At 39.7% G+C, this 144179-nt stretch overlaps 4 protein-coding genes across 6 annotated transcripts; 1 reads left to right on the plus strand and 3 right to left on the minus strand.

Annotated features, from left to right (window-relative positions):
- Positions 1-4307: 4307 nt before the first annotated feature.
- rac3b (Rac family small GTPase 3b) lies at positions 4308-23928 on the plus strand. The gene is made up of 6 exons (XM_042507489.1): positions 4308-4487; positions 11718-11789; positions 15851-15968; positions 17468-17530; positions 18113-18272; positions 22675-23928. The coding sequence occupies exons 1-6, from the start codon at positions 4453-4455 to the stop codon at positions 22803-22805; spliced, it is 579 nt and encodes a 192-aa protein (XP_042363423.1). The 5' UTR covers positions 4308-4452; the 3' UTR covers positions 22806-23928.
- A 4194-nt stretch (positions 23929-28122) lies between these two features.
- dcxr (dicarbonyl/L-xylulose reductase) lies at positions 28123-63685 on the minus strand. Of its 2 annotated transcripts, XR_006106890.1 has the most exons (10): positions 63462-63685; positions 63168-63244; positions 61222-61319; positions 58137-58291; positions 57588-57630; positions 50033-50132; positions 33192-33256; positions 30444-30561; positions 29535-29621; positions 28226-28304 (listed from the first exon to the last, which is right to left on the minus strand). XR_006106890.1 is itself a non-coding variant. In XM_042508489.1 (9 exons), the coding sequence occupies exons 2-9, from the start codon at positions 63217-63219 to the stop codon at positions 28201-28203; spliced, it is 735 nt and encodes a 244-aa protein (XP_042364423.1). In that variant the 5' UTR covers positions 63220-63244; positions 63462-63681; the 3' UTR covers positions 28123-28200. The 2 variants fall into 2 exon arrangements, 1 of the variants encoding a protein (XP_042364423.1); XM_042508489.1 differs by lacking the exon at positions 29535-29621 and having other exon boundaries at positions 28123-28304; positions 63462-63681.
- Positions 63686-64938: 1253 nt separating this feature from the next.
- Positions 64939-91265, minus strand: rfng (RFNG O-fucosylpeptide 3-beta-N-acetylglucosaminyltransferase). The gene is made up of 9 exons (XM_042507521.1): positions 91033-91265; positions 85754-86323; positions 77373-77421; positions 75677-75779; positions 75325-75478; positions 75060-75145; positions 71537-71702; positions 71324-71409; positions 64939-69379 (listed from the first exon to the last, which is right to left on the minus strand). Exons 2-9 carry the CDS (start codon positions 86255-86257, stop codon positions 69304-69306), a joined length of 1224 nt encoding a protein of 407 aa, XP_042363455.1. The 5' UTR covers positions 86258-86323; positions 91033-91265; the 3' UTR covers positions 64939-69303.
- A 6653-nt stretch (positions 91266-97918) lies between these two features.
- On the minus strand, positions 97919-137565 carry atp6v0a1b (ATPase H+ transporting V0 subunit a1b). Of its 2 annotated transcripts, none has more exons than XM_042508124.1 (22): positions 137521-137565; positions 135929-136091; positions 135696-135774; positions 135441-135538; positions 133279-133407; positions 133101-133183; positions 131754-131880; positions 131505-131587; positions 128619-128712; positions 126847-127059; positions 125880-126030; positions 124791-124930; positions 124466-124629; positions 123476-123566; positions 122923-123041; positions 122085-122298; positions 120804-120911; positions 118851-118958; positions 115787-115804; positions 110263-110380; positions 109451-109622; positions 97919-98476 (listed from the first exon to the last, which is right to left on the minus strand). In XM_042508124.1, the coding sequence occupies exons 2-22, from the start codon at positions 136043-136045 to the stop codon at positions 98383-98385; spliced, it is 2520 nt and encodes an 839-aa protein (XP_042364058.1). In that variant the 5' UTR covers positions 136046-136091; positions 137521-137565; the 3' UTR covers positions 97919-98382. The 2 variants fall into 2 exon arrangements, with proteins under 2 accessions (XP_042364058.1, XP_042364057.1); XM_042508123.1 differs by having other exon boundaries at positions 118851-119051.
- Positions 137566-144179: the final 6614 nt, after the last annotated feature.

Consider the following 144179-nt stretch of genomic DNA (forward strand, 5'->3'; position numbering starts at 1 on the left):
CTTCTGGAATTGCTCCCAGTGCTTTGGACTTTTACCTGTTTTTGTTTGTTTGTTTTTGACAAAATGTTTGCCAGCTGGATGAGATTATTTCCCATTTTAAAACATGTTTTTATGGGGTTAGGGTTAGTGTGTCAGTTCTTACTCATTAATAAATTGATGATCCAAATTCTGTATTTTTTCAAGATGTATATTGTTTTTCCTCTATTAAATGAAGGTGTGACATAGTACCCTGAATATCAAAACCAGGACTCCATCAGGAAACGTAGTTCTAAGCTCAGCACCTCAAAATGTAAGCATAAGAAGTTCTATTGTGTCTTCATTATAGTCTGTTTTATCTTAAAGAGTAACTTAAGTATTTTCAGCCTGGACCCTCTTTGCATGTTTTGTGTCTAATGGACTAATGGACATAGCAATTCTTTAAATTGGTCCAAAATTGAACGAGAGCAAAACAAGCTATGATGTGGCAATCATGTGCTGTCCATTTACAACCACCAAGGGTCTGTTTACACAGCAACGCTTCTTGCATGAAATGTTAAACTTTTGTTGTGGTTTGACCTTCCGTTCACACCCCTTCTGTTACCGTGTAAACTGGCAATGCGAGGATCTTGTGACGACAGTGTGGATTATATTTCAGACAAATAGCCATGCGCGAGCAGGACAACAAGAGCAGCAATGGCAAACTACAGGGCTGTGTTTGTGCTGCTGACTCTACTGAGGTTATTAACACTGGCGGTTCTCGTGTGTGCATTCGCAATGGTCTTCTTGTTTATTTATACTCATCACTCTGTAGAGGAACACTTTTATATGCAGGCAAATGTTGTTCTTCTGTGTTGTTTCATTACAAAGTTACACTGCCGCTTAGCCTGGGATGAATAAGACAGCGTTTACAGTTGTTTCTGCTGATCGGTGTACACAAGGATTGTTTTCACAATGTTATCACAACGAACAAAGGTTTTTTTGAAAAGCTTTCATTTTTAGTTGGGTTAGGCGTTTTTACCGTTCTCATCGTTCTCATTTAAATGTTGCCTGAAAGTGTTTGTTTTTACTAGTGAAAGATTCAGATTATCATTCTACCTGTCTGACAAACGATCCCTACAGAGAGAGGCCTTTTTAATAAAGAGTAAGATCCTTTAAGTTTAACCAGAAACAAATCCAGAATCCCTATCATCAAACCCGCCAGACTTCATTAAAATGATAGCAATTTTGTCATCATAATCAGAGTTAAAGGGAAACTTTACAAAAACCACCTTGGTTCATCTTTTTACTGTTCCAACAATCACCAACTCTGGTTTGGTTGAAATAATCCCTTTATTCATTCAGATAGATGTGAAAATATGTTGTCTCTATAATCATAAAATTATGTTAATTTGAAATAGAGTCTGGTGGCGATTTCAGAGCCTTTTCAAGTTAGACAAAAAGGATCTTACTCTTTAACAAAAAGGCACTAGAGATCCTTTCAATAATGTTGTCAGACACTTGGAATAACAATCTGAGCCTGTCAGTGACAAAAACCAGCACTGTTAGTGGCCATAAATTGGTGGTGTGAACATGCCAATAGTGGTTACATTGCAGCCTGTTTTGTGGCTGCCAGCTGACCCAAAAATTAGCAAGAAATTTGTAAAACATTCAAGAACATTTCCTGAAAATGTATTTAAACACCTCAGCCACACTCTGTTCACCCTGGGAAAAGAGACAGATTTCTCAATTGCCACACCACCAGACTACAGAGCAGCTTCTTCCACCAGGCTGTGATGTAGCAGGATTTAGGGATACATTTCTTTTTTTTTTATTAAAGAAAATGACAAATAAATCTACCTTGTACCTTAGGAAGAAGGGAAAAGAAAAAAGGATTAAAAAAAGAAAAAAATAATTAAAAATGCTTAAAAATTAAATAAGTTTGTAACGTAATTTAAAATATTTAATTATGATAAATCTAAAGATGTTTTTTTCCCCAAGCTTTTTTCTAGCTTATTTTGTAAATCTACTTACTAGTTGCAATTTGTGGAACATTTCTTTACAAGTTACTCATAATCTTTTTCCCCATTTCTTTTTAAAGAAACCGCACTAATTTGCTCAAGGTTCAAAGGTTTAAATAATTTTGAAAGGCATATGACAGCAGCATAAGAAAAGTGATGCCGCACCAGGTTTCAAGGGGTTAAATTAACTGTAAATCATCATCTATATCTGTTTTTGCAGTCCAGTTCATTCTAGCTTTGTTAGTGTTTATACACAAAATGAGGTTTGTTTCAAATATGCCTTAATTTGTATCTGTCAAACCAGACAGCAGGTGCTCTCCAGCTCAGATGCAGAGAATTAACAGATTCACAAAATGACCTCTGCTGTCTTTACACACGAAGGCCTAATTTAACCCTGGATATGGTCTTTTATAATATAATTGTTGTTTTATGTCTTAATATTGTGTCAGAAATGTGATGGATGATTGTCATTTTATTGTTTCCAATGCGTTTTTACCAGTGTGCTCTTGTTTTGATTGCATGTGCATTTTCTATCAGTTAAACGTAATCATTTCTGAAATAAATGTCTCTGGATTTTCTTAACGCCTGGATGATTTAAGGTGTTATTTAAGTTATTATATTACTGAAGAGATAACGTTACCGTATGCAGAGTGTAGTGTGTTGGTGGGGTGGGGATGTATGAGGTCACTGGGTCTTGGAAAGGCAGCCAAAGATCTTTCACAGTCAAGATGGTCACCTCCATTTGAAGCGTATGAAAATCATGAAGGAACCTTCAGCATAATTCTATCAGACATCGTGGGAGCATGTCATTATCAGTGATGTAATGTAACAAAATAACAATATTTCATTATGGTACTTAAGTATTTTTGGGGTGGTCTGGGGGGGTTATCTGTACTTAAGATGAGTTTTTATATTTCTGTCAGCTTTTACTGTTACCCCAGTAGTTACTCTATTACTTTCCCAAATAAAATGTATACTCAACGGTGAAATGGAACAAGTACATTACTTAAGTACTGTACTTGAAATATTCTACCTTTTATTTCCCTACATTTATCTGAACACTTTAGTTAAACAATAAAATGGACCATACTTGTACAGTGCTTTCTAGTATTTTTGACCACTCAAAGTGCTTTCACACTACATGTCACATTCACGCACACATTCACACACTGGTGGCCGAGGCTACTGTACATGGTGCCACCTGCTACTTAGTAACTATTCACATGATGATGACACAGCTCAAAGCAATTTGGGGTTCAGTATCTCGCCCAAAGATCCTTCAACATGTTGCCCAGAGGAGCCGGGGATCGTACCCCTATCCTTCTAATTAGAGGACGACTCACCAATGCTGTACCCACTCTGAGCCACAGTTGCCCTAAACCTAGATGTTTTTGCATAAATAACAAAAAAGAGTTTATAAAATATTATGTTTTGTTATAAATTAAATTACCAGTTTGTACAAGTATAGCTGCAATGATTAGTTGATTAATCAAATCAATTAATTGACAAAAAATATTTTATATTTATTTTTGATAAACATGTTTTAATTATTTTCAGTTATGTGTTTTTTTCTTTTGTTTTTGGTTTTATAATTTTGAGTAAAGGGATATTTCTGTTTTATTTTTTAATATTGTTTAGTTTGGGGGATGTTTTTTAATTTTCTGATAATTTTGAGTTTTTAGGATTTTGAAGAAAAATGTTTTGAATAATTTTGAATTGTTTTTTTTTTTGTTTTTTTTTTAACATCTTTTAGTTTTTGGAAAGAAATCAAACCAGTTGCTCAGGTGTAAAAGCTTGTGAAAGGTGTCTTAATGCAGCACAAGCAAACTGATGTCAATCCAGCTTTCAACGGGTTAATACAAGTATGTCTGAAACAGTTAAGGAAATTAGCAACTGTATTTGATAAACATTTAAGTTAAGTTAAACATTTTCTATTTTCTTTTGAATATATTTGAGGTTCTTATGAAATGAAATGAAATATATTTTATTTTCAATTTTCCTGGACTGGGTACTTTTATTTTAAAATTAGTAGTAGTATTAATAATTGTAATAGATGTATTATTTTTATTATTAGCCTATTAGTAACACTAGGCTAGTAAGAATAGTAGTAGTAGTGGTAGTAGTGGTAGTGGTAGTAATAGTAGTAGTAAAAAGCAGCATAGTAGTAGTAGTATTAGACGCCTAGTGGTAGTAGTGGCCTATTACTAGTAGTGTGTTTAGAAAAAGAAGCGAAGCCGGAAGTAGAAGAGGGGAATCCTCTCTTCTTCTGCTATGAATTCTCTGTTCCGCGCTCTGTCCCTTTAAAAGCACTCGGTCCTTTCCGGAGTTGCTCGGCACTGCTCGTCACCGACTCCTTTCACTGCGGCTCCATCGCCGAGCGGACTGGCCCGCTGCTCTCATCCGAGACCTCAGTGCACACCGTCGGATCTATCAGACCACCAGCGCCGGCTCCTGAAAGCCTCCAGCTCGAGTCCAAATGCAGGCGATCAAATGTGTGGTGGTGGGCGACGGGTAAGAGCACGCTCACACACTAACACTCTCACACACAGCAGCACATTCTCTCCTGTGTGAGACGGTGAAGCGTCCACGGATGGATGGATGATGGGAGGATGCTATATAGGAAAAGGGGCTGGGGCTCCGTCGGTTGGTCCCGGTTCTCCCTGATGCCCTGTAGATCTCCTCACTCAGTTGCTTTGTGGTTGCACTCGGTTCGGTGTCACCGTGGCCTTTGCTTCTTTGTGACGGTGGGAGCGGATGCGGGAACACCTACACGCCTCGTAGGCCACTGGAGGCAGGCTGAAGTGCTGATGCACGCTAAGGAATTTGTGGCCCTGTCAGTGGCAAACAGGCCCCGCTGCCCTAATTCTGCTCCCACCGGGGCATTCTTACTGCACCCACATCACATCCAGCACACCGTGGGCTCACATTTTCACAGTTTTCAGGATTTTTCTCACCTTTCTTTGGAAATCTTGATGCCATTGCTAGATATAGACGAAGGCCTGGACAAAAAAAAAGAGCTATACTCCCAGTTCTTAGAATAATCAAGACTACGCCTGGGACCAAAGTCATATATTCAGGATTTAAGTCAGAATACTGAAAGTAAACAATACTGTCTTTGAATTCAGTTTTAGAAAACTGCCTTTAAAAAAAAAAAAAAAAAAAAAAAAAGGTTTTGACCTTTTGTCAAGATTTTCGTTTAGAATTCCAGGATTTACCTCAGAACTCTTAAAAAAAAGTTTGTGACCTTAATCCTCCTCTGTGGCAGAGTAGATCACTTCACTATGTCACAGATGATATTGGCAGAACTGGCTCATTGGGAATTCTAAAAATATAAAAATCATTAACCCTTTGAAATCTGGATCGACATTATTTTTCTTCTGCTGCATTCAGACTGCATACTTTCACAAGTATTTCACCTTTGAACTCAAACCAGTGCAATTTCTTTCAAAAACATGGGAAAAGAACAATTGGTAAGATATTCAACAAAAATCAAAATTATTTATAATGATCATAATTATATATTTGAAGTTATGTTACAAAATTCTTATATATTTTAAGCCCTTTTTAGGTCATTTGTTTTGTTTTTAAATGTGTGTGTGTATGTGTGTGCGCGCACGCCTGTGCCTGCTCAGTGTTTGGACAGTGTGCAAAGCACAGGAGAGAATAAAAAAGACAAATGTCTTGTAGTCATTTAGCTGCTTCAGTTTCAGGGTCCTGCAGTTCATGCTGCCTCCTCCTTAATGATATCAGTAACAGTATCAGTATTAGTTTTCCTACCATGACAAGTGAAAATGTCTTGTGTTTTAAGGGCCTACCAACTGCACAGATGTCAGCTGCAGCTTTCTAGCAAAGTAGGCACTGACAGTGCAGAGACCATCTGTGTGTGTTCGTGCTACAGCTCAGACTCTGGCTAATCTCCGAAACTCCAGTTCTTTCTTTTCTGTTCCTCCAGTCTCTCTCCTCTTCCTCGCCTCTCCATACATTCATGTGCTGCTGGATTCATGGATCCAGTTCATAATCCTTTGGTGCTTTGCGTCCAGAGAAGTGCTGTACAAGTATTATTATTGTTGTTGTTGTTGTTGTTATTATTATTATTACGCTATAAAAATGAACTATTTGTTTTAACTTAAAAAAAGTTAGGGTCCAGGCTGCCTTTTAAGTGCCGTAAAAAAAGTTCAAGTAATCATTTAAACTTTATTTGTATAGCACTTTTCATACAAAAATAATGTAGCACACAGGGCTTTAAAAATACCTAAAAAAGAATACCCCACCTCACAACCCCACAATCCATGCTTAAGTTTAGAAAATGTGTCATAAAGAGGGACTCAGTAAAAAAACAAAATAATAAATTAATAAAACAATAAAAGATAACTAAGTAAAATCTGCTAAACTAAGATAATAAAACACTAAAAGATAAAACTAAAAAATTAACAGTAAGTTAAATTTTAATCCAGCCCAGACACTAACGTGTTAAAATTAAAGCTTATTTTAACAGCGAAGCCTCTGGAAATGTGTGAATGTCCCAATCAAGCCGAAACCCTCTGAGCTTATAACAAGCAGCCTAAAGCCTGTTTTCCACTGCACAAAAAAACCCGCTCAAACCTGCTAACGTCTGGCTTTTCAAAGTAATGGTTATAATCGGCATTCACACCTGGGTCAAATGACTGCGCAGCAGATAGATAGATACTTTATTTGTCCCAGAGGGGAAATTGGTTTGCAGGAGCAATCACTTGATATTTCTATATAAATTGACTTAACAAGTGACCACAATCAGTAGACAAACCACACACTTACATTTGCACCTTAAGTAGAATTTTAAGGGACAGGACAGAGGAGACATTTTGCTAGACCAGCTGGACATACCACTTATCATTTGTTTGGACAGTTTTAATCTGGTTTTTGTATAAAATAAAAACAGGGGGCCATAGAGTGGTCAAGTAATGAGTCCTAAAACGTGAAAGTCCATTAGCCTTTAGAATGGGTTTTACCCATTTGAATGGGTTTTCAGTAAAATGTCATAAAAAACAAATGATCATGGACAACAGTGTAAAAAGTGCACTGCTTAAACAGGGGGTTGTTTTGATGACCCTGAGCTGTCAAAATAATAGCAAATAATAAATAACGACAAAATCAAATATGAAACAATTCAAAAACTAAATGCTGACAGTTTTTACAACATGCCGTTATGTTTCCTTACTTCGACAAAAAACGTATGTTCAGTTTGACTTCAGTCTTGCCGAACTGCTGCGTTTCATGCGTGTGGTGTTCACACATGCAACGTTGTTGCAACGTTGCTGCTGCGTCCCGGCCCGCAGATATTAGTTCTGTATTTCCACATTTCTAAACACATATTCCTCTCATTTATGAAGTCGTGCAAGCTCCCGCACAGCCAACAACACGATCCTGTAAATGTTACAAAATAAAATGCCATGTATCAGCAACTGATGGGATTCTGTCCACAGAGATGCTGTCAGAGGGCTTTTGTTTTGAAAGAGAAGTAGGGAAGTCATCAAAAAACCATCTTCACTGTCTATTTGTGCTGTCAAATGCACGTGTCGTGCGTACAAAAATCGGCGAGCCACTGTCTCTAGATCTCTGTTCGCAGATGTGCTGCAGCTGATACGCAGCTAAGACGCGCCTGACAAGCACTGCTAGAGAATTCGTCAGTAATAATCGTGTGACACAACGAATCAATAATTTTATTCGTTGCCAACATATTTAATAATCAATTATAATAGATTATAATCGATTTAAGAGATTCGTTGTTGCAGCCCTATATATTAAACCCACTCACCCGCCTTTATGTCAGTCACACTCGAACTTTTAGATTTACCTGTTTATAATATTTTTTGATTGTGTTTTAATGTGTTTTTACAGTGTTTGTAGTTGTGACATTTAAGTCCTGCAACCACCATGTAGTTCGTATATAGCCTAACAAGAGCTTTTTGCTTTTGGAGAGTTCATTTACGCTTCAAAACACACAAAAGTGGTGTTCATCTGTGAAGATTATCATGCTGAACAAAATGTGTAAGTCTCATAAACTCGTGTTTGTCACAGAGCTTACTTTTGTCAATAATCGAAAATCCCATTCAAAAATCCCATAAGGTTTTTGACGAGGGAACCAGTGCGATGCTAACTTCCTGGTGGCCTACAAAAATGCGTCATCCCTTTACCACTCTATAGTGTCATCCAGATGGGAGCAGGTTCAGTGAGGAGGCCAGTGGCTGCCTGTCATCAGCCACGGTGATGTTTGGCTTGTTCATGACTCTGTCTCGATAAAGACTTTCGATATATTTGGCAATTTAATCCCCAACAGTTTACTGGCTAAAGTCAGTGTTCTCCAGTCTGTGCCTCAGTAGCTCAATAGCTAGAGATTTATCAGCTCTTACCGCATTGATGGAAACACAACATCTGGATGAAAGTGCTAATTTTAGCCCCTTGACCATCTAGATGCAATGACACGATAACAAAAAATACCGTCAGTCTCCATCTAAGCAGCACTAAAACATCATTCCATAACAGTCTGCAGCGAGTTTGAAAGAGAGACTGAAAAAGTAAGAGATATATTAAAAAAATGAACCACTGTAAAATTTTCACAGACCTCTGTCCGTGCAGCTGTTTCCTCGTCCTCCTGCCTTTGATAAACATGTCAAAGTTACAAGTCTGTGGAACTAAAAATGCAAGTGGAGAGGGCACTAGCCGTGACTCTCATGGTATGTTTCCGTAAGAAACATCACATTCCAGAGTTTAAAATTCTTTTTTTTTCCCAGCGAACAACAAGCAGATTGTGCTTTTCAGAGGATGATATTGTTAAGTCTGCATCCATGGATGGTTTGGATGAAATCTGCAACTGTATGTCAGTGTTCTGGTCCCACCTGCAAAGGCCTAGTGTTTTTCTTTGAGCTCTCATTTGTGCCTTCTCCATAGCAACAGCAACAGAGGCGCCGGGAATTGTAGGAAGTAAAGCCAACTACTGTGAGAAACTGATGGAACAAGATTTCTCACAAATAATGTTGAAATGATTCAGACTGATGGGCATAACATAAACCTATAATGCTGTTACAAGATCAGACTGCTGTATTTCTGTGCTGAAACTGAGAAGATCATTAAAAGAAAAAAAAAAAGAAAAAAAAGAAAATTTTGCACCTCATTTCCATGGTTTCTGCACAGTTTTGTATAGAGTCCATACTATCATTTAGTGCATGGATGATGCTCCTGGTCTTCAGTACAAGGACTTGTATCTCTACAGATGGATAGAAACATCACTGCAGAAGCTGCAGAAAAGTAACATTTTTATGTGTTTTGACATCCAGTCTTGTGGAATATATACATGGAGCAGCACAGAGACAAAAACAGACCAATAATGCACGGCAACAAATAAGTGATGAGTCTGGCATGCCAGGTGTGGTGGAATCTAACTGAATACATTTACTTTTACTAATTTGAGGTAGTTGTACTTTACTTGAGTATTTTTTTATGTCACTTAATATTTTTACATTTCACAGGGAAATATTCAATGTTTTACTTGACTCCACATATTTGAACACTTTAGCTACTTGACAGGTTAAGATTTTTACCTAAATAATATAAGAGTTTATGAAATATTATGTTTTGTTATAAATCAAACAGTTTGTGCAAGTACAGCTGCAATGATTAGTTGATTAGTCAATGTATGACAGAAAAATAATTGTTTTGATAAACATGTTTTATTTTATAAAGTTATGTGGGGTTTTTTTTCTTAAATAATTTTGTATTCTGGGATTTTTGTATTTTATTTTTTAATAAATTTCAGCTTTTAGGGTGTATTTCTTTACTTAAATCTGTTCTTTTCACGCCATTTTATTTTCAATATTGTTGAGTTTGTTTTTAAATTCAATTTAATTTTATTTTTAAGTTTGATTTTCTTGGATTGGGTACTTTTATTTTTAATTCTTTAAGTACATGTTCCTGATTATGTGTGGTTACTTTCACTTAGGTAAAATTTATAATCCAGGACTTTTACTTGTACCAGAGTATTTATACAGTGTAGATTTAGTACTTTAACCTAAGTAAAGGTATACTTGAGCCACTCTGAATACTTCACCCACCTCTCTGTGTACCCAGTCTTGTAAAATAATTTGTTAAAAATGTTCTCTAGAGCCGATGTTACACAGCTAGCACGCTACCAATCCTAGCTAGCTAAACATGACGTCAAACTTTTAACAGTTGTAGCCTAAACCTGTAGCATCTCCAAAAACCTGTAGCATCTCAAAAAATCTGCCACAAAAGACCAGTTATTTTCATATACTGGAGACTGAAATGACCAAATGGTAAGAGGAGTTTGCTAACACATCAAAGGTCAAACATTCCTTATAGGAATTAACTGACCCATGAGTTTGCATAAATACATGGAACTTTGCGCCATTTTTGAAGTGAACATTTAATTTAGTCTGAACACATTTTAACCCCTTGAAGCTTGGATCGACGTCACTTTTTCTTGTGCTGCATTAAGACAACTTTCACTCGTGTTAAAACCCTTTAATCCAAACACATTGGTTTGATTTCTTCTTCAGAAAAATAGGGAAAAAAGGCAATGAGCAACCTGGCAAGAAAGTCCCCACAAATTGCAAGATTTGTGTAAATTTAAAAAATGATTTTTTCCCCCAAAAAACAGCTACCGAAAAATGTCCAGAAAACTATCTTTAGCAGTATCATAATTACAAATTGTGCTTCAGAATTATTATTACTTTTAAGCACTTCTCTCAGGTCATTTCCTTCTTTTTTTTTTTTTTTATTTCCAGGTATTTTTATAACTATTCACAAATTTTGTGCTAATTTGTGGATCATTTCTTCTTGGGAGCTCATTGCATTTTACTCCTGTTTTTGAAAGAAATCAAGCCACTTTTCCCAAGTTTCAAAGGGTAAAAGAATACACAAAATCAAGTTGCATTGTGGGAAGTGTAGGATCCACTGTTTCTGAGGCTTGCCTCAACATTGGAACTGCAGGTCAGGACATCTCTGTCTCTGCAGTCCATCCTTTTTAAAAATCTGTCTTTCATCAGTCCCCCAACTTTATAAAAGTGACATACTAAGTCCCTACCCATTCATTAGACATAATGTCTTGTTGTCCTGCTGTCTCTTTATATCCCAGTCTGTCCTGCCCTACATCCCAACCAGAGAAACTTACTGACCTCAAACCAGTCTCATGGTACCGTCACACATATTGGCACTGTGTGTCACCACCATTTGCTGTGTCTGTGGAGACATGCACACAAAATTGCTCATGACTTCATGCATGAGCACACAGCCAATACCCATTCCACGCCGCCACCAATCTGTGGGGCATCCTACGCCGTGTGTCAGTGCACTCCAGCGTAGGAGGGGAGGGGCTGTTATGTGTACTGTATGTGAGCGGCAGAGTGAGGTTGTGCAAGTGAGTGAGTGTGTGTGTGTGTGTGTGTGTGTGTGTGTGTGTGTGTGTGTATATGTATGTGTGGGGGGTTATGATAGGGGGCTACTGTGTCCCTCAGGCAACATGAATGTAGGCCAGTGTCTGTGTGGCACAGCAAAAGGGAGAAGCAGGCAGCCTTTACACTCATGCATACACATTTAGTCCTGCACACACACACACACACACACACACACACACACACACACTCACACTCACACACAGTCTACACACGGTTAGTTTTTGTACATGTGAGTGAGCAGAGCTGTATCCTACATTTGTACTCATGTGTCCTCTGTTGTCCCTTTCCTCAGGGCTGTGGGTAAGACCTGTCTGCTGATCAGCTACACCACCAATGCCTTCCCTGGTGAATACATCCCCACTGTGTGAGTAACACACTGCACATGCACACACACTGCTCTGATGAAAGCAGTAGTTTCATGTTATTAAATAAAATTTAGGGTCAAGCAGTATGACGATAGATGAGACAGTATGCATTAATTGCATTTATACTGTGTTTAATTTAATATCTCTGGATAAATTAAATTATATTAGTAATATTGTATCACTGTTCAGGACTGATTTATGGTGATATGATTTGTGCATCAACATTTTGGTTTGTCAGGTATTCAATTTGATAGATTAGCCAAAAACAGCCTTTCCTGACTGGCTATTTTAGCACTGAGCTAAAAAGATCATTCTTGACTGTAGAAAAAGTAGTTTGACAGACAAAGAAGCCCCAGAATTGTCTTAAGGTTGACCTGCTGGCTTTTTCCATGAATTTCATCTGAATTTTATGGTTTTTATCAGCTAAATTGTTATAAACTAGTCCATACTTGGGGATACTGTATGTGCACCTCAGCTACACGCAGACTTCAGGGGATGTGCACACCAGAAACTTTGTGCAGACCACAGACCTAGTATATATTGATCCAGACTTTGCCAAAAAATTCATATAAACAGGCTAAAAAATCTGCTTTGTAACAACAAAGGTTATCCGCGGTGTGTTAGAATTGAAGAAGCCTCTTGGATCTGAGGTGAAATGTCTTCAAGAAACTTAAGCAAATCCAGTTGCCTTTGATATACTATGAGAATTACCATGAGCTACTTACTATGTCATTAAACATAAAATATATATGACCAGACCACCTTTCATCACTCGTCTAAAGTCCCATATATAAGTCACATGACAAGAACTGAGCCAACCCCATGAGAACTTATTTAACAAATATCTGCTGATGATGACCACAAGATAACCTTTATTAACCGTTTCATTTTTTGATCATTTTGGTGTTCATGCATATGGTATAAATTTTGGCAAGACTGTGTATTTTTGTTTAATCAGTGAATTTCCAGCTCAGCTCCTACAATAACTCTAAAATACATCATGGAAACTAAATTGTTACATTCAGACTGTTATGGTAAAAAAATGCTCCACTGAAACCCATTCAAACTGACATTTTACATCAACATGCATTGTATTTCTGGGTGTCATTCTGGGCTTTTGCCTTGGAATTTTTCTGATTTTCCACCTGATGACATAATTTTTTTACCATATTTGGCATATGGAGAAAATATGTTCTATTTCTACTAGGTGCACTTTCACAATCAATGTTGCTGCTAATGATTGACATATCCCAGACTGTGATCATCAAAATAATGTACTTTGCATGTTTTAAATTGAAAATAATTCATTTTCTGTGTTTTTTTTTCATCTAAAGACATAGTGGCATTATGACAAAAACATGGCATTTTTAACAGAGTTAAAATTCTGAAAATGAATGAATATTCAATATTTATGATTAGGACTGATGTTGGGTAAAAAATAAACTCAATGAAAGTAGAAAATGATATTAATATATAATACTTTTTCAAAGCTTGACTTTGAAAAGCCGATTTTGTGTGCATTGATACTGATAGTGTGTGTAATATTAAAGCAGGCCCTAAAGGGTAAAGATTTCTTTTGTCAAGCTGTTTAGACATATTTTCAATTGATTTACCAGAAAATGTACTTTACCAACAAATAGACCTTTTCAGATATGACAATGTGCAGATTCTAAATAAGTCCTGCTGTGTTTCCTGTTGGGATGTTTGTCAGTACAGTTGCTGACAAGATTTTGTAATGGCCCAAACAAATGCCACGTCTTTAACACCCTGGAAAACGCCTGGTCGGGTGTTGGGTGCTACTCCTGTGTCCACTGTGCCAACTTTCAAGAGCACGGAGGCAGGATGCATCTGAGGTTGCTAAGCAACCATAACCAACACCACATCATAGCCTACTTTCCAGAAATCCTGTGTGCAGAGCTGATTCTTCTTCAATGTGTATTGGCCCTAAAATATAGTCTGTAGGAGAGATGTAAAGCTCTGGGTAGTCCTGTGCTAAAATGATCAATATCTTCTCCATATTTACCACAGACTGATATTTATGGCAGAAGGGAAAGATTTCTGCCGGCTGTGATTGGTTTGTTCATTTAACATGACATGCATTGCACTCTGCTCTGTTCCAAACGTTAAACTTCGCTGCGTTCACGCTACAAGTGACACAGAAAGTGTGTGCCCAGCTGCATTATTGTTGAGTTGCTGTTGAAGTGTTGCTCGGGCACTCGTTAATGCAGTTTTGCTAACATGGGTGTGAGTGTGTCTGCTACCTGCTACAAAGCACCTTGAATAAATGTCATCCAAAATGTCAAATTTGGTAATATCTGTGCTCATGATCAGTGTCTGAGCTTCATTTTAACATCTCATTTTGCTGCCCTGTTGCATCCCTGTGTGTGCCGCAGTTCACATAAAGCTAGCACTGTGTCAGCTAAGTAAGCTGAATAACACAGTGCCACGGCACTGTATGATTGGTAGACGCTTCATTGGAGAGCTGAAAAACGTTGAATACAGCTCAACTTTAATTTGTAGTGTGTCATGCCTCGCAACAGCGACACATCAGTTTGTATCATCATGTCAACAGCTTCCACTGAACATGAATTGTTTCTCTAAGTGTGAATGCAGCATAAATCTCAGGGTGCTGTACCCTGAACAACAGGCGCTCCAGAGAGCGCTTGCGTGTCGCAGCAGCTGCAGTCTGGCTTTTGAGCATTCCCGCCACGCATCTACTTTTAAAACAATAAATTTAAGGGCACAAATAATGTGGCATGTATAAGAGCCTAAAAGGTTTACTGCTGACAGGAAGTAAACAGGGACAAAAGCTGTGTTCCAAGATGAAATAAAGGGTCAGTATGTAAGGGATAATGTACAACAAGTGTATCGAAAAAAAAGTAATGCTGGAACGTGATGCAAAGTGATTTCATTGATTTAAAACAGATTTTAATGTTTCCAATAAGCTTTTATGATTAGAACTGTGCCCAGAGCAACTGTCTGTTATCCATAGATATGAAATGTTATCTATAGCAACAATATGTTATCCATAGCAACAGTATGTTATCCATAGCATCTGTCTGTTATCCATACCAACTAGTCTGTTATCCATTGCAACGATATGTTATCCATAGAGATGTTAAGTTCTCCAGAAATAACAAACCATAGCATGCCATAATTAAACAGTTGCAATCAAAGCAGTGCAATAGTTGCTGATATAAAGGATTCCCATGGTTTCACATGAATTTCACAGTCACATTTTCCAGTAATGGAATTAGTAAAATTATTGAAAGTTTTGAAAAAGTCTTGAAAATGTGTGGTGTGTAATGAAATACAGTCATCTTAGTCAGTAATGGATAACCTTCCACATAATGTCACATGAGCTTATTTTCTAAAGCTGTCGATGTTACATTGCTCTAATAACCATTGATGTAAAACTTTTTTTTTTTTTTTTTACTATGACGTACATTTCTTCATTTTCCTCTTGAATTCCATTTCTCCCAGCTAGCTGAAATTATGTTTGCATAGAATTTGAATCTGACATGTTTACAAAATGCCAGGCAAGCTTGGCAAGGACAAAAACAGCTTAATGGGTCCATGAATAGTCATGGAAAAGTTTTGAAATGTTGTCCTTGAAAATGTGTGGAAACCCTGATGACAGCACACTAAGGTTTAATGATCTCACTGTGTCAGACGTTTTGACCACAGAGGGTCTTTTTAGGTTTAATACAACACAACAACCTTGCGGGACTACTTTGAAATTTCAGCAATAAAGCATCTAAGTGTATTTCCTAAAATACTGAACTATAACTGGTGGCAATGTATAGCCAGTTATATTATCAATAAGTCATAAGGTACACAAACAAATATTAGTATAATAATTAAATATAAAACACATGTTGAAAAATACAAGGATTTCATTTTAAACAAACCTTCATAAAAGAAATGTGCCATCCAGATATAAACAGTTAACTGCACAAAATGCTATGGAGCAAGGTTAGGTCTGTAGCTTAATCGGCGAGGTGTATGCGCTCTCTTTGTTAACTGTATTTGACTTGGTGTAATATCTGCCTCCCTGCAGCTTTGACAACTACTCTGCCAATGTTATGGTGGATGGAAAACCAGTGAATCTGGGCCTGTGGGACACAGCGGGACAGGAGGACTACGATAGGCTCAGACCACTGTCTTACCCACAGACGGTACTCTAACATCTTCCTCCCAACCACACACACACACACACACACACACACACACACACACACACGCACACACACGCACACACACACACACACTGAACTCTGTCTGAAGAATCTAAAGCAGCAGGTATGCAACACTGCAAGAGCGAAACACTGCTGCTGCTGCTGCTCTGCTCTCTGTTGGTTAAAACCTTTGATTATCCACCATCAGTCCAAACTTCGCCTAGTTACAATTTAAAGTCTCCCTTAAGACACATTTGAAATACTTACACTAATTCAAATATTTTGTTTAACATGCTTTTCTCACAGTTAACTACTACCTACTACTAGGTTTTTCTTTCCGCTTTCTTAAACGCTGCTGGCTCGCGGTAAACGGTTAAAAGAGCAATGTGCATCGTGATGACTGTCGATAGAGGACACATGAGAGATTGAGCCACAGTCAGAACCAGAGACAGATTACGAGTCTGTTGTGCACCAAAATAGATTATGTGCAGATGTATCTGAATGGTAAGTGCAGTTGGCATCTTTTATTTGTTTGTTATTTGTGGACATTTCTAGGAATTTAGAACATTTCTAGGAGGACATCAGAACATTTAGAACATTTTAGGATGTTCCTGGGATTTTAGGACGTTTTTTTAGGATTGTAGGACATTTCTACGATGGTTCTAGGATTGTTATGCATTCCTCTGATGGATATTTCTAGGACTTTAGGGCGCTTCAAGGATTTTAGGACATTTCTCAGATTTTAGGACATTTCTTGGATTTTGGGATGTTTCTTGGATTTAAGGATGATTCTTAGATTTGAGGATATTTCTAGGATTTTAGGACATAAGGGCTTAGCTTGGACTGCAATGGGCCATAAGTTGAGTATCATAGTAGTAGGCTAACTGGCAGCGGCTCACAGAGCATCAGTGGTTGTTAAACATACAATGATATCTGCTGCAACGGTGTTTCTGGTATGTAGTTACATCCAAAAACTGCACACTCCACCATGCCTGCTATCAAACTTTCAACAGGCTAACATGAACTGCTCTCTGTCCCCACAAGTCCGCTCTGCACTGGAGGTTTCAGGTTTCTTTCCAAGGATAGGTCTCCACCCTGGTGGAGAATAAAGATCTATTCTATTCAATTCGATTGAATTCGATTCCACTCGATCTAAATAATCTAAATTACAATTTAAAAAAAAGAATTTGATGTCACAAAAATTACAGTCAAATTACAAAGCAGTATTTCTTTGTTTGATCAGAAAAGGGTAGATAAGATATCTATATATATATATATGTATATATATATATATGTATATGTATATGTATATATATACATGTATATATACATTTGTGTTAATGGCAGCAACATGCTGAGGTACTAGTTGACTAGTGACTAACAATTACTCAGACAGCAACAGTCCACCAGTCCAATAAAGAAGTGTGTTTCTTGGCTACACACACACACACACACACAGATCTCCCTCTCAACTAGCTGTCTCTCTGGTTCTCTCCCAGGATGTGTTCTTGATATGCTTCTCCCTGGTCAGTCCGGCCTCCTTTGAGAACGTCCGAGCTAAGGTCAGTACGCTGACTGACCACCCGCCCCCTCCCTTTGTCCCCCTCCACGCCGAGTCTGACCACAAGGAGGCACATCTATGGCTCCACCTGGCTTCTCACACTGCTGCCCCACCTGTTCAGACCCGGCCTTAGAACAGTCTGGACTTGGACTCGTACCTCTGTGGGAGGTAGTACTGAGACATGTTGCAAGGCCAGGTCTGAACGAGTGAACACTCTGCAGGGGGAGCGTGACGACTGGCTGTGGTTTGGTCTGTTGAGCGTCATGAGATGCTCTCATATGAAATCACACTCCCCTGAAGGTCCAGCCTCCCTCTGCAGAGTGTGTATACTCCTGGTCTAAAGGCATTCTCTTATCATGTCATGTGATTGGAGGCTGCTTTTCCTCAAGATGTTTTTGTGTTCATACAACTATGCTTCCATTCAGACAGATCTATGAAAATAGCTGACAGAGTGTGTTGAATGTGACAGTGGGAAGGCGCTGGCCGCTCTGCCTCTGTATCTGCTAACTGCTCTCTTTTTCCTCTCTCACTGACTTTGTCCATATGCAACTGTACATGTGTGCTTATGTATGTGGTGCCTTAGTGGTACCCTGAGGTGAGACACCACTGCCCCAACACACCCATCATCCTGGTTGGCACCAAGCTGGATCTGCGAGATGACAAGGACACCATTGAGAGACTGCGAGACAAGAAGCTGTCCCCCATCACCTACCCACAGGGCCTGGCCATGGCAAGAGAGATCGGTGAGGCTGTGTGCACCACGTGCACAACTCAATTCCTTTCTTTTTCTTAGTTTGTTTTTAATGTTGAAAGTGTAACATAGTACAAAGAGATGATAAAGATGTAACAAAATATACAGACATTTATCCCTTGGGAATCTGGATGACATCACTTTTCTTGTGCTGCATTCAAACGCCTTTAACAAGTATTTAAAACTCTGAACTCGGAGCAAATTGGTGCAGTTTCTTTTAAAAACATGGGAAAAAGGCAATGATTAACTTGGGAAAAGAAAAAAACATCCTGGAAATTGAAAGAAATTAGATGATTTAGATAGGGAAAAGTCGGGGTTACTGGCGTAACTCCAGTTGGAGCAATCTTTAATTTAAGCGAAAGTTGGAAAATGCGCACAAAGAGTTTGGACCCTTGTGTGAGACATTTCACATGGTGTAGTTCCTCACATCATGTTGGTCTACATTTTACTAAACCATGTAAATTTAATGTCAATGAAAGGATAATTGTGTGAAGGCCATACTTCCTGTTGGGAGTAGGTTGCGCAGTGAGTATGTAGTATGTATGTAGTAGTGAGCAATGACAAGTTGATGTGTTCAAGACTGCAGTCTGATCACAACTGTGAAATTTGGAGCCAATCAGTTGATGCAAAGTGAAGTTAAAAAAAACTTCCTTTTTGGCAGCGACCACTGGGTCTCCATGGCAGCAGTGTTCATGGAAAACTTATACTTCTAAATAATTTGTAGACCAAACCATGTAAATTTCATGTAAATCAAAGAATAGTTGTGTTACCAGGCTTACTTCCTATTGCCAGCAGGTAGCACAGTGAGTATCATAGTTCAATGACGTTTGTGCAGGGCTGCAGCCTGGCCACAACTGTGAAATCTGGGGCCAATCAGTCTATGCAAAGTGAAGTTACAACAAATTCCTGTTTGGCAGCAACCACTGGGCCTCACAGTGACGGTGTTCATGGAAAACCTATACTTCAGAGGGAGGCATCATTAAGGTCTTAAAGTTTTTGTCACCAGATATAAAGTCTTAGTGTAAAACTTTTAAGCCTTTCTTGTGCTAATAGGTGGCGCTCTCATTATCACTTAACATTGTCATATAGATGTGTTCAGGGCAGGACTCCTATCAAACGTGAAGTTTGGATCATATTGGACCATTTACAGCAGAGTTACATACCACTTCCTGTTTACTTCCAAGTTCATAGCAGAACATGCAGATTTGATGCCTCATACAGATCACACGGTTTGATTAAAACTCACAACTTGAGTTTTGACATTTTCCTGTCAAAGGTCTTATAAAGGTAGCCATAACATTTAAAGTCTGATGAAAGCTCTAGGACACGTTCTAAAAATGATGCCCCCTGAAAATGGCCAAAAATACAGCAAAATTACAACTTCAAATCAAAATGGCCGACTTCCTGTTGGTTTTACGGTATGGCCCCAAGAGACTTTTCTGTATGTATTGGGGTGTTGCTCCAAAGTTTCACAGCTCTAGGTAAAACGTGCTGCGGGGGCTGCTTCGTTGAAAATCAGTATGGGGTGCCACTGATACATTTCCTCCCACCCACATGAGACCATTAAAATATTAAAATTTCCACCAGACCTGATAAGTCTGCAAAGTTTCATGACTTTTTGAATATGTTAAAGCCCTCAGAAAGGCAATTCATTTGAGAGAAAAATAATAATAATAATAAAGCTGCAAGCAGCGATGAACGGGCCCTCACACCCCTACGCAAGTCGAGGCTACTGGCGGGACTCTGAGTGACGCAATCTTCCATTTCAGTGAAAGTCTGAAAAGTATGCAGAGAGTGTGGAGCCTTGAGTGAGATATTTTACATTGTGAATTACTTCCTTTGGACACACAAAATCTACGCCATTTTGGTCTATATTATTTGTAGACCAAAACATGTAGATTACAGGATAATCAAAGAATAGTTGTGGTACGAGGCGTACTTCCTGTTGCCAGTAGGCGGCTCAGTGAGTATCATATCAGCCTGACCACAACTTCCTGGAATGGATATCCTTATAATTTATATAATTTGATATAATTTCATAATTTGCTGTATGGTGTCACAATGATCACATCTCCTACATTTGAAAAAAACGTGGTTTATAATGGAGCCAGGTGCTTTTTATGTCTCCGGGCAGATAGCTGTGGACCAGCTCATCTTCCATTGTAGGCGCTCTACTAAAACTCACAGCTGGTGTGGATGGAAACACCTCTCTCAGGAGTGGATCACTTTCTGTGATTACCCAATTATTTTTGATAATTAGCTTTATTTTATTTGCTCTGGTGTTGTCACAATAACGTAATGTTTGCTGTTCCTCTGGGTCCTTTTGATTTCGTTGTAGTAGATCTTGTCCTCTTAATTTAAGGACATTGTGATAAAGAGTGCTAACAAAGGAGATTCTGTTGTGGTGTCGCAAAAAACAAAATATTAAACTGAGGCACATCGTCAGCTTGATAATGACATGTACCACAAAAAACTGCAAGGTAACCCCGTGGAAGAGATGAAAAGTAAATTAAACTACATGCTAAGAGAAGCTAAAGAAAACTCCTGAATCAGCGAAGCAGAATATAACTTTATGTTCTCCCCAAGTCCACAACGCCATGTTTCTACATGCTACCAAAAGTGCATAAAGGTCTTGATAATCCTCCAGGCAGACCAAAAATATCTGGAAATTGATCCTTGACAGAAGTTATCTTAAAACAGACTTTTTCAGTAAACCTTTTGTATCTTATCTACCATACTACATTCAAGATACTACTCATGTTCTTAATAAATTTGCTGATAGAGATTAAGTCCCATCTTGCTTCTACTAACAGTGGAGGTCTTATACTGTATATACCAAGATCCTAGAAACATAAAAAATACACCAAAGTTGTTTTTACCCCCAGTGAATTAAAGGGCTTATATGCTTTGTAAACCACCCTGAGTTTCTTGACCTGGATCTCATATGCCACTGTTTTTTTGTGTTTTTTGTTTTTTTTAGATCCTCTTTTCTTAAACTGGTAATATGCTGATGTCTTCGTAGCTCATTGGCTAGCTAGCTAACATTACATTGCCATTACGAATTTGTTCAACCAAATTTAACTAAAGGCCAGTCCAGCAGTCATAGGTGCTAAACTTGTTAGCGCTCGACATGAAGCGCTCGACATGAAGACCATAAACTGTATATAAAGATGGAAGAAGCGCCCCCACTTACCCCCGCTATGCTTATGTTAGGCTAGAATATCCAGGATAAGGGCGTTTCTATCTTGCGCTGGTGAAGTCATTTGGGACTGAAGTCTGGTCAGTAGCCATATCAGTTGGTGGGGATTTCCTGCCGAAACACCCGTCCAACCAATCACAAGCAGACTAATTGAATATGAATGCATGGATTGGCTGTCACACCTGTCAATCATGGTGGAAAATCCCCTTTTTGTAGAATCAAATAACTCATTAAAACTTAACTCATCATAAAAACAAGCACTTGAACAAACATCAGGGTAATGAGAACTAGCTTTAGTGACAGAAACAATCTTTGGGAAAAATGTATTTTGCGTGTACTTTAGTTTGGCCTATGTCCCATTCACGTACGTGGAGGTGGGCTTTATGACCTATACTGCAATCAGACAGCAGGAGGCAATCCAGATTAAAATGTTACACTTTGGTGGAACTGTTATGTTGTCCATCTTTATATACAGTCGATGGGGCAGACCACAGCCAGTGGCCTGTTAATGAAGCAATGCTTTTTTTTATGTGATAACTTGTTTGATCAAATGATAGGTGGAAATTAATGTTTTGGATGAAACACAAGTTTCTATGCTTTTTGTTCTCCGTTAGATAATGACAATGTCATTTGTTATAATGTTGCACTACCTACACACAGAAAGGTGTGGGAGGCGGAGGTTTTAAACGCAACGGTGTTAAACGAAAATTCATTTAACCCTCTGAAACTCGAGCAAACTGGCCTGATTTCTTTCAAAAACAGGGAAAGAAGGCAATTCTAAACTTAACAAGAAATGACCCAAAAATTTGCAAGAAATTTGTTTAAAGTTGGAAAAAATAAAATAGCCGAAATTAGCAAAAAATAAAAGAAAAGTAACAGAGCAAAAACAGAATAAGACCTGAAATAAGTGCTAAAATCAAGTTGAAATAATAAAATTTCTGAAATAATTTTCTATTTTTTTTAAGCTGAGTTTTTTTTTTTAATTAGCAGGACTTTCCAACCAAGTAGCTTATTGCCTTTTCTCCATGTTTTTTTAAAGAAATCCCATTGAAAGGTTTAAATACTTGCAAAAGCGGTCTGAATGTTGTATAAGAAAACTGACTTCCATCCAGGCTTTAAAGAGTTAAAGAAAACTGAGGCTCTCAAGTTAATGTCCTATCTGTTTATAACCCATAATGCCTTCCTTCTCTCTCAGGGGCTGTAAAGTACCTGGAGTGCTCTGCGCTGACCCAGCGAGGCTTGAAGACAGTATTCGACGAGGCCATCCGAGCCGTGCTCTGCCCTCCGCCTGTGAAGAAGAGGGGAAAGAGGTGCACCATGTTCTGAGGAGGAAACCTTGCTAAAACACTACACTACATCACCATGAACAACAACCACTACTTCTCTGAGAGGATGAGAGAGAAAACTAGCGAGAGTGAGTGTGCACTGCTGAGATTGCTTTCTTTATATTGATGTTTTTTCAAAGCGACATTGGTAACAAGACCAATACTTAATCCAGTTTTTTTTACCATTACTGAATAGGCTCATAGGTTCTCTGTGAAAGACATTGACTGTCCACCTACTTTGTACTCATAGAACCACATCAAGTTGCCATGAGGGCTGACAAAGGTTTCTAGAACTTGTCTTCATACTGCGCCATCTCTTCTGTTTCAGCCACGCTTGCTTGAATTAATGCAGTGCTGACTAGATAGAAAGTGAACTATGACAAAGCCTTCAGGTCTGAAGTTACCCTCAGCTCCTGATCTAAGATCAGCATGTGCAGATAAAATACTGGCATGCACACACAAATATGTTCCCACTGACACTACAAACAAAATACTACTGCCTGCATTCACTTCACCAATACAGCATGGTGTCTTTAAGAGGAATCATGTGCTTTTTCCACAAGAAATGTGTTGATAAGTTAAGGGAAATCATGTTGTTTTTTTGTTGTTGTACTTTTAGCCCTCATCTAAATCAGTGATAATGTTGTGCTCACCAACTTTATTGCTGACATTTAAGAACACAAAGTCTATTGAGTCAAAAAACACAGAAAATGTGCTTTGAAGAAAAACCCTGCAGTTGTGTCATCATACAAACCAAAACTCATTATTTCAGTTTTGTGCTAATATGTTGCATATTACCAACTTAGTCAATTTAATCCAATCATCACACAGAAAATCTTAGGCCAGGTAGTATTAAAGGAAATTGTTAGATGACCATTTGTATATCACTGTTTTACCATGAATTGGTTAAGAGAACTTTGTTTTTACAGCATGTCTCCACAGTGAACAGACAATCCAAAAAAAAAAAACCAAGTGAACTTTCTTCATGACTAGAATTCATTGGGGACCACGTTTAACAACAGCAAACAGCAACTATTCAAAATCTCTTTACAATCTTTGAAAGTTGGAGTTGTCTAAGAGTTTGTAAACAGACATTTTTATTTAGTTTTGCTGTTGTTAAATGTGGACCCCATTTACTTAAACTTAAACTGTTTCATTCTTTGTTCACCATAGAGGCATGTAAGAAAAACAAAGCTTGCTTTCCAAATTCAAGGTAGCATGTCATGAGTAGGTGATATAATGGTCATTCTGCGGGTGATGTATTCCTTTAAGGAATGGGAAACGAGAGGAATGGGGGTTAAAAGGTGAAACTGGCCATAGCCAACAGTAACAGCTGCCTGACTTCTCATGTTTCTTGCCCTTTTGGACATCTCAGCAAACTGTTCCACTAAAAGGATAATATGTTAGAGACCTGGGGTGTTGGCGGCTTAGTGACTTCTTGCTGCAGCAGTCATGGGTTGGACTCCGGCCTCAGCCCATTGCTGCATGTTGTTCCCTCTCTCTCCCCCTTTCACTCGTACATTCTGTTCTATCAAATAAAGGCAAAAAAAGGATGGAAGAGACCTAGCATAGCATTGCATGGCAGTCTAAAGTAAGAGTGGTGACTTCTCCAGTGTATCTGAACTCTTCGCACATTTTTCTCATTTAGTCTTCACAAATCTTCAATCCTAATCTTACCTTAATCCCCCAACCCCTACACTCCACAGATGGCAAATACACTACTTACTTTTAGCTTTTCAGACTAATATATGCACAATAAAAACCCATAAAATGTTAAATACTCACCTATTTTCCTTATTTAATACAGAAATGCAACTGTCCACCTTTTAGAATTCAACTTTCCCTCAGTCACAGAAGACTGACAAGGTTGAATTGCCTTGTTAACTGTCATAAAACACACTTCTTACAAACTTTACAGAAACAAAATAAAACTCAACATAACTTGTCTAGTTAGCAATCCAGTTAATAAGTCCACTGGCCCAACATTCACCGGGTCTGGTTTGGTTGAAATAAATCCTTAATTTACCAAGTTAGATGTAAAAAAACATGCTGTAATTCCCCATGCTCTCTATCTGCCTGCTGGCTGCTGGCTGTTTACAGTCCTGTAACTTCTCCCTCCACCTTTCAGCTCAGCTGCTTGTTCCACCAGTAGAGACCGGAGACTGAACTCTGGTGGTGCGTGCTGTGCTCTATATACAATAAGTTTGATAGAAAGAGGAGCGCCTGCATTTATGACAATACTGAGAAACATACATCCAGGAATTCTAAATACCCTGGTATACTGAAATACAGTGATACTGGCCAAGCCTAGTTGAAGGCTCTGGATAAAGCTACGAAGTAAACCTTGAAGTAAATTAATTAAAACTGTTTTACTTACTGAAACATTTCACTGTCAGAAAGGTGTGTTGTCATGTTATGGTTAAAAAAATGACATGTTTCTTAAACAACTAAACTTGATTCGTACTTCAGACAAACATCTGATCTTAGCCTGGTGTCTTTGGGTAACTTCATCTAACTGTGAACATGTGACAGACACGCATGCCAAACATGGGGGCTGTACAACCTTGCTGCCTGAGTTCTGCCTCTGGGGACGGAGGAGCTTGCATGGGTCTTAAAATATTCTGTCTTAATTTATCCCATTGTTTAGATCTTGTCTTTGTTTCTGTGTGTGTGTGTGCGCGCGCGTGTGTGTGTGAGAGTGAGTGTGTCACAGGCATGTATATGAGCGCTGGTGTTTGTGTGTATGGATGAGTGTCGGTCTCAGTGAGACGGCTTTGTTTCACAGTTTGGGGTAGTGCATAAAAGACAGTATTGTTTTAAGCCAAGTTTTTTAGTGTCCAGTTTTTGGTACTATTTCATATTGTATTGTAGTAATACACAAGACTTTTCAACAATCTGTGGACATAAAGGAAGAAAAAATGGATATTAATGACATCTAGTGATGTACAGAATAATCCTTAGAAAAGGAATGCGTTATGAATATCTATCTACATGTACCTGAATATTTAGCTCTTAAAACTAAAACAATTCAAACTAAAGGGATTATAGTTGCTTGTGTTGAAGTTAGAAGTGTTGCTAACAGTGTACAATAAAGGGGCCAATCTTTGTGGAGTTTGTCGTTGTGGCAAACAGTGCAGATTGCACCTTTATGAAATGCATTTCTGTATGGTTCCAGGTCTGCAGTGTGTCTGTCTCCCTCACGTGGCAAGACGCAGCACTGCAGTCCACTCTGTCACGCTGTCTTTGGTTGGCATAGCAAACTGTGTGGTTGAATCATGTTGTGCGGTCCTGCCTAGCTAAGGTGTTGAAATGTAGATGAGAAACGCAGCAAAAAATTCTAATCTACTATTGCATGGAAGTTCTCTGGTTCTTTGACCCACTGTAATTCTTAGGAGAGGTTGTATGATGAAATGCATTGGCCATGTACGTATGTAATGTAAGATGACTTGTATACTTGTTCCAACTGTTTGTCTTATTTTTTATTACTTCACATGTCTGTGTGGTGAAATATTTCAATTTTTTGTATACTAAATACAAATGTATATGTAAGGTACTCTGCCTCGTGTCATGATTTGTTCTTCACGCAGCCTGTTCTCGCTCTTTACAACCACAGACACACACACACTTGTGTCATGTAATGAAATGATAATTCTTTGTTAGAGAAGATTATTTTTTTGGGAGTATCTGTACTAGGGTTTTTCACATTTCAGTAAACCTTTATTCCACTACTTTCCCCCTAAACACTATATAAGGGCAGGTTTTGTGCTGTGTAAAGACTCTGGCACAGGAACAAGAATGGAAACATGACACCAGAAAGACTGTAAGAAGAACTTCTGCAGTTGTGAAGCTGATGAAGGTCTCTACTGTTAAATAAACTAAGGTAAATGTGATTTCAGGGAAATGTATTGAACTATTAAAAGTAAAAGCACTTATGCAAAAAGGTTTGCATCTAATGAATCAAAATAATTAAAATAATTCAAAGGAAAAACAGCAGGTCCTCATACATACAATATATATGAGAATCTGGAACCACGAAATGTTTTTGCATACCATACCATACTATGACATTTTCATGCTATTTTTATGATATTTTGAATGACATGCTATAGAATGAAACTTTTATGATATTTTGGACAACATACTACAGAATGACATCTTTTTGCAATTTTTGAAAACATACTATACTATGATATTTTTCTAATATTTTCAGCGTCATTCTAAAGTATTAAATTTTTATGCTTTGACGAACTATTACGTATAACATTTATCTTTATTTTGGAATACATGCTATAGTATGACATTATTATGCAATTTTGGACAGCTAAGTATAGTATGACATTTTTTATGATATTTTGGACAACAACCTGTACTATGAAATTTTTTATGCTATTTTGGACAACACACTGTAGTATGACATTTTGGAAGAACCAAAATGGCATAAAAAATGACCATTAAAAGTTTGTGCAATTATATTTCTTATATAATAGCACAATATTTTAATGGTATTTTGAAAAACATGCTATTGTATTTTTATGCTTTTTTGACAAAATACTACAGTTTAACATTTTCATACTATTTTTATGATATTTTGGACGACATGCTACAGTATGACATTTTTATGGTATTTTGGAAGGCATACTATAGTATTAAATTTTTATGCTATTATGGACAACATACTATTGTACGACATTTTTATGGTATTTTGGACAGCATACAATAGTATGACATTTTTATGTGATTTTAGACGACATGCAATAGTATGACATTTTAGTGATATTTTGGACAACATGCTGTACTTTGACATTTTTTCTATACTACAGTATGACTTTTTTATGCTATTTTGGAAGACATACTTTTATAGTGTGACATTTTATGATATTTTGGACGACATACTATACTATGACATTTTTATGCCGTTTTAGATGACATACTATACTGACATTTTTATACCATTTTGGACGACATACAATGCAATTATTTTTTTTCTGTTGCTGTTCTGGGTGAGATACTACACTGACATTTTCATGCTTAGTTTATGACGTGCTATACTATAACTACACTATGATGTTTTGGACGACATGGGGTGGGGGTTTTGACCAAGTGAAAATAACACTACCATCCATAATACACATTGCTATATGTCTGTGTTCTTCCAACAAGCTGTGAAATAACCTCCTACTTCCTTATTACTCACACTTGTTTTTGAGTTTATCTGGAAACATGCTAAGCCCTCTGTAGTTATAATCAAAATCATTACCATAACTGGCAAATAAACATTCTCCAATATCACATTAAAAAGCACAAATAACAAAGAAAAGTCAGAGGTTGGTTGAGTTTATTTACGGACTAAAATTGACCTCCATTTGGACCGTTAACTCAGACGGGGCTCATGTTGGTCAGCAGGCCAGGAAACCTCCATCCACCGGCAGCGTGGCTCCGTTAGTCATGTTGCTCTTATCACTCAGCAGGAACAAAATACTGTTCACCACGTCTTCCACCTCTGCACACACACACACACACACACACACACACACACACACACAAAGGAGCACCGTTGACACATTTATGAAGTGTAGGTGTGTATATACACTAAATAATTTCACCCCTACAGGTATCTCATTTATATCCAAGCTGACAGTAACAATACATTTAGATTTAAAGGCAGTCTTTGGCTGCACCTCGAGATCCTGACTGTCCATGTAAACCATGAAGACAACTGGTGACCAGTCAGTCTTGGTGACTCCAACAATGACTGAGTCAGTCAAACTGAATAGCAGAGATTGTGAGCACAGCTGTGCTCCAGATATAAGAGGACATAACAAACCCTGTCTGAATCCACATAACAAATGGGGACGGAATGGGCAGGAGAGGGTGAATCCACATTCCTGAATCTGAATTAACTATCAGCCTCCTTTCAGCAGCCTGCCATGAACTCTGGGAGGAGGCTGAGCAGTGGCTGCATAACAACAAAGGACTAGTAACATTAAATACAAAAAATACAATTAAAAAAAGCTTAAATAGCAGAAAAAACAGAAAGGGAAAAGAAATCATGTCATAAACACAACAGATATAAAACAAGTAAAGAGGCAAAGAGCAATGTGAAAGCTAGATTATATATATAATATATTACAACATAAACATTCTACAAAGGAATAGTATCTGGCAACCATTGTTGAGTTTTTTGGCAGGAGGATTTGACTCGTACTTGATTCATTAATTGGAACATCAGCAAATTGGCTTGATTTCTTTTAAAAAAAATGGGAAGGCAATGATCAACTCAACATGGAGTTACCCCAAATTAGCAAAAGAAATTAATTCATTTATTTATTTAATGTTTTTTTTAAAGGGGGCACAGCATAGTAACTGCTAACTGCTAATTTACATTTGTAGTCTCTTGGCAGGTACTAGATAATATATATATGTATATACTATAAAGAAAAGAAAGAAAGAAAAGGGACAAAAACGGAAGACGGGAGAAAAATCAATACAACAATATATACAGAGGACAAAAGTGCAGTGACAATAGCAATGTTAACTGGGCATAAAGTGCATGGGATAAAGTGCCTTATCTACATGCAAAGTGCAAAATTCAAAACATGTTGGTTGCGCACATGTTAAAGAAATTAAGCCAATTTGCTCAGTTTTCAAAGGCTTGAGTCAGAAATATTGCGCACCTTGCTGTTCTGTCTAAAACGTATGATAATAGAAGGGAAAGACAGAGTTGTCTCACCTTTAAGATGGCAGTGGTGGCAGTAACCATGCTGAAACAGTAGCTTGGTTTCCATTACAGATTTTCACAAAACTTCAGCGATATTTTCTAGATTTCAATAAAAAACAATTGCAAGGTGACCACGTCTCAATTGAGTGTTATTATGCAACATCTCTTGCAATAACATTCCGATAACCATGGTGATGGATGTTCAAAACATCAGCAGGTTTACTTCTATTGCAGCCACTCAATAAAGCCAATCTGATATCAGTGTAATTTCTTTGTCGCGTATCAGAGTTAAGGAGATCTTGGTCTCTTCCTCTGTCCACACATACCGCACCATGTTTTGTAGGACGTCATGTGACTTTGTTGTACTTTTTTTTATTCTTTGGGTTTAATGGCGGTTGGCATCCACAAAGTCGCATTACAACCGCCCGGTGTTGCACATCATATTAACTATAAAAGCGAAAAAAGTGATTCCATCGCAGTTTTGCAATATATTTCGAATTGCCTAAAATAACACCTCGTGAGCGTAAAAACCTTTTGCGATAAAAACATTTTTTTCCAAATTGATGCGTTTCAATTATGCGTATGTTGTACTCGCAATTTCAATTTGTGCAATTTAAGGGCTAAGGTACACCTGCCTGCTGTGAATAGGCGCGTTGAATAGGACCATGCACAGAACATCTAGTCCAGTTAAAGTCTGACTGAGTTGTTTACGTGACGGAATAGGTCCGCTTCCAACCTCATTATCTGGGTGTGTTATTCCAACTTTGAGAAATTTGATTCAATCCAATTTCAGTCAGACTATGATGTTAATATGTTACATTGTTTAAAGTCCAGTTTTAGTTGGACTGACACAATAATTTTTCTAATATCATGTAAACGCACAAGTGTCTTGACGATGTATATGCAGCCTGTGGGTCTGACCTGCAAAGCGGCCCAGAGGGATGCGAGACATCATGCTTTTGGCTTTTTCAGGGTCGCTCCAGCCAAGGCGACCCATCTCAGTCATCACCACTGTGGGATTCACAGCGTTCACACGGATCTGATTAAAACACAACACTGGCACTCAGTTAAAAGCACTCCAACATTCAATCAATGAAAACACCCTTAAACATCTCATTATGAAACTACGTCCTTCAACAGCAAAGACATTATTAAAGCTGCAAGAAGTGATGAAAGGGCCCTCGCATCCCCACATATGTCGGGGTACTGGTGAACTCCAGCTAAAGCAGTCGTTCATTTCTGTGAAAGCTGGATTATGCATGCAGAGGTTGGAGTGGGATATTTCACATGATGTGGTACTTCCAGCAGCCACTAAGTGGCAGTGGAGGGGACACAAATTCCATGTCATCTTGGTGTACATAATTTGTAGACCAAACCATAAAAATAAAATTTAATTGATTAATTAATTAATTAATAAACAAAAAACCTATTTGGAATGTTGAGGTTGAACCTTATCCAGGGCAGGTAAGCTTTACAGGCCGCTTCCCAGAGAAGAGTCTGAAGGGCAACTTAAAACACAGTTGAAGTGTCTGAAGGTTTAGCTCAGTTGGTTAGTGGGCTTGCCTGCAGTCTTCAAAACCATTATTTCAAACTTCACCCAAGGCATGTGAATTTTACAAGCAGCTGTCCAAACCACAGGGGAAAAAGGACTGCCAAAAATAGTCTAAGTGTCAGCTGGAAAACATTACATATACAAGACAAGGAGACAAGGAGACAATTGTGTTATTGCATCACAGTTTCTTAATTACGTCAGATTTCACTTTGACATTTCTTCAGCGATATTCCTTGATTTCAACAGACGCATCTGCCGATACTGATTTTACCTGTTTTGGGACAACTTTGCCTGGTTAATCACTCAACTTTACATGCCTTAATTTATTCTGCAATATCACAATCGGTGTCTAAACTGTATGAATCTACAGCCAAACTTTATTTTATGGTATAAATAAAATAAAATATCGGCTGATATACATGTTTCTGTCTGCTCTGCTGATATAAGGATCATATGGTGTTGAAATGTAAAATTCAGTAATGGCAGTGATGTCTGTTGAAAACTTGACTGATATATGAGCCAGGCCAATAATCAACTAAGTTCTTGGCAGGGAAAATTCAGTATTCAGTATAAGAAAATTCAGGAGACAGGGAGACAATCCTGTGTTTTTTAACTGTTTTAAGTGTTTGTTGCAAAGTACGATGATGTACCTGATTTCCTTTGTTTTCAGACTGCTCCCTGTCGTTCAAGACCTAAGGGGTGTAACATCCCCTTTTTTCATGGTTCCAGATGCGCTAGGCTGCGTCATGCTATCTTCCTGACTTTCCTACCTCATTACTCTGCCACTGTCCTGACTTTCCTATTCCAGTGCCTTACTTTCTACCTTCTGACCCTTTTCTTAACCTGTTCTTATACCTATTTTCACGTCCTCTCGTCCATCCTCTACCTCCATCTTTTACCTTCACTCAACTTCCTGTCTCTCAACCCAACTTCATATATTCGGCGTTCCCTTCAGCTCTGTGCTTTGGACAGCAGTCTTCAAAATTCACCTGTCCCAGATAAGACTTGAACCACCAACCTTGGGCACACAAATCGCCTGATTTACCCACTGAGCCAAACCTTCTAACACTTAGCATGTTTTTGATGTTCCCTTGAACTTGAACTTACAATCTTATGGTTTATGAGTAAGTGTTTTAACAGATCAAGCCAATGCATCTGATACTTCAACCGTGTTTGAAGTTGAATATAGCTCTTTGCTTTGGACAAATAACTTTAAAATTCATCATGGATAAGGAGTTCCAGACCTCAACTAAAGCTGCAAGCGGCAATGAAAGGGCCCTCGCATCCCCACGGATGTCGGGGTACTGGTGAATTACAGCTAAAGCAGTTGTTCATTTCTGTTAAAGTCAAATAACGCACGCATAAAGTTTGGACCCTGGAGTGAGATATTTCACATGATGTAGTACTTCTAGCACCCACTAGATGGCACTGGAGGGCACATGAATTCAAGTTCAACAGAAATGTAACCAATTTGCGTGGATTTCCAGGGTTAAATGGTAAATGGACTGTACTTGCATAATGCTTTTCTACTGTTTTGACCACTCAAAGCACTTTTACACTACATGTAACATTCACCCATTTACACACACATTAACAAACTGGTGGCCAGGGCTGCTGCTGCTGCTGCTGCTGCTGCTGCTGCTGCTGCTACACAGGAACTATTCATACGCATGCACACTCCCATGACGCAGCATTGAGAGCAATTTGGGGTTCAGCATCTTGCCTAAGGATACTTCGACATGTTGCCTGGAGGAGCTGGGGATCAAACAGCTGACGCTCTGAGTAGAAGACAACCTGCTCTACCTCTGAGTCACAGCCGCCCCAATAGTAAATAGTTTGTGAAAGTGATCTGAACGCAGCACAGGTAAAATGATTTCAAAGGGTTAAGTATCAGAGGCAGTAGGACTTGTAGTGAGCGTGGACAGGAGAAGTTGCTGTACTAATGCATATGAAATGCATATCGTGGTTTGACTGCTTGCATTAGAACATAGAGGAGTTCCAACTTTTTTCACCACTCAGTGAACATAAACTAGACGTAGCCTGCTGTAAACTCTAATAAGCCACGCTGTGGTCCAGATGACTGAGAGAGACTGCTGTGCTGTGTAGTGTGAGTGTACCTTGTGGGGTCCAAGCTCCAGAGCCATCACTTTAGTCAGCATGTCCATGGCTGCTTTAGTGGCACCTGAACAATGAAAGAACACAGAGACAACAGCAACTTTACTGCAGCACATGGAAACCTGGGCAGCTGAATAGCAGTACACCATAAAATCTGACAAGTTGATTTTACTTTTAAAAAAACATCTAACAAACCTACTGCCTTAAAAATAAGTAAATATAACAATTAGTCTTAAATTATGTCCACGTTATATGTAATTGTTAAGTTTATTGAAAATGTTGTTATATTTACTGGGTTTTGTGAAGATGCTCACACTTAGAAAGAACAAGGTCTTTGCACTTGCGTTTTTTTTTAATTGCAACAACTTCACAAAATTAAGTAAATATACCTGAATTTTTAGTAACTTCACAATTAGATGCAAGTAATTATAAATTAAGATTAATTGTTATATTTACTTGCAATTTTCAAGGCAATCAGTTCCAAGATTATTTTAAGTAAGAGCAATTTGTCAGATTTTACAGTGTATGTATACTAGTTTGGAAGAATCTGTGTTGTGGATTCAGAGTCCACCTCAAATGTCCACAGCGCTGTCCGTCCAGACAGCTGACACACAGCAGGCTATTTTAATGCTGCCTGTCATGGCTACCATCAGACACCAAAGCCCCTTTCACATGTGCATTACAACCTTAAACTTATCTAGCCGTCACCTGAAGGAGCTGTACGTAAGAAGACAAAAGCAAGAATCAGCTAGATTGGACATTAAACAGACTTTATCCTGCCAGCTCGCTGCTACAACGTCTGTGTGATGTCCGACTGAACCCATGTGTGAACAGAGCAGGTCATTGTCCTGATCATTCACAGTCAGTGAGTGGGCATGTCCATGCCATCTCTGTCATGTGACTGGCGTGAAACCAGAAGAACACAAATATCCAGGGTGAGAAGGAAGGTCATTTACACAAAGATGCCAGCGAAAATGTTGAACTAGAGCGGTGATGAGTTTAGATTCATACAAGAAAATGGCTGAAGCATCGCCCACGCTCTCACACCCCAGCTGTGACTAGACAGGCAATTGCTGTTTTTCATCATGGATTAGACAATTTATCACCATCCAAACAACTAAAAGCTCCCCTGGTCCTCCTCATGTAATATATGTCATGTCACTAATGACAGTGCTTTGTATTTAATGTTGGCAGATCTGTGCTGCTCTCTGGTGGACAGCACTGAGACACAATACAAATCTTCACTTTGTTTATTAAATGTGACATGCAAAAATTATACAACAGTTAGTTCCGACCAAGCAATTTGCTTGGTTGAGTTCCATTCTATGAGTGCTGATATAGGAGTACAACATCAATAGGACTTTTAACTTTGCATGTATCACTCCGTTTCACGGCCATTCAAAATCTGTTAACTAGTGTAAGAGTAAATATGGTATGGTTTAAGCACAGGTTCAGACAGCTAGTTGGTGCTGATCATGTAGCTGTCAGTTGTTTAGGTTCAGGAAGAAGAGAAGAAGAAAAGTGTCAAATACCCAGATCTACTGGCATATAGAGCGTGCGTAGCAGTGATAAACGACAGCCGAACGCGGCCGAGTGCAGCCGAGTGTACCCGAGCATTGACTCCAACTCACTGGCTCACTCACAGAAGTTCCCCGAGTCGAGTGCTCGAAGCGAACAGCGCTCATTCACGAGCATTCCTCTCATAGTAGCTTAGCTTATTAGCAACAGCAGCTAATCGGTGATATAACGACAGCGATGCTGTCGGTTTGACGTGATGATCAGATAATGGTATATCTATCTCTCTCTACACACACACACACACACACACACACACACACACACACACACACAAATACACATACAACTTATCAGGGAATCATATCGTAATCACGACCGGAGAAATGAAATTAGCAGAATTAAAAAAGTGTTGTGCCCACAAAAAGATAATATAAGGTGGTGTCTTGTAACATTGCCCCGTCTATTATTACACAGCTCAACTTTAAGTAAATACTACCTTCAGTATTGTTTTATAACTGTCACTAGTGCTGCTTACTGATAACCGGTTGTTTGAATCTACAGACCATAGACCAGGGGTCTCCAAACTTCTTTGGAAGTTTGGAAGGGCCATATTTGATAATGTGAAGATGCCCGGGGCCAATGATCCTTTCTGACATTATTTTAAACAATAAAAGTTACATACAAATGCACTGTTCTATAACAATTTTATTTTCATTGTCACAATTAGCATTTTTTAAATGGCAATGTAATCAAATCTAAGCCACTCAGGCATGAACAAATCTTAGTAAAGACAATTCTGCCTTTATTTCAAAAATGGAGTCAGATAACAAAACACACTGTGTGGAATACCTGTTGAAGTTAATAAAAATCTTAACCTCATGTTCATTTTAAACTTTACTTATTATGAGTAATGCAAAGTCTGTTAACATTTAAGTTTAAAACATATGACTCCTACTCTTGTCTTTCACAAGATAATTCAGAAAGTAATATTTTGTGTCACAACAACAGGTAGCAAAAGAACACCAGCAGTTAAAGGCAAACCTTATTCAAAAGTTTAATACAATATGTGCCATAAGTCCAAGTGCATATATTTTGCTTTTCACAGTTAATAGTAACAGATGTTACCATTCAAAACACTCAGAATTTCAGGTTGACCTAGAAACAGGTAACTTAATGACACTAATGAGAAGGGTGATACTGAGATATGGATTTCAGTAGACAGGCCAGGTCTGGCTTGAAGGTAGTGGTTGAGATGTGTAGAATGTCACGTAGGTGGAAGTCACTTAGTCTTGACCTCAAGCAGTTTTTGTTAAAGTTCATGACAGAGAATCTCTGCTCACACAAATATGTGAAGCCGAATAAGCTCAGCATTGTCTTTGCAAATGTTTGCATTTCTGGAAACCTGCCTTTATCCAACTGATGGTAAAAGTCAACAAGAGAAAGCTGCTGGTGTCTGCTGCGCCACTGATTGTCACACTGCAGATCAATGAGCTCCATCTGCATCTGTGGCAGAGCATCGTCAGCGTCCATGGAGAAGGGAGAGGACAAAAGCAACACGTCCTTTTCAATAGCTGCAAAATCCCAAAAGTGTTCGTTTAAATCCAACCAAAGAGATGATGGCTGTTGTGTAGCAAACCCACTTTGTGTTTTGTGCTTGCTGTTTCTCGTTTTGTCCACCAGAGGGCAGCTTGCACTGTTTATAAGTTCATTTGGGAGAAACAAATAGTATTTTGATATGATTCCTTTATAAATATATTTCATGATTAGAGTTTTACTAAAAAATTTAATTTCATCTATATGTATGTGTATATTTTGCTCATTTAAGAGCTAAAAGGGTTCATCTTAAGAGTGCAAGATTTTATTTTGAAGGTCGCTATGTCGTAATTCCGGTTAATAGTGTGTTGCCGGGAAAATTCAGCCATGAACACGGAATCAACAAGTTGATGGTAAAATGATAAAGTTGGCTGTAAGGTAAACAAAGGAAAATGCATGTGAAGCAGCAAAACAGAAATGGTGACGGAAACAGAGTGTATTTTAGCAACCCCCCGAAGAGGCACAGGGTTGGTGTGTGGTTGTAACTATATTTTTGACAATGTGTGTGTGCAGGAAATTTATGCTAGCTTGTCGCTCATGTGTTTAGCGATCTCACGATATATTGCTGAGTATTCAGATAGGCTTGCACTGTGATTGTTTACCAGTTATTATATACGGAAATGGTAACAGAGATGTGATTTGTTGTTTTCTTTGTTTTTCTTACAAGTTCTCACGTTGGTTTATTGTGGAGCTCGTGGAAAGGAATAAACACTAAAAACCATCAGTCGAGTCTCTTACCATCTTTCGGAGGGTATGCTACAGTGAGAACTTCACCCAGAGAGGGACCCAGTGACAACTTGTATGCAACATCAGCTGCCTGTGAGCTCTACAATCAAATATCACGGCAAGGCACAGAGCAGCGCTGCAGCATCGTATGGTGAAGTGATGGTCATGGGACGGTAAGGAAGACAACTACAGTCAAAATGGATGCCTTAAAGGAACGGATAAATAAACTAAAGGCAGAAATTGAGGAAAATAGAGGATTATTAAATCAAGGAGATGAAGAAGGATTGTTGTCAAGGCAGGATTAAAGGAGCTAACTGAGACTAAAAGAAAACAATTAGTTGAGCTGGAACATGAAATGGAGGACATCCAGGAATTAAAGACATTACGTCATTCAACACGCAAAAGTGTACCCACAGAGAAATTTCTTGCCTATCAGAACGAAGAACAGAGTAAAAAGAGAAAGAGGCTGCTTAGTCTTTATGAACAATGGAAACTTCAAATCAGATCAACCAAAGAACATTTAAAGGAATCCATGTCAGATATGGAACTGGCTAAAATGGCAGACAACATTGAAAATGGAAAGGATGACATAATGAAAGTTTACCACGAAATAAGACAAGGTACAACACCATCTACGGATCTAAGACGCAAAATGGATGCTTGTGATGCCGTCACCAGAGACATTATAAAAATAATAAATGAACGCTTATCTGGAATAGATGATGACTTTGATGCAGAGCGTGAAAGGCAGAAACTCCGTGAGCTACAGGCTCATGACTATGCCCACTCCATATATGGCACTGCTTCTCAGTCAGCTAACAGTTATTCTTCTGAATCAGTCATGGCCGCAAAAAGAGCTGAAGCAGCCGCAGAGCTTGCTGCAAAGGAGACTCAATGTAAACTAATGGAGGAAGAAAGAAAGCAGAAAGAAAAAATAAGGATGATGGAGTTTGAGTTGGAACGTTTACAAGCAGAAAGAGACATACAGGTGGCACGTGTCAGACTAGAGAGCTACGACAGAGAAATAAGACAGGAAGCCGACAGTCAGCCCTTACAGCAACTAGACAGTCAATACATCAGACAAGACCCTGTTATTCCCTTTGTGCATCACCAAAGCCCTTCCATCGCCCCACCAAATCCCTCCACTGACATCTCCTCTCTAGCCCAAGCGATATAAGACAGCATAACCATTAACAGACTCCCCATGCCAATGCCCACTGTGTTTGGTGGAGACCCTATCCACTACATTGAATGGAGAGCTTCATTCATGTCATTGATAGACAGGAAAGGTATTTCGCCAGCCGACAAACTTTATTATTTAAAGAAATATGTCAGCGGCCCTGCCCACAAATGTATTGAAGGCACCTTTTACCGAGACGATGATGAAGCATACAAAGATGCATGGAATAAGCTCAACCAGCGCTTCGGGCAGCCATTCGTCATCCAAAGGGCCTTCAGGGACAAGCTGTCAAAATGGCCAAAGGTGCAAAACAAAGACGCTGAAGGATTAAGGGCTTTCTCTGATTTCCTAAATGCCTGTCTCCAAGCCATGCCTCACGTGAAAGGTTTGGAAATCTTGAATGATTGTGAAGAGAATCAAAAGCTGACACAGAAAGTCCCAGATTGGCTAGCAGCACGCTGGAACCGCCAGGTCTCAATAGCCCTCATGGAAGGTGAAGACTTTCCCACTTTCGAAGTTTTTGCTGCATTTGTGTCAGTTGAAGCGGAGATAGCATGTAATCCAATCACGTCCCTGCATGCTCTGCACTCATCTAACTCATCCTATGTCAAAAGAAGCACAAATGAAACAAAGGGAAACAAAGTAAGTGTCTTCAGCACTCAAACAAACGCAAACACTGAAAATTCGAGGTCAAATGCTGGAAAAGAAAGGCCTTCCTGCATGTGGTGCAAAGACGACAAGCATCAACTACCCAAGTGTACAAGTTTCAAGGAAAATTCCCTCAATGAACGACGACGAGAGTTCATAAAAGACAATAAGCTGTGTTATGGATGTGTCAAACCTGGTCACAGTGCCAAAGTATGTCGTCACCGTCACACTTGTGAGCTGTGTAAAGGAAGGCATCCCACCTGTCTACATGATGAAAACTACAAAAGACATGAGGAAAAGGACAGACCTGTAGTCATGGACAGAAAGAAATCTACAGCTAATGTGAATGCAGCTTCAAACTGTGCAAATGAAATTGTGACTGCTAGCCCACTCTGTGTCACTAAAGAAGATCAGTCATGCAACACGTCCATGATCGTACCTGTGTGGGTCTCCTCTGCTATGCAGCCATCCAAGGAGCAGCTCGTCTATGCACTGCTAGACACCCAGAGTGACAGCACCTTCATTGAGAGAGAAGTAAGTGATGAACTGCAACCAAACACTTTTCCTGTACAACTGAGGCTTACTACTATGTTGGGAAAGAGCATGATTATGAAAAGTGAGAGAGTAGAGGGACTCCGCGTCAGAGGCTATAGTTCAAGTGTTTACATCGACCTTCCTCCTTCTTACACAAAAGACTGCATCCCCCTGAATCGTGATCACATACCTACCCATAAAACAGCAAAACAATGGCCTCACCTAGCAGCAATCACAGATCAGATGCCACCTCTCCTGAGCTGTGATGTGGGACTCCTCATCGGGTACAACTGTCCCAGAGCAATAAAACCCAGACAAATGATTGATGGAATGGACAACGAGCCCTATGCCATCCTCACAGACTTGGGGTGGAGTATTGTGGGCTGCTCCACACCTGGCCTCAATGAAAGTCAATCCAGTCTGTGTCACAGAGTTGCAGTAAAAGAACTCCCTCCAGTAACGCCAATGGATGTGATAAGTGTACTGGAGTCAGACTTCAAGGACACTAAAGGAGATGACAAAATTGTCTCACAAGAGGACCTCATGTTCTTGAGCAAACTCAAAGATGGAATAAAGGAAAATGCCCTGGGTCACTACGAAATGCCTCTTCCTTTTAAAGAACGTCCATCTTTACCTGACAACAAAAGGCTCGCTGAAATCAGGCTCAACCATTTACAGCGAAAGTTCAGCAAAGATGAGAAATACAAAAGAGATTACACAACGTACATGAAGGAAATCATACAGAGAGGTGACGTGGAAGAGGTGCCGACAGATGGAGCTGAAGGTGAGCGGTGGTATATTCCACATCACGGCATATATCACCCTCAGAAGCCTGACAGACTGCGTGTTGTGTTCGATTGCTCTGCAAAATACTGTGGCACTAGCCTAAACGAACACCTGCTCCCAGGGCCAGACATGATTAATAACTTGACAGGCATCCTCATACAGTTCAGACAGCATCCCATTGCTCTTCTGTGTGATATAGAGAAAATGTTTCACCAGTTTCACGTCCAAGAGGAAGACCACAACTACCTCCGGTTCCTCTGGTGGAAGGATGGAAATACCACCACACAACCTCAAGAGTACCGTATGAAAGTACATCTTTTCGGGGCGGTGTCATCGCCTGGGTGTGCGAACTATGGACTTAAATATTTAGCAAAAGAGCACAGCCACTCACACCCAGCAGGTGCCCAATTCGTTGCAAAAGACTTTTATGTGGACGACGGGGTAACAAGTACCGACACTGTGGAAAAGGCCATTCAGTTGGCAAAGGAAGCAAGGGAGATATGCATGAAAGGTGGTCTCCGTCTCCACAAATTTGTGTCAAATAACCATGCTGTGTTGCAGAGCCTTCCCCCATCAGAGTGTGCAGCAGAGGCAAAGACAGGGATTTGACATTCAGTGACACACTGGAGCGAGCTTTAGGAATCCAATGGAGTGTAAACGAGGACTGCCTCAGATTCAACAGCACCTTAAAGGACCAACCAGCCACACGTAGAGGCATATTATCAACTGTTGCTTCCATATATGATCCTCTCGGCTTTTCTCGCACCATATGTCCTCAACGGGAAGAGAATCCTTCAAGAAATGTGCAACCAAGGCACCGGCTGGGATGAACCCCTGCCAGAAAGGCTCAAACCACGGTGGGAGAGTTGGAAACATGACTTCATCAACTTGCAAAAGGTAAAAATAGCTCGCTGTTACTTACCTGCCAACTTTGGGGAAGTTGTTGAAACTGAGTTACACCACTTCTCAGATGCGAGCACCAGTGGATACGGCCAATGTTCTTATCTGAGAGTCAAGAACAAGAAAGGAGAGATTCACTGCTCACTGGTGATGGGAAAGGCTCGTGTTTCCCCTATGAAGGTGACTACAATACCACGGCTCGAATTAACCGCAGCAGTGATTTCAGTCTCCATCAGCAACATGCTCAGAGAAGAATTGAGAATTGTTGATGTGAAAGAATACTTTTGGACGGATTCAAAGGTGGTGTTAGGCTACATAAATAATGATGCTCGGAGATTTCACACCTTTGTCGCCAACCGGGTCCAGAAAATCCGCCACTCCACAAATCCCCAGCAGTGGTGCTACGTCCCTACGGATGAGAATCCAGCAGATGGAGCATCGCGAGGTAAAACTGTGAATGACCTACTTGCATCCAACTGGTTCACCGGCCCCATGTTTCTCTGGCAAAGGGAGATACCCAGAGTAAATGATGCAGTACCAGACCTCTCCATCGGGGATCCGGAAGTCAAAAAGGCACAAACCCTGCAAACAAAAACCACAGAAATAAAGAGTCTTGTCGACCGTCTGTCCAAGTTCTCATCATGGTCCCGAGCTACCAGAGCTGTAGCCCGTCTGCTTCGGAGAGCAAAAGGGGTGACATCACACACCCTTTCTACAGTGAGCGAAAGAGAAAGTGCTGAGCATGTCATCATCAGAGATCTGCAAAGACAAACGTATGAAGAGGAAATCAAGTTGTTGAGCAAAGGTAATCAACTACAGCGTCACAACAAATTACACCACCTTGATGTTTTTCTCAACGCAGATGGTCTCCTTAAGGTGGGAGGACGACTCTGCCACTCATCACTCACTGACTCTTTCAAGCATCCAATTGTCATTCCTAAAGAGCACCACGTGACAAAGTTAATAATCGCTCACAACCATGAAAGGACAAAACATCAAGGAAAAGGATTCACAATCAATGAAATCAGAGGCAGCGGATATTGGATTCCAGGAATGAGCAGAGCAGTGGCATCATACATCCATCAGTGTGTAACTTGTCGTAAACTCAGAAGAGCTGCAGAGTGTCAAAGAATGAGTGACTTACCTGTTGAACGTGTCGAGCCCTCCCCTCCTTTCACATACTGTGGAATGGACTGCTTTGGCCCTTTCACGACTACACAGGGAAGGAAGCAGCATAAGTGATACGGCCTGCTCTTTACTTGCTTTTGCTCACAAGCCATTCACATCGAGATGTTAGAGGATATGTCCACTGACACCTTCATCAACGCCCTGCGACGCTTTATTGCCCTTCGAGGTGCAGTTCGTCAAATTCATTGTGACCAGGGCACTAATTTTGTAGGTGCTAAGAATGAATTCAAAACAGCATTGCAAGAGCTTGACACACAGAGACTGAACACATTCCTGTCACAGAAACAGTGCGACTTCATCATGAATGCACCCCACGCCAGTCACACTTGAGGTGTGTGGGAGCGCCAGATAAAGACTGTCAGAAGTGTCCTGAGCTCTACTCTGTCTCTTTCTCAAGGCAGGCTCAGTGATGCTTCATTAAGGACTGTATTGTACGAAGCTATGGCTATAGTCAACAGTCGACCCCTCACTGTTGATAACTTGAACTGCCCTGACAGCCTTGAACCACTCACCCCAAATCACCTGATCAACATGAAGTCCAGTACAGCACTCCCTCCACCAGGCACGTTCCCTAAAGAGGACTTATATGGAGCAAAAAGATGGCGTCGTGTGCAGTTTCTTGCAGACCAGTTCTGGAGCAGGTGGAAACGAGAATACCTGCACAATATCGCTACCAGACAGCGGTGGCACACGCCAAAGAGAAATTTAATGGTGGGTGATATAGTGATGGACAAAGATGAACTGTTACCCAGAGGTGAATGGAGACTCGCAAGAGTCATAGAGACTGTCATGGTAAGGATGGACTTGTGAGGAGGGTGAAAATCTCTGTAGGAGATAAGAGTCTGAGCAAGAAAGGTGAGCGTCTTGCCAAACCTTCTATATAAGAACGCCCAGTGCAGAAGTTAGTTCTGCTGTTTGAAGCTTCTTAAACTGTGGCTACATAAAGACAATGACACTCTTACTGAGAAAATTATTCTTCGTTCACATCATTTAATGTGAAACACTCATAATTTTGGTGGGAGTGTAGCAAACCCACTTTGTGTTTTGTGCTTGCTGTTTCTCGTTTTGTCCACCAGAGGGCAGCTTGCACTGTTTATAAGTTCATTTGGGAGAAACAAATAGTATTTTGATGATTCCTTTATAAATATATTTCATGATTAGAGTTTTGCTAAAAAATTTAATTTCATCTATATGTATGTGTATATTTTGCTCATTTAAGCGCTAAAAGGGTTCATCTTAAGAGTGCAAGATTTTATTTTGAAGGTCGCTATGTCGTAATTCCAGGTTAATAGTGTGTTGCCGGGAAAATTCAGCCATGAACACGGAATCAACAAGTTGATGGTAAAATGATAAAGTTGGCTGTAAGGTAAACAAAGGAAAATGCATGTGAAGCAGCAAAACAGAAATGGTGACGGAAACAGAGTGTATTTTAGCAACCCCCTGAAGAGGCACAAGGTTGGTGTGTGGTTGTAACTATATTTTTGACAATGTGTGTGTGCAGGAAATTTATGCTAGCTTGTCGCTCATGTGTTTAGCGATCTCACGATATATTGCTGAGTATTCAGATAGGCTTGCACTGTGATTGTTTACCAGTTATTATATACGGAAATAGTAACAGAGATGCGATTTGTTGTTTTCTTTGTTTTTCTTACAAGTTCTCACGTTGGTTTATTGTGGAGCTCGTGGAAAGGAATAAACACTAAAAACCATCAGTCGAGTCTCTTACCATCTTTCGGAGGGTATGCTACATGTTGCATACCTCTTCCTTTGCGCACCGATGTTGTTCTGTGGAAAACTGTCCATAACTTCTTGCAAACCTGGGAAATCTGTGGTGCAGGGTTCCATTTGAGACAAGTGTCTTAGGAAAAGTTGCAGCTTGGTTCCAAAGGCCTTAATACATGCATATAGCTAGCTCACCTCTACATCTTGTTCCTGGAGACTAACGTTCACGCATTCAGATGCTTCATAATGTCAACCAAAAAAGCTTAATCTGCCAGCCATACAGTATCTGACAGTTCTTGCATCGGTTGTCCCTTTTCAGCTCTGTTCTCTGTGCCAGTGTTACGAGCCAGGCAAACATTAGCAAATTCTTGCTTCTTCTCGAGGCAAACGTTCTCCACTATTTTCATGACACAGTCTTTGATAGACGTACCCTCTGTGAAAGGTTTGCCATGTTTGGCGATTAACATGGCCACTTTCGTAGTTACATGCGCATGCACCCGGTGGCGTTCCGATGTGGATTCATATAATGTCTGGAGAAATATCTCTACATTTGGAAAATGGCGCATTTTACATCTTTAGGACTTATTTGTTTGTAATGATGGCTATTAAAAAATGCGTTCTGAAAAGTCAACATGTCTCAAAAAAAAATTATCCAGTGATTTAAGGAGGTCTCTTTCCCAGTTCACTTTCGGTCACTGTAAATTTTGCATCAGCGCTTGGCGCACTTCCTGGGGACTTGGACTATACCAAGCCCCCAAGAAGTGTGCCATCCTCTGAAGCAAAATTTACATAGTGGCCGTAAGTGGAACTACAGCGTCACGTGATGCACACTGGCCCAGAAAGACTTTTCCCCATTTGTTAACATTGGGAAATAGACCTCACTGGATAATTTTTTTTGAGACATGTTGACTTTTCAGAACGCATTTTTTTATAGCCATTATTAAAAACATTAAGTCCTAAAGACGTAAAATGTGCTATTTTCCGAATCAAGATTTGGAATTTGGTGTTTCTCCAGACATAAAATGAATGCGCATCAGACCTGTGGGACTCTTCCGTGAGAACGTGCGTGTAACTCTAAGAGTTTCTGACACAGCACAGGCTTCGTACCGGTCGTAGTAATGGATATTTTGCTGTAAATCATCATTTTTTAATCACAATTCATCATTTTAACCATTTTACAACACATCCATACGCTGTTGGATGTAAAGCCTGTAATATGGACGTGTCTGTATCAGAAAACCGTATATACGGTCTACGGTCTGTATTCAAACTACCGGTAATCAATCAGTGAGCAGCGCGGAGCATTAGTGACAGTTACTAAAAGGTACTGAACGTAGAATTTTTAAAGTTAAGCTGTGTAATAAAACACAGGGCAATATTACAAGGCACCACCTTTTAATACCTTTTTATGGCCACGACACATTCCGATTCTGTTAATTTGATTTCTCCGGTCAAGATTACAATATGATTCCCTGATGAGTGTATGTATATGTGTGTGTATGTGTGTGTGTATAGAGAGAGAGATAAATATACCATTATCTGATAATCATGTAAATATTAAAACCAACAGCGTTGTCGTTATACTGCCAATTAGCTGCTGTTGCTAATAAGCTAAGCTACTACGAGAGCAATGCTTGTGCACTGGCGCTGTTCGCTTCGAGCACTCGGGTGATCTGTGTGAGTGAGCCAATGAGTCGGAGTCAATGCGTTCGGCTGTCGTTAATCACTTCTACGCATGCTCTATGGGCCAGTAGATCCGGGTATTTTGCACTTTTCTAAACCCGGAAAAAGAGTGTTCTCTGCTTCATGCGCCACTGAGCAGCTCTCATAGGAATGAATGAAGCCCTGCCCCCAAGGCTGTAAATACATCCATGGACTGTACATGCATTGTTACTAAAAGTTTTGAGGAAGCCCAGGAGGGGGGCAGCTGTGATGGACGGGTTTTGGTAAACCGCCAAATGCTGAACCAGGCATGGCTGGTTTCCGGTTTTTGAAAGCGGAAGCAAACAATAGCAAAACCGCTACCGCTTAGCATCCATTTACTATTTCAAATAGAGAAAACAAGTGATTACTGCTGAGTTTCTGTCTCTTTTAAACTTTCTGATTTTATGTTGTTCATGTGAAAGCCCAGGCTGGTTTACTGGTGACGACTCTTGTGACGACTCTCGTGAGTAAAGCTTGCTTTACCGAAAAGGATAGATTTTTTTAGCAGCGGCCCGGGTTTGATTCCGGCTTGCGGTCCTTTGCTGTGTGTCATTCCCGTTTTTGCTTCCCCTTTTCTCACTCTCTAACTACACTATAATGAAGGCATGAGAAGTCAAATAAATAATATTTAAAAATTAAGGATTAAATTCGCTCAGATTGCCTTTATAATTGTACTCCCATTAGCATACATTGGTATGTGTGATAAAAGCAATGTAAATTACCTTAAAAGATAAAAATATGTTTTTGACAAGGTCTAATTAATAAAGTGTAACACTAGGGCAAGCCAAGGACCTGGTGGGTTAGGTCTGATCAGCTGTGTAATGGCTGGGCTTGAGCCACTGGTGACACAACAGCAACAGTTCATGGATCTATTGCAACAGTTGCGCTCTTCGCGCAATGCATTGTGGGAAACAGTAGGCAAGGCAGACAGATAACGGATCCATGGGAAGACTGGTCCAATTTATAATAGATTCATAGTATGGATGCATACTGAGAATTTTTTCTGAATCAGTATGACATTCGAGTATTTCTGGCATACTGTGGATTTTGCTTTTGTTCGCATACTGCATATTGACCAAATCAATGCATACTGCTAGTGTAGTGGGCAGTTTCAGACACAGCCACTGTCTGATACGGGACGGTCTAGGTGACAGAGATCACAGCAGTGACTGGAAACACGCTGGAGCGACGAAGTGTCTGATCAAACTAACTCATCTGAATCACACAGGCCGAGATTGGGGAGTTAAAGGGGAGAAAAGGCTTATGTGATTTATTTTACAAGTAAGTGTGAGTTACATGTCAGCTTTGTTAAAGATAAAACGGTGCTTGATAGCAGAGTGCTATTTTGTGATATATTAGTATTGATAAGGATTAAGAGAGCATATTTGAGACCAATAAATAATGTAAAAACATTACTGTAAACAGAAATGTAATTTAAGGGTGAGTGTTTTTAGCTTTGTGGTTCTGTTGACTCCATTTGTCTTTATTATGTTTCAGCTCAGCTGATTTTCCATTGATGGCAAAGGAAGGAAAGCTGAAAGACCTGAATGAGATCACAAGGTAAATCATTTAGAAAAATGAAACATACTAGGCTTAATGGGGGATTATTCTGTTATTGTATATTGGTAACTTACAATAGGAGCACTGGGTGCTGGAGGAACTATTTCAAAGCGGGTTATAAAAACGCAGAAGGCTTTAGTTTAATGCAGTTCATTAACGTATGAATCCAGTAGAGGGCAATATTACACAGCCTAATGAAGGCTCTCCTCAGGAGCACAGATCTGACTAATTCATGCATTCACATGCAGTGGTTTACTCTTTGTATTAAAATCACTCTCTTATTTTAACAGTAGTGTGATGACATCGAACAATGAAGTAGCTAGACCTTTTTAAACAAAGGAAAAACCTTGGACAGAGGGATGGGCAAGCTGACAAAGGATCAAAGTCTGATAAATTATTAAAAAAGGATCAATATTTGTAGGCCTTTCATATGAAACACTATAGACAAATGCTGAGGTTACCACAGCAAAAGCTAATTTCCAAGCGAGTAATTCACTTTGAGAAGTATAAACTTAACACAACTAACAAAGTTTCATAACTGAAGTTGGGTACCAAACACACCTCATCTCCCAAAGTGGTTTCCCACCCAGGCCTATAAAGGTATGTCTGGCCCTCTTTCCTGTCCTTTTCTCCCTCCTTCTTTCAGCAAAAGAGCCACACAGGATTCAATGGAGCCTAGAGATTCCTGCACTAAGACAGCACCCTCATTCTGAAAATCAGCTCCCTGTCTTTTGCAAGCCTTTCCCTTGACTTTTTCCTCAGTTTTTTTGAAAAACATTAAACCAGTTTACTCAGGTAAAAAAGAGCTTATTTTCAGGTCAGTTCCTTGTCACCTTTTCCTATTTCTTGCAATTTGTGAGACATCTTAAGTTGCTCCTTGCCTCTTTAGCCATGAAATAAAAGTGATTTACTCATGTTTCAAAGATTTAAATGCTTGTGAAAGCATCTAAACACTGCACAAAAAAACAGTGTCAATCCAGGTTTCAAATGGTTAATGGTGATCAAAAGCATATAACAATGTGTATTGTATGTTTTATGCTATTGAAAGTATTATTTGAGGGCACTGTATACCTTGATTAAAAAAGCGGGTTAACAGTACATGAGGGAAAGACAACTTCACTGTTTATTAGTGTTTATAGGGGTAACAGCTCAGCACTGTGCAGCTCAGCCATCACATCATCCTGTTTCTTTGGCCTGTGAGGTCTTCTGATTAGCGTTAAAGGAAAACATCAGTCTCCAAATTATCTTTTGTATATCTGCAACCTACTCCATGTTATGTTGAATTTGTGAAAGAAATCTTTGTTTTTCTCACATGCCTCAGATGAACAAAGAAAATTGAGAAAACTCTTGATGAACTGACGTCATTGGGGACTGGGTTTAAAAACAACAGAACTACCTCAAAACATCTGTTCACAAACTCTAACACAACTTGTGCAGAATTATCCAAGTCTTATACTTACGCTCAGTACTTCCCAACATGCATTTTTGCTGAAAGTATTTACACCACTGCCTCCATCAGTGAGTTTGTTTGTGTTATTATGTGACTTTTTTAATTTGAATTAACCCTTTAAAACAGAAAAGCCACACAATAGCACAAACAGCTCTTATCCAGGCAAAGGTAGAGCAGCAGCTTCTGTGTTCAGAAAGGAAATATTCCCATTTTTGTCAATAAAGTCTGGCTCTGAAGATCACATAGACATGTTTCACATTAAGTTCAGTACCCTGTCTGAAAGAGTGGCCTGTTTGGGAAGTACTGAGCATATGACTGGAGAAATGAGACTTGGATTAAACTGCATGAGCTGTGAAAGTAAATGTTGTAAATGGATGTTGTGATATAGTGATATAGTTTTGCTGTTATTAACCCTGTAAAAACAAAGCAAATTGGCTTGATTTCTGTCAAAAACATGAGACAAAGGCAGTGAGCAACTTAACAAGAAATGATCCAAAATTAGCAAGAATGTTACCTGAAAGACAGAAATAAAGAAAGACAGAAAAGTAACAGGACAGAAACAGAAAACGACCTGATAACGCTAAAATTAATTCACACTTTTCCCTCTAATTATAAATATAGTTTTGTTGCTATTTTTCTCAGGTGAATGATTTTTTTAGCTTTGGTTTTTCTTGTCACCTTTTACACATTTTTTGCAACTAGCAGGACATTTCATGCCAAGTTGTGGACTGCATTGTTTTTCCATGTTTTTGAAGAAATCAAACCAATTTGCTTACATGTCACAGGTTTAAATACTAATGAAAGTTTTCAATTTGCTTACATGTCACAGGTATAAAAACTAATGAAAGTTTTCAATTTGCTTACATGTCACAGGTGTAAATACTAATGAAAGGCGTCTGAATGCTGTACAAGAACACTGAGGTCAGTCAAGGTTTCACAGGGCTAAAGGCGGACCCCTATGACTTCAGTTCATCAAGATTTTTTCTTTTTTTTGGGCACTTCTTTCACTGTTGAGGCATGCAAGAAAAATAAAGTTTTCTTCAAAACTTTAACGTGACAAGTGGTAAGTAATTGATTTACAAATGTTAATTTAGGGGTGTAGTGATATTTTAACCAGAGTATTGTTATGTAAACCTGCTGGAGATGACAGTGGTGCTCTTGGTCACCAGTCAGGAGCTGCACTGCTAAAAGCTGCTGTTTCAGTCAGTGACTGTGATTCAGTACAGTCAGTTCATCTTGAAGAGTTGGTTAAAGATTTGCTCATGTACTGAACAGCTCTAACAGCTGCTTTAAGCTCTCTCTGGAGGTTCATGTTGGTGCATGCTGTTACTCACAGTAGATGGTGTGATCTCTGAGGGCGCACTGGGACGCCTGGCTTGACACATTGACGATGGAGCCTCCTGATCCTCTGGCCTTCATACCACGAGCCACGATCTGACCACACAGACACAACTCGCTTTGAGTCAACAGAAGCATTCTGATGAAGCAGACATTTGAATTTAAACTAATGCTGTGATTAAAGCATTGATAGCACTTTCATCCATTACAGGAGATTTTTATTTAATGAGGCATACTGTAGACTACCTGACACCCAAAACATGAGTTTACCATTAATGACTGGATCAGGGAGACTCAACCTGCTTTGCTCAGGGGTCACTTGGGGGCAAAATGACAGGAGGCCAGGGGCCATTTGCAGCAGCCATCTTTCTTGGATTTTAGGACATTTCTTAGATTTTTAGGAAGTTTATAGAATCTTAGGACATTTGTTGGATTTAATAACATTTGTTGGATTTCAGGACATCTCTCAGATTTTAGGACATTTGTAGGAGTTTAAGATGTTTCTAGAATGACAGGACACCACAAGGACTTTAGAACACTTCTAGGATTTTAGGACATTTCACTGATTTTTAGGATGTTTCCAGAATCTTAGGACCATTCTTGGATTTAAGAACATTTGTTGGATTTCAGGGTGTTTTAAGGATTTTAGGAAGTTTCTAGAATTTAACTCATTGAGTGCCATTGACGTATATATACATCATTCAAAAGCCAAAGCTTGGGGCTGCTGGGATTCGTAGTTGTAGTACAAAAGACGGTACATCAAAACATGAAGTGGAGTAGCGGGGATCAGAGAGCAAAGCTACATCAATTCAATGTCAGCATAAAATGACCCCCAAAACATGAGGACCCCCCGGAGGAGCAGCGGCTGTACTCCGAGCTCCTCCTGGATGACCGAGCTTCTCACCCTATCTCTAAGGGAGAGCCCGGCCACCCTACGGAGGAAGCTCGTTTCAGCTGCTTGTACCCGCAATGTTGTTCTTTTGGTCACTTTGCACATTTATTTTACAATGATAACATTTGTTATACAATATTCAGATGTCTTTTATGTCTTTGAAGGCAAAATTATAAAATTCAAATCACTGTTTTGCTTGACTCCCTTTCACAAAAATGCATTTTTCTCAGCTTTTTAGAAAAAAAGCGGTATTTTTGATAAAACTAGCCTCTATTCAACTTCAGATAAATCAAGAATGGAACAAGGTGCAAACAAAAGTATTTTTCCATGACGAAAAAGAGGGTTTCTTCTTTCATTTGAGCTATTCAGTGTTTTCAGAGAAATATTCTGTGGGTCTTGAAAGATGACTCAAAATGGCCAGAAAAGCTGGCACAAGCCACTTTCCATTATATAATAGGGCTGGCACTCAATGAGTTAAGGATGTTTCTAGGACTTCAGAACATTTCTAGGATTTGGGATGTTTTCTAGTATCTTAGGACATCTCTAGGATTTTAGGATGTCTCTAGGATTGTGTGAAGCTGTCCAGCAGAGTTTTGGGAGCAGGACCACACCTCAACTGCTCCTCTTCTGGCTTACATACCCTCCTAATCCTCTCCTCCTCTTTTGTTCAGGTATTCTGCACGAGCATGTACCAACACGCCACAGAGCTTCTCCTCTCTCTTGTTGACTTTGATTCGCCTACTCACCTGTTCCACAGCATGGACTCCTCTTTTTCCCCGTCGGATGACGATCTGTTTGCCCAACACCAGGACGACCACCCTCAACCTTTCCGTCGAGCCACGCTGGCATACCCATGACGACGACCTCTGCCGTGCAACTGCACCCAGCGAGCAAGCGACTCCGTCAAGTTGCCACTGGGTTTCCTCCTGGGTATTTTGCCTGGTTCTTTTCTGCTCGCCATGCAAGGCTACAGTTCAGTTGGTGACTCCTCTGCTGGTCACCTGAGGGCAGCCCCGCCCGCTCTGCGGCTCGCACCGGCGAGGTCTCCCGAGTGCCGGCTGCCTTAAAAAACTATCCGACTGGACAGTGGCCACCCTTCAACAAGCACTGAGGGACAGGGGAATCCCATTCACAGAACTGACAATAAAACCAAACTTTTCAACTCTCTGACGTTGGCGTGCCATGGCCGCTCTGTAAACATTGGCACTCTTTCGGGTGACGTCATTTAGCTGACCCCCGTTGTGCGCTGTGACATCAGCACCTCTGTTAAAGGGCCAGTTCGCCCACACCCAATCTCCATGACCAGCAGCATGAGCTGTAAGGAAAGTGGGGATGAGCATCTTCAGGTAAACCATGAGGCTCCATAGCTACGGCAGCCACTTCTCCTTGGTCCTGTCGGCCACTGCGGTTAAGTTTTGCCCGGGCGCCAGCGATGTTGGCAGCACACTCCCACTCCCACCAGCTTGCCTCACCTGGGGACCTCGGCACCAGGATGCCTGCGCCCTCGACTGCTCTCCCACCTCCACTCATGTTGGCTCATCTGGCACAGGGATACTGGCACCACTTACTGCTCAACTGTGACATCTACAGCAGCTCACTCTTCTTGGGGCTTCTGGCACTGAGCTGCAGGTGCCCTCTACTGCTCAACCTCACTGCCTGCAGCAGTTAGATTTTGATGGGGCATCTGGCAGTGGAATGCCAATGCCCCCAGCCGTGCATGCTTGGCTACCGCACCACTTCACTCTCGCTGGGGCATCTGGCACCAGGATGCTGTTGCTCCCAGTTGTACACCCGCAGCAACCTCGACAGTTCCCTCTTGTTAGGGCTTCTGGCACTGGGAGGCCAGTGCCACTTCCTGCTGAACTGTGCCTTCTACGGCAGCTTACTCTCCTTGGGTCATCTGGCACCAAGCTTGCCGGTGCCCTCTACTGCTCAACCTCCACGCCTGCGGCAGTTCGCTTTTGCTAGGGCGCCTGGCACTGGGAGGCCGATGCTCCTGCCGTACATATTCAGCAATCACGCCCCTACACTCTCACTGGGGCATCTGGCGCCGGGTTGCCGTTGCCCCCAGTTGTACTCCCGCAGCAACCTCGACAGTTCGCTCTTGTTGGGGCATCTGTATGACCTCGGCTACTGCAGCGGTTCTCTCTCCTTGGGGCATCTGGCACCGAGCTTGCAGGTGCCCTCTACTACTCAATCTCCAAGCCTGTGGCAGTTTGCTTTTGCTGGGGCGCCTAGCACTGGGAGGCCAATGCCCTAGCCGTACACGTTCAGCAACTGCGCCCCTTTACTCTCACTGGGGCATCTGGCGCTGGGTTGCCGTTGCCCCTGGTTGTACACCCGCAGCAACCTCGACAGTTCGCTCCCATTGGGGCATCTGGCACTGTGATATTGGTGCCCCCCGCTGCACAACCTCGGCTACTGCATCGGTTCGCTCTCCTTGGGGCATCTGGCACCGAGCCTGCCAGTGACCTCTACTGCTCAACCTCCACGCCTGCGGCAGTTCGCTTTTGCTGGGGCGCCTGGCACTGGGAGGCCAATGCCCCGGCCGTACATGTTCAGCAACTGCGCCCATCTACATCTACAGAAGCTCACGCTTCTTGGGCATCTGGCACCGAGCTGCCGGTGCCCTCTACTGCTCAACCTCACTGCCTGCAGCAGTTAGATTTTGATGGGGCATCTGGCAGTGGGATGCCAATGCCCCCGGCTGTACATGCTTGGCAACTGCACCACTTTATTCTCGCTGGGGCATTTGGCGCCGAGATGCCGTTGCCCTCAGTTGTACTCCCGCAGCAACCTCGACAGTTTGCTCTTGTTGGGGCATCTGTACGACCTCGGCTACTGCAGCGGTTCTCTCTCCTTGGGGCATCTGGCACCGAGCTTGCCGGTGCCCTGTACTGCTCAACCTCCAAGCCTACAGCAGTTTGCTTTTGCTGGGGCACCTAGCACTGGGAGGCCAATGCCCTAGCCGTACACGTTCAGCAACCGCGCCCCTTTACTCTCACTGGGGCATCTGCCACTGGGATGTCTGTGCCCCCGGCAGTACGACCTCGGGTGCTGCACCGGTTCATTCTCCTTGGGGCATCTGGCACCGGGCTGCCAGTGTACTCTATTGCCCAACCTAGACACCTGCAGCAGTTCACTTTTGCTGGGGCGTGTACAGCCAGGGGCAACGGCATCCCAATGCCATTGCCGCCAGCTGTACATGCTCATCAACGGTGCCACTTCACTATCGCTGGGGCATCTAGTGCCGGGATGCCGTTGCCCCCAGTTGTACTTCAGCAGCAACCTCGACAGTTCGCTCTTGTTGGGGCATCTGGCACCGAGATGCCGGTGCCCCTGGCTGTACGACCTCAGCAACCACACCAGTTCAGTCTCACTGGGGCATCTGGCACCGGGATGCCAGCGCCACTTCCTGCTCAACCATGCCATCTACGACAGCTCACTCTCCTTGGGACATCTGGCACCTAGCTAGCCGGTGCCCTCTACTGCTCGATCTCCACGCCTGCGGCAGTTCGCTTTTGCTGGGGCGCCTGCCTCTGGCCATGTTCAGCAACTGCGCCCCTTAACTGTCACTGGGGCATCTGGCCCTGGGTTGCCTTCGCCCCTGGTTGTACACCCGCAGCAACCTTGACAGTTCACTCTCCTTGGGGCATCAGGCACCGGGCTGCCGCCCTCACCGCCCTCAAGGTTGGGCACCTGCTGCTTTGCTCGCCTGCAACAGTTTGCTTTGCTCGTCAACCGCAAAACTTCACTCCCAACCCGTCGTGGCCGGGGCTGTTGGCACTGGAATGCCACCGACTTTTCCCTCTCATTCTCAGGGTTCTGGTCTCTTTTCTGATAATTTTAAGTTGCGTTGGGCATCGCCTGCCTTCACCCTGGCTACCGCTAATCCTCCCATCCGCCATCCTAACGCTTTCATCTCCTGTCTCTCTGGTTCCCTTCAATCTTGTAATAGTATTATTGATGGTTATTACATAGATCTCGCTGTTCTTCTCTTGCCTTCTCTTCACCAGCCTCCTGGGGACAGATTTCTTGAAGGCCATGAGGAGCTCCCCCACCTGTGGGGAACCACCCGATCCAGGGGAGCCAACACCCACGGAATCTGCTTGTACTTTCTCCCTCTTTAGGGACAATCTGTGTTGTTCCGTTACCCTGCCTGTCGACAGGAAATGGATGACTACTTGGCGGTCATTCTCAATCTGGCCCTCCACTTTGGCGACAGTGGTTTTTACTAATATCGTGTCCACTTTGCTTTCGGAAGCAGTGGCCCGTCTTCGACAATTCAATGGAGACACTTACTGGGGCGGTCTGGACAATGAAATTGAAAATGAACAGCCTTCTCTTGCTCCATTTCTGTCCAGTCCAGCTCATGGTCACCTCCAGATCAGCTCCCTGCTCAGAGGCCTCTCACGCCAAGTGCCAGCCTAAAATCCTTGTCTACTTCTACTAACTATGGATTTGCTGTCACGCTACATTCACACCATCCACTCTGAATATAGCAGCATTCCTCACATAACCCAAACTCTAGAGGCCATGTTCGTTTTTGCCTTCTTCGGTTTTCTCAGATGCTCAGAATTCACTGCTTCGACCCTTTGCTACGATCCATGTCAGCACGCCTGCCTTTCAGGCCTTTCCTTTTTCTCAAACGACACCACAGTTTATTACTTGAAAACAGTGGCGGCTTGTCAATAGGGGGCGCTAGGGCGCCGCCCCCATCAAAATTACAGGAAAAAGTATAGACACACAGTACACATAAATCATGCAATAAAAAGTAATTATCACATCTGTGCACTCAGAAAATGTGTCTGACTTTTAATTTTTCAAGCCTTCCCATCCCATATTAGGTTTATTCAGAGTTGTTTTTTGTGCAGGCTGAAATACATATGTTTCAAAGGCGAGGGACACCAGCCAAATGAGTGTGTATGTATGTCGTTAAACTTTTCTTCCATGTGACTTCACGGTGGTCTCTAATTTGTTACCCAAAGATTCTCCTCCGGGCGCAGCTCTCTGCGCCCGTGGCGAATCAGCGCGTTGTCTGTCATTGTTCATCCAACCTGATTGATTGATGATACCTGTCAATCAAAGTCACACCCCTGGCAGCGTAGACGCGCAAGCGCATCTGTCACAAACACAGTCAACAGACGGACCCGCGCATACGGATGCAAACGGACAAGTCACGACAAGACAGGAGACAATGGCGGCAGCAAAACAAAATTCGGTTGTTTCTTTACAAAATAATAATTTCACGAGGCGTTCACTGGAGGAAAAGAAGCGGATTAAGGAGCTTGGACCGGACCAACCGGACTTAAAAATCCAGCAGCAGGCAAGTGACCGTGGGCGGAGTTACACCCGGGGCTTCTCCCGCCTGTGTTATGCTAAACACAGTTGGCTAACTGGATGTGAAGTTAGCAATGCTCTTTATTGCTTTCCCTGCTTGCTTTTTCAAAGTGTTGGCACTGAACCTCTGTGGACAACAACGGGGGTCAGAGACCTGAAACATCTCTCTGAAAAATGCAAACGGCATGAAAGTAGCCGTAGCCATCTTGACAACAGCATGAAGCTACAGTTTTCTGACAGAATTAGCATGCTCTCCATGGAAAAGAGACTTGTTTGTGAAATGACAGATTTCAATCAGAAAGTCATTGAAAAATTTGCTGGCCTGAAGGAGAGGAGAGCAAAATTTATGTTCAAGTAGAGTTTATAGTTGTGTTGTAATCCCCACTCCCCAGTGCGCCCCCCCAAAATTTTTTATCACCAGCCGCCACTGCTTGAAAAGAACCAAAACCAACCAATCTGGCCAATCCACTCCTGTCTTCTACTTCAAAATTCAATCTGTACTAAACCCCTTCCTAATTCTCTCCAGCTACTTACATTTCCGGATGTCCAAAAGCACATCTAGGATGATCCTCTGTTTGCCTCCAAATCAGGCCAGGTGGTTACCAGCTTTTCCATCATGTTGTTTCTTGGTCTGGCATCTCTCCCATACACTACTCTGGACACTCCTATGGAATCTAAGCTGCCACCTCGGCTTCCCGCAGCAGCATCCCAGAACACTTGATTCAGATTATGGGCTGATGGTCCTCCCAAGCCTATCACCATTACATCTGTTCTGACCTAAGAGATCTCAAATCTGCTTTGTACACTCTCAAATAATGTGCGCCTTTGGGGGTCTGTCGTGTCCGGGAGCCATGGCAGATTCCCCACCGAAGCTTCTCCATACCGCACTCAACCATCCGTCCCACTATTAATAATTCATCAGTCCATGTTCATACCAATTCCATTCATGTCAATCAATTGTCAAACTGATCTTCAAGTTGAAGGTGTGGTCCTTGCTAGTGAAAGGACATTTCTAGGATTTCAGGATGTTTCTTGGGTTCCTCCACTGCTACATTTTTTGTTAAACAATCTCTATTTTGATGCTGTTTTATGCAGTCTGGCTCCTTATGCATACTAATAGTACAAAACAACTCCCAGTTTGAATCACTTTACTGAATTGGAAAATGGTTGGGGGGGCACGGGCTAAAAGTTGAGTATCACTGGTTTAGACCAACAAAACACCTTCTGATGCCAAACTGCGCTGAAATTGTTGGAAATATTTGGACATCAGCAGACTTCCAACAAAAGGAGTTTGATGTGGATGTGAGCCATGAGTGTACCTGGGAGACATGCAGCACAGCTTTCACATTCACATTGAATGACCTGGAGAAGAAAGACACCTTAAAACATGATAAACAGAACAGACTGTTACATGATGAAACTAGAGCTGGGTGACGTAGAAAATAAAATATCACAACGTTCCTGACGCAAATCCCAATACTGACATTGTGACTATATTGTAGGGTTGTCAATTGGGTCCTGAACATACTGAAAATATTTACACAATCAGATTTTGATAAATAATCATCAATAACTGATGATTAAGTGGGTGAAGGCAAATAATAAAAGAGTTAGAACTGTAGGTAAAGAATTACATTCTGATACAGCCTTTAAAACAAGGAAAAGACAACACTTAACATATTACAATAAGCAGAACCTAAACTGTTATCTATACTCATATCATGTTGATATAATATGGATAAATTGCCCAGCCCTAACCCAGCGGAACTGTATAATCTGACCCATATCTTCTAAATTGTGCTGTAGTCTGTGACTTTCTAGCTGGAAATCATTCAACTATCCTGATAGTTTTCCTATCCTTTTCTTACTGGTCAAACTGGTCGGGTGTGACCTCCAGAAACGGCTGCAGATTGGCACAGGCAGCATTATTCACCAGCAGATTGATGGGGCCGATGTCCTGCAGGGCCGCCTCTGTGGCCCCCCAGTCTGCCAAGTCCACACACACTGGAGTGATGGACGTACACTGTGAGAGGAAACCAACACCACACATTGGTGCAGATCATAGAAGGAGGAGGAGAAGAGCGGCAAACACAGAATGTCTACATTTAAACCAGCACTGATCCATTCAACAGTGACCAGAGTATAAAACACAATCATTAACATAAAACTACACATTTATTGTTTTCTTGATTTTATCTTCACTGACTTACAAAGTAGTATACTATGAGAAACAGTGTGTGCATATTGTGTGCTATTGGTATGTAATAGGAAATGAGGACCCAGCTACCGAGTTTATCACCAGAAGGAAATCTCTGTAACACTTTACAATAAGGAAACAAACAGTCAACATAATGCAGAGTGCTTCACTGTTCTCTAGAAGCATTATAAATACACAAAATGATGAGTGTGACAGTATAAGGTTAATCTGGCAAAGGGACTTAGGACAAGATATTGGAGAGGCGACATGGCAGGATATGATATCCTGTACTGACTGGGCCACAAGAGTTATTAGAGGTACATTTACACTTTCTAAAATTCTATATAGATACTATTACATCCTCTCAAAGCTATTCAGAATGGGCCTGATACATGATAGAAATTGTTGGAAATATAACAATGCAATGAGCACATTCTTGCATGCTCTGTGAGAATGTGCTGTGGCTCTTCCCTTTCGGAAAGAGGTGCTGGTGAAACTTGTTGAATGGGTAGCACAGTCATTGCCACACTCCCTTCAGCTGTGTCTTTTCCAGGATAAAACATTTTTGCCACCAGATGTCACTAAAGCGCAGTTTGGATTATTGGTAAATGGTTTTATCACTGTGACAAGAGTTGTTTAAAGGAGCTAGAAAATATAAAAACCCAGAATTAACTGAATGGATTAGACATATGACAGAAGCTGCCGCTTTTGAATATTTCCTGGCTCCAATGAATAATACAAAAGGGAAATTTTCTGAGGCCTGGGATAATTTCTTTCCATTTATTAAGAGTCCATGACATTTAAATTCACATGGATGCATCTGTAAAATGTTTGTGTCACTAATGACTGTCTTTCTGTTCTTGTTTGGTTTGTTTTATAAGTCATATGTTTTGTGTAGAATGTTTGATTGAAAGTAAATTAATAAAACTTTAAATGAAATCAATAAAATAAAATGAAATAAAATGAATTAAAATAAGGGATGGAGCATTTTGAGTAGTTACTCAACTAATGAGGAACTAATGAGGAATACCTGAGAAACAAATTGCTACTGAACCAATCAGTAACCTATTGAAGGTTTATAGAGAAGATAATAATTAATGAATTAATTACAAGTTTATTTAGAATCAAGTAAAGAGCAAATCAGTAACAACTAGATAATTGATGATTCATTAAAAAGTAGTTTCCAGGAATTGAACGATGCCACCAGCAGCAACATTACCAAGCAACCGGATGGATCTTTAAAGTAGCTGCTGATTTTAGTCAACTCAACCTTCAACACCAAAGATGGAGCAGGATCAAGGATAACTGTTATTTAGTTTTTTAAACTTTGTTTAAAAAATGACCAATAAATCTACCTTCTACCTTCTTCTTCTACCTAATAATAATAGACAATGAGTTACAAGAGAACAGACAGGGAGCTATGATTTTATCACGACACTTGGGTCACAATACAATGTTATTGAGATAAAATATATTGCAATTTACTATAGTGTGATATATTACCTTTCAACTACAAGTAATGTCACATATGTCCCCAAAGGAAAAAAGTTTTCAGTCAATTCACTTTAGCTCACTTTAATAATTTTTATTGCAGCAAAATATATCTAATGGACTGAAAAAGCAATTGATTTTATAATTCTAGTTAGATAACAAAAGTTTGTGTATGTGTTTGCAATATTAATAATTTATATAATTAACAAATCTGTTAAGTCTAGGTGTCCATGTACCGATACAATATTGCCATGTAAAATATCACAATACTATGCTCTATCAACCCCACCCCACCCTTCAAAGGGTTAATGTATTCTTAAGTAATGATTAGTGATAAAGTTAACTCTGGAGCAGATGCTGAGCCGCACAAAACCAGTAACACCTCATTAGTTACTAATTACTTAAACATTCGTGTTTTTGTGCCCCTCACAGTAAAATGATACTGAATAGTTCTCTGTGTTATATAAAATATATACTATTAATATTTTATTTAATTATTAAGTCATTCCTGATTCATTCCTCATCATTTCATAATTAACAAATTAGCAATCCCTTATTAGTGTGTGTATAAATATCTTATTTCACTCTCAGGCCTCACAACAAAATTTCTGTTCGATGATTTTAAAAACATTCAAAATGAATTTTTTTTAATTTTAGTATTGGATATTTATTTACAGAAAGCAATACCCTGCAGTGAAATGTGTTTGTAAATATATGGCAAAATCAACACTTTCCATACACATAACATACTTTATGTATACTACTACTACTACCTGATACTACTACTACTTCTGATTGTAGTACTAATTGTCAATTTCTTAGATACCTCTTGTTTTTTGTAATGCATTAAATATATATTTATATTTATTTTATTTTTTGCACAAATAAAATGCATATTTTATTGAATATTTTTTATTAATATTACCTTGTTGTTTATCAGTAAATTGACAATTGCTGCCACATTCATATATGTTTAATTCAATAGTTTAAAATTCATCCATGGTGTAACTGGGAACACTCTAATTGTTCTGAAAAATATTATATTTTATCTATTCTACTATATATAAATTGATGCAAAAATATTAAAGCCTGAAAACAAAACGAATGTGGTGCCTCATGTGAGTCACAGCGTGTTGAAGGTAATGAAACTATATCAAATAACCCATACCGCATTGATCTGTCAGATGATGTGAGGGTTCGTGAGTCATTAACATGAGAATCTCAACCATCCATCACACATAACTCTGGCTCAAATTAAGTAGTACCTCCTGCACCAGACTGTCGAGGTCAGCCTGCGTGCGTGTGACCGCCGTGACCTTTGCCCCACAGTGTGCCAGAGCGAGAGCCGTGGCCCTGCCGATCCCTGAGACACAAAGCATCCATAAACACAAAGACTTATTACAGAGTGGAGCTGCTGCTGTGACACCAGAGCTGACACACACACTCACACACACATTCCACACATGTCTCAGGCTTTGCCACACTGCGCTCCACAAACAATGCCTTTCCTATTCCTTTTCTCAGCGTGTTGGAACTGACGAGACACTGAGGGGACGTACACATTCATCACACGCCTCCTTCAGGCTCCCAAAGTTCACATGCAATTTCATCACAGAGTCTGATCATTTTTTTATTTATATTCATATCAGCACAGCTTTTAACAATCTGGTCATTTTAACCTTAACACTTTACTTAAATCCCAGTCTTTAGCACTTATATGCAGCATACAAACATTGAATAAATGGTTTAAAACTTACTACTATGTTGTTGTAGCGGTACAAAAAAGGTTTTTGTGTGTATGAATGTACAGTATTTGTCAAAAATCATAATTTCTCCTATAGAGTTTTTCATATGTTATCAATCATTTTCTGCTCATACAGAAGCTGCCACCTCTGGGTCCCGGAATGAAGTGATGATGCATTTACATCTTTGAAACTGGAGCAAATTGGTTTTATTATTATTATTTTTAAATAGGGCCTTAAAGGGAGGACCACCTTTGCAAAAATGTATTTGCAATGAAATGTTATTGCAAAAAAGGTGACAAGAAAATTTGTTTTTGTTTGTTTGTTTGTTTAAAAGAGGAGTTGAAATTATTCTAAGTCATCTTAAAAATAGGGAAAATATCCAGAAAACTATGCTACTATTATCACCATTATTATAATCTAATTTTTTTTTTTCCTTGTAGTTTTTTTTCTTCCCTTCTTTTTTCACTTTTTTCCATTCTTTTTTGTGCCAAATTTAATGTGATTGCCTTGTTTCTGCCGGTGGCTTTGATTGAAATCAGGATAATTTGCTTATGTGTCAAAGGGTTATTAAACACTTAGATTTGCTTACAACTATGTATTATATATAATTTATATATCAATTATAATGATAAATAGGGGAACTTAAATGTTGTCTTGTTCCATGTAACTCGTCTGTGTGTTGAGCTCACATCATGAGAGCTTGTTGCTAAAATGATAATGTCAGCCTGATGCGATAGGTAATAAAACAGTTTTGTTTCTACTGAATCATGATTATTTCTAGTAGTGTGCCTGTAACACCAGGTGAAGCAATATATCTGTATTATGATATGAGACTAGACATCTTTGACTTTGGATATCCTAATCTCATAAGTGTTGTCTTTTCCTGGTTTTAAAGGGGGCATTCCAGTCAAGTGTTGTCATTTTCTGGATTTATCATACTGCTGTTTTTTTGCCTTTACAAACTCAGTCATTATACCCACATTACTGATGATTGATCAAAAATCCTATAATTTCAATAATGTATGAAAGCATCAATTGTCAACCCTACAATATGATTGCAATACTGACTGATACTGAGATATTTGTTCAAAAATATGAGATATTTGATCTTCTCCATATTACAGGGCTCGAAGACCAAATATCACATGCTATCAAGCATTGAAAGTTAATACTGAATGTCTCGTAGTCATTATATGCAACGATAAGATTATTAAAATAAAATTGCTGCTAAAAGCAAAAACATGTTCAGCTGTTTTTGTTTTCTGAAAAAAAAAAAACAACCTACTGTGACAAGAACAATTCAATGAATCTTTAGTGATCAATGAAAACATTTTGGGGGTTTGGGAGGCAGTGGGTGATTTAGGACCTCTGGGCCCTGTGCGTAAACTGCAGGATCAGAGAGGATGTAATGTGTAAAGCAGCCTGCTGGTGTCAGTGTGCGCATGTGACCTCAAGTGTTGCTTTACCTTTTCCTGCTCCCGTGACCAGAGCTCGTTTGTCTGCAAATGAGATGTTCATGGTCGGTGGAGTCCGTGGAGATCAGCTGCACACAGACATGAAACAGCACAGACACACAGAGACACACTGAGGGGAAGCCAGCAGTCATATGACTCCTTCATGTCTGCCGTAAGGACTGATCGAGCCAAACTTCGCTGCAACTTCCTTATCGTTTTCTGCCACACACACACCCTGTAAGCAAACAAACTACGTGCCATAGAATATATGTTGTTTAGTTTTACAGTGAGCGTGGAGCATCTTACCGGCAGTGCAGACGGAGCGGAGATTTGGTGGCTCCTGTGCGGGGCTGCAGGCTGCAGGAAGCGGTGTGTCTGCTCCGCTGTGTGTTCCGCAAGTCAAAGTTAATGTTAAAACTGGTCTTCCGGGTCACTGCACAGTCACCATGAGCAGGCACAAACCTCCATGCTGTACAGCTGTCTGTGTAGAAATATGTTTCAAGGGTTACTTCATCAAGTGGCGCTCCCCGACATGTTTCATGGGGGGCCAGATGGGACCATTGAAAATCTTGGGGTTGGGGGGGGGGGTCTCTTTTCCACTGCGGTGTTCAGAGGAGCAACAGGTAAAGTGTTCCATGTTGAGATGGATGTGCAATTACGTTACCAGACTTAGTTGGGGTGCAGTGCTTTCTGGGAAGCTGCTGAATGACAGAAGCATGTTCAGCTGTCTCACCATGTGTCTCACAATAAAGAGGAAATTCTGAATTTTTCATCATTTGTCATGTAATTAAGTTGGTGATGATAAATACACAGGAGCTGGATGGAGCAGTGATAACCCCCATACATTAAACACTAGGGATATCCTGATCACGTTTTTTTTTCTTTTGGCCCCGGATTTGATCCAAGTCATTTGATGTCGAGTATCTGTTGATACTGAGTCCCAATCCGATACCTTTATTTTTCTAGACAAAACAACTGCACAGTGCACTCCCGATCCCGATCAGTCAAAAATGCATCTCTCCATTCCGAATTTTGAGATTAGATCGGGACATCCCTATTAAATACTGTATGCGGTGGAAATGCAAAACACTTTATACTGATAGGCATGTATGCCTCAAAACTAAAAATTTTTTTATGATTTTTTAAAATATTTAATTTTTTTTACCGTGCCTTTGAGGGCCTCTGTATTTATGCACAAGCAAATGCACGTCAGAAAATAGTAATGATGAACATAGAATTGTCTTTGAGATGAATGGAACAACAAAGAAAAACTTTTGCTTTGTTTCCATATTTTACTTATTTAAACTTACAAAATATTGATGTGGGTTTTTCCTGATATGCAAAAACTCACACACAACATATAATCATCTCTGAACTACACAAACCTTACAGACCAACACAACTATGTAAACACGCACACCCTTAAGTGTAGCCTATTCTTTATGCACATCTACCGAGTATGTGATGCAGGAGCAGAGTCCCTCGGCACCAAATCAGCTTCATTAGATTTTGCTGAATGAGCTCATCGGCCCGTCGAACAGGATTTTAACTGCTTCCAGAGAGGCCCTTCCCAGGAAGAAGCGATAAACACACTGCTATAAATCTAACAGCTACAGTATTTCATTCCTGTTGTAAGTGATGTCATCAGTTTGGCAGTATGTGCAACACTGCTAAAGCAATGATTTGGTTACAGTGTTCTGCTCAATGATCCAAACTAAACATACATCACGTCTGCAGTATGGTAACAATTCAACAGCACAGAAGACACTTGTACACACTTGTGCACAATGCAGAAAGGTTTTATTGCTATTTAAAAACAACACAATAATACATAAGCGGCGACGGCTTTACAAAAACACTTGCTTTCTCTCTCTCAGCCACTGACCTGCAGTGGAACACATGCTCTGGATTTTGGATTTTAGTCTTGTGTGCAAAAAGGTAGACAAGTGTTTTACACAAATACAGTTTACAGGCAGAAATACTGTTACTGTTACAAATACTGTTTACAGGCAAAAATGCTGTCGCAGGCTGGTATCAATGCAGTGGATGGAGCCAAAGAACCATGTTATTAGAGTCCAAAAACGGATCTTGATATTTAAGAAAATGAGGACTTCTTTGCCATCTCATTGTGAAAAGTTAAAATGCAGACCATCAGCAGATTAACTGGCATGCTAAAAAACTACAGTATCTGTTAATTTTTAGAGAAAGCCTCTTAACTTTCACTGGATTTCAGTGTAATATTACTTTGGTGGAAACAAAACTAAGCATTCAATGTGAGGCTGTACTTAGATGAGCACTGAACATGACATTTGAACATTCTACAATATTATATTGAAGTACACCTGGCAACCTGATCACCACACAGCAGGAAGCGTGCATCTGCTGCTGGCTGATCTAACATCACTAAGCTAGCTAACATTACAGGTCAGATGTGGAAGATCAATTCATGTCATCCATGAATAGATGCACGCTTCCCTCTGCACTGCTATATGATTGGCGGGTGTAGAAAGAGACATTGCTGTGTTTTTCAAATATATTTTTTTGGCACTTTGAGCACAAAAAGCTGAGTGACATCTAGTTCAATTGTATCGGAGAGAAGGCATCTCAGCCGGTTCCCTTTCAGAACTCAAAATCTGCCGTTTTGACAGTGCTTTTGGCGCAAGATCGCAAAAGCCACCTTTATGCATATGCATGAATTGCTGCTGAGCGGAACCAGCTGAGAACATGGCCAAACAGAACCGGGCACTATGTTATTGTACACTGGTGGATGGCACCTGCTGCGTCTGCATGAAATGTGGCAAGATGGCTTTAGGTTGAAATGCTACTGGTAACATTGTAATGTTCCTTACCATGTGCCTCCTTCACCTAATCCTAACGGTCCGTGCCATCATGTGTGTTTGTTGACATCTCAGCCTTGGTTGCCATGTGCTTTTTTTGTCTAAATGTAACCATGCGCAGTGTGATCCCCCCATGTGCTTGTGTTAAAATCACAGCAGCAGCATCCCAGAAAGTAAAGAGCAGACGCAGAAAGATACCTAAAACAAAATATGTAGACGTGGAAGTCCACTGCAATATGTTATAAATTGGAATGAGAATGTGCTGAACATTTATAAGGTCGATATCACCAACAGTCAACAACTCACACCAAAGATATCTAGATTGATGAACAGCACTACAGGTAAGAGGAAAAAAAAATTTGGGTTCACTGTCACGTCAAGAAAAATCTACTGAAAATGACTTACTGCCACATTGGCTTATTTTGAGCAAAAGAATGCTCATCTAAAAAAGTTAAAATTGAAAGGGCATTATTTTGCAGTGATACTTTCTCATGGATCAAAGTGGTCAAAAGGAAACTAGGTCACTTTGAATATTAGCTGTACCCTATGATGAAAATGAGTATCTGCATCAAATTTAATGGCAATAGAGTCCTTCACGGATGACGTTTTTCTGTAGGCCGACGCAGAAGTTAGCCCTGTTTCCCTCATCAGAGAGCCTATGGGATTCTTCCATTGGATTTTGGATCATTGCAAAAAATAAGCTCTGCGGGAAACTAACCTTCATGATACTTGTAACTTTTGATCAGCAAGATTATCTTCACAGATTAACACCACTTTCAGGATTTTTGAAGCCTAAATGCAATTGCCAGAAGTAAAAAGCTGATGTTAGACAATAAACTAACTACACCACAGTCGTGTCATCACCACTACAAGGTTACAAAGCTATACTCAGAGCAGTTCGATGTGGTGATGTTCTGTAGTCTCATTTATTCTCTTTTAGTGACCGCCTTTTTTGATAACACATTAAAGTTTCATAATTTGCGACTGTGGTATATACTAATGTATTTTATGTCACAGAACAACACGTGATAGTCTCTTCAGCTTGAGTTTACCACAGACCTTATTTCAGACTTCCTATCAAAAACACATTCAAAAAACCCATTGGCTTTGTGACAAGGGAATTAGAAGTGCTAAAAAGCTACTGAATTCCGTTTTTTTTTTTGTTTTTTTTTGAGTCATTCCTGGGCTTCTCTGTGGTTAAGATTTATTTTGCTCCTCCAACTCCCACTAATGAGTTCTGCCTCCAAAGTTACAAAAATAAAGAATACATAATGAAGTTAACACATATTTACACCAACATTGTGATATCTAACTACAGTCGGTAACATACAGGAAGTTACAAGATGAAGGTAGTGCAAAACCCTAGAGACAGGCCTGTTGGAAATGGGCTAATACAAGAAAGTATTTGGCAGAGAATATGAATGCATCAGAACAACACACTGAAATAAATGTGTGCCCACACAGCACACAAACCTTCATATGAAGCATCACCTCAGTTCATGTTTGACACCAAAAAAAAATCTCAAAAGATTTTAAAAAGAATCTTAAAAGTACCTCAACAATTACTCAATGGAAAGAAATAATCATGTTTTTATACTGACTTTGGGGTCACATGTCAACGGTGAAAGAATACAGAGATGAACTGCATTACAATAGCAGTCACTCAGTATGTTTACAAGATGTTGTAAAAAGTCATATTACTGTGTTAGTCCGACTAAAATCTATTTAATTTCTCAAAATGGGACTCACACATCCAAATAATTTGATAAGAGGTTGAGCTATTCTGTCATGTAAACACCTCAGTCAGACTTCAACTGGACTCGGCATTCTGCGCATGCTCCTCCCTCGGTGGTTAGAGTTAGGGACTGTTTGTTACTTATGAGGGGGGAAGGGGTGCTGCAAAATGGGTCAGGCAATAAAAAAAATGTAGGCACTGAGGAGGGACTTGAGTTTTAAATGTTGGCTCAGGTGAGGGACATAAACTTGACAAAGCATTTTATATTTGTTTTAGTTAAAAAAAAAGTCACACCCCAGCCACCCCCCTCCTCTGATAAAGAACAGTCCCACAACACCAACAAAGAAGCTAAGCGATGTCCTGTTGTGGACAGGACTGCAGCAAACCTATTGAAGCCATCTAAAAAAATCAATCTTAGTTTAAGTGACACTATATATCTCTTTAGCTTCCACAGCAGCTGATGGAGGCAGCGGTTGAGCAGCAGCTCTGCTGTTTAGTGCAGCAAAATGTTTATGTTTACAGCTTCAGATCCCCATCAATAAGAGCTGTCTTACAGCAAGGTAAAACAGTAAATATTCTAATTATAGCATAGGCTAGACTTAAACTGATACTGATTTTTTTTAGGTGGCTTAAAACTAATCAATGAAGGCAGAGTTTGCTCAGCGCTGTTTGATTATATGTAAGTGACGCGGCGGTTTTCTACCCCAAAGTTATTGTTACAGTTATGACTGTGATTGAGATTATATCAGAGACTGTATAAATAATATAGGTTTATTGCAACCAGCTGAAAGGTGGAGGAGTCGGACACACTTCTGTCAAAAAAGGGATTCCCTTCCAGTGCTTGTTCACTGGGACAAAGACAGTAGTGAAATTAAACTCTAATCGAGCTGTAACCATCACTTCGCTAAACTGTGCATGGAAATGTACTGAGTGGTTTGTGGGTAACTGAGGCCTTTCATTTAACCATCAAACATCTGTGCTCTCAGAAACAGAGTAGGGAACTCACGGCAGTGATGATGCTGTGGTTTCTGACATGGAGATTGCATGTAAACCTGCCTTGGAGTAACATTAGGTAAATTTAAACCCACCTTAATTTAACTATTCCATCGAGGATGCTGACACGCTCATGTTTTCCCATTCGGCTGATTATTGCTGATTAGTAGAGACTGAACCATACTAGGCCATGCCTGCTATGTTTCTGTTGAGGGAAACTGAGATTAGTGTTAACTTTCAACTCCCAAAAGCTCATTTCAAGTGGAGAAAAATATGGCTCTGGCCATTAGTGGCTTTACTTACTCTCATGCTATAGCAGCCAGAAAAAGCTCTTCTTTGGTTCCACCTATTTAATTGGACTTAATGAGTTAGATTAATGTTGCATATAAAAAAGCTCTTCCTCTCAGGGTTGTAAAAAACCTTCAGTTAACACTGCATTGATGAAGCATGAAATGAAGCTGCTTTGGATACAGGCATGAGCCAAATGATGTATGGCATGAGCTCAATCTAGACGTGGCAGGGTGAGGCAGTGGCATTAAGGTTCAGCATGTATCAGTGCTGCAGGATGCAAACACAGTGGCTGTCAGTGTCTGCGGCGATGTTCCAGCTGTGGACACCAGTCAGTGTCTGGATACAGAAGACAGTGGACCGTCTTAAACCTGCAAGGTGGACAAGAAGAACATCAGAGATGCATTTACTTCTCTAACAAGAGCAAACTTCAAGTGTTAAGTGTTACCCAAAGTTCATGAGTAAAATAGTAAAATGGGCAAATGTAGTATGTTTTAAGGATGTCCTACAAAGGCTTTAACCCTTTGAAACCTAAGCAAATTGTCTTTATTTTTTTCAGAAACATGGCAAGACGGGAATGACCAACGGAAAAATAATTGAATCAAAAATTTTCAAGAAATTAGTGAAAAGTACAAGAAAATTACCAAAATATTAGTGAAAAAAATTAAATATGTAACTATGATCATTACAGATATAACTTTTTTCTCTCCTCCCTAGACATTTTCCCTAGATTTTTAAAATTAATTTTCTAAATTTCTTGCGTTTTGTGGAACATTTCTTCTTCTTGTACAGAGCAGATAGCCAGTTTGAGGTGGGAGAAGTTGAATGTTCCACACAGAGCCCTGACCACCTTTGAGAAAACCTGGAATGGCAGTAATATCAGTGACTGACCTCACTAATGCTCTTGTGGCTGAAATGGAGAAAATCCCAGCAGCCAATCTGCTGGAAAGTCTTGCAGAATAACGGAGGCTGTTGTAGCACACTATTGCCCATGTTTTGGAATCATATGTGCAACACTCACACATGACTGGAGCATTCAGATTTTCACATACTGGCCAAGTAGTGTACACTGAAGTTTGAAGTTAAAGATGAAGCTTGCTGCTACTGTTGGAGCAGCGGAGAGCTACACAGGTTCTTTCTGATGTTGTCAAAAGTGATGTTACATAGAAAGTGAAAATAAAAGAAAACAAATTATACACTAGAACAGCTTATATTCAAATATGTGTGTATTGTACGGAGACGGCAACCTAGTAATGTTCCACTATCAATATCAGGGCTTGCTATTAACCCTTTGGGGCCTGCTTTAATATTATACACACTTGTATTGCTCAGCGCACAAATTGCACTTTTCAAAATCATACTTTAAAAATTATTATACATTAGTGCTATTTTTGAGATAGTGAGATTACTTTTTTAACCAAAATCAGTCCTAATAATTAATATCAAATATACATTCATTTTTTTCCGAATCTCGACCCTTCAAATGCCACGTTTTCTAGTTAATTTAAAAAAAAAAAATTCAATATACTAAATGCTTAGCAGATATGTTTTTTTTTATTATCACAGCCTAAGAAATGTTAGTGGTTAGCAGATTTGTTTTTGATCATTTTTTTGTGCAGTGTCAAATACTTACACCGCACACAAAATGCCCCTTTCAGAATCAGGCTTTAAAAAATATTACATATTAATATGACTTCTACTTTCACTGAGTTAATTTTTTTAACCCACGAGTCCAAACCATAAATATCAAATATAAATACATTTTCCGAATTTTAATCCTATAAATGCCAGGTTTTCGTAATTTTGTAAGTATGTTTTTCGATCAGAAAACAAAACAATAACAACACAAATGCAAAGTACTTTTTTTAAAAAAATCATCACAGTCTGGGATATGTCAATGATTAGCAGCAACATTGATTGTTACAGTGGACCTAGTGGAAATAGCATGAATTTTCTCCATATGCCAAATATGGTGAAAAGACGTCACCAGGTGGAAAATTCTAAGGCAAAAGCCCAGAATGACACCCATAAATAATACAATGCATGTTTTCATGCTTTGATGGCTGTGGGATCAAAAACTGCAGTTTGAATGGGTTTCAATGGAGCAATTTTTGTACTTTAACAGTATGAATGTAACACAGTGTATTTTAGACTCATGGTAGGGAGCTCGGCATGAACTTCCAAGATTCAACAAAAATACACAGTCTTATCGAAATGTATGCCATATGCATGAGCACAGCCAAAACAATCAAAAATTGAAAAATGAAAAGTGCAGAAAATGTGCCAAACAGTCCCCAAGGGTTAAGTTTTCTTACCTTGTGGGGTCCTCAGCCAGAGTGAAGCCTCCTACAATGCTGACCACATTTCTTCTGTTGTCAAAGCCTCCGAAGCTCAGAGTCACCTGATTCAAATCAAGCAGAAATGTACACCATTCAATTTCAGTACAGAGAGCTGAGAATGTCAATGCAAGATTTCACCAACACATATCATACCACATCGTGCACACATCCTCACGTGCACATACTCACCTGCTCCAGCACTGTGTCGGTGGGCAGCTTCTGTAGGTTCTCCAGGTGAGAGTGGAAGAGGTGTGTGTGTGTCAGGGTCACCTCCAGCAGCGCTTCGATGATGTAGCCGATGGTGCAGTCGTCCGGGAGTCGGATCTTCTCTGCTGTGCTGATGAAATTCCCCAAACTGAAAGCAGAGCACAGACAGAGGTTCAGCCATCAAAGCCTGTCAGTGTGTTACTCCACACCAGCAGCAGCTCTGTGAGGAGCAGCCAGCTCTGAAGGAACCTTCCACCTGAGTTTAATTCAAATTTGAGGAAATTCCTCAAGGTGTTCTTGAGATATCGCTTTCATAAGAATGACACAGATGAGGTAACAGTAACATTAATCTTTCACCACTACTGTAAAATCTAATCAGCTCATCATTGAGTCCAAGTAAATTTTTGGGTCAAATGTAAACATATGCCCTTGAGGCGTTCTCTGGATATCGCGATGACAAGAATGGTGTGGACGGGTTATGCAATAGCTGAGTAAGGTTGTGTGGCAGCAGAGCTCCCGTCAGCGAAACTCAAAAATTCTCAGAAAAACTCGAAAACTTATTATCCGGAGTAAAAAAACTACCAAAATGAGCGAGGAGAAGATGCCAAGCAGTCAGCAATGTCGGCGCAGGAGGCAAATGAAGCCCTCTTACTCTCCATTAAACAACAAAAGACTCTGCAAGAAAAGCTCACAGATCTAGAATGTAGGTCAAGGAGAAATAACATACGTATCTTCAGGGTACCAGAAGGGACAGAGGGTGAGTCTGTAACCAAGTTTGTGGAAACTCTGTTTAAATGTGAACTTGCCCTACCAGAGGACTTTTTATATCAGAATCAGAATCAGAATCAGAATGCTCTTTATTGTCATTATACAGTGTATAACGAGATTGGAGAGCTTCTCCATTCCTTCAGTGCAAAGTACAAAAGCTTTTTACAGAATTAAGTCAGGGATAGAAATAAAAAAAAAAAAAAAATAGACTTATATACAGCTATATACATGGGTGTGGAGGTATAAGTTAAATAATAAATATGAGTAGAGCGGCTCGGTGTATTGCATGACATATTGCACAGTATGTGAAGTATATTGCACAGATAGAAATATATTGCACAGGAAATATATTGCACATGGAAGATAATTAGGGTGTGCACCCGGTGGATTGAGGTAGGGATGTGATGTATAATGTCTATTGTCTGTTGTGGTGTCCGGGGTGGTTATTTGTGAGAGTTCACGGTGGTGATGGCTCTCGGAAAGAAACTGTTTCTCAGTCTGTTTGTCCTTGCCTTGATGCACCTGTAGCGCCTGCCTGAGGGCATCAGGTCAAACAGCTGAGCGCCAGGGTGTGAGCTGTCCTTGATCATGTTATGTGCTCTGCTGAGGCACCGGGTGGTGTATATGTCCTCCAGGGAGGGGAGAGGGCAGCCAATGATCTTTTGGGCTGTTCTGACTGTCCTCCGTAGTCTCTCCCTGTCAGCCTCAGTGCAGCTCCCGTGCCAGGTGGTGATGCAGTAGGTCAGCAGGCTCTCGATGGACGAGCGGTAGAACGCCAGCAGCAGCTTCCTGTCCAATTTCAGGCAGGTGGGGATGACTGCTTGGGCCAGGGAGAGGTTGAAGATCCTACAGAAGATGTGGGACAGCTGGTGGGCACATGCTCTGAGGACCTTGCCAGGTACTCCGTCTGGGCCAGCAGCCTTCCGGGGGTTAACTGACTGGAGCACCCGTCTCACCTCGTGCTCCTCTACAGTGAGTGGGGGGGTGCTGGGACCTGGTGTGGGTGGGGCTGGATCAGATGCGTGTTGCTGTGGTGATTCAAAACGGGCAAAGAAGCAGTTAAGCTCCTCTGCCAGCGACACGCTCATATCACCCGGTGTAGCAGCGCAGCCTCTGAAGTTTGTGATGTTCTGTAATCCCTGCCACACCTCCCTTGGTCTGTTGCTGGCAAGGTGGGACTCTATCCTCCTCTTGTAGTCCGCTTTGGTGTTTTTTATTCCTCTTTTCAGGTCAGCTCGAGCTGTGCTGTAAAGAGCTCTGTTCCCTGACCTGAAAGCAGAGTCGCGGTTTCTCAGGAGGGAGCGGACCTGGGTGGTCATCCATGGTTTCTGGTTTGGAAAAACCCGGATAGTTCTGACTACAGACACAGTTTCCATACAGAACTTGATGTAGTCCAGTACTGATCCTGTGAATGCTTCCAGGTCCTGGTGTTCAAATATAATATATATATATACAAATAATATATATATATATATATATATATATGTATGTATGTATTTTTTCTCTTCTGTCCTTTTTGTCCATATAGATAATGCAGTGTAACAGCATGAAAATTTTGTCCCTAAATGTTAATGGGCAAAATAATCCTATTAAAAGAGGACAAGTATTAGCTAAAGTGAAGAAAGAACAAATCCAGGTGATATTCTTGCAGGAAACACATCTATCCTTGAGAGAACATGACAAACTGAAGAAACTGGGATATAAAAACACTTTATTTAGTAGTTTAAAGAAAAGCCCTAAAAGAGGAGTGGCTATACTAATATCTAACTCTCTTAATTTTAAACTCATCAGTTTTTTGACTGCTAAAGAAGGGAAATATGTAATAGTTAAAGGGAAAATAGATAAAAATGTAGTTACTTTGGTTAATTGTGCAATTAAAGAAGATATCACTCATAAAAATGACTGGTATCTGTATAAAATACTGCTTATTGCCAGTAAGTAAGCAATTACAGGGAACTGGTACAAATCTGAACCTCCAAGTTCTCAAACAATGGCTTGACATAATCAAGGAGATCTTTGGCACTGAGGTCTAGAGTAGCCAACTTTGAACTTTGAACCAAAATTATTTAAATGATGTGCCCCCACATTGTTTGTTCTTGTTTTATTGTGTCTTGTCTAAAATGTGAAAATTCATTTAAATAAAGAGTGGGGTAAAAAAAAAGAATGGTGTGGATGGACAGATGGGTGGACATGCGTACCTACGTACAGACAACCCGAAAAGAAAATGCCCTCGGCATCATCTACTGCCGGTGCAGAGGCATAAAAAATCCAAAGAATGCTCCTATAACCTAAATAATACCAGCATATCCCACACGTCTTAATCAGAAAACACTAGATTCAGAAATATATCCAAATGGAAAATGCTGCTTACATAACATGTATCAAATTCAAAGCGTGTCATATTTGCAATAGTAATAGAGGAATATTAGTGTGCATGTAAATGTATCATCGTCTGTATCTGACAACTCTTGTTTTCTTGACAATTATTAATTCGTGATTGTTTCTGCCTCCAACTACACATTAAAACAGCTGAGTACAACAGGATAGGGCACATTCTCTGAGGGTGATCTACAGACCTACTGAGGAAGGCTTTTCATTTTAACATTCTTCAAGTACCTGAGAGCTTAAAGACAGGGTTGCTCGTAACACACTGTACATATAAATGTTTTTTTTCTACCACAAAAATGCAGCATCGTGAAGGTACAACACTTTGATAAAAGTCTTGTCCATGACCTACCTGGCCCATGGGCTCATTTTCAGTGCCAGACCTCTGCTGATACAGAAACCTGCTCCGCCCGTGGCAAACCAGAACTTGACTGATACCTGAAATAACACAAAGACAGTCAGACAGATGTTGGGGGTCAAAAAGCCTAAAGAAAAAAAAACTTGCTTTTGTTTCTGAAAGAACATTCTGAAGACTGCATTTGGTTTCATTGCTCACTGCAGTATTTGTCAGTTATTGGAGCCAGAAACATGTAATAAGGTGTAAACGGCAGACTGACCAATCCATCACTCTTGACCCTCTCTGCAGCCTCGATGGGATGATCCAGACTGGGCCGGCCCAGGTACACATCCTGGCTGTGGTGGTAGGAAGAGAGCAGCCGCAGCAGGCTGGGCAGGATCACGTAGTTATCATCATCGACGTGGCAGAACCACCTACAACACACAGACACGCACGCACACACACACACTCGTGCGCGCACACACACACACACACACACACACACACACACACACAGACAGACTGTAGCTTACTTTGGGTGCATACTGTCTGTGCTGGTGGCATGTAATCTCCTGGTTAATAAACTGTGTTGCATCCTTGCTGTGTTACGAGTCTGTTCCCTTTTCACTCACTTTTTTTGGGACTCGATGAATTTGTCGTACTCCACAGACATCTTGCAGCACAGAGCCTGTCGGGTGTGAGCTGCTGAGCAGTTAGTGTTGATGATGTTAGCTCCTGATAAAGAGACAGAAGAGGACAGGACAGTTCAGCTCCATGCTGCTGTGGATGGTTGCAAACTTACTATTGTACACATTTCTTGTCTAATAACAGCATGAACTTGCATTGTCAATCTTCAAATACTCTTCACATATCAAACCAGACTGATGGGTTTGTCTACATATTTTTTTCATTTCTTCATCTTTAAAACGTATCTATTTAACTGAAAATTTGGTGTCATTGTAAGCAAACGTGTTTCAACATTGGCTCCTCTAAAGTCCATGTAAAGTGATAATTAAAAGGTGTTCTGAGTTTGTCACATCAAATAAAGATATGTTATTAAACACCTGACCAAATTTGAATGACCAAAAAAATCGCCAAGTATGTAAAAGAAGGTCTCAAAATCATGAAAAAAATGCACAGTATTCTCTGATCTGAAACACTGGGGGCGTGTCCGCTGGAGGAGCGGAGGCCACGCCCAATCGCAGGATTATGCTGAGTATAGCTCCAGTGTGTCATTGAGCTATGGTTTAAGGCTTGCCCAAAAAATCTTAAAACAGGAAAATGTTAAAAAAAACAGTCAACCATCTAACTCCACAATTCATTACTATAGAGCAAAGGGTCTTAGTAACATGTTTTCAACAATCAGTTTGCAACATTTATAATGTGTTTTGAAACAAATCAGTTTTACACAAACTTTAACACTGAGCAAATTGGCTTGATTTCTTGAAAAAAAAAACATGAGAAGAAGGCAATGAGCAATCAAAGAAGAAATGATAAAAAAAAAAAAGAGCAAGAAATTAGTCAAATACAAGAAAATTACCTGATAATTAGAAAAAACAACAACAAAAAAACAAACAAAAATAAAATGCAAATAAGAAATAAAGTAGACAAAAAGGGCAAATGGGACTGGGAAAGGTTCTTTACAAATTCTTGTGATTTCATAATATCATTTTCATATGTATTTATTCTAATTAAAAATCTTATTTTTCCCCTAGACATTTTTCTGAGAAAATTTTCTAGCTTTTTTCAAATTTTCAAAGTCTATTTATTCCTTTCAACTTGTGGAGCATATCTTACCAAGTTGCCAAGTGCCATGTTTTTTGAAATAAATTGGGGTTCACAGGTTTATACTTATGGAAGGCTTCTGAAAGCAGCACAAGAAAGGTGGTGTCGCTTCAGGTTTCAAAGGGTTATGAACAAAATGTAAAAGTGACACAAGTGTTTGTTTCCCACAGAGCTTATTTCCAGCAATAATACACATCCAGCAGAAAAGCCCATCGGATTTTTGTTGAAGGAATTAATTTCAGGGTTAGCCTACAAAAAATGTCATCCCTGCAGCACTCTTTACCTCTATGTATAAAAACTGGCTTAGTGCAATAAAATAATTAATTTCTCAATTAGTCTTGACACTGTAGAGCACATTTACTCAAACTGAGTTGGCTCCCAAAATATTAACAAATATTTAAAAAAGAAATGTGTCCATTGTAACAAAGGGTGACTATGTCTATTCTGATTTACTGGATAACTTCATAATATGGTGACATAAAACAGACAAGAAACACTCTGAATTTCATTCCTGTTTTCCATGTGAACTGTCCAGTCTCTTACCTGTTCTCATGCGCAGCTCCTTGTCCTCCCCATCAGTAAATATGTAGGTCTGAAACACACAAAGACACACTGTTAGAAAATGCAAGCGTGCGCACACACACGCGCGCACGTACACACACACGTACACACACACACACACACACACACACACACACACACACACACACAAACACGCACACGCACACGCACACGCACACACACGCTCTCCTGTTGAGACACAATGAAGCGCTCCATTGTTTTCTCTTGCAGATGAGGACGTGTGTGTGGTTATAAAAGAGAGAGCAAAGATGGAGAAAAAATGAGATCCAGACACAAAGCTCACACAATAGTGCCAAACATATTTAAATTAATGAGAGGTAGAGAGGGAACACATTCACACCCCCCCTCTGTGCTTAACTGAGTGCCTTTTTACCAACAGACATGCTGTGAAAACTGTACTTTGTAAAAAATGATGGACATCTTGGATTCTTGCAGCCAGAAGTGACCATATTTTGATGAGAGGGTGTATATAACCCTATGGCTAACTGCTAGCTTAGTTAGCATTGTTAGCATGGTGGATTTACAGCTATGGTTAACTATGATAATTCTAATTTTTGCTAAAGAAAAACAGGCTTAAAATGCTAAGAAAAAGAAATTTTCCTGAAAAACTGAATGACCAACTCCTTCAAGGGTCTTTCTGTAATACCCAACACTGAAAAATACTTTTTTAGACAACCAAAGCATAACAAATAACTTCCATAACTTGAGAACATAATGCATTTGTAACAGTCGGGCCTATACTCTGTAAATTTGGGGTTTTGCCTGCGTGGTTACATTACCTATACAACGCTGACGCAGTGGGATCGTCTTGTCTATGGATGGCACCCACCTGTCACTCGAACTGGCCATGCCATTAATAATGTGTAATTTTAAACCTTAGTAACATTTTAATGGGCATATTGACACTTATATAGTTGTCATGAGCGAGGACATTTGCTGTAGAGACGAGACCAAAACCTCTTTTTTGTACCAGGCTGTAAAAAATGTGTATTTCTGTTGTAAAATGAGACATTTTAACATGGGGGTCTATGGATATAGAATCAATGTTATTGGAGCCTCAAGTGGCCATTAGAGGAGCTGCAATTTTTGGCACCTCTGTGTTGGCTTCCTTTTTTAAGGTTACCACTTGGTGGAAACCGGTAACAAATAAAGTTAAGATTTTTAAAGAAATATTTGAAACAAGAACATGAAGTGCATGTTTTTAAAATTTTTGTTTTCCTTGGTTCTGTTGTGCCACTAAAATGCAAGTTAGACTAGTCAAACTGAGTTTTTACACACAAAGGGGCGTTCCCACCAGCAGGTTGATTCGATTCAGTTCAGTTCAGAACAGTACAAATTTTTTGCGTGTCCATTGTGAAAAATTGTGCATGGTAACTTTGGAACCGTCCCCATGTTTGGTCTCCCCTCTGTTGGGGTACCTAGGCACATGATCCGGTACTAAAAGGCGGAGCTAGAAACACTGCAGTCTGTTGATTGGTCAGTAAAGAATCAACACTGTGCACTGGGAGCTGAGCTGTGGCTGCTTTAACCGCTGTTCATACGGTCACAAGTTTTATACATTAGTAAACTTTAACTATTAAATGAAAGTTGTTTGCAGCCTCTAACAGCTACTGGAGACTGAGAAAAAATAATTTACTTCACTGAGCTGACTGCCGGCAACTTTTAAGGTGAAATGTTTACTTATAATGTTACTCAATACATGTGATGATAATGTGAATCCATCAACACACCTTACATTTGAACATGATAACTCTGACCATTTCATGTGTTTTTACTGTCTCTCTTGGATGACACACACATTCAGTACTGAGTGGATCTCAAATCTCTCAGTGGATCTGAAGTGTTTTAAAAAAAAAAAAAAAATTTGAGCCTGAATTATGTGACCTGTATATATTCTACTCCTCATGTGGAGAAAAAAAAACATGTTGGAGTGTCATTCCTGTGTGGGCCGGCAGCACTAAAACCCTGTTCTTGCCTGATAAGGAGTCAGTGGACAAACCTGCTATTTTTAAATATCCCATTTAGAGACACTCTCACTATAGCCTGCCCTTTTTGGTTCTGAAAATGTCGTCATGCAGATCCGTTCAGTGGTAAATGGGGTACAGACTTCAATCTGTATCACCAGTAAACAGGGAAATACAGCGGTTGCTGCTGAACGGAGTGACAAAACCCTGCCCATATGTAAGAGTACTGTCTGAAGTGGAATCGTGGATCTAGGATCTAGGCCCATGTTTGTAGGGGTTACTTTTGGTTGCAAAGGTACAATACTCAAAGCTTTTGATGGAAAGGCAGCTTAAGTACACCTGCTACAGTAAAGTGTTGACTGACATGTTTAATTAATGAGCATCATCTATCCAGTTTATTTAAGAGCCTCTGATAGTGAAGTGTTTTCCACAGATCTCTATATGGACACATGCCTCTTCAGGGCACTGCAGGCACGCATCGTTTAACTGTCACACACCATCAAATGACAGTCAAAAGGATTATTATTTTTTTTTTTTTTTTTTTTAAGATTATTTTTTTGAGCCATTTTCCCTTTATTGACAGGACAGTGTAAGATGGACAGGAAAGGTGGGAGAGAGAAGGGGGAATGACACACAGCAAAGGGCCACAGGCTGGACTCAAACCTGGCTGCTGCAGAAGCCTCAGCAATATGGGGCGCATTCTCTACCAACTGAGCTAGAGGTCACCCCAAAAGGCTTGTTTAACTTGACCTCAGGCCTCTATTAAATAACCATGGCCTGTGTCTTTATGGGAGGATTCTCTACACACCACTCAGACAGAGCAACACTGACGTATTTACATTACAGCAACTTTTAATTTTACGGCCAGCTGTAAACACGAGGGGCAGACTTTACTGACCTGAGAGCAGTAAAATATAATGGCAACAGTCTGCCGGTCCCTGATACTACATGCTTAATTACAGCTGACAGCTAACACAGAGGAGCCCTCTCACAGCAGAGCCAGTATGAGCCGAGCTGTTGATACTGGGAGCACAAACTGGACTGGAACTGCTCCATCCTCCCTGACTGGAGCATTTGTGGGTGAAGTGGGCCAGAGTGTTTCTGCAGTTAAACTTCCCTCTCTCCACACTGGGGCTCTTTGTCCAGCAGTGAGACTTACTAATTGCTTTAGTGGCTCTCAGTACAGAGCTGGTCACAGTGCTTTCTGTGATGGATACTTTCAACTTTATGTGAGGTACTTAGGACTGCTTTGAACCAAAGCCTCTCTGCATTCACTTCTGACTTAGAGTGTGTTAAAAACCTTGAATCAATCAAACTTGCCATGTCACGGTGGTTAACTACCAGTGACTCGTTTTTTGGTGGAAAGTCCCTTCAGTCCATTTTTCTCAGGTCAACTGTTGACTAAACCTAGTTTCCTTTAACCCATAAATGCTCAAAATTGAGCTGGAGTAGCTCGTACATTTCATCAATTACTGTCATTGTTTTGTCAGCAAATAAACAGACCACTATAATTATAATTAAATAAGTCATTAAAAAAACAACAAGCGATTCTGAGAGGCTTGTTAGCCATGTGGTTACAACACATGCCAATTCTCAAATTAAATTACAGCCCATGGGCAAAATCTGGCCCCCAATAGTGTGCTGGATGGCCCCCATCCATTTTGTGATTCGCACTGGGAATTGTGTTTGTACTCTGAGAATACATAAGGTGGCAGAGTGCATAAAACAGCATCAAAAAAGAGCTTGTTTATAAAAAAAAGTGGCAGTGGAGGATCCCCCACACCCACGGACAGAGGTCCTAGCTAAGACCCTACTGTCCAAAAATCCTAGAAACATCCTGAAATCCAACGTCATAAAAATCCTTATATCATCACCCTGCCCAATCTTTCATTTATGTCTGCCGTCACACAGGTGTCATAAACAGAGAGCATGATTTTTTGCAGATATTCAGGTTTTATTGTGATGCTGCTGCTGCTCTAATAGGTGTTATAGTGTTCTGTATTTTCACAACAATGCTACACTAGTTGGATTTGAGAACAGTTTCTGCAGACACATTTTAGTCTGTTTACTTTGTTAATATGTTGAAAAAACAAATGCTAAATTAAGTGGCAGCGTGATAAGAGCCAAACAAACAGAAAAAAGAACAACCCTGAAGGATCTATTAAACTGTCAAGCATATACCCTGTAGTGATTTAAATAACAGTGCATAATTTGAAAGTACTTGAAGTGTGCAATGTGCAGCTGTTTTATCCAGGTAACTACAAGTATCACTGAGACCGGGACTCAGTATCTGCAGATTCTCAAAATCAACTGACTCGGATCAGGGGCAAAAACAACATGATTGTGACATCCCTATTTACAATCGGTCTCATTTTGCAACATTTGGGATGGTGGTGTGCCAAGGCCAAAAAACAGACTGAAAAATATGTGGCGTGGTGAACGACAGGTGAAATTGTGCAACAATTCTATATCATAATGACCGAAAAACAACATATTAACAACTTGGTTCAATAGAGGGGATTCTGACACAAAGCAGGTTCAAGATTTACTTTCTCATAAATATCCTGTGGTTACACTAAATGCCAGCGAATACAAACTCTTAACAGCATCACGAAGGAATCTCTGATGGTGACACAGAAACACCCAAAAACCCACCAACAACAGACAGGCAACAGGGTGGCGCAGGCAAAAGCAAAATCCATTAGCACTAACATTACTGAGCCTGTTCGTGCTGCATCAGTGTGTTTATATGAGAGCTACGTCTTTTTTTAATGATGTGCACTGAATTGTATGAACTGCATGCAGCTGATATCTTCCCATGATTACATCTAGTGAATTATTATATAGGGCTTTTAGTTCATGTACTCCTTCCCTGGCAGGAACACTGGATGGTTCAGCTCTTGGGTAAAAAAGATTATGGAGGGTGATTATATTGCTTAACCACAGAATTTAGCAATGCATTTCATTAGGTGGGGTTTTGGATTGGGAGATGCATATAAATGTGATTTATTTTGTGTTTATTTTGTGTTGTAATGGTGTCAAGTTGTACACTACACTAGCTTAATTTTAGGACTGCAACAATTTTCCACTGGCTCTATCTCACCATTATATGTGCAGTGTGTGCACAAGAGTTTTTGGCTCCATAAAAATCAAACTATACATGGCAGAAAACCAATAAAACAAGCAGCAGAATACAGCCATCCCGGGTGTCGCAGTGTGTGCTGCCTTAGCTAGCTATGTTGTCCAGTCACACACCTACATCATGCAATTAGCTTCTTGACAAAAACTCAAACCCTTTAAGACCTGTCATACTTGACTGTTTCCACCGCTGCCTGAAATCTTGACATTTCATTTGCAATCTATAAAACATGCAGCCGTATGGTAGAATATGCTGGAGGCACCACAAGTCTTAGTGCTCATTTTAGAAGGCCACGTGCACACTGACTGTTACTGCTCATTTGTCTTCTGTTTAAATCTGTTTCCACTGTAGCACTGTGGTTGGGGTTATGCCATGTTATGTGTTGGGCAGATGACTAGTTGAGTTCAATTTCTTTGACTATAAGATTGAGTTAAAGGCATAGTGTGGGATTTTGAAGTGGGGTTGTATGAGATACTTACATATAGTCAGTGTATTATTTACAGTAGCTGGTTCAGCATTACCCTGCTGTACAGAGGGTTGATATCAAAACGTGATTTAGCCACTTTAAAAAAACACCTACCTAAAAAATACAATATCAGTCTAAGCAGACTGTAATGAGAGTGTTTTCAACGTAAGGTTTCATTGCAGTCGGTTTGCGTAACAGCCGCTAACAGCACTTTTTGACCAGCACCAGCATATGCAAGTGGCTGCGAAATCTGCTTCCCTCACCAGCCAAAAAAAGTGGTCTATTGAGTGGCTGGTAGATTTTTTAATTTAACAGCCAGGGTGGCAGCTGGACAAAAAAGTTCATTTCCAGCCCTGTTTCTGAGCAGTGGCTGCAGCAGCTGAGAAATGTAGTGGCAAACTAAAAAACTGTGTGATAGTGTGTTGAAGTGGTGTAAATACTCTAAACAGTGTCCAGTTAGACTGGTATTGATTTTTTTAGGTTAGGTAAAACATATGTTTGATATCAATCACTGTTGGCTGTGTGCCCAATCTGTTTCTGCAAACCAGGAGCGTGTCAACCACCAGCTACTGCATGTAATACACTGACTACATGAGTGTCTGATATAGCCCCACTTCAAAAATAACCAACTATTGCTTTAAGATTATTCATGGATGAAGACGACTGGTTGGAGCTAGGGATATGGCTGGCTTCAGGTTGAGGTAAGGGGAAACAAACTACAACACAGAGCTGTTAGAACATACAACACAAGGTGAGTGGCGCTAGTGTCAGCAGCTAATGATACTTCCAAACTCCTCCTGGCTGAAAGCAGTTTCTTATTTAGGGACGTTGCACTTCCAGTTTTTAGCAACATGCACTACAGCTGGCCAATTGAAATTTTATTTTCAATTATGATTTGAACTTCCAAAATGTATGAAAACAAGATCACTGAGATAAAATCATTCGTGTGCTGCATTCCATTTCACAATGATGCTCTAATTTTGTATTGTGTTATAAATCCAGCACAGCCCTTTACTTTACAGTGCTGCCTTCCTTCACAGTGAACCTTTGTCCAAATCCCAGTTGTCTCATATTAGTATTTGAGACCATAATTAGAGACATTTTGAGTTGATCGCTACGTTGATCTATGCATGAGACTCTTATCAACACCCACAATATCATCATTGAGTGCATTTGGTAATTTCACACCTATCATTATTGTAATATGACATGCATCTGTTTCTATTATTGCTGTGCCTCTCTCCCCTTCCCCCCTCTCTCGTTCTCTTTCCTTTTTGCTATGATTGTATTTAATTTGTTATTTACGACATCTATTGCACGTCTGCCCGTCCTGGAAGAGGGATCTCTCATCATCCTCTGCCGCTCTTCCTGAGGTTTCTTCCTTTTTTTTTCCCGTCACAGGGGTTCTTTTTTCGGGAGTTTTTCCTTGGGTGATGTGAGGGTCTAAGGGCAGAGGGATGTCGTACACTGTAAAGCCCTCTGAGGCAAACCATGTTTTGTGATTATGGGCTCTATAAATAAAATTGACTTGAAACTGACTACATATGTGCTTGTGAATCATCCATTCAACCTCAAAAACTCAATGTATAGAAATTATTTGTAGTTGCAGAAAAAAAAACTTCTAAATGAATTTTAAACACAACCTGTCACCCCGATTCTAATTTCTGGGACCTGTTTTAGCCCAATTAAATTTGTTGAAACAGAAAAAAACCCCACCAAATTGACGACTAAAAGTTGACAAAATGTTTCGAGCTTTTGTCAATTAAAACTAGACTAAAAATATGATTGATAAAAAGACAGACTGAGTCTAAAAAAGCTGCCGAATTTAACACTGCTTTTCAGCCCTCCCTAAAAGCCTAACTCACTATCAACCAGCCTGTCGGATGTTTTTTTCACCTTGGGTCAAAATGGTGCAAAGACAGATTTTGGTCAATGATTAATCATATTACATATCTCTGAACTCAAGATTGATCAAAATAATCATGAATATGGTTTTTGCCGTATTCTGGCAGCCCTAACATTGAGCTTAGTTCCTTCATGAAAGTCACTTTGGATGAATGTGCCGAATGGAAGTCATGTCATCTGATGTCATGTCATGCAGTGCAAATACTGAAGCCATGAGTCCCACTACTTCAAGTTCATGTGTCCACACAGCTCTCGTGTGGTAAATGCCAAACTGAGATGGATGACACTGATCCTGGAACTGATGCAAAGCACACTCAGCCACCAGCATTTCAATGATAACGCATTCTCCTTGAATCATGTGTTAAAATGTTACCCAGTGCATCACTCCACATGTTCACTGTCACTGGTGCAGCAGATGCAATGTTCCCAGTATTTCTGACACATACTTGATATAGAACTTGAATAATTCTTTTTTTTATGTGGATACTCAAAACTAAAAGCCTTTAATTTGTAATGTAAATATATAAAATCCTATTGAGTCTTATCCAAAATAATATATTGAGCTTTGAATTTCATTGTGAACCTATCTGACTGATAATTTGATGGCCCAAGAAGAAGAAGAAAAAATACTATTATTATCATGTAAAATAAATGTAAATATATAATTATAATAACTATATGTGTCTATTTTTGGACATTTTTCTCTATTCAACAAAATAAAAAAATCATAGGAAAGCAAACCAATTCGCTCAGGGTTCAAAGTTTCAAAAACTTGTACGGGCATCTGAAAGCAACGCTAGAAAAGCAATGTCTATCCAGTTTTTAAAGGGTTAAGGCTAAATCCAAAAGAATAACTAAATCTCCTCACCTGTTCTAAAGCTTGGGAGATCCAGGTCTGAATCAGCAGCTCCAGTCTGGACTTGTGGTACTTCCTGGTAGTCTTCACTGCAATAAAAATATCCTTTAGCTCTAATAGGTCCCGTGACCTGGACCCTGAAGGTCTGCTACCCTTTCCTTTAGGAAGAGCTCCTCTTTTGGAGTCCATGCCCCTCTTGGGACTACTGAGATCCTCCCGGATACCTTCAGTCTTGATGGATCTGCCCTGGCCTGCGGAGCTCCTCTGTAGCTCAGTGCTAGAGTCTGTTTCTGCAGGGGCAGACACTGCTGGATCCCCAGCATGCTGTGAGGAACCTGCCTTTGCAGGTCTGACTTGGGGTCTGGGCTGAGGCAGGTCCACTTGGCGGGCTGGGGGCTGGAGGGTGGGGATGAGCAGAAGCAGGAGGCCGCAGAATGCCAGGGAAAACAGGAAGCAGAACTTGCTGACACCCACTGAGGCTATGTGCATCCTGACTGGCCGATGGAGCGGGTTCATCAGCCTCCAGGGCTGCAGTCCCTCCCAGCACCACCTTGTCCCATCCTCACACCATCACCCGGAATCCTGCACAGAGAGAGAGTCAAGATCTAACAAGGTTTCAATGGTCAACACGTGTTCATACTCCAAACATTCATTCAGCACCTAAACAACATATTATTGGATCGTAATCAGAGTGTAGACTAAGCAGTGACCTCCAGGACTGAAAAATGAAGCCAACACACAAGTTCCAAAAACTGCAGTTCCTCAAATGGCCACTTGAGGCTGGCTGCTGCATCGAATCAATCTCCATAGATCCCCATGTTAAAATACCCACATTAACAGCAGAAATATCCCTGTATGTAGCCTGGGACAAAAAAAATGTTTTCATCTCTGTAGCTTATTTCCCTATTCATGATAACTGTACAGGGGTGAGTTTCTACATAACTCACCTGTTTACGTGTTATTGAGGCTTAAAATTCTGCATAATTAAGGGCATGGTCACTTTGAGTGACGAGTGGGTGCTGTCTGTCCGCTCTCCAGTTTTGCTAGAATACCAGCTTTTACATTTCCATATACATGAGGATTTTATTGGCAGATTCTGCATATCCACGTGGTCAAAGCTCAACAAGGTTGATTGTGTATTGTAATTTGTGGAACATTTCTTACCAGTTTCTCATTGCTTTTGTTGCTGTGTTTTTTCGATAAAAAAGAAAAAAAAAAGAAAAGTACCAATTTGCTTAGGGTTCAAAGGTTTAAATTCTTGTGAAAGGTGTCTTTAATTTTTTAGGACTTGAAAAAAAGTGGTTAAACATTTTGTAACATAATTTTAAATAAACCTACTTTTTTCCCTAGACATTTTTTTCTAGCTTTTTAAAAATAATTTTCTAAATCTACTAATTTCTTGAAATTTGTGAAACATTTATTACCAAAGTGCTCATTGCTTTTTTTCCATGTTTTTGAAATAATTCAAATAAATTTGCTCAGAGTTTTAAGTTAAATACTTAAAAGGCATCTGAAAACAGCAAAAGAAAAGAGATCTCGCTCCAGGTTTCAAAGGGTTAAATGAATGGGAAAGCATTATTTATTTTCCTTTATCTTCCATAGAATTCATTCTAAATAAAAAAGTTATTTCCATAAACTCTGTGACAACATTAGGACATTACAGACCCGTAATATAAAGTGTTGCCTTTACTTGTCTGAGTTTAAGTTCTAGTTACTGTCCACCCAAAGGAAGTGACCAATTTTACCACTTGTGTCAAAGGCTGTTAAATTTTTCAAAATATCCACTTCATATTCTGATTCGACTTTACACCAGCTCATTTTATTTTGTGAGGAACCTTCTAATACACAATTTTACAGCTCACTGGAGCCCACTCACTTGTGCCCCCTACCCCCCAAAACGACCCCCCGCACCTCTGTTTTCTGTTACTGGTTTCTGTCCCCCCACAAAGGGCCCCGCTGAGTTCTGAAATGGAGGACAGAGGTCCCCACTGAACCCCAGCAGCAGCATACGGGCTCTTCTGCTGCTGATGTGCTGAGGCCTCACACATTCATGTCACATATCAGTGTTTCCTCTAGGATTTTTTTCAGCAGCGGGGGCAGGCTCTCCGGGGAGCCGTGGCGGCGTAAACAAATGACGCTTTTTAAAGGCTGAATGTAAAAATAAAAAATAATAACAAAAATTCAACAATAAAATAATAAAAACAATAAATAATAATTTCTTGATGGGGCTGTAATCAGTGGCAAAGTTTGCACCCAGGCTCAGAACAATGGATTTTTCTTGGTTTTTTTTGTAGAACAGCTCTAAGGCTCTGTTGTACGGAAATTCCCCAAGAGGTGGCCCGTTGATGCTCAGCAGCATACATGCTGCACGGTGATCCCCCTGCAGCCTGTTTCTCAAGTCAGTCTTCACCTACAAATAGAAACAATAATTTTTTTATTTATTTTTTTTAATTTTTTTTTTCAACCCATTTAGGGTCCCAGCCTGATAGCCTGTGTTTCCCTTTATGTTTTTCTCCTCTACTCTCATCTCTCTCTCCTGCACCATCACTTTGCTCTCCTGCTCCTTCACTCGGCACTCCCCCTCCTGTACTCTGCTCTCCTTCACTTTGTTGCACTGCTCCTCCCTGTCTGTTACTTGTCTTATACGATTACATAAAACATTAACGTTAGATAATTTACACTCACGTCACATTTGATTACAAGTGTGAACATAATTTTTTACCTAACCATCATAATTTGAGTCAGTAAAAAGGCTAATGATACCTGACTAGCACCATCCTCATCAGGTGTCTTTCTCTTCTTTGAAAAATATTTGAACAAGCTCATCTGAAAATGCAGTCAGCAGTTACATCATGGCGTGTATATCGCTTAATGCTATCAATTAGTTTACTCACGTTAGCGACACTGAGTTGAGTTGGCACCGGGCCCAATTAACTTAAGCTACGTAACCTTAGCTGGCCATCAATATTTTGCAAATGTTTATTTAACTAATAAAATCTATTATAAGTTTTCTTAAGCTAATAAGTCTACCTTTTCTCCGGTAAGTTGCACGCTATTTTCAAGCCGACACTCCTCTGACTCTCCGGCCTGATGCCTGGATGCGAGCAGCTAATTAACGTCGGCACCAGTTAGTTCTGTTGGGGGGTGGGAGGGGGCGGTGGTATCTACCCCAAAGAGTAGATGCGGAGCAAGATGTTATCTGCCTCAGCACTCGCGACACCCAACGCAGTGCAGGACTGTGCTGTGATGCGGCGGTGGTGTATTTGCAATTAAAAAAAAAAACAAAAAAAAAAGGGGCGGGCCGCCACTCCTAAATGAGTGTAGAGGAAACACTGCATATGTTCTGATGTTGGAGAGTCATAAGTCAGAGCCGGCACTTCACCTACAACTTCACAAGAATCACATCTGACGACCAGCCTCACTTCACTGGATCTGCTGCTGCAGACGTTCTCTACAAATCTGACAGCAGCACAGAGGCTGTCCTTCACAGCTCCGCTCAGAGGACAGACGGACATTTACAGGTGAAAACCACCTGCAGTCACACTGTTCTCAGATTAGTTTTACGTTAAGTTGTGTTCATACTGAAAAGCCGAAATAATGTGAAAATGTATAACCCTTTGATACCCAAGCAAACTGGCTTGATTTCTTTGAAAAACATGTGAGGGCAATGAGCAACTTTACAAGACAAGGCCCAAGAAGAAGCAAGAAATTTGTTAAAAGTTACAGGAAAAATTCCCTGAAAATAAGCAAAGAAAGAAAGAATGACAGAAAGAAAGAAAGACAGACAGAAAAAAAAGAAAGAAAGAAAAATGAAAATGACCTCAAGAAAATGATAAAGTGATTTAATTTTTTTTCTATGGCCTAGTTTTAAATACATTATCAAGAGAATTATAAATACAGTTTTCTGGACATTTTTCTTTAAAAAAAAAAAACATACATACAACAACAAAACCTAACTAAAAATAAACTTGGCTGTTATTAAACAGCCACGTTGTTTGGTTGGCAAACAACTAGTACTCAATCAGTCAGTTACTCCACTGACAGACAGATTAATAGAAATAATAATTGACAGAAAAAAACAAACAAAAAAGCTAAGGAAAAAAACATATGATCATGATCAGAATTACGGATGTAAAATTGTGTTACAAATTATCATGATTTTTAAGCATTTCTTTGTTTTTGTGTTTGTTTTTTTCTTAATTTTCTCTTTTTTTTTTTTTTTTAATTTTCAGGTAAACTTTTTGCTTCTTGCCTTCTTCCCATGTTGTTGAAGGAAATGAGGTCAATTTGTTCAGGTTTCAAATGCTTAGCATCTCTGTTTGGATCCTTTCAATAATGTTGTCAGACATTTAGTAATGAAGGAAATCGAGCCAGTCTGCTCTGGTTTCAAAGGGTTAAACTTGATTATCTTTACTAAGGCAGCTGTGACACATATTTAGATACATGCGCAGTCGAAGTCTGTTCAAAGAGTTTCTAAAATGAGCCAAAATCCAAATGTAAAGACTACATTCTCTTTCACACTGGCTACAGATGCACATATAAACGCATTCAGTTCCAGTTAGTTAAAAGGCGACATTTCCGTCAGCATTTAAAGGGCACAGTGCGGAGAGGCCGCTGTCCTGTGCTCCCACTCAGAGGATTGATCAAATCTCTGTTTCTGCACCTGATTCTTTCTTTGGAGCCATTACTTTTACTGGTTAGATGCCAACACTTAAGCTAGCCTTGGTACCTTCAAACAGCAATGCTACTTCCGTTTAATAATGCAACTCTTTTAGCTCGGCTTTTTTTATTCGCGCTGCAATTTATCGTTTCAGTATGGCACAGTTGATTTGAGAAGTCAGCGATGCACATTATTAAAGTCGGCATCTGTATAATTTTCCAAGCATCTGTCCTTTTTATAACAATTACACGTTTAACGATGCATGTGGTTACGTTACGGCTCCAGGTGCGTACGTTATTAAAAATGTATACATTCTCATAGAAGCTGTTACCAAACTGTTCATTCAAATACATGCCGATTAAAGGATAAAATCCACGCCGATTTGAAAAGTAGCATATTTTCTATTGCTCCACCGCTCACTCTCTCGTTCACCGGTAGGCTAAAGTCAGTCCGCAGCCAGTGCGCTCTAACTGGAGACATTGTTTGTTTTTGGAAAGAGTGGCATAAAGAGCTTCGCTGCGGCATTTGATGTCTTTTGTCCAGAATGGCGAGGACAGAACTATATATCCTTTACTCCAGCTAACGTTAGCTTACAACAACAACAGTTCCGATGGTGTTGAGTGATACTTGCCACCGGATCCACTGCTCGACTCGTTGTCTTCCTTTTTGTTCCGACGTGACTTTAAATTTAATGTTCCAACAGTTTCCGAAGCTCCTCCTCTGCCCGCTCCGCTCTGACTGTCCGATTTATTTCACGTTCATGAAGTTATCGAGAAGACTTGACCCAGCACAGAGTTACTTTCACTGCCGGCCGTCCACTTCTACTTCACCAAACACTTCACAAACCACCAAACTCATCAACTCATGTCGGACAGCCGCGCCAAGCTGGTCGGGACAATACCACTGCTGTTCCGGTCTAACATTTCATAATAAAAGCAAGGTTGAAGCTGTTTATTGTCGTCAGCAGGTTAATCCCTTAAAACCTGAGTCTACATCAGTTTTCTTGTGCTGACGCCTTTCACAAACTGTTTGACTCTTTGAAAACTGAGCTAATTGGTTTCTTTGCTTTTGAGAACATTGGCAATAAAGGAAATGGCCAACTTGAATGGCCAACTTGAAATCTTACTATATATATAGTAAAATTTCAAGTTGGCCATTCATTTATATATATATATATATATATTTATATATATATATATATATAATATATTATTATATATTTATATATATAATGTTCATGGTTAAAAATGTTACTTAAATGCTGTGCTTTTATTGTTAACCCGTGAATTCCTGGTATGGAGTGGGCATACTGTGGTTGGCTTGTCGGAGATCTCAGTCAGTGCTGGAATCCTGGGATCATTGTTTGTTTCTGAGGAGGACGTGTCTCAGCTGCAGCTCTGCGCCCTCCGCCGGCAGTAAGCGCACAATGCACTGTTTAGTCTTCTGTGTGGACGGGACGCACCGCGACGCACCACAAGCCTGCTAAAACCGTGACGTCAGCTCAACTTTCTGTTTCAGTCTGTGCGAGAGCGAGAGAAACAGGATGTTGAGCTCATGTATTACAGTATCATATTCAGGTTTCAGTTTTCCGCATAGACCTCAACCCTTTGAAACCTGGAACAACATCACTTTTGTTGTCTGCTGTCAGACACCTTTCACAAGTATTTCAACCTTTGAACCCCGACCTTTTTAAAAAGGAGTGTTTCACAAATAGCAAGATATAGCCTAGATTTAGATTTTTTTTAAAGGGAAAAATGTCAGAATAAAACACTTGGGGGAAAAACTATATTTATGATTACTATAATTACACATTTAAAATTGTGTTACAGAATTATTATAATTTATAATAATAATAATAAATAATCATGTTTCCAAGTCTTGTTTAGCTTGGATTGTATTACTTTCTTTTTCTTTATTTTCTCCTCCCCTCTCTCTTTCTCTTTCCTTTTTGCCATGATTGTATTTCATTTGTTATTTACGACATTTTTTGCTCGTCTGTCCATCCTGGAAGAGGGATCCCTCATCATCCACTACCGCTCTTCCTGAGGTTTCTTCCCTTTTTTTTCCCCCGTTCAGGGGTTCTTTTTCGGGAGTTTTTCCTTGGGTGATGTGAGGGTCTAAGGGCAGAGGGATGTCGTTAACTGTACAGCCCAGTGAGGCAAACCATGTTTTGTGATAATGGGCTCTATAAATAAAATTGAAAATTGAAAATTTATTTTGTTATTTTGATTTTGCTTTGACAAGTGTCAGGTAATTTTCTTGTACTTTTTCCTAATTTCTTGAAATTTTTTGGGTTATGGGGCATCCAGTAGCTCAGTTGGTAGAGTGGGCACCCCCTTTACAGAGTCTGTGTCCATGTTGCAGCAGCCATGGGTTGGGTTCTAGCCTTGTCCCTTTGCTGCATGTCATCCCCTCTCTCCCCCTTTCATGCTTGAACTGTCCTACCAAATTTTGACCAAGTCAAAAAGCCCCCCAAAATAATAATCATTTCTTCCATCGCTTATTGCCTTCTTACCATGTTTTTAAAAGAAATCAAGACTTTTTTTTCAGGTTTTCAAATGGAAACCATCTTTATGGAACCGTCTTCCAGTTTTGGTCAGGGAGGCAGACACCTTTTCCACTTTAAAGGGTAGACTTAAGGCCTTCCTTTTTGATAAAGTTTATAATGAGGGCTGGCTCAGGTTGCCTGGACCAGCCCATAGTTAGGCTGACGTAGGTTTAATGTGCTGGAGGACTTTCTATGATACACTGAGCTCCTTTTCCTTCTCTTACTCCTGCCATCTGAAAGTGTGCATGTCTGTTTACTGCATTACGCTTACTGCATTACGCTAACTCCATTACCTCTTCAGAGCATTCCTGCTCCCTTGTTTCCTCATTTTCCCGGATCCTGGCTGCAACCTTGGCTCCACTTGATTGGGGTGATAGCTGTGCTGGTGCTGTGACCCTGCCTTTGGTCATGGTCGTGCTGTGGCTGCGCTGATAATGTACCCCCGGCTCGCCCTGATTGTGGTCTTGGTTTTGCCACTGCTGTGGTCCTGTGTTGTGGGTTCTGGTTGCGCTAATGCCATGATCGTGTTTGACGCAACCCTCTACTGCCATTATTATGAGCCACGCCTCCACTATCAATATATGCATGGGACTCTTATCAACACCCACAATATTATCATAGAGTGCATTTAGTAATTTCACACCTATCACTATTGTGATATGACATGCGTCTGTTTCCATTACTGATGTGCATCTCTCTCCCTCTCTCCCCCTCTCCTCCCCTCTCTCTTTCCTTTTTGTCATGATTTTATTTTAATTGTTATTTACGACATCTTTTGCACATCTGTCCATCCTGGAAGAGGGATCCCTCATCATCCTCTGCCGCTCTTCTTGAGGTTTCCCGTTACAGAGGTTCTTTTTCAGGAGTTTTTCCTTGGGTGATGTGAGGGTCTAAGGGCAGAGGGATGTCGTATGATGTAAAGCCCTCTGAGGAAAACCGTGTTTTGGGATAATGGGCTTTATAAATAAAATTGACTTGACTTGACTTGACATGGTGTATGTAGGGATTGTTTCCATGATGTTGTTCGACACTTAGAGGAACAATCTTAAGCTGTGGATGTAAGTGTAAATTGTTAACATGCCCTTAGTTGTTACATTGCAGCCTATCTTGCTGCTACCAACTGCAGCCCTCTCGCTCAGTACTGGACCAATTTCAAAAATGGTTATTTCTGTCAGTCACTAAGACACAAAAACCTGGGAAAATAGGGTCCAGGTTGAAAAATACCTTACTATATCTTACTATAAATAACTATAAATAATCTACTTTATATCTTCAGATACTTTTTGGAATACATTTTAAAAAAGGATTGTGGATTTTTTCTCCATCACTTACACTGAAGCACATCTGAAAGGGATCTCTGATAGCCACAATAACCAAGAGAAGGGATAACAGCAAGTAATTCACTGATTTTAGGGCCACCTGACTATCATTTCAAGACCTGAAAAATAATGACCCTATCCTTTGAAGTGGGAAAAAGTTAGAATTCAATTTAAATATATTGTATAACAAGTAAAAAAAAATGAAACAGCTCAATAAATTAATCAAACCTAGAAAAAAGGTTTTCACAGGTCTCTCTGGGGATTGGGGAATTGTTAGCACCTTTATTTAATAAAATTCCAAAGCTGCATATTACCCAACACTCCTGTAACTCTTAGGGACTGTTGTTTTCATTCTTCATTTTTTGATATTTGTGGCTGTGTTCATGCATATAGCAGTAACACTGGCACGACTAAGTATTTTTGTCTAATCTCTAAATCAGTAAGCAATAAGTCCAAAGTACACTGTGCAAACAAAGCTGTTACATTCAGACTGTTAGTGCAAAAAATGGTCCCCTGAAACCCATTCAAACTGAAATTTTTGATCTCACAGCCATCAAAGTACAAAAACATGATTGTATTACTTCTGGGTGTCATTCTGGGCTCCATTTTTGCATGTAGTACACTGAAAAAAGATATTTTATTTAATCTAAAAACAACTTGGCATCATGATTTAAAAAGAACCCCAACTGGCATTTAAATGGTTAAAATTCTTAAAAATGAATGAATGAATATTTGATATTTATGATTATGACTGATTTAGTTTAAAAAAACGTAAAGTAACTTAAAGTAAAGTAAGTATCATATTAATGTATAATATTTTTTATAGTTTGGTTATGAAAAATGCATTTTGTGCTCAGAGCAGTACGTGTGAGTATTTGACACTGCACAAAAACTAATAATAAAAACTAGTAAATAAATAAAAATCAATGTTGCTGCTAATCATTGACATATTCCAGGCTGTGATAATAAAAAAATCGACTAAGCATATAGTCTATTGAAAAAAAAAATATTTTTGTTGTTGTTTTTTTCATCTAAAAACATGGTGCTATCATGACAAAAACCTGGCATTTAAAGGGTTAAAATTCTGAAAATGAATGAATATTGGATTTTTAGGAATAGGACTGATGTTTGTCAAAGCATTAACTCAATGAAAGTAGAAAATAATAATATAATAACGTATAATATTTTTTTAAAGCTTGATTTTAATCTTTATCTTTATATCATTTTGAGTGATATGGGTGTGTGTTATGTTAAAGCGGGCCATAAAGGGTTAGTCTGTCAGTTTAATACACATGAAATGCTACACGGTGGACCCCTGGCTTTCGGGGGCATGGAAGATTTATTTGCTTTACCCAGAGAGAGACAGACAGAGGATCACAGACACGGGATAAATCCCCTGCTCTCTGTTTATTACTGATCACAGTCACATTAGCCTTCATATCACCACTCACTGACTTAGTACCTCAACTGGTTTACAACAGCAATTCACACAGACTGAGCAGAGGGAAGCAACAGATCAACAAACACAGGGCGCCATGTCTTCATCTCCGCAGGGTCAGCTCTGTTCTCCTCTCATTGAAACACTGGCTCATAATAACACAATGGTACGTTAATATCATCCACAACCAAATTCTATAAACTAGAGTTTACAATGAATAATGTGATTTCTGGACGTAGTGATTAAATACTGGGTGGAATCTTATCTTTGTCATGTCTTCATGTTTTAAATCTTTCCAAATGTTGAGTCACGGCCCAAATTCACACCATGCCATTTCCTGACAAAAACTACACTTTACACCAATTGCTTTGAAAAAGTAAAGTAAATATAACTATAATTCACAATTCATGTTTACTTTATATCTAACTGTTATGTTTACATTTAGTTGTATTCACTTAATTTTGTGAAGTTGTTGCAATTTAAAAATGACAAGTGGAATTACCTTGTTTTATCTAAGTATTCGCAACTTCAGTAAACCAAGCCAGTCTGACTGAACTTGATCATGACAAAGAGGATTTTGCCAATTATGAAGTTAGGAGATCTGTGAGTTCTACAAATATAATTGACTACTTTGTAGCCAGCAGAATACAGACATACAGCACAGAAAACTTGGTTTACTGTAGTTGCTAAAACTTATAGATTGAAGAAGATTGATTGATTAAACTTGTCAATATTTAGGTTGCAACAACTTCACAAAATTAAGTAAATATAACTAAATTTTAAGTAAACTAAACAAATATATATAAAGTTAACATGAATTAAGGCGAATAGTTCTATTTCCTTACATTTTTCAAAGCAATCGATTCACTAGATTTCAAAATCAAGTAAATCAATTTGTCCAATTTTACAGTGAAGTTAAGCCACGCTGCACTGGCAGCACATTAAAGGATCATTCCACTTTAGACTTGGCTTTTAATTTTAGAAACTACTTAGATCTGGGACTCTGTACGGTCAAAGTTGAAGCAGAAAGCTGGTCTGAGAATTCCCCCTCATTTTCTCCTCTTTGTGATTCAGACCCATTTCTAGTGCTGGCACCACAGTCAGAGGTTTCAGCTGTTAACATGACTGGGCCTTTAATACTGTGTTTACCCCTCAAATGTATTCCTCATTGTACACAGATGTACCACAGAACAGTTCTTGAGCTTTGTGTCTCAGTATTCTTCCCCCACACTGTCTGATGACTAATCAGTCATCAGGTGCAGTAAAACTTCAGCCTTGGAGTAAACACTGGGGCTTCTATGATGGTTGTGTGTAGACTCTCTGATTACACAGGAGGAAGAGCACAGCTGATCTTAGGGCTGGATGGATTCAGGTTTTTCCAGTGCCTAACTGTTCCAAGCTGTACACATACACAAGGTACCTTCATAGAACACATGTTTGAAGGAGTTTATATGCACTCTGGATTTTGGTTAAGTGTTTTTTTTTAACCAGAAATTCTGCTTTTATGTCAGTGCTGTTTGCTGGAAGAGGACATGAGACCAAAAAGACTGTTTGGATTTGAGTTATTCACAAAGTGTTACGACAGGGAGACTCTACGTACTTTGTTTGGGGGTCACTTTTGTAAAAATGCAGGAGGTCAGGGGCCAGTCCCAGCAGCCCCATACATGTTTCTAGGATTTTAGCATTTCTCAGATTGTGAGATTTTTGTAGGAATTCAGGACATTTCTCAATTTTTTTTTTTTTTACGGTACTTTCAAAATTTAATATGTATTACCGGATAGATTTCTTGAAAAAGAAAAGCACTTCACCCTTTGAAACTTGGATCAGCATTAGTTTTCTTGTGCTACATTCAGATGCCTTTCACAAACATTTAAGCCTTTGAAAAATGAGCAAATTGAGTTGGTTTCCTTTGAAAACATGGAAAAAGGCAATAAGAAACTCGATTGAAATGTCCTGCAAACTGTGAGAAATTAGTTAAAGGTGACAAGAAAATGACCTGAAAATTAGCTGAGAGAGAGAGAGAAAACTATATTAATAGTTACTGGAGTATATATGGATATTATTATTATTATTATTTTAGTACTATTCAAGTCATTTCCTTTTTTTAAAAAAAACTTTGTTTTGCTATTTTTTTCAGTATAGGCCTAACTTTTTAAAATTAAATTCTTTGCTTATTTTTAGGTAATTTCTTGTATAGTTGCTAGTTGTCTCATTTCCATGTTTTTGAAAGAATTCCAGCCCGCTGCTCAGGTTTCAAAGGGTTAAAAAGTGAAATACATTATGTCGGCTTTAACAAGCAACATGCCACTTGTCCACTTCTGCCTACAAACCAGATTCATCTCACAGGAAAACAGACCCTGGCAAGTGAATTATGTAATGGTCATTTCAGCGGAAAGCTGTCGGAGGAGATGTTCTGAGAGCCGGGGTGAACATGCTGAGTGCTGAGCACAGACATTGTACTGTGCCACAGCAATAGAGCCTCCAGTATAGGTACAGCTTGGCACATGTGCTCTGGAAAAGTCCTCACAAGGATCACATTATAGCTCACACATAATACAAGTTCCACAAATGACCACTAGAGGGTAAGAGAGAGCTGCACTGGGGCTCATGCACACACTCACAAACACGTACACAGAGCAGATGAGAGGAAAGGAGGCAGGCCGGGGACTGTGCTCATCACTCGTCAAATCGTCCCTCCAGGATGCTCTCAAATGAGAAGGGGACAAACTTGAAGCCCTGTCCCGAGTAGAACTTGTTCTGGAACTCCACCCTAAGAGAGGAGGACAAGCAGGAGGACACTGATGGTGAGAGCTAGGGTTTAACAAGTCTGGTTAAATATATCACACACTTTATAAATGCCCAAGTGTTATGTGTTTCCTGTTGAATATTATCAACAGGAAACAGGACAATATGGTCTCAGCTAGGAACTCTGTCCGGGGGTTTGGAAGGATCCTTCACTGGCTCTTGTCTTGATCAACAAGCTCTATTTTGATGCTGTTTTATGCACTCTGACACCTTATGGATACTAAAAATACTTTGTGTCAAGTAGGCTTTACATTAAGATGATGGGTGACGTGTCACCTAAGCGACACACCTGCAAACTGCAGGCCACAGATCGAGAGCAACAAACAACAAAGCTGTCTTTTTAGCCACCCAACGTGGGTGTTTTGTAGCAACCTGTTGCTGCGTTTCCGGTGAGTTTTAGTATTTGATTCCAGATTGTGCTTCCAAAACTGGGTGTTATAAGGCAAAACATGATCTTTTCCTGATAATGACCAAGTGGTTTTTGTGCCAAAAGCTAACCGCAAGTTAAGCACAGCATTGTTAAATATAAAACATATCCACTACTTAATGAGGTACAAATGTAACATATCTGTTAAAAAAAGGAACTTGTAACCAAAAAAACTGTGGTGTACTGCTTGCGCCTTCTTCAGGGTGCATTGACTCACTGGCGCAAGCCGATACGTGTTTGTATATTTTTAATGTTTATAGCCCAATGAATTAAAGGCCTATTATGCTTTGCAAACTATCCTGAGTGCCTGGATCTGGATCTCTTACACCACAGTTTTTTGTTTACAAGTGCCTGCCCTTTTTCTGAAGTATTCCCTTCCATGAGCACCTATAGTTAAAGGTACACCAGAAGCGCCCCTGTTGTCTTCCTTTGCAACATATCTGGCTGCAGAAACATACAGTGCCAACATTTAGGCCACATTTAGTAGAGAATAAAGATGGAAAGGTTTTTCCTTTGCATTAAAAAAATTCTTGTTCATATGTTAACATTGTGAAAACGATCCTTGTGTACACAGATCCGCAAAACAACCGTAAACGCTGTAGTATACAGGCATGCTTGTGAACCGACAGCGTGAATAATCTCAGTAGAGTCGGCAGCACAAACACAGCTCGCTAGTCGGCCATTGTTGTTCTTGTTGCCCTCCTACTCTTGCGCATGACTATTTCTCTGAAACATAATGCGCATGAGCAAAGTGCAGCCGTGACGTCGCCATTCTCACAGGATCCACCCTAACCCTTTTGTTGCCAGTTTTCATGGCAACAAAAGGGGGTGGCGCTTTCAAAAGATTACACTCTGGAACCCCGTACCAAAAGTTTGCTATTGTGGTTTTCAAAAGGCCAAACCTCAACAAAAGTTTGATGTTTCATACAAGACACGTTGATGTGTAAACGGCCCCTTAATCTGGCAGGTTAGTTGCACACGGTTCTCCCCATTCATATATTTGTATCCCCACTATTGACTTTAGACGATTTTCTGTTCAGCTTTGAGCTTTATTGTAAAGAACAGTAAATATTAAGATAGATAAAAGTGGAGGTTGAGTGTTTGTTTTTTATTTTTAATGATCATGATCAGCAGGTATAATGTTGATATCATCATCATCATTTCAGTTGAGCACATTTCCTGATTAGCACTTAACACAATATAGAGCTGAGGCTGATGGGAGTGTCAGGGGTTTAAAGGTATTTGGCTGTAACCAAAGTATTGGACAAATGAAAATGCTGACCTGATGATGGCATGTATGACCTCAGAACTAAAGTGCACCTTCAGTCCTGAGGTCATGCATGTTATTAATCTTGTTCTTGTCAGGGTAAAAACAACTGAGGAGGCTAAAAATCCATTTGGCTGTTATGTCTAGAAGGCAGGGCACATTCCTTTAAAGTAAGTCAAAGTAAAATCCTCCCACACAGCAGTGGAAATATTCTCTGCTCAGCCTTTTGAGATGACTTATAACAAATCTAGATAACGATAACAATAGTCTCTGTCTTATCAGCAGCACGACAGTGAATGGCTGATGTATGATTTTAATAAAAGATGCTTATCAGCCTTGATTGTCAGTGAACTCAAACATGTGCTGGCTGGAATTCTCCCGAAAGTATTTGTGTCCACGTAAAAGACTCTCACCAGTACAGGCTGTATCACAGAGCACTGGTTCAGTCTAGCAGACACATGAGTATTGTTTCCATGTGCTGTCTGGGGTCAGGGGCTTGGAGCTTGCTTGCTGTGTTGCTTATGTAAGATCTTAAACACATTGTGTTCAGTGAGACTCACACTGCAGTGCACAAGTTAAATGCCAATCTATAGTAAGGTGCTGTTGATAAGGGGGATATGAGGGTCTATATGTTGTAACTAGGGATGTTCCAATCTGATCTCTAACATCGGTATTGGATCATGGCATTTGTTGATTGATCAGGATCAAGAGTATCTGTCTTATAAAGCCTGATCTGATCTTTTGTTTTATGTCAGCTGTCACAGAGGTGTTTTACTTCATGCACAGCATAGTGGAGCACAGCCTTCTACAACAATCATCCACTCCGCTGTCTCTGTTGCTCCCCACTGTTGAGCTCCATGTGTGTGTAAAAACAGCGGCTGAGCTCCGCCCGCCACAAAACATCACACAGAAAACAAAAATGCAGTATGAGACTGTACGTTATTTGAAAAAGTTATGAGCACTGGTTTCATTTCAGCTCAGAACATGAGGCTCACATTTTGCTTTCAACTATAGTGTATGGTGTTTCTCTGCCCTGCTCAACAGAGAGACAGACAGCACTGATGAGTTTACTACAGCCTCACTCACCACTGCAAGTATGTGAGCTCTGTGAGTTAAAACCCATCATGGCTCATGTGTTAATGAAGCATAATCTGCCCCAAAATAAAGAGTGCTATACAGGTCATTCAGGTAACTCAGATACAGGCTGCACCTAAAAGCCCGCTCTCTTTAAGGGACAGAGAAATTCCCCTGAGATAGGCCAAAAAGATATAGGAAGAGTTTGTCATTTTATAATATATATATAATATATATATAAACAAATAAATAATAAAAATAAAATTGCTAATGGATTGCAGAGCTATTCATTTATCTATATTGTCAAGCATAGGCTTTACATGGATTCATTTTAAAAAGCTTTAAATAGGCCTTCTTAATGTGCGCACTGTGTAGCTATAGTATCTTGAAAATTTGAAGTCTTGGATCAGGATTCAGTATCGGCAGATAGTCAATATCAAATGACTGGATCAGGGGCATAAAATATGATCGGGACATCCCTTGTTGTAATTTATACATTTTTATCACAGAAAATGTACAAAAATGCATTTGATCAGTTATAAGCATTAATGGTAAGAAGTTTTGGGTTGCAGGTTGTCAATGCCATAGACTACAATTATTTTTTCATGTTAACATTTAGAACCGGATATTTAATGATTAAAACCCCTAATGAATGCATTATTAACATTTTAACTGTAGAAAGTGGTAGCAGAATAAGTCTTATAGACTACAAGGCCAGGTTTATCAGATAAGCTCTGTAGTTGCAGTGCAGAGCGTAGCTTTGGGGCAATCTAAGAGAAACTCTTTCCACATGCAGGAACACACATTTCTGTCTTTAACAAGCTCCATATTCCACAGTCAACACAGGAGATGTTTGGCAGTGAGCTAACAGGAAGCTTGGCTTTTTCAAATGGTTGAACTCTTCAGTTTGTTGCTTGCACAGAATAACACGTGTCAGACACTAACACATGCAGAGATTACAGCGATGAGGAGAAGAACTGTGAGAGTCAGTGGTCGGACAGTCTGCACTGGCTCAGTTTGCAATGTGACCAAATATGGCTGCTGTGAGCCAGACCAGTCTGTCACCCCTCTCATATCTCCACCAATAAAGCTAGACTCTAATGAGCTGCCTGCTCATTTAGGAAGGCTAATGTTTAATAAATGTGTGACAAAGTTTATCATTTTCAGAATCCAATCTGGATTGTCTGGTGCTTCAAATCACAGGGGAGATGGAGACACATGCAGTTGTTAACATGACTTATTTAAACAGTTTTCATTTCGGCTCCTCTCCCCCAAATCTGATTATGCAATTTTTTAATTAAGGGGATAATCTTGAAAAGAAAAAATCTTGTTGCAGAGCTTTAAAGGCTCTGTATGTCACATTCAGATCATTAACCCTTTAAAAACAGATAGCCTGACATCACCGTATGGCATCAAGGGATTTGTTGCTGCATGGTTCTTCTTAAACAGTTCTCAAATAAATACCATAATAGTGAGCATTCATTGATTTTGTATCAGTAAGCCTTGGCTTCTGTCTTTTATGTCAGCAGCAGAAAGCCAAGGCTTCATCATCTTGCACACTTGTAATGACGTCGGCTACATTGTGTGTGGTACAAAACCATATCAGAATGCGTGTTGATGAATGAATCACAACGCCTTCACACTTTGCTCATAAAAATGAGCATATCTGATACACTAAATAATGAAGACAGTTCAAATAACTTTTGTGTTAAAGCATATTTAATCTATGTTTCTACATTTTAACATTTAAACATTATTATTATTATCATTATTATTTAATATTTATTTTTATGACACAATTTCAATACTTTTATCAATTATTATGGTTTACTGACTTTCATATCCTTTGAGCTTAGGTTGTGCAGATTTTAGGGATATAAAACATTTAAAGATACTCTGAGAAATTACATCACAATAAGCAAAAATACCAGCGTAGGCACTAGTGGACCAATTGTTTTGTAGAGTTAAAAGGGTTAACAAAGCAGCAAAACATTATTTGCTAAACAAAGTTTTAGTGGAGTTATGGCATTCAAATTTGCCTCTGGATAGCGTAAGGGTTATTTACACCGTGGTTAGCTCTGTCAGCACTAGGCAGGTTTTCATTAACCCTCAATTTGTGCAAATTGAAATTGCGAACAGAAACATGTCAGTTTCAAAGAAACTACCATTTATTGCAAAAAAACTTTTTACGCTCACATGAGGTGGTATTTCAGGAGATTCGAATAAGTCATATTTTGCAAAAAACTGCAATGGAAAAACTTTTTTTGGCTTCTCTAGGTCACATAATGCTATGGCTATATGCTTGTCAGCAGGAACAAGCTCCCCCATGATGCAACAGGAGCTACAAGGGGTGTTGTAGCATCGGATAACTCTTCAAAAGCTAAGTGGATCATCCAGAAGTTTGGAATCCACAATTACTCTGTGAAATCGTGGACTTGGACTATCACTTCCCACAAATCCCTCATACATGGCTGCTCCATGTATAAGCGGCTCGCCTTTCCATTATCACTCCATAACACCTACGTGGCCCTGGATTGGAAATAACTACGGCTAGTGTGGTGGCTGCAATAGAAAAAAGCTGCTAATGTTTTGAATATCCATCACCATGCTTCTTAGAATGTTATTACCTGAGGAGAAGTCGCAGAACATCACTCAATGGAAATTAAGTCATCTTGCATTTGTGTTTTATTAATTTCACTTAAGTTTTGCACAAACCTGTACTGGAAACCCGCTAACTGTTGCTATTGTTAAACGCTGTTTATGGCACCATTAGCTAGCTGTCAGCTCAGCTACCTCAATGTTGACAACCATTTCCAGACAAATCATACACTCTGAATTTTGCAGAGCTACAAAAACAAAATTCTATATATTTCACATTGATATCTTTTTTGATACCAACAATAATCATTTTAACAGTGTATCAACTTGCTGTGATAAAACTATCCTTGAAGAGCTGGATTAATTAAACTCAAGTTCAATATGATTCAGTTCAGTCTGATTACAGATTGTAAGACAACCATTTACTGCTGATTTGGTATCTGTACATTTTATTACAAAAGTACTGTATTTTCAGATTTTTTTCTCAGAACACTAAATTTCTCTGTATTCACAGTTTGGAAACTGTAATTCTCAAATCCTGACAACTTGTGATGTCTTTATTTAAGAGGAAAAAACTAAGTGTGGTTGTGGAGCTCCTGCTGGTTCCTGGCCTCTGGGAGTGAGGAGTGCCCAGGAATGTCTCCAGTTGTGGCAAATATTTGGCCTGCCAGAGCAGTGAGAGGGCAACACTTAAAATGAGGAAAGAAATGAGAAATCCACTCATCTGCCTCTCCACACAGCTGTGGAGGTTGAAAAAATGCTCGTCCCTAACACACACTAAACTGGGCTTACCGGTCAGTGTGTTTGTGCAGATAACTCATCAGCATGTGTGTGTGAAGAGTGGATGGCTGCACAGAGGGTCCAGGTTCACTGCTGTTTACTTTGAACATGACTATTTCCATTCACTCACCTCTGTGAAAAATACTCCACTACTCTTTTTAACCTTAGCGGAGACCTGTGGAGTCGACATGCTGCTGCGTTATTAACAAAGTGCCTCACATCCATACTGTTATGCCCATTGGAGCCTGAGAGCTGCCCAGTGTAACTACGGTCCCTCTCTGTGGGCCACTGGAAGCCTTTTCAGTCACTTATGTGAGAAAAGATCATCGACAGAATCACTTTGTGAATTCTATTCTCTTCGTGTTATTTGAATTTTCTAATTTAAATTCCAACTCTATTTTGCAGCTGAACTTCACAGCTTATCCGTGAAAAAACACTACACCAGACCAACACTGAATTTTGAAACCTCATAAAAATATGGTATTTGTGTGTATTGTAATCCGAACTTCACTGTTCTTGTTTGGGTAGACCAGTGATCCTCATCTTATGGCCCGCAGGCCAAATCTGGCCCCTGATAGGATCCCAGGTGGCCCCTCAACCATTTTATAATTCACAATAGAAATAAATCGATTCACACTGGGATTGTTTTTGTACTTTTAGTATACATGAGGTGCCAGAGTACATAAAACAGCATCAGCTAAGCCCCTAATGTCATAAAATAATAGAAATGTCCTAAATTCCAAGAAATTCCCTAACTTCTAGAAACATCCTAAAATCCTGTATGGGGCTGCTGCAACTGGCCCCTGGTCACCTGCCATTTTGCAAAAGAGGCCCCCGGGCAAAGCAAGTTCAATTTCCCAGAGACATTTCGGTGCTACGCACAGGATAATGCATGTGAGTGTGTGCATGTGTATCCCACTGGACATTGCCGCTGAACTGCACTGCGCTCATATGGCTGTTACTGCGGATAACTCAGACCTGACCCACAGTGTCGTGCAGAAGTGTAGTGCCCACCCATCAGTCAGACAACCTGAATCAGATGTTGAATCTTATGTATGCTCTGAATGTCATGTGCAGCTCCTTTAAAGAATTTAGACTACAGATTCTTAGCACTTTCCTATATTTCTTATTGTGAAAAAACAGACACAAAATAACAATGTCACAGTCGCTCTCAATGCTTTCTATCTCTGCCTGTGGCTCCTAATCAGCTGGTCAGTGTAGTAGTTTTTTTTGATTGGTTTTTTTTTTTTTTTTTTTTACAAATGTTACTTAAACAGAAGAAAAAAGTGCATTCTTTGGGGACTATTTCAAACAGTGGATTAATCCACATTTGGCCCTCTAGTAAATAGTGGGGCAGTGCTCACACACACACACACACACACACACACCCACACACACGCACGCACGCACGCACGCACGCACACACACACACACTTTTTTGTACAACTTTATATATTATTATGTTATTGTGCAGTGCATCAAATAGTGACATTTATGTTTTAAACTGTACATGGTCCCCTTTACATTAATAAATAAATAAACAAACATTATTCCGATTAGGCCATGGTTTACAGCAATCCTATACACTTGTTGGCATGGTATAAAAGGGATCTGAGGTCAACTTCTAAATATCTGTCATTTCATAAAGGTATTTCAATAAGAGAGTTCTCTTTGTTGCCTCCACATGTCTGATCTATCATAAATAAATGCTCCACAGCTGCTGATGCAGACATGCAGACATGGGTGTGTTGTTTGGCCTCGAGTCAAACTTAAGCTTTTCAATCGCACCTATTCTAGACTGACTGCATTAATATTGTCTCAGGTTCACTCAGCTGATTCACCTGCTTCCACAACACTCTGGTCTGCAGGAAAGCTTTGCACAACATGACCTGCAGCCTGAACACGCAGCTAGCCCATGTGTAGGGCAGATAGGTGGGATTATACAACTCATACTGTAGGCTCCTTGGAAGAACAACACGGGATGGATAAAAGACAGCTGAGCTCATATTTGAAAGGCGGTCAGATCACTTTCCACTAGTTTACAGCAACAACAGACAGACGGAGGAAAGACACAGACAGCTTCTACTCCAAGCTACTTCAAACAATCAGCCCTGAGAGCAGCAGTTAAGCATTAACACCAAACCTCTGTCCAACAAAAACACACAAGATATTCTGGCCCTGTCTTTGTTTATCCATCTCATAATCATGACGTACAGCTCTGTCTTACAAACAGGAACCAGACCAGATGGATTAAAGAAAATACACTTGTTACTTTCACTTAATAGCATTGAAAAGAATGGTCTGTCAAACAGAAATGCAGCAGGTGGCACCTTATTTCAGCTCCATTTTCCACAAACCAGCCAGTGCTAAATGGATGCTCACTGAGAACATAACCAGGCAACAGACGAGCCTGTGAAATACAGACAGCTGAGTAATATCATTACTTTAATTTGACCCTGATACATCAGTTTATATATTTTTTGTGTAGTGATCAACCAGCACTAAACACTCAGTGCATTTACATGATGATAGGTAAAAAATTAATCATTGTGTCAGTCTGACTAAAACTTGAAAAAATACATGTAAACATGTTTGTCTGACTAAAATTGTCAGTCGAATGTCTCAAACTCAGACTAACACGCCAAGATAATGAGCTGGAAGGTCAGTTTACCCTTTTTATGTATACGCTTCAACTGGACCTGAACTGGCCTAGGCATTCTGTGCTGCTCCATAGTCCCCAAGCCGGTCTTTGACCCAAAAGTCAAACGGCATAAATTTGTAGAAGAATGCCAGGACAAACAAAAACAGAAGAAGAGTGAAGGAAAGAAAAGGCATGTTTTGACTGCTCATGATTGGGATTATTTAGCCTGTTGTGTGATTTCTAGTAGATCTGGTCCTTTATTTAATGTCAGCTGTCACACAGGTGTTTTATTTTAATGCACAGCAACGCAGAGCGCAACCTTTGTCCTCTCTCCTCCACTCAGCTGTCTCTGTCTCCCCTCTGTTACTACATGTGTCAGAGCAGCAGATAAGCCCTGCCCTCTGCAAAACACCACACACCATAAAGAAAAATGCAGTATGAGACTGTTAATTTATGATTTATGATATTTACCAAAGTTATGAGCACTCTTTTCATTTCAGCTCAGTGTGAGGGACTGGCATTTTACTTTTAACTATAGCGCACAGTGTTTCTCTGCCCTGCTCAGAGGAGGAGAGGAGAGCAGTTCAGACTTTACTACAACCACACTCACCACTGCAACTACTCAGTGAGCAAAAAGTCAACATGGCTCGTGTATTAATGAAGTGCAATCTGCCCAAAAATGTGTGAACAACTAAAATGAACACTCAAGGGAATACAGTTAATTCAAGTAACTCAGACTCAGGCTGCACCAAAGCAACAAACACTGGAGAAGCAGCCCAAAAAGATAAATGGTCATTTTATATTTGATTTTGTAAAATAAATAAATAAATACATAATAATAATAATAATAATAATAATAATAATAATAATAATAATAATAATAATAATAATAATAATAATAATAATATGGCTAATGCATTGCAGAGGTATTCATTTATTCATATTGTCAAGCATAGGCTATTGGATTGATAACTTTAAAGAGGCCTTCTTTAAGTGTGTTCTGTGCAGCTGTATAATAATAATAATAATAAATAATAATAATAATAATAATAATAATAATAATAATAATAATAATAATATGAAAAAAATGACAAGTATCAGATCAAGACTTGGTATCGGCAGATACTCAATATTTAATGACTCCAATCTGATCGGGGGCAAAAAAACCTGAGAGTTAATTTTGGTGACTTTCTTACCTTTGACATGCACCAAACTCACATTTAAGGATATGAAAGGGTTAATTGGCCCAAACTGCAGAAAAATATATTGTAAGACACTATCTGCATACCACTAAAGGTGAGGGAGATATATAAATACAGATATTTTTACAGATGAATTGGTTTACTTTTACCTCTCTCTACATGTATTTTGACCTGATACATCATAGTCTCTGACAGAGAAGTTCCCTGTGTAAATGAAACAGTCCCTGTGTGTTTATAAATCACTGGATTGTGTACTCAGTGCTGAAAGGGATGTTACCCTCTGGGATGCCAAGCATTTCTCATGTACCACTTTTACAACACCTCCTCCTCATAGTTATCAGCAGCAATACGTCTGTGTCCACATCTCAAAACACTATTACTCAGAAAAAATGTTCATTAATATGATTCGTTATCTTCTAACATGTTCGAATTACGCCACATACCTTGTACTACATGTATTTTATGAAGTATAACTATTGCCTGACCGTATCTAACAATGGTAACCCCATCAGTTTGGTTGTGTCACAGTTCTGTCTGTGCGTGGCCTTGCCTATGTGTCGGTGCTCTTTACTCTGGCTGAATCAACAGGGTGGAGGTGGTGCTAGGAGGCGATGGAGCTTGAGGGTGTGAGGTTATCTGGAGGCCTGCACACTCACAGTTTGGTACACCACTTTGTGTCAGGAATGTTTCATTTTGTTGGCATTCCTCGGGTGCATGTTAAACTGAAGCAGTATAGATTTGGCAAAGATTCTTGGTTCAAGACGTGAACAGTGACAGCCTGCTGGCCCACTGAACCTTTTCTATTAATATGGGATTCAGTTAGTAGGCATGTGAGAGTGTTTACTTTCTCCGTATGCTCTGAGCATTGGACATGTGTGTAAATGGGTGTGAGAGTGTGCTCACTTTGCAAATATGCACATATACTACACGTGTGTTCATGTGTGTCTTACCAGTGCAGACGCAGGGCATGCAGGAAGGCTGACAGTCCCTCCATGACCAGCAGGATGGCAACAGTGAGGGTGGCAAATGCCGAGAAGATGATAGACAGGCCGAAAAACCCGCCCCCGCTGCGTGAGGACAGACCCAAGTGCATCACCATGGACCAGAGCACCTCGGACAGCTCTGCAAACACACAGTAAAGACAATAACAAGGTTTACACCAAATATACATATCAAGCATCTTTGAATTCACAGTGACTGCAACTGCATATGATTTAATAGAGTCTTTATCTACAACCTCCTTAACCCTTTCAAACGTGGATCAACATCAGTTTTATTTACCTGCGTTCAGATGCCTTTCAAAAGCATTCACACCTTTGAAACTACGCTTATTTGGTTTGATTTCTTTCAAAAAACATTTCTCACAAAAAGACAATCAGCAATGAAATGTCCCATAAATTGCAAATTTTTACCAGAAAAATAGCTGAATAAAAAAAACTACATAACAGAGAGAGTAAGAATCATTAGAAAATATTAGAAAAATATCAGGGAAACTAAATTATTATCATTATTATATAAAATCATCTGACAGAAATTAAACTTTTAATTTATTTTTTCAGCATTTTTCTCAGGTCACTTCCTGTTTAGATTTTTTCACTATCTACTTTTTGTGGCTAATTTCTAGTTATTTTCTTCTAACTTTTTACAGATTTCTTGGTAATTTTTGGGTCATTTCTTGTTCAGTTGCTCAATGACTTGTGTTGACATACTTGTGTGTGGTGTGTGTGTGTGTGGGTGTGTGTGTGTGCATGCTTTTACTTACGTGCATGAGCCAGGCTGAGGGCCCAGAGGCGCAGGTAGGAGGCTGTGTTGGAGATGCATCCCAGGCAGTACTCTATGGTGTGGATGGCCTGGTGGACAGCTACGTCCCCAAAGTTAAACTGTGGTGGAAAGACAAGATGGTCAGTGGCAGTGATTATCAATTACTGTTACTGTAACTACTCCCCTCACAGGGAGCTTAGGGCCCTTCAAACACTGCAGCCCTACTCAAGGTACAATCTCAGAGGTGGAGGGGAATGAGGGGAAAGCACTGCTTGCGATCATGCCAGTCCGAAGGGTTAATTTGCAACCTTTAGGTCACAAGCCCACTTCCCTAACCATCAGGCCACCACTGCACCACAGAGTTTCAACTTCAAACTAACTTTTTGGAAACTTATTTTGTCTCCACTGCTTATAGTACAGTTTAATCACAGAAGCACTTTTCCTACAACAGGCCAAGACTCAATGTGCTTAAGATAAAAATAACATCATACCTAAGAAAATCATATAAAATAAGAACATACAAGATAGGAAAATATTCCATATACATATAAACTAAAATACTAAAAACTAAAATAAAACATAAAATGAGAGGGTAGGGCACAAAAAGAAAACATAAATGCTTGTTAAAAAAGAACAATAGTAATAACAATTTAAGTAACAATACTACTACTACTAATAATAATATTAACGATAATAATGACAGCAACACTGATTCTTAAGTAAAGTGCCACCAGTTAGACAATCAACCAAGCCAAAAGCTTGTGCAAAAAGATGCTTTTCGTCGGCTTTTAGAAGAAGACACTGTTGTAGCAGATCTGAGCCACCAAGGCAGAGATGCGTTTTAGTTAAAACTATTTAACTTTGGCAGCAGCATTCTGAATAAGTTGGAGTTCAATTAACCATTTAAAATCTGAGCATTAAAAAAAAAAAAAAAACTAGGAGAAGGCAATGTCCAACTTAACAAAAAAATACTCAAATGTAGCACGCAATTTGTTAAACAGAAAGAAAGAAAATGACCTGAAAATGAGCAAAAAAAGATTAAAAAAGGGAAAGACCTGAAAAAAGTGCTAATATACAAACGTGTACATATGTTTGTGACATAATTTTACACATACAAATATTATTATATTTTCTGAGAATTTTCCCCTATTTTTTTAATATACTCATTATCTCTCTTTAATCTGTCCTTTTAAAACAAACAAACAAAAAAAACAACAGGTTTTCAGGTCATATTCTTGTCAGTGTCATTGAGTTTCACTTTGCTGATGTTGGACTGCAGTGAACATATCATAGACCAACAGGTGAATATGAAGGTTAGACAGCACTGGCATAGTTTCCAACCAAGCTCTTTGTGTCAGTATATTCCATCTTTGTGTCAGTATATTCCATCAGTGTCAATATGTGCTAATTTCTTGTAGTTTGCCAGGCACCTTATGCCAAGTTGCTCATTGCCTTTTTTCCCCTCAGTTTTTTTTTTTTAAAGCAACCAACATGACAGTCTAGATGTTAAAGGAGTTAACGCTAATGGAGGTAACAAAGACAGAAAAGTGCCTTGGCACCTACCACAAGAATCTCTGTTTGTCCTCATTGAGCTTTAAAAAGGAAGTTGATATCGCCACTGAAGCAAGCACATATGTATTCTTCAGGAGCATTAATGAGGCACTGCAGTGAGTAAATACTGAACTTTCATTAAGTCTCACAACATACAAAAAGAAAGTCCATATTTGTGCTGCGCAGGCTGTCAAAAAACCCAACAAAACAAAAAACAACACTGGAACCTACACTTCTCCACCTGCACTTTTTATTAGATCCTCTTTGTCTGGGGATTCAATTCAATTAATTTTATTTATAAAGCCCATTTTCACAAATCACACTTCACAGCATGCAACATCCCTCTGTCCTTAGTCCCTCACAATGACTAAGAAAAGAACCCTTCAAGAAAGAGCAGGGATCCCTCTTCCAGGATGGACAGACATGCAATAGATGTTGTAAAGAACAACAAAATTACAGTAGCTGACAAAATGAAATGCATGTCTTTGAAAAACCACTCCCCCCAGCTGTCAGAGAATAATAAATATGTTTTCAGTCTCTGAACTCAAAGCAAAAAGTACCTGGTAATGTCATATCTCAGAGATATCACAGCTCATCCGGAGCCCCAGAGGACACCATGCAGCTGTTTTCACAGGCTAAGCAGTGCTAAGTATTTCAAGTGAACTTTGTCATGTAAAATGGAAAGTACCCTCAAGGACAGTAATTCTTTTGTCTGTATTTCCCCTCAAGATATTTCTGCTAAGTGTAGCTTTTACTCTCAGTAGTATTATGTGTGTTTGTCTAAACTGACGTTTTAAGATAGTGTTTCTTTAAATATCTAAAAAAAATGAGTATAAATTAAACAGCTGTTTATCACATTAACAGTATTATGTTTTCCGTGATGACTACAGTAGTAAACAATGCAGGAAAAAAAGACTAAAACAATAGAATTTCCGGTATGTCATTACATACACACACGTCATCCGAGCTTATCAACTGAGATGTGTAAAACAAACACTTTACTTTCTCCTGAGCTTGGAGAGATGATTATCACCCTGCTCTGCTTTTCACAATGTGGCCAGTAATAACAACTGGACAGTCAAAATGGCATGAAGCATGGGAATAACTTGGAATGGAAATTCTATTATCATCCTAATGAGTGTCAGTGTTGACCTTTGACCCCTGCCCGAGCCCTCAGCTGTGATCGGGCAGAAAACAAAGGGCAAAGCGTTTCCCCTGAGCGAGATCACAGTGCAACAACTTGTTTGTGTGTTGTAAAGCCAACACAGTTCCTTCGTTCTCTTCTTCCTGGAGCAAGGCGAGCCTTCCCGGGGGGGGGGGGGGGGGGGTTTTTAAGGGGGTCTGTTGCTCTGAGTGGTGCTTGTTGGGTTTGGCTTTGTGCTGGTCTGGTTTCCTCTTTCCATGCTTGTCTTTTGTCCTTGGAGCCGTGACATAGAGTTCATGGAAGCAGCACTCATTGTTTCTATTCAAAGGGCCTCCGACAAGTGGCTAATGAAAACAACGAAGGCTTACATGCTTAAGGCATAATGCACTGAGACCAGACGCTCGCACTGGCAATGTTTGGCAATAAACATTTCAGCTAAAGAGCCAAATGATTTCACACTGTACATTTATCATGTACATGATAAACAGCTCAGTCAAACAGTGTCCAGCATTCACAGATGCTTTCAGTCTGATTTGTAACTGCAGGACAAAGGAAAACTCAGGTGCTGACCCAAAGTTAAATTACAGCACATTTCAAAAGCAGGGTTGTAGTACTACAGAGACCACAGTAACAGCCACTTGAGTAAGAGTGTATTTTTAAAGCCTCTGAGTACCCAAATCACCCAAATCTTTCTTATGTTGTTTTCGGTCTTACATGCATGAAAAAAGCATAAAAAATGATCAGACATTAGCCTCAATCCAAATTTGAAATACTATAATTTGAGTTTTTACACAGTTTCCTGAAGCTGCGTTTATTTTGGCATGGTTATCCCTGATCCATATCTTGTCACTGGATAAAGACAATCAAAAATTCCAAGTCAGCTGTCAGTTGATACTAATATAACATGTCAAACTGAAATCCCTCAACGCTTCTTTCAATAGGGTGTGTTCAAAAACACTCACTGAGTGTTAGAGCGCATTCGGGCACAAACTGGACTGTTGGTAAATTTGGAGCACTGCTGGAATGTACAGCTCAGTTATCCAGAGCAGTGCATTCTGGGAGTTTCAGATCACACTCTGGGCACTCTGTCTGGGGAGACGGAACAGCAAAGTGCCCAACAGAGTGACTGTGTGATGAACTTAAACGTCAAACAACAGCTCTCTCAATTTAGCGCAGAGCGTCAGATTGGATTTAGGAACGCAGTCAGAGTCAGAGGGCTGGAACAGATAGGGCTGTACCACGCCGACTCTGCTTTGCTCCATGGCTGTTGTCATGGAGACAAGAGACAGTTGACAAAGGTGGGATCCAAGGAGGTGTCAATCAAAAAGTGATCTGCCACGCCCACACAACCTGGAAAATGCTGTTATCCTCAAAATAACTGTTTTCAACTTGCTTTTCTAATAGATGGGAACTTTTATTTTCACTCTGGTATTTGTAGATGGTTAATGAGACACTCAACTTCCTTATTATTTCAAGCCATGTTTCCAGAGGCTTTAAGAGCAGAGCTGTTTTTTTTTTTTGGACTTGTGCTGGTCTCATGTTTGTTACGTCTCAGATTTGCCTTAGTTTCTGGGGTGTTTTGTCTTTTAACTCATGTTTCCATCTTGTGGGAATTAGTCTTCGCCTTGTGAGTGTTTTGACTCGTTTGGATGGAAACAAACTAAATAATCACCTAATCTGACCGTGATTATGTCAGATATTGTGTAGTATGAATCCGACATAAGACAGCAGTACCGGGAATACTGATTGGCCACTGTGTTTTCTTTGTTTTAGACTCATTATGACTCACACTCAACCCTCCTTTTGACTTGGTCCTCCCTTCAACTCAAAAAAATGCTCATACTTGCATTAGTCTTTGATCCTACCTCCTGGTCTTGGCATCAGCTCTATTTAAAGACACTCAAAAAATATCCATATTTACAAGTCATTAAGTCTCATTAAGACTTAAAACATATTTTCCAAGTGAGGAAACCTGCCAAAAGTTTCACTTGTTAAAGACTTTTAAACCTGGATTGCCATCACTTCTTTGTGCTGCATTCACGTACCTTCCAGAGGTATTTACACTTGGTAATTGGTTTGATTTCTTTCAAAAACATGGACAAAATGAGCAACTTGGCAATAGATATTCTCTAAATTACAACAAATTAGTAGATTTAGATGATTATTAGGGGAAAATGTCTAGAAAACTATATATATAATTCATATAATCATTTATTTAAATTCATGTTTCAGAATTGTTATTTTTATGCACATTTTTAAGTAATTTCCTTGTTTTTGCTTTTTAAATTCTTGCAAATTTTGGGCATGTTGTCTTAAGTTTTCTTGCCTTTTTTTGTTTTTAAAATAAATCAAGCCAATTTGCTCTGGTTTCAAAAGGTTAAACAAACAATAAATAAATGTCAAGAAATTCAAATCAGTTGTCATTTTCTTGATTCATCACAATTGTTTTGCCTTGTCTAAACAAATTACACTACAGGTACGATCCTGCTATGTATAAAAGTCTTCTGGAAATAAATTGTTGTGCATCTCAGCAGTTGTTCATTTTTTACGTTTTAAAAAATACATATATTGAAAATCAACACTTAAAAGATAAGCATCTGACTAGATGACTTGCAGCGGAGCTTTTCACAGACAAAAAGATCCATCTTTACAGTCACACACAGACATGCCTGCTGCTGGGAGGAGGACAGTGTACGAGTACAGGAGGTTCACACAGAGCAACCAGAGCTCAAAGACACAAAGAGCAACACTTGGTACAAACACATCAGACAAGATGCAGAAGACAGCATCCAGACATGCTCAGAAGATTCCAAAACACAGGTTTTCTTACCGGCTCTTCCTCTGAGTGCTTGAAAGTAAGCAAAGGTCAAAGGTTAGTGGTGGAATTCAGGAACTGCATCTATCCACAGGGTTCAATCTTACAGTTTGTCTGCAGTTGGTTTCACTAGAATCTAGAGTTTGCACCACCTTGTTGTGCACACGTTGGGCTTTCTCTGGCTTATTTTCATATATAACTGAGATATTTCTGTCTGTGTGTTTCTGCACAAACCAAAGACTGTGGATTTTAACCCTTTAAAACCTTGAGCAACATTATTTTTCTGGTGATGCTTTCAATTGCCTTTCACAGTTATTTAAACCTTTGAGCCCTGAGCAAATTTGTTTGATTTTTTTCCAAAAACTTGGGAAAAGGGCAATCAGCAACTTGGTAAGAAATGAGAAATAAGTACATTTAGAAAATTATTTACAAGACGCTAGGGAATCATGCCTAGGTAAGAAATAAAAAAGCCTGGGAAAACTACATTTGTAATGATCAGTATTACATACCTAAATTTCTGCTACAAATTATTATAATTTTTAAGCACTTTTTCCAGGTCATACCCTTATTTTTTTTTAACTTTCCTTATCTTTTTAAAATTTTTTTATTAATGATAATAATAGTAACAATAACAATAACAATAATCCTAACACTACTACTACTAGTACTACTACAACTACTAATAATAATAATGTTTTTTTCCCAAATGTAAGGTAATTTTCTTGTTCTTTCCTTTTGATTCTTTGTGCTAATTTTTGAGTTATTTTTTCATTGTTCACTGCTTTCTCCCAGTGTTTTTTGAAAAAATAAAATAATAAATAAATCAAGTCAACTTGCTCAGATTTTAAAGGGTTAAGCTCCACCTCTTACAGTATACTTATGTTACCTTTATATCACTTTACAGCAAGTATAGACAGCAGAAAAGATTACAGTGACCTATTACATTTTTCAATATAAATTGGGTATGTGAATATTAAGGCAGATTTGATAAACCCTAACCTTAAAGATGTGCATATGGCCAGGTGTAGGCCTCAGTTTAGGAACCGTGCAGAGCTCTACAGCATGCCCGAAACTGTGAACTAAGGTGCTGATCTAATCCAGTGAACGACAGCTGAAACTCTCAAATACCAGCACTGCCAGCAACCACCGATTAGAAGCTCTAAGGTCAGTGCTATTTATTAACAAAATTTAAAAGTTCCAGACAAAACCTGAGAGAAAAGGGGAACAGACAGATTGATCCTCTAAACCAGCACCAGTCACTTTACCTGGCTGTCAATGTTTTCTGCAGTATTCAGTTAACTCTCCAACCTGATATTCTCACAGTCAGCTGCTGCTCTCAACATTATGCAATATTAAATCCCATAACCCTGTTGATAAGACCAGGCTGCATGAATATCATACGCTTGGAATACTGATGACAAAATGCAGCCTTATTACATTACAGTTATGTAATGTGTTATCGCAACATAAACACTCAGAGATTTATTATGTGGGAGACCTGGGAGAAACCAAACCTCTGAGTCACCCACACAAAACATCTGGGTGGTATTTTCATTAATTCCACTTGCTGGTTCTCATGAAAACCACCTCGCTGTTTATGTTTCTGAAATGGAAAATCCATCTCTTATCTGCTGCGGTCCATCCCTGCCCTGCCTCTCTCTCTGCATGCTGATGTGCCCACTCTGCCCTCATCTCCTGTTACTACTCAGGAGAACAGACTGCTCTCTGACATGAAGGTACAACAGGGAGTGAAGCTGTTGAATGAGCTGAGAAAGGAGATTTTAATTCAGTTATGTGTGAGTTATACATTTTTGACCATCTGAGTCTGGAAGTGCTGGAACCACACTGAGCTGAATCTATTGTTCTTAGTTAACTTATGGCAGTTTTCAACCTGGACTCAATTTCCCATGTTTCTGTGTCAAATTGACAGGAAAAAGTGTTTGCCACTGACAGGCTAAGATTGTTATTCTAAGTGTCTGACAAAATTGCTGAAAGATCCTTCCAGAGTTGGACCTTTTTGTTAAAGAGTAAGAGTCTTTAAGTTTAACCAGAAACAGACCTGAAATCGCAATCATCAAACCTACAAAATTCATTTTATCAATGTAAAACACACTTCGTTCACAGTCCACAGAATAACAGAACTTAAATCAACAGTCCTGGTTTGTCTTTCCACTGTTGCAACAATCATAAACTCTGGTTTGGTTAACCCTTTGAAACCTGAATCATCATCAGTTTTCTTGTGACACCTTTCACAAGCTTTTTGACACTTTGAAACTAACTGGTTTGATTTTTTTTTGAAAACATAGTGAAAAAGGTCACAAAAATTGCAAGAACTTACTAAAAGGTGACAAGATACCAGGTGACAATTACTTGAAAATTAGTTCTACAAACTGTGGGAGTATTAGAATATTATCCAAAACATTCTGATATTTATCATTATAATAACTTTAGATTAAAAATTATGTTATAGAAAACATATAACGAATTAACACACACACACGGACACACAGAGATATATAGACAGGCAGACAGACAGAAAGATAATTTGTTTTTGGTTTTATAATTGTTTGTGCTTATTTTTAGGTAATTTCCTTGTAACTGTTTAACTTCTTTTTTTTAATTTTGGGACATCTTATTCAGTTGATGTTGCCTTCTCCCCATTCTTTTAAAAGAAATCAAACCAATTTGCTCTGGTTTCAAAGGGTTAAAATAAACTCTTGATTCACCCAGTAAGATGTGACAACATATTGTCTCTATTCGTGCTTCAGTTATCGTTTATTTCAAGGGAATCTGGTGGGTTTGATGCAGGAAATTTGTCCCATTAGTCATTTAGACACACAACCATGCGAAAATAGGGTCCAGGTTGAAAAATACCAAAGTTACCGTTTAATTAAAATGATTATAAAGCAGACCACATGTTCATAAGTGAGCCCACATATGAGTGACTGTAGAGAGTAGTCCATATATAATAGTGAAAGCTTAGACACCATTATAATCCTGCTTGAACCAAACTAAGTTAAGGTGTGGAAGAGGATGGAATGTGTGTTTGGTGATGTGTGGTAATATTTCTTGGGCTCACCTCATCTCCTTCCTCTGAGTGCTGGGAGAGCTGGTCGTGGTCCATGATGCCAGCCTCGTCCTCCGTGGGCCCGTTGCCCACCCGCACTCCTCCGAACTTCTGCGTGCCCTGTTGGGTGAGTCCGGTGCATGATGAGGACACGCCTGTTTGCTCTAAAGACTGCTCTAGATTCTCTGCAGGGGTTTCTTCCCTCTTCTGGGACTAGATACAAAAGCCACAAGAGCTGTGTCTAGTTTAAAGCAAGCCTTAGTTTCAACGCTTTCTTAATTTACTTCAGTTTTTGAAAGTAACAGGGCACCCAATACAGTGAGTGAAGGCTTTCATTCCACAATGAAAGATAGCCACCACTTGTGAAACATGACACCGCTCACTGGTTCTGCTTAAACCTCAAGAAACACTCTGAAGAAAGCAGCCTGGCACGGTGGAGACACTCTGGTCTAAATATGACTTCTTTAACACTTCCTGCTGGGTCATCAAGTCACTAGCAACATCCTCATCCAGTCTTTCTAACTATTCTGTCAAGAATCTCCAACTGGTCAGAATGCTGCGGTATGTGTACTGTGTAATGGGAACCAAGAAAAGGGACCATATTTCTTCTGTTTTAGGTTCTTTGTACTGGCTCCCTGTAAAATCCATAATTGAATTTAAACTCCTTCTCCTCACTTACAAATCTCTAAATGGTCAGGCTCTGTCACATCTTTCAGAGCTTATAGTTCTCTATTTTCCTACCAGAGCATTTCACTCCGAAAATGCAGGGTTACTTGTGTTTCCTGAAGTCTCCAAAAATAGGATGGGAGCCAGAGCCTTCAGCTATCAGGCTCCTTTTTCATGGAACCATCTTCCAGTTTCGGTCCAAGAGGCAGACACCATCTCCACATTTAAGAGTAAACTTAAGACTTTCCTTTTTGATAAAGCTTATAGCAAGGGCTGGCTCAGGCTTCCCTTGGACCAGCCCCTAGTTAGGCTGATAGAGGCCTAATCTGCATAACACTTACTCGGCTTCCTCTCCAGAGCCTTTACACTCTCTTGTCTCGTAGGTTTCTCAGATCTTGGCTGTGCCTGGAATCGTGGGTCGTGGTTGCACTGATGCTGTGGTCCTGCCCGACGCCAACAACTACTGCTATATATTATTAGTCATACCTCCATTATTATTGTACACATATAATTATTATTTTCACATACATATACTATAATATAATACATACTATCATAAACTACATTTATTAATATTCATATTTCTATTGTTATAGTCATTATTGTTATTATTGTTGCTGTGCTTCTCTCCCCTCTCTCCCTCTCTCTCTTTCTCCCTCTGTGAGTCATTTTGTCATATATAAATGTATTTTTATTGTTCTGTATATAAGACATCTATTGCATGCCTGTCCATCCTGGAAGAGGGATCCTTTCTTAGTTGCTCTTCTTGAGGTTTCTACCACTTTTTCCCTATTTAATGGTTTTTTGGGGGGAGTTTTTCCTTATCTGCTGTGAGGTTCCGGGGGACAGAGGGATGTTGTACGCTGTAAACCCCTTTGAGACAAATTGTGATTTGGGGCCTGATGGAACTGCATTTCTTTGAGGTTAAAGACAACCATTGAGTGCAATGGTAGTGCCAGGCTGATAAGTAAATCACTTATTACTTAGTAATTCAAATTTGTTGGATATGTGTCATTTTGGCTAAGAACTTTTCAAATATGAGTGAAAACAAGTGGCAGATCATCAGCTGCTAGGGTGCCTTCTGTCTGTGAAGTATTTCTAAATTTTCCACCAAAATAAGAGCGTTTCCAAGGCAGGCTTTAAGCATTTTTCATGACAACACAACCAACCACATTACACCGTACAATGTGCATTGAAATGAATGGCAGAATAGGAGTGAAAAAAAGGTTATACCAAAGGTTATAAATGTTATTCATCAAAGGTGGCAGTTAAGTTAAAGGTGGGGTCAGATCCACATACCAGGTGCTTTTTCCACAGGTGCTGACGCCGAAGCACCATAGTTTTCACAATCAGCATACAGGGTACACATGCAAGGGCAATCAGCACCAACAAAACCTGGATCCCCATCTACAGATTCAAACAGAGAGAGGTTAACAAAGTGTTGGTGATATGGAGCAGTGATGAGAAAATGCTAATTCTCTGGACAGATCCTTTTGAGGCCTGATTCAGTCCTCTGTCTCACTGCTGGCACAGAAAAAACAAAGCAATCTGAGTCTTTTTTCTCAACCAAATAAAACCTTTCCTTTGCTTTCTTGCAACACAGGTACATGTTACATTTGTTTGCTTATTTTCTACACTTTTAAGCTGCCTAACAATACAGTGCAGGAGAAACTGAAAATATTGTTTATATAAGTAAAACATGAATATTAAAAAAAGACTTGCAGTGCCAATGGCAATCGTGTTTAATTGATACCTGATATTTGTCAAAATGTGTAGCCACAGCCAGCTAATAAAAGGGACTCATTTAACTGGTTCTCTGCTTTTAATTTAAGTTTTAGGGTTGTTCTGTTGATAGGGTGATAGGGAAGGTAACCATATATTTATAGTATATTTAATTATGTTGAATTATGGGTTCAATTCCAAATGGTTGAAACTATTGGTTTTGTGCTGATTTATTATTATTCCTCTTCATCAGAAATGTTTCACAAAGTCCCATGACAAGTTACATTGTAGACAGGTGAATTTTTCATCAATGATTGGAAGTGAAAAATGGGTGTAGCAGAACACAAATCAAGACTATAAATCAGAAACTGTTTTTCCAATTGTTACAAAACTTGCAGCGTATGTTAATTTCAAATGTTGAGCCACACGTGTAAAACATTTTGAAATCAGTGAGGATTTAATCAAACATCACCAAACTAGGTGATTTTTTTCACATTTTAACATTGTTGCTTCTTCCCAAAATGTTTCTGAAATTGACCAATAGGAAGCAACAGAAAAGTGTGGCCTTGTAGGGATTTGTATTTAAATGAATGAGCATCTGTTTGATTGTCTTAAAAGTGTTTTTTATCTTTAATGCAGATTTCCTAAACTATCAAAGCTCTTGACCCTTCACAGTTTTCAAGTTTTAAAGGTCTGTGCTGGCTTGAACCCTGGAACTGTCGCTTGTCGCTAAATTGAAATATAGCATTATTAGTGTTTACTATGAGCTGCTGAGCACCTCTCTACCATAGGTTAACTGATGTAATGCAGGAGGGGGGTGCATGAAGCTAGAGGTGGACAGGGGGGGGGGGGGGGCACCTGTCCTGCATAGAGTGGCCTGAAGGTGTTGTCGTAGTTGAAGAGACACATGTTGATGAAGTGGATGAGCAGGCTGGGCGCATCCTTAGAGGTGTAGGCATCATAGGCTGTCCACTTGTAGAAGACCAGCAGGACAAGGTAGCCAAACAGACTGGACATGAAGACGATCTCGGGGATGAAACCTAAGAAGATGTTCAGCGGCTTCTTGAAGTACCTGCAGTGCAGGAAGGTCAGTTACCAATACACACCAAGAACATCTTATGAAGAGACTAAGATGACATTTGTTGAGTTTCACTTTGCTGATGTTGGACTGCAGTGAACATATCATAGACCAACAGGTGAATATGAAGGTTAGACAGCACTGGCATAGTTTCCAACCAAGCTCTTTGTGTCAGTATATTCCATCAGTGTCATTGTATACATTCAGTTGGATAACAGTAAGTAACAGTGTTTCCTGAGGAACAAGAGGTGTGTTCTGGGGGCAATGTGTGCTTAAGAAAAACTGTATTAAATGTCATTTCCTATGACCTTTGAAGGGAATATAGTAATAGTATAGTAATAGTGTCTTTTTTTAACAAGCAAAACTCCTGAGGAGTATTGGCTTCAATAACCTTTCTGTGCCCTTTTTGTGACATTACACAGCTTGTTACAATTTTTTATTATAATAAACAAATTATTATATACACTCAAACTACCCATAATAACCCGACAAAGCCCTGTGAAACTGAAGCAGAGCAGACTAACTCAAACTAATCTAAGATTATTCGATTATTGATAGTGAATATTTGAAAAGCCGAATATTGGGGTCCAAGCCTTTGGAGCTGAGTGTGGTACTTACAGATGGTTGAAGAGACTGAGAGTCACTCCAAACAGCATGTGGATGACGCCCAGGACCACAGACATCTTCATCTTGAATGAGTTGAGGAAGGTCAGCTTGTTGGTGGCAACGTTCCAGATCTGCACAGATTACACAACAAAGTCAAATCTTTGAAACCAGCCAAGGTGAGACTCTTTATTTTGCATTGTTGCACAAACGTAAACCGAGTTTATTGGGATCTCTCTCTCTCTCTGCAGTTATTTAATCACTCAGCCTGTGGGTTCCTACTGAAAATGTCATTTTTTCACAATTCCAACAGCTCACACATTTATATTTGAATTGTTTTTTTTTAAGTCTCAACTGTTTCCTGAAACTGGTCACTGTATGTTTTAACAAATATCACTCAAACAGGAGGAAAGAGTGATTTTTTGTAGGCTATTTTCAGCAGCTGACTAGACCACACTCGGACCGTAGCACTTGGGGCAACAGGATGGTGCGTGTGAGTGGGTGGGTGGTTGTGTCAAAATAAACCACAGTGTTTATTTTTGTTCGAAGAAGGTACAGATCTTCTTACCGGGTCAATTCCGAGTGGATACGGCCCATTGAACACACCAGGAATAGCTGGGTCTAACTGCAGAACTGCATTCTCATCAAGTGTTGTGAACCTGGGGACACATCAGCAGGAAATGAATCCATGTATTGAAATAAAACCAGTTATTTACATGCTGTGGGCTTGTAGTCCAGCTGCCGGATTTACCCCAAATAGCAAGAAATTAGTTTAAAGTACAAAAAAATTACCTGACAATTTACACAATAACACAATACAATACAATAATAATAAATTAAGTTTTTCCCTAGCTTTTGTCTTTCTTCTTAAGATATTTTCCCCCAACTTAAAAAAAAAAGAATTTTCCATGAAACATTTCATACCATGTTGCTCATTGCCTTTCTTCCATGTTTTTGAAAGATAATGCATTAAGACAAGCTTTAAATACTTGAAAAAGGTGCCTGAAAGCAGCACAGGGAAAGTGATGTTGCTCCAGGTTTGTAAGGATTAACTTTGAGCACCTGCACGTCCTGAACAGGTCAATAATTTCCGACTTTTTTCAGTTCAGGAAGTTCTTAGTTCAGGTTTTAGTACATGTTACTCTACAGACACGATGGTACCAAACCAGGCTGCTGTGACAACAAGACTTCCGGAGGTCACTGCACCTACCGTTGTTCTGCAAAGAAATGCTTCCAGCTTGCAACTTCCCCCAAACCACAAACATTCAATTTGTTAATCAACGAGCTTTAGAGGTGTTGGTTGGTTATTTCTTCACTCTGGACAGAGCTGTTTCCCCTGCGGCCAGTCTTCATGCAATGCTAGGCTAATCATGTCCTGACTCCAGCCCTGTTCAGACATTGGACTGACATCCATCTTCTCATCTCACTCTCAAAAAAAAGCAAAGATGCCCATTTCCCAAACTATTCCTTTGATTTTTTAGGACAATTGTTAAAATATTTACAAAAAAAACAAACATGAAGGCAGTTTCAGTCCAAACAGAGTTGGTGGCTGACTTACGACCAGTTGGCTCCTTTGGGGCCAAACATGGGCCTAACGCTCCATCCAGAGCCGAACATGTTGAGTGACTTGGAGAAGCAGTCGTTGTAAATGATCCCGGTGTACATGGAGAAGATCCCCATCAGCAGGATGATGTAGCGACCAGCAAACACCATGTTGAACATCTACAGAGAGATACAACAACTCAGGAAAAACACGTGTGTGTGTGTGTGTGTGTGTGTGTGTGTGTGTGTGTGTGTGTGTGTGTGTGTGTGTCTCTAATTCTGAATGTGTACTGTGTGTAAAGCTTTTGATTGGTGGATCAGTTGTTCATGCCTTACTGTACCTCATTGTCACTCTTCTGGGCGAGGAGGCGGCTCTCTCGGATGACCAGGTAGAGGGCAGCACAGGTCATCAGCAAGCCATGACCCATATCACCAAACATCACCGCAAACAGGAAGGGGAAAGTAATGATAGTGTATGGAGCTGTGACAGGTGACACACAGGAAGAATGCATCACACAACGAGCCTCAAACATCCAAAAACACTCAAATATTCAGCCAGTAAAATATCAGTCAGTATTAAATTTTGTGGATAAAGTGAAAAGAATTCTTATCCATATATCCCTATGTACGTAATGCACGGCCCAAGACAGGAAGGATTCAAACTGCCCAGAACATCACTGGTTCCCTTCTACAAAGCATCATTGAGCTCGGTGAAGTATCTGCACAGAGCCCAAAGGATACTGAAAGACAGCAGCCACCCCAGACACAGTCTGTTCACCCTGCTGCCATCTGGAAAAAGATACAGAAGTATCTGCTGCTGAACCACCAGACTATGGAGCAGCTTCTTTGTGAGAGTGTGAGCCTCCTCAACTCCTCCTTCCACGCCAAAAAGATGTAGCCGGATTTAGGGACAAATTTTATTTTTTATTTTTTAAACTAAAAAATTCATACAAATAAATCCACCTTGTATTTTGTAATGGCCTACCACACTGCCTCCATTAAAAGGTACATCATTATGACCGTCTTCACCGTCACCTTGTTTGTTGTTGTCTGAAACTTTTCACTTTGCCCTCTAGTGCCATGTATTGGCTATATTTATGCCAAAATAAAAGATGCAAGTGTGGAAGTATGAGGGCAGTGACATCTACAACATTTGAAACTGATGTATGTATTGTCGCACATAAAGGTGTATTAATGTGCCATAAATTGCCCAAATCACCAATGAATATGAGTGTAAATGGTTATCTGTCTCTAAGACCTGTCCAGTGTCAGCTGGGACACCCCCCCACCCACCACCACCACCACCACCCCCGAGCAAGATAAGCACTTACAGATAATGAATGAATGAATGAATGAATGAATGAATGAATAATATTCAAATACATGATGAATAATGAATTCAGTTGTAGATAAATGAGTAAGTGTATAACCTGGATTGATTTCCCGGTAGTTCCCAATGCCGTAAGCATCCACGATATTCTGGAAGCCAGATGTGAACTTATTGGTCTTATTGAAGGTTGGTGGCGTTTGCTTGGTCTGCATCCTGTTGAGAATGGACGGCACTGTGGAGCCGCTTCTCTCCTGTCAAATAAAGTCCTCACTGATCAGTCACATGCTGCCTGTGTTGAAACGGTGAGACCAGATGACTAACAGAAACCTCCACACTACATCATGACCCAGATTTACATTCAAACTGAAATGAATGTTTATATGTTGGGTGTAAGCTTTGTCTTCAGTACTTGTAATTTAATTTTCTCTAATTGGTGTGATCAAATTACATAAAAGTGAGTGAGCTTTTAAGTGCCTCCTCAAAACTCACTTTTACAAGAAAGCATACCTTTAATATTATCATTTGATGGTATTCTAAAGTTGTTTTTTTTTTAACTTGTCATTGTCATTGCATTTTATAGTGGTCTTGTTTTAGTTTCCCCATGTGATCATTTTATGCACTTCCATATAATTTGCACTTTTACCTGTTTTAAATGTAATTGTTTGTTCTTTTATTGGCATTCAACCTGTTTTACATATCCTTTTCTCCTTTATTAGCATCTTATCTGCTAATACATGTGGTTGTATCATTTATTCTTAATTTTAGCTGCTTATATGAGCCTAATTCTATTCTCTACATTTTACTTATTTATTTATGAAATTGTTTTTTTGTACTTGCACCCCCATCTTTTCATGTACACGGTGCTGTTCTGTACGTTCTTAATGTTCCTCACTTTGGTATGTCATAAAGGGGGTGGGGGAGGGGCTACATGGTTTTATGATATTTTATTATTATACTGTTAATCTTTTAATCTTGGAGGCACTTTGTGTTTAATCTTGAAAAGTGCAATATAAGTAAAGATTGTAAACCAAAAATTGTTAAACCAAACAACAACAAAAAAAACTCACAGTCCCTCTGCGCAGAGCAAACTGGATGGAGTCCAGGTCTGAGACAGGACACCACACCTCAGCAATCAGACACTTCTGGGTGACGTCAATGTTGCACAGATTGAGTGTGTGGTAGATGGCCTTCATCTTCCTCACTTTGATGAACCACACCCGCATGGTCTTGGAGGCGGCCTGCAGCACTCGCTGACGGTGGTCCTCTGTTTGGTTCAGCACCTACAGGATCAGTGTGGGAGGACTCACTTTAGACTGCAGATCCTGGTCCAGTCAATGTTTAGACAGTGTAGTGGCCATTTTTCAGCAAAACTCAAAATCAAACTTAAATCAAACAATCACATTGCCTCTGACGCACCATGGGCATGTTGTGTACGCAGACAAAACTTAAGCGATACTTTCAAATTGCTGATAAAACACAATGTCGAGATGACTGCATTTCCATTAAGTGGTGATCTGCAACTTCTCCTCTGGCAATAACATCCCAGTAACCATGGCGACGGATGTCCAAAACATTAGCAGTTTATTTCTATTGCAGCCACCGCACTAGCCGTCATCATTTCCAATCCAAGGCCATGTAGGCGTGTTATGGACCCATAATGGAAAGGCAAGCCCCTTATACATGGGAGCGGCCATGTATGAGGGATTTCTGGGAGGTGATAGTCCACAATGTCACAGAGGAATTGTGAATTTAAAGCTTCTGGATAATCTGCTCAGCTTTTGAAGAGTTATGTGATGCATTAACACCTCTTGTAGCTCCTGCTGCATCATGAGGGAGCCAGAAAAAGAAAAGCCAAAAAGTGTTTCCATTACAGTTTGAAGTTGGAGTTTTCTCTAAATGTACGTGTTTCCATTAGGTGTATTTTATATTTGCAATTTCAATTTGAGGGTAATGGAAACCCGCCTACTGATTATAGAGTGATGCTCTTCAAAGAAGCTGTGAAAGGAGCTTTTCAGCTGATTTCAAGCTGAAACTTAGAACATAACTTGCTCCCGACCAGGATAAGTCTGCAGCATAAGTTGCCATGGTGATCTAGCCAGATTTAAAGCAGGAAACCCCAGCTTTAGACCCAATATACCTCACTAGCACATTCATCTGGCTTCATGGTACTGCCCTCTGGAATGCTGTAGTATCTGTGATGTAAACATGTTGGCAAACAGTCGAAACTGACTGATTTGTCTATACTGGCTCCAACTGTCATGTTTATGAACATAACTGGATTTCCTATGCAAAGGTTGCTCCATTGCAGTAGAGTGTGATAGATTGTATGTGGTTGGCACGCTGAGGCTGGAGCAGAGCTCTGAAGCAGAACCAGGCCCTTTTTCCAGCCTTAATAAGGGCAGACTCTCAGGGAACCACAGCACTATGAGACAGGACAAAGGTCTTTCACAGATAAGAGCGAACACACGAGAAAACACCCGTCCACATTCTGAGGGCTTTTGTGATTTGATTAGAAAAATAGATTTTAAAAGGAAGACTAAGCAGGAGCCTGAAGGCGGACATCCTGTTGTGCAAAGTTTCTAATGAATTTCTTGTTGTTCGGTGACAGCAATGTAACAAAGAGTACAAAGAGCCTTTGAAAGAATTATAAATGAAAAGAAAGAGCCGCACTGCCAATTGTAATGTGGCTTCACCGATAAGCAGGCATTACGGCAAGGTCAACTGCCTCTTTGGAAACTCTCACTTTGTTCGATTTTAATTTTCATTACCCTTTTTTTCTTATCTAATGTGTGAGTAATGCTAATGATCGGACGTAAAGATCCATTCTAGTGAAACATACCATCTGGAGGTCGTCGATGCGGCTGTTGACTCCAGCCAGCATCTCCTTCCTCTCCTGTGGGGTCTCAGGACACGGGTAGAGTGAGGCTCGGAACCTGGAAAAGAAAAGCACCGACAGAGTCAGCTCACCGCATCTGACACATACTGGACTGTGCTTAGTCCATGCTTCCCTCATCTTTCATCCTTTCTTACTAATGTTTATGAAAGCATGAAATTCTTGTGTGGTGGAGTTGACAGAGTACTACTGGAGTAATACTCCAGTTTAACCCTTTAAAACCCGGATCAACATCAGGTTTTTTGTGCTGTGTTCAGACACCTTTCAACCGGTTCAAACTTAACTTAAACTTAACTGAAGTCTGAGAAAATTGGTTTAATATCTTTCAAAAAAATATGGAAAAAAGGCAATCACCAACTTGGCAAGAAATGTCCAGCAAATTGGAAAAAAACCCCTCAGTAAAATGTGACAAAAAAGACCTGAAAATTAGCTTAAAAATGAGAGGGAGAAAATCACAGGAAATTGAGAAAATAACTGAAAAAATATAAACAAATCTATATTTCTGATAATATGTTTAAGGTTCAGCTGCAGAATCAAACACATATATTTATTATAATTGATTATGTTATTTTATTTTGGAGCTTTTTTTCAGGTCATTCCGTTTTGTTCTTCTAATTTTCTATTTTTGGTGTCTATATTAAGTTAAAATTAAGTTAAAACTCTCACAAGCTGTTTAACCCTTTGAAACCTGAGTTAATTGGTTTGATTTCTTTCAAAAACATGGTTAAAGTCAATGAGCAACTCCAAACTAATGTCCCATTAATTTAAAAAAATTAGTGGAAGGTGGCAAGAAAATACTGTGACTTTTTAGGGAAAAATAGAAGCTATCGTTACATTGGCAACTATGACTCCAGTAAATACTTTCTAATGAGAAAAATGTTTTGCACAAACTGTGTCACCTTGAGACTTTTTTACAAAAGAGAGCAGATGACTGACAGGGAGCTTCATTACAACAACTGACAATGACAGTCACCTAAAGCTCAATATCAGCTAAACCAGGGAGCCTGTAGTGGACTGCCAGAACAACAGCACGCCCCCTGTCCTGGTTGTTATCCAGGGAGAGGAAGTGAAACGGGCAGACTCAGACAAGTACTTAGGGGTCCAAATCATTAAAACAGTGGACTGGATGCAAATGCAAAGAACCTACAAATTCCCAGAAGTGGAAAGTTCACACAGTCTTTACAATCAGCACAGTTTCAAGGTGGGCACTCAAGTTTAGTGTCACCAATTCATTATCCGAGCAAATGTCTCCCCTTCTGTTCCTGAGTTAGGGACTGAATTGAATAATGGACAGAAAGCATTATGATGTCACAGTGAAGTTGACCTCTGACCTTAGAAATTTGTGTGAAATTTTTTTTTAGAAATGTTTAAAACTATGTATTGTGAGGTCATCTTTGATCTTTCACTGCCAAATTCTAGTCAGTGCTTTTATGAGTGCACGTGGATGTTTGTGCCAAATGTAACAAAATTCTTTCAAGGCGTTCCTGAGATATCGCGATCACAAGAATGGGACGGACATGAGGTCACAGTGACATTTGACCTTTGAAATCTATTAATTAGTTTATCCGAGAGTTTATGAGAAACACAAACAACGTGAAAACATAATGCCTTTGTTCGAGGCTGTCCGCTGCATGGAGGCATAAAAAGAAGCAGTAGGGGATTAAATACACTGTTTATTTTAATTTCTAATATGGCTCAAGTTCCAAATCCTACACATACCATAATGCAACCGATAGCATTTTTACTACACCCTCTCTATCATGTCTTCAAACTCCACACTCTTAGTTTGTGACAGGGCTTTGATGGTATACTTTTTATTCTCACTGCAGTGAAAATGCTACGTAGCACCATGTTTGGGCAGTCTGTGTTTCATACGTCTTATGCGTAAAATATCTATATCGTCACCGCACTGTAGTTTTATCAACTATACTTAGTCACATATCTTGTCTCACTCCCTCCACCTCTTCTTGCAGCTCTCATACTTGACTCAACTCAACTGAAGATATAGTAATAACAAGTCTGCGTAATAAACTATTATCCAGAAACTTCAACAAAAAATATTGTGACGTTTATTTTAGTGTCAGTTATATCTGCTGCACTACATTTGACCCACAGCTCCTAATCTGCTGGCTCAATGGAGGAGCTCCAGTCCCTGTCTCAGCTGTCTGTTACACTGCAGCCTTCACTGTTGATAGGCTATCACCGTAATGTGTTGGGAAGGTTACTTTTAGAATGTAATAGGTTACAGATTGCTAGTTATCCTATTAAAAATGTAATTAGTTATGAATCTATTTTTATTACTTTATCAAAGTAATGTAACTTATTACATTTGATTACATTTTGAAACTTTTCTAACAAATGTTTTAAACAGGGCAACAAAGCTAAAGCTGAACTTAAAAAATCTTGCACTCAGATTTGTCGGCTTTCTGCGTTGCCCAACAATCTACCAAAAGATGGCATACTGCACAGCAACGAGAGGTAAAGCGACAGAATGAATATTTCATTTGACATATAAACTTTTTTACTGAACTTTTTTTTCATATGTAACCCCTTTGTAATCACCAACATTTTGATCATTTTAATCAGTGATTGAATTACATTTTTTTTTCTCAGCAACTATAACTGATTGCATTTACATTTATGCATAATTAAATTACTATAACTAGTTACATGTAACTAGTTACTTCCTGCCAACACTGCCAATCAGACAGTGCTGTAGGCAGGAGACTGAGCAAGGGTACAGACAGAGAGGGTGCACCAGAGCCAAAGTAGCACAAAAAGAAGTAACAAAAAAAGTGTGGTGATGTTAACAAATTATTACAACTCACTCACCCCTCACAGATTTTCTTCACCCTGTTCTTCAGCTGGTCACCTTGGAAGAAGATGATGAACACTGATTTGTGGACTTGGTCTCCCTGTATGAAAGAGAACTACACTTACCTCAAAATTCACAAATGAGTCAAACATAATATGTGAAAATGTCAACTATCAGGTATGTCTGATTGTTGTATGCTTTTTTGTACTTTTCGCTCTTAGTGTCTCTTTACAAGCCTCTTTGTTATGTATGTTATGTATGCTGACCGTGGCGGGGTCCTCCAGAGGGTCCTCGATCTCAGCCTTCCTTAAGAAGACGTTACCGCGACACACTCTCCACAGCATCCTCTCAAAGGTTGGAATCCTCTCCCTGCTGATCACTCCTGCCACAAACCTGCACACGCAAAAACATGCAAGTGCTCATAGTAGAAAAAAACTGTCCACAGTACAAAGTCAGCCTTTGGAATGGTAAAAAGAACTGATGGTGTTAAAAAGGCTGACATCTTTTGATGCTTTATCGCGATACACAATATATATATGGTCAACAGATATCTCAATATTTTAAAATGCCCTTTAAACTAATTTTAACTACTAAAATACAACATTATTGAAAAAATTGCAGTTATAATTAAGTTAAATAAAGCAGCTTCTGTCACACACACTGTCTACACTACTGTTATAATTACATTTATTAAAATGTAGTTATAAGGAAGTTAAATAAAGAACTTTTATAATGACATTTAAAAAAATATATATTGTTATAATCAAACATAGTGGATTCATGGTGCTTTTATTTTGAAAGAATGGCTCTTCTCAGGCTTGAAGTGTCTGTCATGTTTTTGTTGTGACTCGAAGCTTCCGGTCAACAGTTGGATGTTAGCCTCAGCAGTAATTTACACCGCCTTTAACTGTGAGGATTCATTCACTGTGAAACTAATAGCTCTCCAGTTCATATATTACTAATATTTCCAAGACTCATTGGTGCTCTGTAGTCGCAAAATGTGACTAAATAGTCGGGATCGGAGCTCTGCAGATTCAAACACACGCCTTACCTGCTCACAATACCACCACTACCACTCATTCAGTTAGACTGCTAATGCAGCGCTGTTAAATGTGATAAATCATTCTCTGTAAGCTGGAAACAAACACCTCTCCAGTTCATACAATAATAGCATTTGCAAATCGCTGTAGTGCTCCGTAGAGGCAAAATGTGACTAGATAGTCACAGTCTGGAGCTCTGTCATAGCTCTGCCTTGTGTGAGTGTCTCTGCGAGAGGCAGATGGCTTATAAAAACAACGGGACAATTTATACTCGATGTCAATATAGTCATTTTATATATCTTTTATATCTGGAACAAGCTGCAATGCATCGAGTATATTGAATATATCATCCACCTCTAGTCAGCAGGCTGGGTGACTGAATTGAATTTCTTATTACTGACAAAATGAGAGTTTCAACTTTTCAAATGATTCTAACGTAAAACACTATTTTCTGATTCTATAATGGAAGACAACCTACTGACCACCAAAATATATTCATGTGCATTGGATTTTGTGGTGTACACACGACTATTTCTGTATTTACAAAGGCAACTGGAAAATCTGATGCTTTACCCCAGTCTGAGTGGGGCCCCGCGGCCCCCCTCACTGCCCTCCATCAGGGCTGAAGACTCTTCCAGCAGGTTGGGATCCTCCATCTATCAAAGACATCAGAGACCTTGGTTACATTATTTACAGAAGCACACCAATCATCTGTTGTGCCTCTGGGTGTAAGAGTCTGAAACAAGCACACCTCATCAAAGAACTGCTGCGTGCGGCGTAGGATGTGTTTCAGCTCCGTCAGCTCCAGGAAGTTCTTCTTCAGGGCTTCCTGGTTGGTGTTGATCTCCTTCAGTTCATTCTCCAGCTTCTCAAAGGTGGCCTGCAGTCACAGTCAACACACACTACTGATCAACCCTGAGGAGACTTCGTTTACACCTGCTTAATGATGTTTGGCATTTAACCCTTTAGAACTTGGATCAACATCACCTTTGTTGTGCTGCACTCAGATGCCTCTCACAAGCATTTAAACCTCTGGGACCTAAAAAAATTGTTTGATTTCATTCGAAAACATGGGGAAAAGGCATAAGCAACTTTGCAAGAAATGTCCTGGAAACTAAAAAAAAATAGTGAAAGGTGACAAGGAAATGACTAGAAAATGACCTGTGGGGAGATTAGATAGATTAGATATAAGATATTATCAAAAAGTGAAAATGTCCAGAAAACTATATTGATAATTCTTATAAATATTTATTTAAAAGATTTTGGAGCACTTTCTTGAGGTTATTTTCTTGTTTCTTTTTGTTTTTTACTTAACTTTACTTATTTTAAGGTTATCTTGTTTTCTTGTTTTGCTTTCTTGTAACTTTTTATCTCTTGTTAAGTTGCTCATTACTGTTTTCCCATCTTTTTGATAGAAATCATGCTAATTTGCCCAAGTTTTAAATAGTTAACTGAAGGAAGAAGGTAGTCTCAGTAACAGTCATTAACAATTTCAGATGGCTTTTTTTGTATATTTGGATGAGGACCCAAATGCAGAACACAAAAAAGCAAACAAGAGTGCGAACAGAAAGAGAGTCTTTAATGCCGATGAAATCGACAAAAAGAACAGGTAACCAAAAAAACCAATTTCCAAAAAGGGGGAATAAAAAAACTAACACAAACTGGGAACTCAGGTGATGACACAGGGAGACACAGAAGATCAAAACAACAGGAACGGAAGCTGGGTGAACATAGCATGGACATGAACAGGAATGCAGCAAGGAAAACAGACGAATTTACAGGGAACACTAGGATGGAGCAAACAAGACTAAAACAGAGACGGGTGTGCAGGGGAAACTGACAGGGAAGAACAGACAAGACTGATAAACTCAGGTATAACAAATCAGGAAAATGCAGAGACAGGGGACCGCAGAGACACACAAGGATTGAAACACTAAATAAAACAGGAAACATGGAAAACAAGAAATACATGGAAAATCCCAAAAGAAAGTCCACAGTAAACAAACACCTAAACCATGACATATTTATGTCTTAGCATCTCTCTAATGTGAAAGGTTTGATGGCATTTTCAAACGAAAAAAATATCCATGTGTAGTTTATATGACTGACAAACAGTTAAATCATTCACAAAGTGTTAACAACAATGTACCACAACAACGTCCATTGTACCTATAAATGGTACACATATATTTGTATTTTACGACACACACTAACATGCTCATCACTGTCAAAATATGAATCTTGCATTTACTTACACAATTGTTCTCTGTGTATTTAAACCTGTCTTTGCTCAGCTTTGTTGTTCTTGTTCTGAGCTGTCTATTCTATCTGTTTTACAGGAGTGTGTGTACACATATTTGGCCGAAAAGGATGATTCTGGGGTGGACTACATACATCTCACAATCCAGCTTTGAATTAAAATTACTTAAATTATCTCCTTTGCACTTCCAAGCTCCTTGTTTTGGCTGTTTTCTTTTACAACTCTGACAAGAGCCATAAAAGGAGTGCACAGAGCAAGAAGAGGAGACCTGGGCCTGTCTTACTGTAGAACAGAGATTCCTCACTTTGCATGGGGGCCATTGCAAATAAACAGGGGCCAGTTACAGCAGAACCATGCATGTGTCCAAGATTTCAAGATATTTCAAGGATTTTAGCATGTGTCTAGGATGTGTGTTTCTAGGATATTAAGACATTTATAGGTTTTCAGGACATTTCTACGATTTTAGGACATAATTTTTGGGCGTTTTTTGGGTATTTCAGGATGTTTCAAGGAGTGTGTAGGATTTTAGGCTGATTATAGCATATTAAGACATTTTTAGCCTGTTAAAACATTGTGTGTGAATCACTTTATTTTTACTCTAGTTTGGAAAAAGGTTGATGAGTGAAAATTACAACAAATTGCAGACTGATTACCTCGAGATCGATCATGTCCCTGGGAAAAGGCACCTCTGGATTTTCTCCAGTGTCCACAGTTGGGATATTAGCTTTCTTGATCTCCTTTTCCACAAACCCTGTTCAGCAAAGAGAATCAAGGATTCATGACCTCACCAAAACCAAGTTCTTTGTATTTTTCCAGATGAGATGAAAGCAATTTCGTAACTTAATCATAGGTAGGAACCACCCTGTGCCTTCGGTTGACTCTGAGTTTTAATATGTCTCATTACTTACTCAGTTTCCTGTCCATCTCCTCACATCTCCTCACTTCATTCACAAATTTGCGCTGGAACACATTTACATCTGGATTCAGCTGGAAAAAAAGATGTCATATGAAAAACAGCTAATGAGGAACACCACATGTCCTCTCACATTTTTCACTGGCTTGCATTCAGTGAATGACATTATTTGTGCCTTCAGAGGAGCTCCACCACAACGAATGGTACAGCATAAGAACATTTACTCACATCTCTAAACTGGACCATGCCCAGTTCTCCCAGCTCACTGACGCAGCAGTAGGCTGCCTCTGACTGCAGAAAGAGCTGGGCCAGGGTCATCTCCTCACTCCTGAACAGTTCCCCCATGATGACGGTCACTCTCCAACACAGCTAAAATGAAGAAAATCTGCACCTAGGACAGAGACATACACAAAGATTCAATTAAATCTAAAGATGTTTTAAATATTTTCATCCATTTTTCTCACACAATGAATAAGGTCAAGCCAAAGAACACATACAAAGCCTGTTATACCCCGAAAGAACTGTTGTAATTATTATACATAAAACAATATGCTGTACTACACTGTCTTCACAGCCAACACTATACTGTAGTGTGTAGTACAGTATGACACAACAGAGCACGGAGGATAAGCACAGCAACATACAGCATACAGTACCACACTATTATAATACACTTTATTACACTGCAAGACTTTCACTTTTATATGCCTTCCAAATCTGCAAGCCTGCATCTTATGAAGGCATGTTTTCTTTGAAAAAAGTTTTTTTTTCCTTTCAAAATTTTTGGTGATTTGTAAAAAGAACATGCCTTCTAAACCCAAATACCCACCCAAATAGAAGTCACTACTATTACACCATTTATCACAGACAGAAACTTTCAAAACTTGAAGGACCAGCATGTAGGATTTAGAGGTATTTTTTTGGCAGAAATTGAGTATGATATAATACGTTGTTTTCTTTTGTGTGTAATAACCTGAAAATAAGAATCCTTATGTTCTTTATGTTCTATGTCTAACAGTCAAACCAAACACTGGCTCCAGATAGGGCCATTCATGTTTTTTCACGCCGACCACCGTAGACCGTAGAAAGAAGCCAAACAGCAATGATATATATATATATATATATATACATAGCGAGAGAGAGAGAGAAAGAGAGAGAGAGAGAGAGAGAGAGAGAGAGCGAGATTTCCGGGACTATCTATGAACCAGTGGGGGCTGAAGGCTCGGGCGGCCAGGCCTGATGACGCCTCGGTGTCGCAGCATCCTCCTCTGAGCTCTGCTGCAGCTCTCTGCTCTGCCCTTCTTCAGGGCTCAAGGACGCCATAATGCTGCTGGAGACAGCAGCTCCGCCTCAGAGGGAGCATCTGTCTCCTCCTCTCCCCTCACACACTCACTGTGTCCGCTCCAACAAATTACACTCCCCTCATGACCTACAACAACAAATACTATAATTTATCTATTTATTTTTATTCATTATGTTTCAGGAGCACGGTGCACCATAGGGCCTAACACTAGAAACTCGTCTCCCGGGCTGCAGTGACGTTAATACGTTACAGCATTAGCACGGGTTGTCAACGGGACCGATTTGTTTTATGTGACAAATGGATATTTGATAAAAAAATTAAATGTATATTTTGCGAAGACCAGGCGTCACGACAGATGCAGCTGTCGGTGATACATTATCACCATCCTGTCAGCACACACGTCTGAGTCCAACGACTCTGGTAGATAATTTCCTGCCTGTCAGAGTCTGAGACGTTGAATGACTTAATTTGACATGAAAGACTGTTAAATATCCAGGTTAAATATCCAGGTACTGACCTGTGTGCGGAGCAGCTGCTCAGCTCTCTGCGACCGGGATGCTGCGGGATGCTGCGGGATGCTGAGCTCAAGCAACATACAGTCCGCCGGACATATGACGCAAAATAGACGATTTCAAAATAAAGTCACAGTACATTTTCTTGACATATGTGTAGCGTGCTTTTTGAAACGGACTTTAAAAATGTTTGGTTTTTTTTTTAAATCAGTGCATTTAAAATGTCATATTGTTAATCACTCGCTGCGGTACCTTCTGCTCCAACTCATGATAACAGATTCATTGTAATTGTCGTAGGCCATTATTCTAAAAATCCCAACCGGAATTTCATTGTTGAAATTCCATCAATTTGATATGATAGAACAAGGATTAATGACATTACCAGCAGTGACACGATGATTTAACCCTTTGAAACCTTCAAAAGGTTAAATCACTGTGCCGTTTTATATATTTCACAAGAAAAACACTAGAAAACATGGAGGAAAAGACAATGAGCAACTTCACAAGAAATTGCTCGCATATTACAAGAGATTAGTAGGCTATATTTAGAAAATTATTGGTGAGAACGCTAGGGTTTTTTTTTCCTCAGGGAACTATATTTCTAATTGTCATAATCACATATTTTAAATTATTTTGCAGAATTATTTTAATCTTTAAACCATTATTTTTCCAGATTATTTCCCGGTTGTTGTTGTTGTTTGTTTGTTTGTTTTGCTAATTTTTAGGTCATTTTCTATCCCCCCTCCCACCCCAAATTCCCTGTTAAATTGCTAATTTCCTTCTACCCATGTTTACACGTTATTCAAAATTTTACACATTTAAACACCAAAAGGTTTCATTACATTGAATTAAATTAAATTATTAAAGGAATATTGTACACATGGCATCTATCTTATTGCAGGTCTGTCCGTCCTGGGAGAGGGATACCTCGTCTGTTGCTCTTTCTGGGGTAGCTTCCTAGGGTGGTACAGATTATAAAACCACTTAGGGCAGTTATGTGATTTGTGATATCTTAAGCCAGAAACATCAGGAAATATTAATGGGTTCCAAGAAGATTATTAAATGAAAAGCACAGATTAATTTATAGCTGCCACACAAGCAGCAAGCACAAAGCAGCATTAGCTTTTATTTGGAATCATGTTTGTTTCCACATGATGAATGTAAATCCAATAATCCAATACTCAACCAACCCCTGAGCTCTCACTCAATGCTCCACTATTTTCTTCAGCTAAACAGTAAGAGTAAGATTTCCAACCAAAATGAATGAATGAATGAATGAATGAATAACTTCATTGTCATGGTACATGTACAACGAAATTGGATGCAAAAGCAGCCCCATTAAACACAAACCTAGGAGGTGCAGTTTGAGTGATGGACAAAGTTGCGGTTTGTCAGACACCAAAACACTGCACAGACCTTTATAATATTATGAAGAAGGATTTTACAACCCTGGAATGTTATCATGGCAGCAACTATTTTATCTTTCATCCCAACAGTATCCAGGTAAAGTTTAGCTCTATTGACCAAGTATGTGTACACATACCAGGAATTTGTAGTTTCACTGAAAATACAGCATGCTTAGATTTATCTTTGACGGTTATGATATTTACGTGTTAAAACCAGGACACTGTAACTGGTGTTGAGTGTTCATAAAAGTGACAGCCTTTGGAAAAAAACTGTTCTGGTGTCTGGTTATTTTGGCGTGCAGTGTGCAGTAACACTAGAGGGGAGAAGCTGAAACAGGTTGAATAAAGGGTGTGCAAGGTCTGCAGCTGTGATACTTAACTCACGTCCTGCGGGCCAAATGTGCCAGGTGGCCCCCCCTCATCCATTTCCTAATTCACAATAAAGGCAAAGTGAGTCACACTGGGAACTGTATTTGTACTTTTAGTATCCATAAGGTTCCAGAGTGCATAAAACAGCATCAAAATAGAGCTTGTTTATCCAAAAAAGTACCGGTAGAGGATCCCCCACACCCCTGACAGAGGTCCTAGCCCTAGATGGAGTCCTCCCAAATTCTAGAAATACCTAGAGTCCTAAAATCCTAAAAAATGTCCTGAAATCCTATAGAAATGTCCCAAATCCTATAGAAACACTCTAAATCGTATAGTCAGTCAGTCAGTCATTTTCTGTAACCGCTTGTCCTCGTAAGGGTCGCGGGGGTGCTGGAGCCAATCCCAGCTGTCATTGGGCGGAGGGCGGGGTACACCCTGGACAGTTCGCCAGACCATCGCAGGGCTGACACATATAGACAAACAACCATACACACTCACAGTCACACCTAAGGGCAATTTAGAGTCACCAATTAACCTGAGCTGCATGTTTTTGGACTGTGGGAGGAAGCTGGAGACCCCGGAGAGAACCCACGCAGACACGGGGAGAACATGCAAACTCCGCACAGAAGGGCCCCTGCCCGGACTGAACCCCGTTCCAACTGGGATTCGAACCAGGGACTCTCTTGCTGTGAGGCAACAGTGCTAACCACGAAGCCTCTAAATCGTATAAACATCCTAAAATTCAAGAAATGTCCTAAAAATCAAGAAATGTCCCAAAATCCTAGAAATGACCCATTCCTAAAAAAAAATGTCCTAAAATCCTAGAAACATCCAAAAATCTGAGAAACATCCTGAAATCCAAGAAATGTCCTAAAATCTAAGAAATATCAGAAAATCCTAGAAACATCCTAAAATCTTGGGACATCTTAAAATCCTAGAAACATCACAAAATCCTAAAATTGTCCTTAAAATCCACGAAATGACTGCTACTTTTTTTTTTTAAATAAACAATCTCTATATTGATGCTGTTTTATACACTCTGGCACCTTCTGTATACTAAAAGTATGAAAAATAATTCCCAGTGTGAATCATCATCTTTCCATTGTAAATTAGAAAATGGTTGGAGTTCGCATGTTCTCCCTGTGTCTGCGTGAGTTTCCTCCTGGTGCTCTGGCTTTCCCCACACCATCAAAAATGTACGTTAGGTTCACATGTCAGTGTGTCTGACCATTGCGCCTGCAGTAGATCTGAAGTTGGGCCCCAAGTGCTGCACGCAGCTGCTCTCTGCCTGGATGGGATGGGTTAAAATTTTAAAGAAATTGGCATTCAACCAACCTGAAAGAGTCCCGTTTAGTCCGGCAGGACAATCTTAAAACATATAGAAAGGCCCTTCGCCATGCCAAAGCAAACTATTACTCATCATTAATTGAGGAAAATAAAAACAATTCAAGGTTTCTTTTCAGCACCGCAGCTCGGCTGACTCAGAGTCACAGCTCCATAGAGCCTTGTATTCCTTCGGCCCTAAGCAGTGATGACTTTATGAGTTTGTTTAATCATAAAATTATAACTATTTGATATAGAATCCATCACCTCTTGACCTTAATCGACCTGACTTCAGACACAGGTAGCTTGGATATGGCAGCATGGCCTGTTTTTCCCCCACTGACCTTCACCAACTCTCTACTTTGATATCCGCATCCAAGCCATCAACTTGCCTGTAAGACCCCATCCCAATTAGGCTACTTAATGAAGTTTTACCCTTAACTGACAATTCTTTATTAGTTATAATCAGTGTGTCTTTATTAACAGGCTATGTACCACAGTCCTTTAAAGTAGCTGTCATTAAACCTCTTCTAAAGAAGCCCATTCTCTATACTGAGATTTTAGCAAACTATAAACCGATATCTAATCTCCCCTTTATTTCTAAAATTCTTGAGAAAGTGGTTGCTAATCAACTTTGTGACTTTCTCCAAGATAATAGTTTATTTCAGGACTTTCAATCAGGTTTCAGAGTTCATCATAGTACAGAGACGGCACTAATAAAAATTACTAATGACTTATTGATTGCCTCCGATAAAGCTCTGGTCTCTGTTTTAATCCTATTAGATCTCAGTGCCGCATTTGACACCATTGACCATCAAATCTTACTGCACAGACTGGAACACTTAACTGGCCTTAAAGGAATGGCACTAAGCTGGTTTAAATCATTCTTATCAGATCATTCCCAGTTTGTTCACATCAATGATCAACCCTCCGCGCATACTAAGGCCTACTTTGGAGTAGCACAAGGTTCTGTGCTTGGACCAATCCTTTTTACTTTATACATGCTTCTCCTGGGTAACATAATTAGAAATCACTTTTTAAATTTCCATTGTTATGCTGATGATATGCAACTTTATCTATGAACCCATCTGAAACTGATCAATTATCTAGACTTCAAGCCTTAATTTCTTGACGTTAAATTCAGACAAAAATGAAGTTATTGTTCTTGGCCCAGAACACCTCATTTTCTAAGGATATAATTTCTCTAGATGGCATTACCTTGGCCTATAGCACAACTGTAAGGAACTTCTGAGTTTTATTCTATCAAGATCTTTCTTTTGCCTCCCAAATAAAACAAACTTCTAGGACTGTTTTCTTTCAGTGGCGTAACATTGAAAAAATTTGACATATCCTGTCCCAAACGGATGCCGAAAAATTAGTAAACACATTTGTTACTTCTAGGTTGGATTACTGTAACTCCCTATTATATGGTTGCCCACAAATCTCTTAGGTCTCTCCAACTGGTGCAGAACACTGCTGCACGTGTCCTAACGGGAACCAAGAAAAAGGATCAAATTTCAGCTTCTTTACACTGGCTCCCTGTAAAATCCAGAATTGAATTAAAGATCCTCCCCCTTACTTACAAAGCTCTAAATGATCCATCCTACCTGTTGCAGCTCATAGTACCCTTCCAGCCCTAATCTAGCTGTGCTGATGCTGTGACCCTGCCTTTGGTTGTGCTTGTACTGTGGCTGGACTGATACTGTACCCCCCCCCCAAAATTGTGGTCTTGGCTTTGCTGTGGTCCTGTCTGAAGCTATGCTCCTGTGTTGTGGGTCCTGGTTGCGCTGATGCCGTGATTGTGCTTGGCATCAGCAGTAGAAGGTTGTCCTTCTCCTGCCATTATTATGAGTCATGCCTCCACTATCAATATATGCATGGGACTTTTATCAACACCCACAATATTTGCACATAACATCATATGCTATCATAGAGTGCATTTAGTAATTTTACAACTGTCATTATTGTAATAATACATGCGTTTGTTACCATTATTGCAGTGCATCTCTCCCCCTCTCTCTTCCCCTCTCTCTCTCTTTTTTTTGTCATTATTGTAATTAAATTGTTATTTATGACATCTATTGCATGTCTGTCCTTCCTGGAAGTGGGATCCCTCATCATCCCCTGCCGCTCTTCCTGAGGTTTCTTCATCCCTCCGGCCCATCCATCACAAAAATACTCCTTCTAGCACTCTTTGTATTATGCCATTAATCAGTCATATTGTGGAGATTTATACCCTCTTAATGTATTACAGTTTGTACTGTATCAAACTCGGATTAGATGATCACCATGTTCTGACTAGGGCCTGTAAGATGCCTCTGATACCTCATTTCCTATTAGTACTACCGAAAATAAAGCACTACCAAAACCACTCCTCTCAGCGTCCTGAGAATAAGGCCTACCAGATGTGGTGGAATAGTTCACAACTGGCCAAGCATTGAGTCAGTACTAACAAGATCCTGCAGAATTTTTCCTCTTACAAACAGCCACAGCAGAGTCTCACCCCCTCTCAGTTCCACATGGTGCAGGGTTTAAACCAGGACACTGGCCGGCTGCCAGCCAGCAATTTTGGAAGCATGGAACTCCCATAATGTACATAAATTACTGGGGTAGACCTCTATGAGAAATAGCATTTATAACTTTTGCCTTATTCCAGGGTGCCATGTGCTCTTTATAATTTGTATGCATTAGAATGTTTTTTCCAAGTGTTTGCTTGCTGTGCAGTACAGCAGAGCGTGTCACTGAGTGCATATGGACTAAAAGTGCTTTTCAGAAAATGGCTTTCTGTGGATTCCAAATAAGAGACTGACTCTTGCAAATTTGTATTCAAAATATTTCTCTCTTGCAGCCGTTGCACTTTGACCCTTGGCTTCTCCAAGCAAAAAGACTGTGCTGATAATTTAGGACAGTTTCAGTTTTCACAGTCTACTTGCAACTACTGACTGCACTTCCTGAACCAATGCCACTGCTCAATGACTAAATGGATAAGGTGTCCGACTGGGCTAAGTCAGACAGCTGTGGGCAATCTTTCTTTTAGTGTTGCTTAAAATGTATCCGGACACAATCAAGCAGTTGTGGAAAAATCAGTGCACCACACCCAACAATGCAAGTCTTTCCTCTACTTTCAGATTGCAAAGAGGAAGCATGCATCTATAGTCAGGGCTGCAGTCTCTACTCTCCTGGAGGTGCTGAGCTGTTGCAGTCTATTTTAACTCTGATGTTGGGTGAGATCATGCTAATTCCTCTTACTGTTGACTTAAGTACAGTATATGCTTATTATCTAGCAACTGTATTGGTGTGTGGTTTATTTTATGCCCAGAACTACCAACATGTTTTCATTCCAAGCTGTCACATATTGCCACTTTTTCAGTGGACTTCTGCTACATATTATGTTCTGGGTATCCTTCTGCTGGTGATGTTTTGGGATGCTGCTAACAATGCCGGGATATCAACAAAAGCACATGATGGGATAACAATACATAAGCATGTGGTTATGTTTAGGCAACAAAAGCACGTGGCAACCAATGCCAGGACAATGGTTTATATATCATATCATATATATCAAC

This window comes from Plectropomus leopardus, chromosome 19, assembly GCF_008729295.1.
Source record: "Plectropomus leopardus isolate mb chromosome 19, YSFRI_Pleo_2.0, whole genome shotgun sequence".
Lineage (NCBI taxonomy): Eukaryota > Metazoa > Chordata > Actinopteri > Perciformes > Serranidae > Plectropomus > Plectropomus leopardus.

What these genes read in the sequence shown, in the direction of transcription:
- rac3b (XM_042507489.1), top strand. Translation starts at nt 4,453, where the DNA reads ATGCAGGCGATCAAATGTGTGGTGGTGGGCGACGG. An exon ending in GGTGAATACATCCCCACTGT is followed by an intron (nt 11,790 to 15,850) that starts GTGAGTAACACA and finishes GCCTCCCTGCAG; the next exon opens with CTTTGACAACTACTCTGCCA. An exon ending in GGCCATGGCAAGAGAGATCG is followed by an intron (nt 18,273 to 22,674) that starts GTGAGGCTGTGT and finishes CTTCTCTCTCAG; the next exon opens with GGGCTGTAAAGTACCTGGAG.
- dcxr (XM_042508489.1), bottom strand. Translation starts at nt 63,219, where the DNA reads ATGAACATCTCATTTGCAGACAAACGAGCTCTGGTCACGGGAGCAGGA. An exon ending in ACACCCGACCAGTTTGACCA is followed by an intron (nt 57,631 to 58,136) that starts GTAAGAAAAGGA and finishes TTTCTTCTCCAG; the next exon opens with GTCATTCAATGTGAATGTGA. An exon ending in CAGAGATCACACCATCTACT is followed by an intron (nt 33,257 to 50,032) that starts GTGAGTAACAGC and finishes TTCATTGTTCAG; the next exon opens with GTGCCACTAAAGCAGCCATG.
- rfng (XM_042507521.1), bottom strand. Translation starts at nt 86,257, where the DNA reads ATGAACCCGCTCCATCGGCCAGTCAGGATGCACATAGCCTCAGTGGGT. An exon ending in GGGTCAAGAGTGATGGATTG is followed by an intron (nt 75,146 to 75,324) that starts GTCAGTCTGCCG and finishes GTGTTATTTCAG; the next exon opens with GTATCAGTCAAGTTCTGGTT. An exon ending in CCGACACAGTGCTGGAGCAG is followed by an intron (nt 71,410 to 71,536) that starts GTGAGTATGTGC and finishes GATTTGAATCAG; the next exon opens with GTGACTCTGAGCTTCGGAGG.
- atp6v0a1b (XM_042508123.1), bottom strand. Translation starts at nt 136,045, where the DNA reads ATGGGGGAACTGTTCAGGAGTGAGGAGATGACCCTGGCCCAGCTCTTT. An exon ending in GGGACATGATCGATCTCGAG is followed by an intron (nt 133,408 to 135,440) that starts GTAATCAGTCTG and finishes CTGTGACTGCAG; the next exon opens with GCCACCTTTGAGAAGCTGGA. An exon ending in GGCCACTCTATGCAGGACAG is followed by an intron (nt 120,912 to 122,084) that starts GTGCCCCCCCCC and finishes TTGAATCTGTAG; the next exon opens with ATGGGGATCCAGGTTTTGTT.